We start from the raw sequence: 135,594 nt of genomic DNA, 5'->3' as shown, positions 1-135,594 counted from the left end.
TTGGGAAGCTTTGTCAGTCAGGAAAGGAACTGATTTGGCTGTCATCTGATGAACGACAGAACAGCCAAGTCACTCAGAAAGTGGGATATTGTCACTTTCTATCTCAGTTCCTATGAAGAAAACAGTTGGTTTTTTTGAGATTTCTCTTTGTTAGCTATTAAAAAACTATAGCTCATTTGCTACTGAATAAAAGTCATAAGAGATGTGGGGACCAAAAAACAAGTGATGCAAAACTCCATAAAATAATTAAACCTCAGGCCTACCCAAACGCTGACATCAAGTGTGAAAGAGTCATTGATAGTTCTCTGTCTCATGGGAAACAGAGATTGATGAAACACAGCTGTGTTCACAGCAATTGATGGCATACATCATCATTTCCACAGCATTCACATTAAATTGCTTAGCAGCTATAGTGCCAGTATAGATTATGGGATAACCCAGTTCTTTCTTTTAATCTCAGGCATCTGGAATTTCAGGGTCAGAAGAACCTTTCTTCCTTCCCTCCTTCTTTTTTTAAAGTCAAGATAGATAAAGTAGTAATACCAAAGGCATGAGAATACCAAGTCTCCTCTAAGCAATGTATATTCACATTGCATTCAAAAATAACTTTAAGAGTAATCCTAAATTTTAATATATATTAATATCCAACCGCAGGAGCACAGGAAAAGGGAGAGAAGCTTAGAGTAACAAGAAGTTCAAAAAACATCCTGTTAAAGTATTGGCAATGCAGCATCCTTCTATATGAACCACAGCTGTGCAACTTGCCTATTTTCATTACATTAGCAAAGCTAGGAGCCTCATAACCTCAGACAACCAGCTGAAATGACAGAAGGTCCAAAAGATCCCTTCTAACCAGAACTAGATGATACTTAAATGCAAGACCATTCTGGACCACATGGAGTTGATCCTGGAATCACAACTGAGGTGCTTAAACACAGGAACTCTAAGCTCAAAGATATTTGTCTGAAATCCAGCTGATGTGATTAAAACTGGGCAAGTGCTGTGCTTGCCAGTTCAAGGACTCAAAGGCAGCCTCTGTAGCTGAAGAACTTGTACTTTGAAATCAGATGGCACAACTAATAAGCACTATGATCCTACTATGTTAAAAAAAAAAAAAAAAAGAAAAAAAACAACTGAATGCACATTTAAACAGGAGGACAAACTAAAAAAAGTAAATGTTGTATTTGCAGGTTATTGTTATCTCAAAAACTGAACTCACCGTGGTATCTAATAGGATAATAATATAAGGGAAGCAGCAAGAAAGTAAAGAGAATGTCTTCCAAAGCTGGCAAGGGCTAAACCACAGTGTAAAGTGTAAAAACTAAAAATAAAACCTTAGGATATTTGCTGGACTAATCTCTATAAATTATAAGTAGCTCCAGGAAACCATAAGAGTAAAGCCACTTGACCACGTTATTGGTTTTATGAAAATATGTTCCAGAAAACAAACAACTCAGACCTATACACGTTTCCATGGCATGGAGATCCTTTTACTTTCTGTAAAATTTGAGTTTCCCACCATTTTATTTTACTAAACTTTGAGGTGATTGTTACATTACATGTTTTTTTTTTCCCTGATGCAGGTTGTTGAGGGTTTTTGCTTGTTATCAGCTCTATTTGCCATAAAATTTTTGTAAACAATTTAGGAAAGGTCCTAAACCCCCCTAATTTAACTGCTAGCTGGTTCAGTAATAAAGAAGGTAAATATTTCCACCTAAAGTGAATGAGAATTGAAGATCACTAAAGAAGCTTATCACTTAAGGCACATTCTGGTTTGCTGTTTGGTTATTCTATTTGTGTAAAGGGAGTTCACATTTTATGAGTTTCATCACAGTTTCAAGCTACAACTCACTGTCCTGAGCCTAATAATTTTAAAACATTCTTTATCAAATAAGTAAAAACTCTGAAGTCCCATTCAGCATCACACATTAAATGCCCTCAGTCACCTGAGCAAAAAGAAATAAAAAAAAAACCTGCCAGAATATATTGCATTTCTTGAAACTTTGTTTCAAAATATTGTTGATAACACCAAATGTCTGTGGCCTCTCTGGTTACAGGTTGTGTTATATTTATTTCCAGAAAAAAACAAGTAAAAACTGCATAGCAGAGCTACAATTGGAACCTGAGATGTGACAACATCCCACTCCAATTTTCATTCTGAACTGAGAGCCCTTTGGTGCTCCAGTACATCAGTTAGGAAGCTGCAATAATTAATCTCAACAAATAGCCCTTCCAGCCAAGGATGACCAGGCGGCACCTACTTTGCACAGTTCATCACCTACTCTAGTCAGTCTGCTTGCAACAAGACAGACCCAGGTAGCAAACAAGAAGAGAAGAAAGAGGAACAGCAGTGCAGCATTGTCTTCTGGGACATCTCAGGGAAAAACAATTGCAACTACTGAACACGTACCATTTATTCCCCTTAGTCGACATCATACAGGAAACTACTGCAAAAAGGCAGGACTACTGAGGGAGGAAACATAAGCAATTCTTTCAGGCCAGCTGAGATAGTCTCCAAATAGGAAGACAGTGCCTACCTGGAAAGTAGTCTGGATGTTGGGTTTTTTCCCAATCTTAATCACCTGGACAAAATCATATACTGCAACTCATCAATTCGAGGCAATGCCTCATCTGCCCTAGCCTGTCTCAATTGTCCCAGAGCATTCAAGAACCAAGATGGTCTAGAGGAGCCCAGAACACATTCCATCACTCCTTGAGAACAAAATCAACTCACTGAACTATTGCATCTGTTTGCACACATACGAAAATGCAGCTCTGCACAGCTTTTCTCAGAGAGAGTGGAAGCAGCCTGGACCATTTCCCAGGCTGGATGGTAAGTTTTCACACTCCCCAGTTTAGCCAGGTTTCCATGTGTCACAAGGACATTTTTGTTTTCTGTCAAGGCCAGATGTTTGGGTTTTTTCCCTTTATCTTCAATGTTTGGGGAAACACCTTTCTCTCTTAAGAACTTTGGAAAAAAATTCCTAGGAATTTGGGAAATTTCCTAAGAATTTCCCTACCTGAAATATTTGTCCTGTGTGAAAAGGCACTTCTCAAGTCCCTAAATCCCTGTTCTAATCAGGACTCCCAAAATTTTGTTTGTGCAAGTAGTAATTGAGCCTTATTGCACTGTGATAAAGCCATTCAGAGGTTGTACAACTCTGTAGCAGCCTTGTTTATGGCTGGTTTTAAGTGTGACTCTTTGTTCTATCAGTCAGATGAAATTGCAGAGCCTGGGGAAAAGTGATGTATAGTGTTAGGCTGTATTTTTACTTCTAATTAACTTTTGATCTTCTGGTGAGCTGCAGCAGAATGTGTATTTGCTGTTTTAGCTAGGCTGGACTGAACTTCAACATTAGAGATATCGATTTAAAAGAGCAAATTATTTTCTGTATCCATTTTTTTATGCATTTCCATGTGCTGTTGCAAACAACAGGATAAAAATTAAGCACAATTGACTGAGGTTTCATACCTAAGAGTAATTTCTCTATGCCTTCAGCCTCTCTATGCTAACAATTAATTTCAATTCCTCTGTGCCAGCAGTATCTTCAGTGCTGTTATTCCAAGGACTGAAGTCACCACAACCAATTCAATCTATGTTTGACCACCCTGGCAGAAAACTCCTTTAAAGATCTTTGCAAAAGGTGCTAGAAAAATTGCAAAGGCTATTTGCCTTTCATCTCTTTTTCCATCAATAAGAGTAATTTCCCATGATCCACGGGGTCAAGCACTTGCCTAAGAAGTTAGCATATTCCTTAAATAGCTGTAGCCCTAGTTTCATCTATGTGCCTTCTGTACCATGTGCCTACATGCCTCAGATGAGCACAGGAGTCATAATACCCCCCTCACCTCCTGCTGGAACAGCTCCACAACTTCTTCAACCATAGAAGATAAAAAAGGGATGCAGAAGGTGAGCACCACTGCTGTGAGTGACCACCAGCAGCACGTATTCTCTCTTCACCCTGTATCTTGCATACCTTGAGCGCATCTTTGGGAAATGAGTTATTCAGTGGTTCCACCTATTTTACTCCCCCTTCTTGAAAAGGAAGTATGGAAGCAGGTGACACTCTAGGAGAGTATTTTTGATATTAAAAATGTATTCAGGGACAGCTGACTTGGGTGGGCTGTTTCCAAGATGGGAAAATCCCCAAGACCAGCTCTGGAGAGGCCAGCAGTGCTTACACAGGGAGCAAGACAGCAGCAATGGATATTACAGTAACTGCATTGGAAAATTCCCCCTCCTCCCCTGAGCATCTGTTCTGCATGTGTTGAACAGATCTTCTTTGTCTCTTGTCCAGCAATATGTGAACGAACTTGAGTTCCCTCAGGGAATGAAGGGATACAAGAGAAGTCAGCATAAAGATTTGTGCTGGAAGGATAAAAGATAACAGCCTGTCAAACTGCAGACCTTTAAAGCTTAACACTTTCTTTCAAATTTGCTCTCACACTGCTATCTACTGCCAAAATATTACAAGTTTGTGACCCCAACTTACATTTACTGCTTCTTATCAAGACATTTCAGATGAAAAAAAGAGTAGAAAAAGTACAATGTATAAACAGAAAAAATTAATTGGTTCATTTGTATCATAAAATACCATGAGATGTGCTCAGTTTTTAGCAATCACAACTATGCAAGACAGCCTGTAGACTCAGGCAAACATTTTCATTGGTCACTTCTTTGCAGAAATTATTTTATTACTTCCCACACATGGAAACCTTCCTCATCCCCCCGCAAATGTTTAACTTCACAGTTTAACCTTGATTCAAAATGCCAAGGCATCAGATCTTGTGTAGTTGAATGTCCCAGACACCTAATCATGTAAACTTAATATAATTTCTTGTAGAATCAAATAGTAATCCAAGATCACTTAAAAAACCACGAACTAACTTGTTTGAGGTTTATTTAGCTCAGGGTGTCCCCACAAAAGCACTGTGCAAATTTTCCCAAGTTTCCTGTAACAGAGTTTGCTTCAGAAAAGTACATTTAAGTCAGAGGAAGACAACTATTGAAAAAAAGAATTTCTATTAACAATTAAAACATATCAGCACAGTATTTTGACAAGGCCATGTTGGTTCAAAATCCCAAGTCCTTAACAAGTCCTTAAAAAATAAGATATTTGGTTGGTAGCATTTGTCTATATTGTCCTCCTGGAGTCAGCTTCATGCTTCAAATTCCCAGCCCAGACAAATTTACCTATTTTCAGACTACAGCACATGTTAAAGCACTAGCATTTCAGATTTTGATTTGAATAATTCACACAGTTTCTGTAAACAGTTTTAATCAGGGGAAGAAAAAATGGCCTGAAAACTGTTTTTTTGTCACTCCCTGAAAAGGAAAGAGGCAAATGCACATCCTGAGGGCCATAAACCATGTACTGAGGTGAAAAATCTTCATCTACTTCACTAAAGAACTGGGAAGACTAATACACATGCCTGAGATGTAAAAATGGTGGCACAAATTTTTAAAATTACCAGGTATTTGAATCAATGAATATACTTGAATTTAACTCTACAGTACATTTGTATTTAAATGTCAGTCCAGTCATGTCTCAGCTGGCAACTTAGACAACTCTGAGACAGGTTATAGATTTCAGAGCCTGAGGGGCTTCTTGCTTCAGTGAAGTGGTATTTAATTAGATGTATTTCAAATTATCAGTGCAATAAACACTCATGAGAAAAAGAAAAAAAAAAAAAAAAGAAGGAGCATTCAAGACAGAAGCTAAATTTGGGAGAAAGACAATTTGCAAAGCTGAGATGGCAAATCAAGGAAGTGTTGCTCCCTCCATGCCCTGATTTCTAGCTGATGCCTGCCTTATTTGGTGTCACAGTCAGGATTTCCATGGGATGGGACTGCCAAATAAGACACACTGGTGTTGCTGGGAATCATCCCTGTACTTGTTTTGTCTGCACCTGGAACCCACACCAGCTGTATGAGACTAAAAGGTTGGCTGCTTCTCACACACTGTTTCTGGCAAGGGGAAGTGCAGTACAGCAGTACCAGTTCCTACAGGAACACCTGTGGCCCCCTGGTGCACCCACAGAGGAGTACCCAGCACGTGTCTGGGATCACCTGGATCTTCCATCCCTCAAGCTCCGCGTTCCCTCGGTGCAACTCTCTCCTCGCAAAGGCCACCCAGGAGCTGACTAACAGGAAAATCTATTAGCTGCTGCTCACCTGGTCTGGATTTTAGAAGGTGAACAAAAGGGTACATTTCCTATTGTGAATCCCCCATGCTCCCCAGCCCCACGGACTGTTCCATTATTGCATTTCTTGTTGAGTATAGATCCACGTTTCGATATTGTGCATGATGGAAACTCTCTTGGCTTTCTGGAATTCATCACAACCTTGATCCACTCCAAGCATACTGGTAAGCATGAAACAATAGAAAGAGAATTCCAACTGTCACCTTGGATTTGTCATCAAATGTGGAATATTATGGGAAAACTTTCAAGAGGTGAAATAAATACCTTCCCAACTGGCAAAATAAGCAAAACATCACTTCATCATGTTTAACTAACTCTCAAGTGTCTCCCTACACCATTTATACTGACTTGCAGCTAGCTACAGTGATCCTGTCAGAACCTTTGTCAAGGGTCAAAACTATTCAACAAAAAATTCCAGTAATTTTGATATTATTACAGTTGAAGATAATATATTTTATTACACAGTGATAAAACATGCATCTTAGCAGAGTGTATGCCATCCACTTAGCCTGAACTGCATCTTTTAGTACAGCGTGGATGGTCAAATTTAGCAAATTGTACCAGCTCACTGAAGCCTGCCCAATGGAAGTTCTCAGGTCTGTTATAGCACCTATGCAAATACCCATTTTATTTCATCTGCAATACAATCAACACTGCTCCCTGAATACTTGAAACATGGCCATTGGCTCATGGTCTGAAGTAAAATATAGGTATTGCTGTAATTTAAAATGTGCTAGTTAGAGTATTTTTCTAAGTTTAATATATGTGTTAGTTATAATATTATTCTGTGTTTTAATGAAGTGGAGTATGCCTTGGCAGAAACCCAGAAGACAATTTTTGACAATTTCTGCACAACTATAATCACCAAAACAATTTTAAGTGATCTGCATGGTCAGTTAGTTAAAATTTGTAATACAGTTGCCATATAAAAACAGTAAGTAATTGATTCAGCAACTATTCCTCATGTAATCATGTTTTTTATTAAAAAATAGAAGCATTGCTGCAAGCCTTCTTTTGTTGGCTATTTTTCTGCCGTATAGAAGCGCTAAAATCAACAATCTCTGCCCCTCAGTAATAAAAGTATGGCCCTATGTATGCACATATCAATACTGTAACATTTGAAGGTTCTGAGTCTTGGCTGAAATGAGTCCATCTGTTGTGCTTCAAGTAAGATATTCCCATAAAATACAGATGCAATAAGAGATGTACACTCGCAGTCTCATGGCTTGGGGTTTAAGTAAAAAAGTTAAAACTTCTGCCTTGAAAAAAATATCTGAGGCAAACCAACCAAATGGCTTCATCTTTTGATGTTGCTGGATCAAGCATGCTTTGCTGGCATGTTCAGAATCAAAAGAAACATCCTGATAATGAGACATAGTGTTTTTGTGATCTTTTTTGATTTCCTGTATTAACATTAATGAAATAAAGAAGGCAACATCTGAAGTCTAAGGTCTTCATTGTTGCACAGTACATAAAAAAATCCTTTGTGGTCAAAAGAAAACTTTTTTTTTTTTTTAAAGAGACCTTTCTTATACACCCCTCAGACAAAAACCTTATAAACTTGTTTTGTGATATGCAAACCTATTTCTCATTAAGTTTACTGTTCTCTACTTGCTTTCCTCATCTGTTTACTAATGTTCCATTTATGGGAAAATCCACATAAATGGTCAGGCCATCTGCATTGCTCACATCCTCAGAACCTGAAGCTGACATGACACATAGAGGTATATACTGACCAATACACAATAGGATTTTTACCTGTTTGTATATTTATGATCCTTCCTTGGAAGGTAGTCCTAACAACTCTCTCTAACTCCTTGACTTCCTGGAAAAATTGTTTTGGGAAAAATAAAAGGTAATTAATCATCTATATCAGATGTGGTTTTCTTTTCCTGAGTATCAACAGTGAAAACTGTCTTCCCCTTCAAGTAAAATAAAGTCAGAACATGACTTTGGCAAGTCCCACTGCTCTGTACATCACCCCTGAACTAATTTCAGAGGAGTCACTATTTCTGGTTTCTGTTCATTCCTGCCATGATGAAAATACCACTGTTCCAATTTTAAGAACAAAAACTAAACACAGCAATTTAAAAACTGTTCCAACTAAATGTTTTTAGAAATGTTGAAAGTTTTCAGTGCACTGGAGCACTTAGACATATGTGTAACTTTAAAGATAGGATTTGATCACACTGGTGTAAAACAGAATAATTCCCAAACTGGAACTTTAGGTATATATAACTTTCCTCTGATCTGAGTCAGAAAAACACCTTCTTTGTCTACAATTTAATAAGATACAGGAAATATGTGCTTAAGGGCTGTACCTTCTGAGTTGGCCAAAGCAGGCACAGAAGCACTGTTTACTGAGTTTATCTATGCTGGAGAAAGAAATCACTGCTTTGTATGCAGCTTTCAGAAATAGGGTTCTGAGTGCTACTATGGTCTGGAGGAAGTGTGTGAGCCTCCTGTTAGCCATCCAGGATGTCACAGAAAAAAATTGGGCCACAGTCTCGAGCTCTCTTTGAACGCACAAGTCAGCAATAGCAGGCCCAAAGAACCTATGATCTCTGTGATCTCGCCTATTCTGCCAGGAAATGAAACCCACCCGGGCAAAGTCACCCTCTCCAAGCACATTTTAACTAGTAGAACTATTCTGGGTCAGTTTGGTCCATTATAATGCCTGACAATGACATACTTGAGCCTTTACTGGGGACCCTAAAATTGGATTTGCCATCTTACTTAACCACTCCTCATTTTCACTCCTTCTTGATCCCCTACACCTATCAACTTTGAAGTCACATATGATTCTGAGCAGAGTACAGACTTTGCAATGCTCAAATTGGAAAAAAAAGTCCTCTTGCATTTGTTTTATGAATATGTAAATTATCTCCACATAGGTTTATATATTCTTATGAAGCATAAGATACATGAGCTATGAGAACAGATTCCATTTACAACTGCATGACTGAACATAGAAAACAAGTCAAAGGACTTCAAGAGAATTTGCAGATTTTTCATGCTATGTTCTCTAAGAAAAGTATTTTTCACTTAGATATTAAAATAGTTACAGTAGTAATACATGTTATATGACCACTGACTGGATCAGAACGTGCTGAAAAAGGAGCATCTCTCTTTATACTTTCAGTTTAGTTACTTCATCCTTCCTATTAAACTCTTATTTTTGAGTATCTAATTTCTCAAAGCTCATGCCTGCATAAACATTTCAGCTTCTTATTAATATAGCTGAGCTTATTTCTTTTTATCTTAATATATTCAGTACCTCAGAAGGCGCCACAGCTGGAATGCAGCTCTTGGATATGATCTTAAGTGCTTCAAAGGGAACAAGAGAGGTCAGCATGCCTGAAAGAAAAGATATCGCCACTGTCAAGGACCAAAGAGATTGTGACAAGATGGGAATACAAAAGTTAATATAAAAAAACAGGGACAGAACCATACAGGTTCTAGTGGTAGCACAGTTAAAGTTTGCTTTCCAAAAAGGAACCATGGAGCATATTCAAATCCAGAAAAAGCCTTCCCGAGAGGCAAATGAAGTCTAGTAACTCACTGCAATGCTATAGCAAATGGATTCCCTACAGAAATACAAAGCAGCTGAGGTAAAATAAAAGCACTTTGTAAATCAGTATTATTTCTGAGAAGCAGCTCACACTTTTTTTGTCAAGATAAAACATTGTCAAGTTCTGGCATATTTGAATAGTTAATTGGGCTGCTGGTACGTGTGCACTCAGCCACCTTGGAAGTAGCAGAGTACCATAGGAAAATGCTTCTTGCAAAAGAAGTGTAATGCACCAGCTTTTTCAAAGTAATATTAGTAAACCAGTGTAAATGAAATCAGTATTTTCTCCCAGTTGGCTCAGATGAAACAAAATTCTAAACTTATTAAGAAAGTTCAAAAGAAATATGGAAAGGAAAAGGTCTAATGAAAAGGAATGTTTCTATGGAGTTTCAAGTAGTTTGTGTCCATATACAAATATTTGTTCAGGGATTATTGTTAATGAAAATTCTTCTTATGGAGTTCAGCCTCCATAATATCTTTCAATTTTCCTGAAGTTAGTCATATCCAGAAAAGCAAGCATTCCTGATGTTTTTATGATGCAGGCAGACGTCTTACAGGTAAGGTCACCTAATCCATTTCAGTTGTGTTTGTTGTGAGACACATTGTTCTTGTCCCAGTCACTTCCCTACACGCAAGATGCTGAGCCCCTTTCAGGTAAATAGTAAAAAGCAATGAAGAAGACCCCAAATTTCACACATTAATACTTTATATAGTACAAATACCCACATACTCACACATTAACTCAACATCCCTGGCATGTGCAACAAAATTTCACATAACCTCTGTGAAAAGTTCACAGAGCAAACGCTGAATTTGAAAGGCAAGTGCAATGACAGGCTGACAAAGTTTGGTCAAGACAAGACAGAAGAATCATTTTGTCACTGAGTGAATCAAGGTAACATCAGTCATGAGGACGTAGCACATGCAGGAACCTACAACTGGTACCATCACTAACTCAGCAATTGCAGCAATAGATTCCTTGGGTTAGAGACCTCAGTAGCAACATAAAAACCAGTATATTCAAAAAAATCTCTTTTGGAGCATGTATTATTAGTTAAGAAATACTATTTCTGGGGGGGATGTCCTTCTCCAGTAGTTGTGCATTGAGGCTAAAGCACTACTACCCACAACCCAGATGTAGAACACATCCAAAGTTCCAGTCAAGGCTCTTTGCCTCATGACAAATCAATAGTTGCTTCTCACACAGTGACTCAAGAGATACTGAATGGACACACTTGTTTTACCCTCTATCCTCTCTCCTTCTAAGAGAGAGTAACTGAAGTCTGAGCAAATCACCAACACAGTCAAGTGGTGAATGAAGACTGCAAAGCCTCCCATCACAGATAACACAGATATTACCAGCAGTGGTTACTCAAGCCTCATTGCTGCTTGTAGGGCTTGGGAACTATTGGAACTGGCGCTGAACCATCAGAACAGATGAAACCTGAAAACAGCTCCGTAAGTAACCTTTTAAGAGGCCTTGCAGATCCCCCTTCTGCAAGCAATTTCTGTGAGCAGAACGTTCCAAGTGCTGCAAATTCATGGGCCAGGTCCTTCTGAATGGTGTGACTGCTAAAACGAAGCTGGTATTTTCACCATAGCCCATTTAACTTCTTTTCTTCCTCTTCTTCTTCTTCGTCTTCTTCTGATTTGAACCTCAAGATAACTAGAAAATGCAAACATCACTTTTCACTTATGCCGGAGACTGAACCTTTCCTTCAACATACCCTGACTTGTAGTTTTTTAAAAAACAGCTCTAAAGACTGAGGGTTAAAAACCAATATTACTAAATGTCACAGAATCTAGCAGCGAAATTGCAAGGGTTCCTAATCCTTGTTTTAAATTAATTTGGATGAAGATTTAAGTTTGACATTACAGTGTTTACAGGTTTGGTTCTACAAATCTACATATATTCACATGCTCTTGGAACAAAATTTTAGTTCATGATTTTATTTCACTTAATTACAGCCTTGAAGTCTATATTAATTTGAGAGGGCCACAGAGAGTAAAACCCCTCCAAGCCTCTGGTTCTCACACTGAGAATCAATGCATCTACGCTTTTTCCTGACTAACGTCAGAACTGTCTGGCTCTTACATTACAATTACTATCACAGTTTTGAAGGCAGTGTTAGTAAGTAAGACAGACTGCTGCAAACAAATTTGCATTCTCTAGTTGCAAGCATCACAGTAATTTCATGAAAAGAAGAGCAGAATGCTTTCTAGCACAGCAGTGGAGCAAAGGTTGAATAACAGATGGCTAAGTTCCTCTACCAGTTCATTTAAAATAATATTTTTGCAGCATTTCAGCTTTGCTTGTTGACTTTACACTTGAGTATTGATCACAGTTGATTGCACTTAGTTCATTGTAGGTTGATCATATCCTGCACTCAGGCTGTCCCTCTGCAGTGTAACATACAGAACAATAATCCATTTGAATTGATGAGTCCTTTGTAAATGAAGCCAAACCACAAGATCAGAACACTGTGATTGCCTAGAAGGGCAACGAGTGACATGGGTTATTTACTGATTGATACTTCCCTATAGTAATAACACAGCTTCTATTGGAAAACATCTGGAAACATTACAGTACAATAGTTCTTTTAAAATAATGAGGTCTATCAATCATTTGTATGACCAATGAATGTGAAAGATCTTCATGTTGTCCATAAAACAACCAGACCTGAAGCTACTCACTCATGACTGGTGATTTTGCTTTGGCCAGGACAAACAGGTATCTGCAGAGCAGCTGCTGTAATCATGACAGAGAGTATCTTCTCCAAATGGATGCATGTGCCAAGACTAGGAAGTGCACAATGTGGAAAATAGCTCACCAAAGAAGAGAACAAAGCCACAGCTACAAAGGTAAATAAGTCAAAGAGACTTAGCTCAGTAAGATTTACAGATCTTGAGCATGACTTCAATCCTAAATGCTAACAAAAATCAGTCACTGGTTGTTTAATTATTTTTTTTAGTAATGCCACTTCAAAGAATACAGGTAAGTCGTGGTATTATTAATTCTCTCTCAGCATAAACCAGATAAGACTAATGTGTAAGAAGGATATGTTGCCATATAAGTAAAGACAGACCTGGAACAATAGAAGGGAAATTCAGCTTTTTAAGAACTTACTGCTCAGCAGAGGCAGCAAGACTTCAGTAAAACAAGCCCAAATGCTTGCACTATTAATTACAGTAATGCTTCATTCTGCAAAGAGAAGGCAGCAGAGCTATCAAGTCTTCCCAGCTGTTTTTACTCTCCACTATTGCTGAACTGGTCAGTCTCACATCCCCTGCTCACACTGCAACGCATTCTGGTGAGCATGAGCAGTGCAAGAATGAAAAGCTAGAGAAAGGGAGGAGAGGAGGAAATAGTGCTGACAAGAAGGGGAGAAAATGACAGTGAGAAACTCCTACGGTTACAGAAAGGGACAGAGTCTGATGCAGCTCTGCCTTGCTTGGGGCAAGTCAAATACACCTTGGTTTTTAGTTGGAGAATTTTCCAACGTCTGCCAAAAATATGGGATTCAATCTCAGATTTCATAGATTAGATCCGTTACCCAAACTACTCAGACTTGTGGAACATTAGACACTTCTACTCATATGAAGGCATCAAATCAAAGGTCTGAATTTCCTTTGCATCTCCTCCCAAGTGCAATTATTTCAAATTGCTGGGATTAAACATATGTGGAAAAGCGGTCACTTGCATCCAAAATATGGTCAACTGCCTCTTTCCATACATTTTTCCAGGAAAATTTAAATATGGCAAGTATTTCTCATTTACTATCCAAAATATCATTTCAAGAGATCCTTTTGCCTAGAACCTTGAGTTTAGGCAACTTTTAGGTTTGGTTCAGAGTCCTTTACTACTTCATTATTATTTTCTCTACTGTTCAGCCTCAATTTTTCTCATTATATTTTCCCTTTTTTGTCTAGGTGTGAAAACAAGTGATTGGCCAGTTGCATTTCCAAAAATATAACAAAAGCAATGTTAGAGAAATCAAAGCTACATGAGAAATGCACTGACTTTTATCAAGCTCCAATCTACCATTTCAACCACATTGTTGTAACACTCTAATGCTCATTATTCCAATAATTTAGTCCCTTTTATTAAAAAGTTATTCCAAGACTCTTAGAAGAAAATAAGGGAGTTTGGTAGAACAGTGCAAATTACAAATGCTGAGTGAAAATATGGAAAGTACAGAATACTCTCAGACGTGCAGAAGATTAAGGGCACTAGGAGTAAACAACTTCTGATCATCAATTTCTCTATTTTTTCACACAATTTTGGGGGAAAGAATGATCTGCTATCAGCCATTATTATTATTATTAACAATAATAATAATAGTAATAATAATAATAAAAAAATATGTATCATTATCACAAACAACAGGAGTTTGTGAAAGAAGGGTTGGTAATGAAACTGTTTCTTAAGCAGACAACTGCCTATACAAGTACATGAATTACAAACTAGTACTTTAAAAGTAGCTATTTATAAGCAGAGAGATTTAATTAGGTTAATTTTTCACACACATTACAAGACAGTTTCTCAAGCCCAGACTGAGGAAAGGGGTGAATGCTGAGTCTGAGGCCAGATGGAATATTGCCCTTTCAGATCAATGCAGAAAAAGTGTATTTTACCATATAAATAAGCAGACAGGGAAAAAGAAAACAAGCCTAATTATACCAACCTTTCTAAGAAGCATTTCCAAAAATACTTACTGGCCTTATCCGGAGTGGAAAGTTTCAGAGAGAGCACCAGAGGTGTTTTATTTTAGCTTGGCATGAGTAGTGAAATTATTAGGAATGATTTCTAAGTGTGGCAAATGCAGCTGCTTCTCAAAGACACAGTTTAAGGGTTCTACATAAAGCCATAAACCCTCAGAGAGACTCATAAAGAGCTGGCATGGTTTCATTTGAATTTAAGACCTCTTGATTTTAAAGAGCCAGTCGGATACTGTTGTAACAGAGCTCAAGGCAATGCCATTAAGACAATAGTGGGAATACAGTGATCATTTGCTCCCAAATATCACCATGTTCAAGGGTAGGCCCTCTAAAACTTCTATTAAGATTGCAGCCATCCAAAGATTTCAACTAACAAGAGCAGAAAACTTCCCAAGGATTATAAACTCCCTAAGCCCTAGAAAATGGATTTTCTGTACATTCACTGTTCAGAAACAGGCAGAAATATTTGAGAAGAAGAAAAAAGTTAAATGCCTCATTAAATTTTAGCAGATTCATTTTGCAACTACAAGAAACATCTCTGATGTGTATGAACTTGGGTGGGGACTGAGAGATTAAAGAGGTGGTGGGTCAGCCACAAAGAGCTCTTTGGACTAGACAGAGTTAATTTTTCCCTTCAGGAGAGTCACACTGGCTACCACAGAGATGGAAAAAAAGGCCAATACACCAGCAGAAAGTTTCTCTGTTTTCAACAGGAAATTCTCCATCAAAAATAAACAAGGAGAAATGAAAAATTTATAACTCTGCTCCTGGAAATATTTTAGCCATTTGTGCTGCTGACACAACCAAAGGTGCTCCAGGAAGTACAGCTCAGGTCTGTTCTGCAGATCTACAGGGCACCTTGCATCTAGGGTAAGAGATTAGTATTTAATATTTGAGAGACCACTGATGAAGATGGGACTTCACCTACATTCATTCAATGTTCATCTCTCATACATCGAAAATCCCAATTCCTCTGCTTTAAAATTTCCAGCACATATTTTAAACTTCTTTTCCAGTGTACACACACACACACAATGTTTATGGATTACTTGGAAAATTCCTATGTGGCAGTCAGCAACAATACTGCTTTCTTTTGTATTTATAATTCCTTTAAAACCTTGCTTACTGTACCTGCATTTTTCCAAGCCTGCAGGAACTATTTAATACTCTGCTAATCTAAAGCCAAAAACATAGTTCATCAAGAAAACAAAAACAGAGGTTCCATACATTTCAGAGAGTTATCCCAATCCAGCACTCCTGCACAAGTATAACCATACATCCTCATATTTCACAGAAAGATGAAAGATTGTGGTTTCCACAAGGTGCAGATGTCAACAAATGTCATCTCTGGCAAGCAGGAAGGAAATCATAGCTGCTAGACATAAAATATTTCACTGAAAATACTCTCTCCTATATAAAGCAAGGAGATTTTAGTTCAAATATGTCAAAAAAGCACTAAAATTGTTGCCCAAGGGGTATGAAATGACCAATAATATTTAGCCACATTAATTCAGTAAATATTAAAATAAGAACTTCAGGGAAGGTCACATTCAAAACAAAGAGAGTCTTTACTAGTAGGAAGCATCAAGACAAGGAATAAATATTTTAGTTATATTTTCAGGTACATATTGAAGCATACCTCATTTTTGCATCAGGTCAATAGGCAAGGAGCTTGCCATTTCAAAACCAGTTAGCAATCTTTTTCATCAGATAATTTTGAATACAAAAAGTTTAAATCTTCATGTGTGATGTCATAAGGACAGAAATACTATTAGGATATTACTCTAGTTCTGTCATTTCCTACCATTTGCAGTTCTTCCTTTGGTTTCAGCAAGCAGTGGAGCTGGCTTGAAGATACGGGGAGTCACTGATTTTCCTCTTTTGAGAAAGTCTAGAATTTTCCTACTCTACAAGAATACCATATAATAGTTTAAAGAATAATCCTCAAACTACCTTATTTTTTCTTAAAAGAAGAGAGAACAAAAGAAATTAATTAACCATTAATAAATCTAAAAACATCTATTTCACTGAGTGTCCCTTTGATTTTAAGGATGAGGATTGACTAGGATTAGGCATATCAACTGCTGAACATGTATACTGTGACCCCATTGCCCATGCTGAGCTGCCTACTGCTAATTACAAGTCTGTGATTTTTCGTCTCAAAATTATGTTTGTCCAGAAGGCGAAAAAGCAGTCTGGCTATATTTTATGCTAGCACTCAATCCCCAAGTCACTGGTTTTATTTCAGACTATCAGTTAGAGAATTAAGCCTCTCCTGTTTTTCTTCAGGACAGATAATAAGTAACTATTCATACAATGGTGGTAATAATAACCAATTTCTCTGGCTCTGCCAAAATGAAATATGTCTGTAATTTCCTATTTTCTGAGTCCTCTTTTTCTCCTGTCTATCCAAAGCATCAGCATCAGCTTTCTTCACTGCTTTGTTTCACAGTTGAGACTCTGCCAAGATTCATCATTTCCTGCTTACACTGCAATCTAAACCAGACCTTTTAATCAGATTCTCTGTTATGAATATCTTTGCTTTTCACTTTTACCTAAGACTCATGAGCCCAGAGAATAAGAGAAGTGATGGTTTGTTTCCATCTTCTCCTCTCATTTCCTTTCTTTTATCATATATTCAAACATGATTTAAAGGTGAATATAAACAAAAATACAGAGAGTATATCTGAAACCATACCATTTTTATACTAGTTGAGGGCACTAACTTAAGTCAGTTTCTTTCCAGAAATTTCTAGCAAGGATCAGTTGAAGCCATCAGTTCAATATAGAACCTATCAGCTACAGATCCCAAACCAAAAGACCAATATTTCACATAAAAGTATCTTAAAATAAGTAAGCTGGTACTTTTTAGAAAACATTTTTCCCAAATTCCTTTGATAGTAGGAAAAGAGTGAGAAATATGATTTCACCATAATTTCATTGTTACAAGAATTATCAAGTAAGATAGGAAAATAAATGTAGTTATTATAAGCTCCAAGCAGCATATTTTCTTATAATCATTATTTTTCATGGAATAGAAGGAAAAAAAATTCTGCATTCCACATACATCGGTGTTAGCACGAACAAAAAAAAAAAATATTTTAAACTATTGGCATTAATCCCTCCTATATAGGCTTCTGTTATCCTCAGCAAAACATAGTAACAGCTCTGCTGTCAGTTTGTGTCTTGTATTACTGGTTAATAAATATATACTAAAATAATTTTGTTAGCAGTAGTGGATTCTTTAACAAGTGGTGGATGCTTTAACAAGCATAAACTGGTATAGTTTTCATTAGCCCAACAGGAATGGTAGATGTGATTTTCTACTGCTAGGATAGTAGCACACAAGTTTATAAGTTGTCATGTAATTAAGTGCAGACAACATGGAGTTAACAGAAGCCCTCTAACATTCTTCTTCTTACAAAGTCACATGTTAGCAGCTCTATCTCCTATTAACTCCCAAAAATAAGCAATAACTGCCAGGTTTCTTTCATTAATGATATTAGTGACTGAATGGCTTAGGAGGTTGGCTGGAGCTCAGTGTACACAGCCCTTTCCCTTCGGAACCAGCCTACCTTGTTGCTCAGAGTGATGGTTATCTGAAGGTTAACTTCCTTGTGCATGGCTGGGGGACTCAAAGACCTAGTGTGAAACAGGCTGAGAGAAAATTCGTCCTGCATTCGAGATCACACTACATTCCATGTATAAACCTTCTAACCAATTCACATTCTTACAGCTGCAGAGTCAGGAGCAGGGTGTCAGTCCCAGCCAAGGAGCCAGGCAAGAGCGTGAGATAATCTCAGACTGCTACGCTGGTAAATCCTGAGCTCGCACATTGTGCTTGCTGCATTTATCCCATCTCATAAAGCAAAACTCTACAATTCCTTACCAACAATTCCAGCAATTGTTGCTGTTTATGTTCACTGTGTAAGTGTTTCATGCCCCCATTTTTATTGCTTTAAGAATATGATGTCCCTATCTGCAAGGAACTTGCAAGTTTCACAGATTAGTTCTTTCAACTTTGCTACAAGAGGAACTCCACAGTCAGAGTATGAGTATTTGAAAGGAGCTGGAACCTATTTCCTTGCCTTTCACAGCTCAGGTTTCCAGAGGAAGCTGGAAGAGGTGATGCTTGTTAAATGCTGAGTGCTACAGAGAAAAACTCTAGGACTCTCTCCCTGGCACCACAGTCATTTCTAAACACAAAATCTTTGTGTATCATAGACTCAGTTCTGTGTTCTCATAGTTTGTTGTCTAGCTCCCTAGAGAAAGAAAACAAGACAATAACTGTATACTTAAAACAACAATTTTTCTGAATAAGCAAAAGATTTTGCATTGAAACATCTCAGGGTTACATTCTAACTGTACTGAATGCTCTTTGAACTGCCGGTCTCTTGCTTGTAATTATTTTGGAAAAGCATAAAATATGAACCTTGGGGTTTCTCCTCACCCCATTCATAAGAGATTATTAGCAATTTGTACTCTAAAAAATTCACAATTCAATTTTATGGCATGCTGTAGAAACATTCTGCATCTGACCCCATAATGCAAGGTACAGTGGGCAATATGCTACCAGGGGCCTGGAAGAGTCATGAGACCAAAAGGTGAGAGGTTGGTCTTTGGAAGGCTGGTACTACTAGTAAATATCAACAAAATAGACAAACTATATGGATTTACAGTTCTTAAGGATGCAAAGTCCCTTGATGCTTTAAAAACACACAGACTCCTCAAGACTTGCTTAAAATGGAGGAAAGAAATAATGCTTTCCTAAGAAATTTGACTTTCACAGCTGTTTCAATGGATTTTCTGTCTGTTTCAGTCTGTTTCTACTGTGCGTTCACCCCTAAGGTATCTTGTGTTCCCTCATTTTCCTTTTATGTTGGTCATAAAAAATGGAAATGCACTACTGTGTAGGAAATAATAAGGTGATAAGACAGGAGCTGTTAAGCTAGAAGTTCTTACCTACATTAAGAAATTACTTTTGTAGGAGAACGGAGATTTCAAATTATTATTGTCAAACTCAGTTATTTTTCAAAGTTTCTTTTAAGACAGAGAGTTTTTATAAGTGGTTAGAGTATTAACAGTTTTGATTATAATAATATATCCTGACACTAAAGAAATTTATCACATAGTAAATAGACAAAATTACATAAAAAGATTAATAGTTGTTTGAAAACTCTTTTCCTTTTCATATCAAAGCCAAAATAAATGTGATTTATTGCAAAGAAGTGTTTCCATCTTCTGCAAGGTGCATGAGAAAATCATTATTTACTTAAAACAATCCTTTCCATGTAAAAAGTACAGCATTCACAGAGTTCAATACATTAATTAATTAATTCCTACAATTCAATGTCTTAATATCAGCTGACAAAAACTCTTTTCATGTTACAGTCTGTATAAATACACATGAGTCCCACAGATACTACAGCTTAATCAGGGAATTATTTAGTCCAGATTTATTTACTTGCTAAATACACCAGAGATTATACCTGAGACATGGTAAAGCCATGTCATTGCATTGGTCTTTTTATCTTCATTAAGCATCCTCACAGCTGCTTTTCATTTGCAAATCTTTACTGGTTAATCTCAAGTTCCCAAAGCTATCTTATTTTGGTAATTTCTAGAAAAACAAATTACTCAGGCACAAGTTAATTATACAAGAAAATGTCTTTCACCTAATGAAAATGTCTGGCCAATAAACACGGATTACTTTGATAGTAACAGTTTAATATGTCAAAGCAAAATGTCTTGCAAGATCTATGGCACCTATAATAGATGTTGTCAGCTTGCAGTTCCAAAACTGCCTTGTCTTCCTAAAGAATCAGCTAAAACTTATACTCAATTCAATGATGAAACAGCTTAAGTTGTCTGGTTCAAGCAGACAATAGTTTAAAAACAGTCTTTTCCACAGTTCTAGACATGTTGTCAGCTTGGGCTAGAGGTGGAAGATCTTAGTCACACTGTGTTGGTCCCTTGATGTGTTTAAATGTTTCTGGATAAAAGGTGATGGAGAACTGACAATGCCACAACCTCTGTGATATTAGGTCAATCACCAGGCTGCACACAACTCACCAAACTCTGGTACTTTGGAAATTATAAACATTTCTGGGGCATAGATTCTCTCCTGAGATCTCATCTGAGGAAGGTCCTTGAGGCAACTTCATAATTTAAGCTAATACTTTTCTATAACTCTAATGCCTGAAGGAGAATCTGAATTATTCTCCTCTGTGCAACTTAATTTTTTGGAGGGCACTGCACACATAGACAGTCAGACATCCAAACTGGCTCCACACAGGATTAAAACACCATTTGCCTTAATTCACTATATTTCAATATGTTTGAGAAAGTCCATAGATGTGAAATCATCCCAAATATTTAGAATTATTTCTCAGAATGAGAGTTGCTTCAGCCCACTTTATCTCACTTTCTTTGACCTTGGTCAAGAAAACCACCTCCCATCCTACAAGCATGCCTACATCTTCTCTCATTCTGCTGAAAGTATTTTTTTGAATCTCCTCTAGTCCCTCTTACAACATCTGGCTTCTTTGTTCTGCCTTTATTAATTTTCCACTACTTCAAAACTCCTGCCTGCAGATAGGAAGCAAAAAAGCTTTGGCTTTCTGAGCCCACTGTCACAAACTATTTCCGTTTCAACAACTAACTTCCACAAGGTATCCCTCATCTGCAGGGAATGTGGTTAAGCCCTGGTCAGCAGCATCAGAAGCACATTCAAAAGAGATTTTAAAAAATTAAAGTCTTACTACTCCGTGAAGTCAACCAGAACGCGCTAGATACACACAGATTCTGCAAAGTTATCAAAATCATAAATACCCATATATGGGAAAGTTCAGCCCAGAAATGGTTGCACACCCATGAGAAAGTGCCATTGATTTCCTTCCCAACATTTTTGAAAACTTTATCCATGTGGGTATGAATTAACACCAATTCATAAATAATGAATAGTGAAAGACAATTTAAAGAAATTATTTGGAAACAACTTATAAGCCTAAAGCTTTTGCTTGAAATACTCTCTCAGCAATTTCAAACCATAGAAAAAAATGCATAAAAATCCATGCCTTGCACTTAAATAAACTGCAAACCGAAAAAAGGCAACATTTGCATATTATTTACTACAAATGGACCACCCGTCTCCTGATGAAACTCCTGAAAGACTTAGGATGAAGTGCAATATTATGCCTTTTCAGCTTCTTCCTTATGAATCAGGGAACATTTTTTATATGTTTTAAGGAAAAAAAAAAAAACAACTAGGGAAGGATGAAAAGTCAGGCTGTCTGCATGAAGACAAATACACAAAGAATGTTTTTAAGGTAGAGTGTACTACATCCATCCAAGTAGAAAGTGACATATGTCTGTAGGTACACACCTGTGTCAATGCCAGTGTGACATCCAGCTGGATATATGTGCACCTCACTCAGCTTCAGCATCATGTACCTTTAGGAAACAGCCAAATCAGGCACACAGGCCTGGCTGGGACGCTGGAATGTGGATAGTGATGAATCCTGATGTATAGAGCGTCTGTCCAGCTCCTCAAGGATGCATGGGAAAGAAATATGAATTTCTAATGTAATATATTATTGTTCTATATTAAAAACATATTTCCAACATTTACAATCTATTGTAAATACAATAAACCTGACATTTTTAAATAATATGAGTAATGCTTCGACAATGCTGAATGACGCATGTGGTTCCTATAGAAAAATAAAACATAGTTGACAAACATTCTTAACTGTCTCCCTAATCCCTCTACAGATGGCCAAGTAATGACTGAAATTAGTGGAACAGAACTGGACCAAAAATAGCAGTATGTAGGTAATGGTAAGGAGGTGCTAACACATGAAAAAAATGGAGCAGCACATACAGCTGCTTTAGCCAGCTAAGAATTACATGGGTACTCAATAATATCAGTGTAATTGTCAAAAAGTATGACTACATACATGTATTCTTAATATCTCTGGAGTGCTTCAGTAATGACAGGGGATAAATTATAGTAAAAAGACACTCTGAAAGAAAAAAAATTCTGTGCTTTTCAAAAACTCCCCTAAAAATACAAAATTTTGGAAATGTGATATTATTTTTCACTCTTAGGGGACAAAAAGACAGCCCATGTGAAAAGCAAAAAAAAAGGGTGTTTTTTTATTTTATTTTTTTATTTTTCTGGAACAGTAAATCTATTTGGGGCAGAGCCAACTTTTATAAAGATTAGTGAGGGAGTGGAGAAGGAGGTGTGAAACAGATTGAATGTGTTATAAGGGACATAAGGCAGACAGAGGAATACACTTTGAACAATAAAGACAATACAGCTCACCACCAGTTCTTTTGGTGTGGAGAGAATATCTGAAGAAGGGAAGACTGGGAATCATATCATTGCAGTGGTAAACTACACCTCCTAATCCACAGTGTGAAGTAGGATTAAAAATAAATGGCAAGAGTGAGAGATGAGCACCAATTAAGATGCAGAATTTACACCTAGAGTTTTGCAAGCTCTGAGTCTTGGTGGTTAGGTACCAGTTGCAACTGGTTGCTTAAAAAGTGTAAAAGCATTAAGAATAATTTGATAAATAACTCTTCTGAAAAGAGATTATTTTCTTATCATTATTTTTATGTGCCAAGTTTTATACCATATTCTGTATAATGATATAAAGTGCTAGATAAAAGGACACAAGAAAAATAAAATGTCAACCCTCCAAAAAACCAACAACCAAACAGAACAAACAAAGAAAACCTCCAAAACCAACCAGATGAAGAAACACCTACAGGAAATACAGGGGGAAAAAAGGGAAAAACATCCCTTTTATTTTAGAGGATATGAAGAAAAATGAGAGTTGTTAGTCAGATGATTAAAAAAAAAAAGACAAAAACCAACAACCTTGATCCACTTTTCTCATCTTTGAACATACCACTTTCTTCACTAACATTTAAATTCTAAACAGAAATCCAGAATTAACTGGACAATAAGCTCATCGTAAAGATAGCATTACTTTATGAATATTCTGTACCAAACAGTAAAATTTTGGCATGGGCTTTTTTTTCCCCTACATGGTTTTCTATTAGGCTGATGAACATTTAGAATCCCTGAAATCTGACTGCAAATCTTGGCCATATGCACACCCACCCTGCTCTTGATGAACCTGCAATGTGCTCATTCTCAGACAGAGGCTTACAACGTGCTGGTAATTTTGTGTGACTACAGATAGACACCCAAGACTATATGAAAAAAAGTGGTGTATCATATGCAGCAGGATTGTCCAAATAAAATATCTTAAGCTTTCCATTTTTTTATCTTAAGATTAAGTGATCATACACAACAGTGTAAGTGCTACATTACTGTACCTGTTACATTATGTCAGTGCTATTTTTCACATAAAGTGTTGACAGAAATGTATACTGCAGCCCTGAGGCTGTAGAAATGTGCAAACTCCCAAATGGAGCTTTTATTCACATGGCTGTTCAATTAATTTGATGTTTGGTTCCTTTTTTAACTCTCCAGTATTTTTATTTGTGTCCAGTATTTTCATTTGTGCTTGAAGTACAACCCCAGCCATTAAGGCATATTATTATATGAGAAAACAATTAGCTCAGGCGGAAAGGTGATTACATAAAAGACATCACTGTTGTAAACTGAAGTGTTTGATTGAAGGCATTTTATATCTAGGAGCTATAATCTTCATAGTTTAAAGGTAACTTTGAAAACAAAATATTCTTGGAAAAGACAATAAGATAAAGTGAACTGAGATTCTATTCTTTCTATTGCTACCTTGTTTGTGCTGCACAAAGCCTAACAAGCAAGCATCTATTGAGATCATTCAACTCTGTAATCACTTTTGCTACCATGAAATTAACAAATGTTGAACTATGGTTTTTATTTATTTATTTTTAATTTGAAAAATATTAGTGTAATTTTTCTCTTATTACTCTATCCTTAGTCTCTGAAATAAATGAAAGACTGTCAGGAAGCATGTTGAAAGTTGGATCACATCCCATACCAAGGACTTCACCTTATTTTGATTAAGAGGAAACAATCAAGTTAAGACTTTGGTTTCATAGTTTTAGTGTCATAGCACACAAAGAGCAAAATGCTACATCCAGTTTTATTGCAGTATGTACTTAGCAGGTGACTTTGAAATAGAAGTTTGGACCCAAAATCCAGTAGATCTGTATCCTAACAGGATACCAGTCACCAGCACCTCATAGAGCAGGTTGTTCCAAAATCCCAAGTAAAATGGATATGGGATAAGTGTGTGCCCATGAGAAGGGCAGATAACAGCTCTGGACACCCACAGGTGGCATCTGCAGCATCTGCTCCCCTGTCCCAGCCCTAAGACAGAATCTAAACTCAGGAACTTCTTGCACTCTGATTTCTTTTCTTCCTCTCTTGTACTCAGATTTTTGAACCAACTGTAAAGAGGCCTTTCATTCACAAAACCTGAAGTCTGCTCCTGCTGAAGATGGAGTTCCAGAGACTTTAACAGATTAAAAATATTTTCTATAGAAGTGGAATGCTTTCTGCCTACTATAAAGGAGTAAAAAAAGAGCAATTACCAAGTAAGTAGGGAAACCTTTCTTAAGTCCACTCATTAGACTTAGAGGATTCAAACTTACACTTCCCACCTCCCAGCAACGTGTCATAACACCTAAGTTAGGAGCTAATAGGTCAAAAAATGCCATCTAGACACCCTTTCAACCTGGACCTCTGTTTTGTAAAGAACACATCCAGAAGGCTGACGTGCAAAAAGAAGAAACAGTTACTGAGCATAGAGATAGCAGTGCTGTGTCCTGGTCAAGGTTCATGCTCCCAGGATCTTTTCATACATTCACTCTTTCATACAAAATTGAAAATAATCCCTGGAACGTGGAACAGAACAAACAGAACTTTTACAGTTACTAAAACCAGTTCAGAAAATTCATTTTTCATCTATATAAAACATTCCATTCCTTTTTTGACTCTCACTCAATTCCTGCTTTCTTTGACTTATTGTGGTGGAGTTCCCAGTCTAACCACACATTCTGTTGCTATTTCTTTTCATCAGTTTTGAATTTGCTTCCTTGAATTGTCATGAATGTGCCCTTGTTGTACTACTCTCTCTGAAACCTTTTTTTACAGTTTTATGGCAGCTTCTCCCTTCTTGTCTAAGGAAACAATTCTAGCCTTTCCATTTTAATTTCTTTTACTTGCACGAGTAATTTTTTCCACAAGATAACTAGCTCAAAAAAATTATTCTAAATGATACAGCATCGTATATTTCTATAAAGGTCTTTAATATTTTCCATATGATACTTCACCCCTATACATTCTAGCATATAACTTACGTTTTAAAACACAGCGGCGCACTAAACTGCCTACAGTGACATTTTGATGTCCCTAGACTAACTAACACAAGCTATTAATACATGAATTGAATGCAGCTACACCTTGCTATAATTCTCCAGAGAACAGGAAATATTCAGTATTTGATCAGATTCATTAAATAATCCATTCATGCCTATATTCCTTGCATGTTTTATTTTTCTTCATCTCCTCAGAAATTAAATTTTACCACTCTGTATGGTAAAACCACACTCTGCCTGTTGGTCTCTGTCATTGAATTCAATTGAAAAAACATGGTGTCAGCTTGTTATGCTGAATATACAAGCATTAGGAAGTGTAAATGGAAAGGGAAGGACACTCAATTAGTCCTCCTTTATGTGTAGGCTGCAAATGTTTAATTAAAAGCAGAAATCTGCTACAGACTGAAGTTGCACCAGAAAACAGAATAGCTGAATCCCAGAAGTAATAGAACTGTGTTCCTTGTACACTGGTAACACAGAGTAGGACTCAAGGGATGGAAGAATGATTTGTGCCACTCTGGAACTATTCAATTGTCAAAGAAATTCCTCAGGAACCATTACAATTGTGTTTGCTGACCCTCTTCCACAGGGCAACTAAACAAAGAATCAGGCTAATAAATTATGTAAAGCACATTCAGCTGAAATTGCATGTTCAAAGATAAAGGAAAAACAAAAACATTCAATGGAAAATGATGAATGACATGAAAGCCACTAAAAAGAGGGAAGACCCACTTGCTCCTCAGCTGCTGTTACCCAACAAAAATCTTTGGAGAAGTGGTTTCAATCCAATACCTAGGAAATATAAAATATTTCTCGAGTTCAGAAAAAATGAAACAGAAGGAACTAACGTCAAATCTGCCCTTTGGAGACCTGGAGCACCATGCAATAAATGTCCTCTACAAAGAGCAAAATGAGGCCTAACTTGCCCTCCCTTCTACATTCATTGGTGGAGAACAATGAGAGTTCTGGGCTGAACTGGGAAATAACTGTGTGTATTAGTGCAACAGCTGGTTTTGTAAAAGTCTGAAGAAAAGCTTAGAAGAAAGTGATGGATTTTTATGTCTGACTTCGGCTTCTAATGGCAGTTTTCACAAAACCCCCATTGCCAGGAGTCAGATCTTTAAACAGAGGATGTACCAGTTCTGGCTAGAGTAAAAATTCTATGCAGTCTTTAGGCATCACTTTCATAACCATGAATACCTTTTTAACATGCTCTCAAAAACAGAAATAAATGTTTGGTTTGCAACTAATTTTTGCAACTATACCACAGCCAAGACAAGACAGTGCCCCCAAAATCTTTATATTTAGAACAGCCATCATACATAAGAATTTTCTAAACTCTCTGTAAGGGATGAGGTGCCTGTCATATCCCTGACCTACCAGAAGAACTGTGAACGTCTATGTGAAAGACTTATAAAAGAAAATTATTCAGCCAGCTGGTGGAATTTACAGATCCATAAATGCCATTAAACTTAGTAAAACTAAAACCTCAAGCAGCTACCCTTCAGAACACCACACGTGCTGCTATGGATTCAAGTCAGTGACACACAATTAGATGAACAGTGAAAATTTTCGGAAGCACATTACTTGGGCAGATTGCTAAAGCCAGATTCTACTTGTGTTATTTTCCTTGTGAAGTGGTTAGTCATCTGACATAGAGATAAGCGGAACACAAATTAAGAAATCAAACTATTGAAAAATATAAATGTAAGACAAACAAGTGTAAGGTGCCCAAGAAGATAATCTGAAGAGAATGCATGCAGTTAATGTCCAAAGGGGATACAAGAACACATTCTGTTTTACCTGAGCTACTCAATTACAATTTGGACTACTCTAAAACCATAAGCAGGCAAGACAACAGTTTAAGTTACAAACTGTACTGCTGGTACTTTGGTTCTATGCTCCACTTTATTACTTTACCATAAATACAGAAGTATCAATAAAGTCTCCATCTTCTTCTCTTTCCTAGAGCTCACCCAATCAGGCTTGTGATGCCCTGTGACTTCAGCTTCTTGTGCCATGACTTGTTTCTTCTCCCCCATCCCAAGAACTTTCTTGCTTATTTCTCCCCTCAATGTTCCTCATTAATGGGAACTAAGCAGTTCAGTTTTCAAGGAAATGTTACTAGTACAGGCCTGGAACTTACCAAAATGAGGCCATTTATTTCAGAACATAAATCTGAACAAATCATAAAATTTAGCTTTACAAGAATTTTTTCCAATACGTTTGACCAGATGCCGTCCAAAGCAGCAGAAGCCAAATTTCAGCTCTAGCACTTCAGAATACATATGAGAGTTTGATTTTCATACCCACCTCTAATAAATTATTTGTTGTACTCATTTCAAACTAGCATCAAACCCAGAAAGGATCTCTGAAAGCAAAGTAAAACCCCAAAAGCCATGCATAAGGTAAGCAATCCCCAGTTCACCTGCTGAACATTTACTGTGGCAATAACCAAAGAGAGGAACACAAATCTAAGAGCAACAATATTCAGGTCTCAAGAGACAAAGAAAACATCAGTAAGTGTGTTAGACTCCTTCTCTTCACTCAGGGAAGCATACACATTTGTTCTTGGCTTTTCATTACTCATATCCTCTGATGTGTACACATCCAAGCAGATTTTTTCCTGAAGACAGTATTCCATTTATTAATGGAAAAGCAAAGATTTCTTAGTGAGGTTTCACTGCTTCCTGAATCTTCTTGGACTGTCATTTTTGCAGACACAATACTCTTTGAAAAAAGGGAAATTGAGTAAAAACAACAGCTTCAAAGACAATGAAAACCTTTGGACTTGAGCTGTTGCATTGTCTTGATTTCCTAAAAAAAATTTTGATGAATCATTAGTAGGTTTATTTTTTTTCCAGTGTGACTGGCAGTTAGGTAGATTGTACAGCAAAATGGACCTATAGCTGTTCATCAGGGGCCAGACATCGCAAAATAGAGCTAAGATTTAACCCTTGTGTAAGCTCTTTGTTATAGAACAATAAAAGTGTTTGAGGAATACAGGTGATGCTAAAAGAATGGTTATGAAGAAATTGGAATGTTGCCATTTCCACACATTTGGGGTGGTATTCAAACAAGATGGAACATCAGTTAATGCAAAGGAATCAAATAAATAATTAGAGGTGGTTGTGGATCTTCAATGATTTAGGTTATTTGATGCAGGCATTTTTAGAGAACAAAGATTATGCCCATATTACTTTTGTCACTGAAAATTATGTAAATCTAACGACCTTCTGTGCTGGAGATTAAAACAATTCCTCGAAAAATACAAATGGAATCTTCTTGTTTCCTGAAATGATGTAATTTATTATTATTATTATTTTTTTAACAAAGGATAAGTGATTTACTCAAACTGTACAAGACAATAATCTGGTAAGAATTTATTAGAATATGTTGTGTGTTGGTTGTTAGGGCATGGTAAATCCAGGAGTTCCAGGCTGGCTGCTATGCATTTTGTAAGTGGTCTAAATTTTGTAAAGGATTATTTCTCCCCCTAAGCAGGTTGTTTCAAATAACTAGGCCTTACAACAGGCACCACAATGGATGTCTCAGTCCCTAATCATGTTTGTGTGCTCTGCAGAAGGACAGTTGGAAAATTTTTTCTTGGTAATAATTTCCATTCAACCTGCCACTGTTAATCAGAGGACACGCTATTTCATTATGTCTCCCTTCCTGGCAGCCTGCACAGTAATTGCACACAGTAGCTAGAGAGGAGTAGAATAAAAATTCTGGAACTGTGAATAGGAAAGATGAACAATTTGTAAATTAATCTCTTCTTCTTCTCATGGTAGCAAACAACTTAAGTATTTATGAAGAAAAAAACCAAAAAAAAAAGCAGTTTTATACCGGTTCTGTTTCTCTGCATACTGAATAATGCCAACCTATTATGAAAGGTTTTTTTACTATTCAAATAGTAAATGAGCTCCAGGTCCTTCCTGGAGTTCATTATTATATAAAATTGACTTTTATGGGGGTCCAAAGGAAAATAAAAGGATTTCTGAGGAAGAGATGCCAAATTCATCTGGAGATTAGTATGCTTTATTCCCCTGCTCCTATTGTACATGACATTGAAGAAGAAACTCCTAGATGAATCCCAAAATGTGGTTTGTTAGTGAGGTTGGACTGCTTACAGCATGTAGCATGCGAGTCATAACTGAGAGAGGAAAAAGAAAAACACAGCCCACAGAATGTGGACACAGAAAATGTTTTTTCCTTACTATAAAAAGTCAATCCTATTATTGCCATGACAGCTGCTATTTTTTCTTTTGTTTTCCTGAACCAAATCTTCAGAAAGATCATACTACTGATGTTTAACTGCAGACAACATCTATTCTTTTATTTTTTTTTTAATGGAAAAAGGGTTCTTGTTAAAATGCAGGAACATTTTCTCACTTCAACATCTAGATAATTAATACATGTGAGGCACAGACTTCTTCAGAAAAGCCAGGTCTGATAGATAAAACAAAAGTCCTTTGTAGAGACTACATAAGTGTGTTATTAATAGTGTATACCAGGAGTTGTGCTCACCTTTCCCAATAACATTAAAGGAGTGTTTCTAGCTCAAGCACTGGGGCTAAGGTTCTGCAAATTAACACAGTTAATTAGCTGTACCATAAATAAGGCACTTTTAACCATTGAACATGTACAATTAGTGAAGTCTCACAAATCAGGTTTGCAGAGTTGTTACATGTATAAATAACTGCATATTCACTGTGAGAATGATGGCAAGGAACACGGAACAACTGGACCAATCAGCCCAATCTGGAACTCCTAAAAATCTACAAATTAGGTGATAATTCAACTGTTATTGTTATTATTTTAATTGATTATTTTCTAAACATAAAATTTCAGAACAAGTTTGGAACTCAAGTCAACATATCCCCAAGTCACACAAGATTTCTTCCAAACACATTTTTAGAGCTATTATTTAAATAAAGGCAAACTTCAATGACACGATTTAATCAGGAGAAATTATTCCACAGTATAATATATATATCTCATCACTAGGACTTCTTTTTCCCCTACCACTGGGATTCTTTTTGGTTTTTTCCCAAAAAATGTTTTGGCTAGAATTTTTCTGTTCCTTTTTCCCCAGTTATGGTTCCCTTTTATCCAAGTCTGACTTCTTCACACACACACACACACACACCCCACTCCCCCACCCCCCGAATTTCCATGCAACAAATCCAAATCTGGTCCCAGATGCTTCATATGGGAAAGTGGGTGCAAGAAACAGGTGGATTCATAGTCCTAATGTGCTGCACAATGGATAGAGGTTCTGAAACTAAGGTGAAAGCAAACAAAGATAAAACCACAGAATTAAAACTAAGGAATAGCCATTTTGATCTTTTTAACAAACGTGAAAACTGAAGAGCTATGCCCTGCAGGTGCCATGTGTGTTCTCCTAACATCTGTTCATTTAGACTCAGATCCAGCCCACTTGTGAAAAGCTGCTGTTTCAGTCAGTTCCCAATAAAACCACAACATGTCCTTTACGTGATGGGAGGCACAAGAAACATTCACATACCCCAGTTAATTTCCTCAAACAGGGATTTCTGCTTCCCACATCTAAATTGATCATGTCTTGGAAATGTTAAGATTACCACAGAGAAAATTGCACTTTATGTATTTTTTTTATGCAGTAATACATTTGCCAGCATGATATAGGATTGTTTTGCAAGAGGGCAGGATTTAACTCCAGGGTAATGGAGCACATTACACTGGTAGCCTAAGACAGAGCCAGTGCCTGCAGAACATGTCACTTCAGCAGGAAGTATAGTGCATGATGATTCTTATCCATTTTCCCAACCTGAAGCCTACATTAAAAGGAATAATCTTTTATAAGGTTATTTTATAAAATAAGAGGACTGTACTTAGAAATATACAATATAATATATATTTCAAAGCAAGTTATTTTAGGTACTTTCCACCTAAAATGGCTCTCTGTGACCACCAAACTCAGACATTCAGCACTGTGTCAAGGGTTATTTATGCTGAAGCAGAAGTCCATAAAGATAATACAACTTAAAGTACTTTATAAATAATTTTTTGAATGACAGGATCCTGAATTCAATCTATTAATACACTACAAATGCAGTCTCAAAGAGACTAATCTCAAAGAGACTAATCTCAAAGATGTCATTTACGTCTCACCTGGAATAAATTTTTTAAATTGTTAGAGTATGTTAATTCAGTACTTCAGCCACTAAAGCAGGAACAAATGTACAAAATGAGGAGGAGGAGTAATTTCATAGAGGATATGATCTGCAGTGCCATAAAGCAGTAAAAAAACTTTCTGCATTTCCAAACTTAGGACCACCAACAGGAGAAACACATGGGTTGCAAGTTAGGAACTTAAAGAGCAACTAACATATTAATACATTCTCATACAGGAACTAATCAGATAGACAAATAAAATGAGAGATTTGTGAAGATCAGACCACAGAATACAGGCTTATTTACCAAGAATGATACAAACACTTTAGAAGACAATACACTAATAAATAAATAAACATAACCATGGGGATTTTTTTACTTATGACATCTGGTTGTTGTTCTTAAGAGATAAGATGCAGTTCTGTAAATCCATCACAATACTTGAATGCAACTACTGACAGGAGCAGAGGGATTCAGAACATGACCCAGTGTTGAAAAATAGCCTTGTAAATCTACAGAATGCTTTTATCACCTTTTCCTATATCTGCATGATGTACAGGACTGTAGTATTATGCAGAGATTTAAAACCCTTTTTAGTGTCACTCAGAGGTCCTTCTCTCTGGCTCTGAGGTATTTTACCAATTCTTTCTTGAAGAGCTGTACAGAAAACAACATCAACTGGTACCTCCCTTTCTACTGTTGGAGTAATTCACAAAACAATATTACAGCATCAAAAAACCTAAAGACCACCCCAATTTTACAACACTGCGACTTCCCCCTTCTCCTGAAGACCCCCTCAATGTTTGATGGCATATACAATTACAAGATCAGACAAGACCCATGAAGGATTCATAAAATGAATGTAACATGTCTTACATAGCAGAATGAGGCCATTCAGTAAAAGCAGATGTATCAACAACATAAATGCAGCTGTTTGAAAAAAATAAGACAGATTTTTCTCATTTCTGACCTGTAAGCTTTACCTGCCAAAAGATAAGAGTTTGTAAAGCACCAAAGGAGCCAAAGGACACAGCTGATCAAGAAAGTGGCTAAAGGGGAGATAGAAGCTTCCAGTTCATGAGTGTAAACAGGATTGTAAGTGGGAAAACGAGAGAATCAGTAGGCTTTTCTCAAAACTAAGATAAAGCTGTGACTAGCACAGCATCACAGATACACATTAAAGACCCCTTAATACAACTTTTCTGCATTAATAAGATCCAGGCCAACCTCAGCAAAAGTTTTTTTTTTGTTAATGCAACTTTGATTCAAAGCAATTGGAAAAAACACTGTGGTTTCTAAAGCTATTTAGCCTAACCGAATGTGGGCAGATCCTGTTGATAATAGAATGATTTAACTGAAGTGAATTTCTATAATCAAAAATAAACTAGACTAGAGAGCTCCAGACCAGTCTGAATGAAAGAAAACTTAAAAAACATCAATTATTTGTTGCAGCATAGTTAAATATTAATGCATCCTCTTTATACTCCTTCCAGTCAATCATTTTAAAAATGTCAAAAGATGGGGTGAGAAAGGAAATAAAGTGTAATGTCTGCCTAACTTCCCCTCTGTGTCATATCCAAACACTGAAAAGGCCCAAATAATTTACACAGCTGTAAGAGGACAAAACCTGAACTTGAGAAATGCATAGCAAAATCCAGGTCTAGGCCAGACTTGAGCCCCTCTTTGTGCAGTCCTGCTGGAGCAAGGCTTAAGGACAGCTGCTTAGTTCAGCTGAGTGGCACAAAGAGAAACAGCCGCCTCTCCAGCACCCCACAGGAGCCACAGGGGAAGAGAAAACAAGAGCAGAACCCAGCAGAGCTCTCCCAGCACACAGGGGTGAAACCTCTCCCCACAGCTCAACCTCCCTGCATGGCTGCAGCTGAAAGCCCTGAAAGAAGAGGGGAAACACCCCTCCCCAGCTGGACCCTGCCCAGCCTGACCTGCAAAGACACCTGGTTGCTGTCTCAGAAACATTTTAGAGATCCTTTCTGTGTTCAGACCGGGGTATTTCCCCCTCTTCCCCCATCTTCCTAAGCCGAGGCTATGCATCCTGGGAGTTCCCAAAAGAGGGAGAAGATTGAGCAGGAGTGTTTAAGGAGGTCGGTGCATGATGGAATTCTCTCCAGTATTATCTGCTAGGAGGCATCACACAATTCCTACACTTCAGAAAGCCTGACAGTTTCTCAGAGATGTTTGTAAGCTGGTCAGCCCACTTCAGCTCGCTGGTTACATCACATTTGCAGGAGACAGCATCTTCAAAGCATTCCTTACCCTGTGAGCTATTTGGCAAAAGGAGAATGATGACAACCCTTCTTCCTCTGGCTAGTCTGAGAAACCTCTGTTTCCTTTGCTTTTTGGATATTCTGATACCAAAATAATAATGAAAAAAGTATATTTTAATTGTTCCAATGCTCTTTTCTTTCACCTGCAATATCTGGGTAAAAGCTAAAGTCAATGAAGACATTTACAAGGCATTTTCAAAACATATGTTTATCATATATAGTATCTTCTAAATATAAGTATTGAACAGATTGACCTATACATTCCTAGTTTTCATGTTTGTGACTCTGTGTTCCAGCAATGTTCCCAATAACAGCCAGTGCTCCTGAAATCCTTCCACATGTGGAACAGCAAGCTTGTCCTTCCACAGTCAAGTCATAGGAAAGAAGGCACCTGTGACAAGAACTTTTTATAGCCCAGCCATCTCTTGCTTTCAGCAGATTCTCTGTATATATTTCTGAGAGGCACGTGTAGATAGCAGACACCTCAAGCCAATTCGGAGGGTATCCTTTTTGCTTAGCCAAGAAAAATTCTTCAGTTGTAGTCCTCCATTTGTGTCTGGCCTCGGGGACAAGCTGCTCCACAAGGCATTCAGAAGTTGTCTGCAGCAAATAGTCAGGGATGCCCCTGTAATGGAGACTGAAGTACAACATAAGAGGATTTTTATTGCACTTTGCCTCCATCTGCTGCCTTCAGCAGTGTTGTCCTCACATAAACCACTGCCTACCTCATCATTTGCTGCCTCACAAAAAAAATCAGAGGGGGAAACATCTCCCTGATGTAGGTCTCTGACTGTAGAAGCATCTCCAGGACTCAGACGATGGTCTCAAAGAAAGGAAAAGATTGTTAAAAAGGTTTGCAGAAATACAAAGAAATGAAAAAAGAAAGGAAGAAATGAAAACTAAAGACATTTGAAAGAGGTCTATTTTTCCTCCTTGTGATGCTTGGATTAGACCATTGAAGCTTCACCTGCAGTGCAGTGAAGAAACTACTCTCTTTTCACAGACTGAAGTTTCTTGTAGCGGCTTACATAGTCAGTTTTGTATGGCCATTTACAACCAATAAACCTCCCTATACCCTGAAGGATCTTCTGACATAAAAATTACATTTGTTGAGTCTCCACTACCATGGAAAGTGACTGCCTTCTGGATCACACTGAAATTGAAAATTCCTTCAGTTAAAACACTGTAACAGTAAAACAGGGCACATTCTTCCTCAAGTGTCATTTCTGCAAAATGACAAGTTTTTTTTCCCCAAACAAACTAATGCTTGAGCAATATTCTCATACTGAGCAGTGAGGACAAGCTAGGTTTTTAGAGATGCAACTGCTCACTGAGAAAGGAGTCATTATCTTCTTTCTATGTTTCCAATGCCATCTATCATCCTTAATGGTTTCCTTAAAACCCCTTTAGTGCAGAAATTACCATTAATAAGTGTCCTCCTAGCCCAATTCACAAGAATGCAAAATTATTTAACTACAGATCATTATTTTTAATACAGGACATCACACAGGTGCATAAAATTTGAGCTGAGCTGAGCTTCCTTTGGGCTTTCCTTCTTCTCAGTGATATTATGGCTGAATCAGACAAAGAAGCAGTTTATATTAGCTCCTATTTCTAGGAGAAAAAATAAGTAGCATGTACATAATGTTGTGCTGTCTCATAATAGACATTTAACAGTACATATTGCAAGATATTTTATTATTTTAGAATTTGATGTTGCAGCCAGTTGTACAAACTATTTCTGAAATCTTGATTGTGTTGATTATAATGAAAAATGCTTCCTTTGGGGATTTTGACTTTTTTTCTGTTAATTTAATCTAAATTTTGCAAGCCATTTATTTTACACTCTTTGAAAATAACATAACAAATGTAAAGCTTTCTCAGCTAGAGATGGCAGTGTTTTTCCAATACATAGACTCCATCTTACAGTAGAATCCATATAACATATAGACAACTTAGAATTTTTGTCTCATTCCTTCAATGTCCAAAATTCACATCTCATAGAGTCACAACTGTATTATTGATTTGTCTCCATAATCTTCACACATCTCCATAAATACAAGCACTGATTCATATAAGACCCAACAAAGCAAATATACACACCCCAACTTGTACCCGTTTAACACATTCATTAGTCAGAATTGACACAGTCACCATAATCTTAAAATCTAGTAAATGCTTTGAACAAGATAAACTTTGTTCCTGGTGCACCTGTCTGTCATGGTTTAAGCCCAATTGGAAATTAAGCACCATGCAGCCACTCACTCAACCTCCCTCTCTCCCCACCACCTCAGTGGATTGGGAACAAGAACCAAAGTAAAACTTGTAGCTTGAGATAAGATTAGTGTCATAATTGACACTAAAGTGAAATGCAGTAATAATGGCAAATGATAAGAATATTGGAAAAAAAAAAATGGGAAAAACCAGTGATGCACGATCTCTCACCACCCACTGACCAATGCCAGACCCCCATCCCTGACCCAGGCCGGCCACCCTTCCAGGGAACTCCCCACAGCTGATGCTGGGCATGACATGGTGTGGAATATCCTCCCACTGGTCGCTTTGGGTCACCTGTCCCAGCTCTGCTTCCTCACAGTTTCTTTTGTGTTCCTCCTCACTGGCAGAGCATGAGCCAAAGAAAAATATCCTTGACTCAGGATAAACATGACTTAGCAAAATCCCAAAACATCAGTGTGTTATCAACACCATTCTCATTCCGAATCCAAAACATGTACTGTAACAGCTACCGAAAGGAAACTAACTCTACCCTAGTTGAAACCAGGACACTACTGCAAGTTTTCATAACAATTTTTCATTCTTATAATCACACTGTCATTTTCAAAAGTGTTTTTTCTCTTCTGCTCAAAAGAAGATCCTAACAAGCAACAGTGAAAACTGAGTATGGATTAAATAGCTCTCTTTTATGATATAATTATCCATAAAACTATCCTGTAATTTGTGAACTGCTCCATCATACAATTTTTTAACAGTAGCTAACCCTGAACAATGTTGAAGTAGAAAAAAGTAGAAATTTCCTGGTTTCTGGAGCAGCAGGAAAAGGAAGGTATAGCCTTAACACTGCTCCCTGGAAAGCACAGGTATAAATCACTCCTTGACATTGAAACGGGAGGAAACTCCTTGGCATTCTAGACATAAGACTGATTATGAAATAGATCCAATCACTAGAGATTAACTGCAAAACCATGGGGTAAAAAACCAACACCAGGATTTTCAAATGGACAGCACGAGATAGATGAGGTATTAAAACAGAATCCATTGATAAACAATTCTTAAGAGGTTTTGTTGCTTGGAAGGCAGGTGGGTTGTTATAGAATACAAGACACCAATTATGGAACATGGATATTTTTGACAGTAAAACTGGAACAGACCCAATCAGAAATAGTTAGCTGGGGGATTTTGAACAGAAAAATCCAGAAGTATTGACATGCACGTCAAAAGGAGTGCAATTTGGAAGGAAATTTTCTTTTTGTAGTTGAATCTCAAGCCTAAAATCTTTAACCTGGAAATTCTTAAGGAAATCGGCTGGTATTTTTGACCTTAGAATTAGAAATCCTGTTCCCATCTGAAACATGCAGGTTCAAGGTGTTGAAGTTCCAAAGAATACTGTCATGAAGATAATTCTTGAAAGGCTTCTAGTAATGAATGAGATTACCAGTTATTTCACCTAACTGCCTTAAAAATTCTATTAAAGGATGAAAAGTACTGTCTCACAGGTAACAAAGATTGCAGTAGGTGAGACAGGACATTCACTGAGAGGCATTAGACCAAGTTCTGTGTCTTCCTTTTAAGTCTGATGCTTCTCCAAACCCAGGCTTCTCCAGAAACTTCTGTCTCACTTCCTGACTCTCTAAACTCCCATCCCTAGGGAACACCATTCAGCCTTCTTCCTACAACCTTCAATGAGTTTGTAACTTCACTGTCCTAAGTTTATATCACACAGTGATATAAATGTATGTATTTGGCCAGATACTCCATAGAATAGGGTTTTTTTTTCCATCTTTATCAAAATCACTAGATGTGAAATAATACCACATTGGTATGACAAGACATTGGATCAGGTAAACCTGATTGCCTGAAGTGAACAGGGAAATTTCTTCTACATCTTTAGTCTCTCTTTCTGTCTCAGAAAAACATACTGGGTGCTGCTCTTCCCAAAGCCCCCAGTATTTAACTGTCTGATTATAATATTGCACCTATAGATGAAAACACTTTGGAAAAGCAAAAGGAAATTCATAGCCAGAGAATGTTACGCAGGCCAGTCATGCACAGAAGATGTAGAGCCTGTCAAAGTGCTCACACCTCCGAAAACTGGGACTGTGTTTAATGGGAGGAAGTTCAAAACTGCTTCCTGAATAAGTCTGAGACAATTTCCTTGATGAGAAAGAATTGAGAGGAGACTGAATGACCTGATGCATCTAAATCACTTCCAGAACAAAAATGTGGCTATGAATTCCATCAGGAAGGGCTCTTTTCTGAGATGAGAGAATTGCTGACTACCTACATCAATTTCTTCAAATGAAAAAGATGCTTTACAGGTTTATGTTGGTGCAAAATACCTGAGATTTTCTTACATTCCTCAACCTACATTTTAAGAAAGTCTTTACCTGTTTTGTCTTTTTCAAATATTCTGTTTGCATATTGCTTTATCACAGTTTGAGTTAAAGATGTTAAAGATAATAAAGATAATAACAAACCCAACTACTTATTCTTCAGCCAGTGGTACAGCAGGTGTGAAACTGCATGAATTTGGACCTACTAACAAGAGTCCATATCCCCTCCACATCATCCTAAGCTGTTCAAAAGCTAGCAGGCTCTAACAAAATAGCATCTGTACTGCCTGATTTTAGAGTTGATATCCCACAAATCATGGGCAGAAAAAGAATTTTCTAGTGGCCAGCATTAGCCAAGAAATTTTATGAGCACATGGAAAAGATGTAAAGCACACTTGATCTTACAGACTCAAATGGAAATTTATATCAATTGATTTCTTGAGATCAGGGCATTCACTGAGTTTGATGTCATAACATTATTTTCCTCCCAAGCTGGACTGTGAAAGACTGTGGGAAAAGTTCTTCTGCCTCATAGATCACTGAGGAATATAGTGCTCATTTAGGTTTCTGTCACTACAGGAGACTCAAATATTGGGTTTTTTTCTGCCTTGGATTAATCTCCTGCTTGGTCTGAAGTTCTTTATAAAAAGTTGTTGGACTTGAAAAGGGATATTTGAGTGAAGTGAATCTCCTGTGATAAACCAGAGATATGGCAAAATATTTTAAAATTTCCTTCTAAGCTGGGACTTCATGAAATCCAATCTACCCACTATGAACCCATGAGGCCATACTGAGCAATGTCTCCTCATCTTCATATTTCCAGGCCCCTGCCAACCTGTGATCCTACCTGTGATCCTCCATTCACTCACAGCATGTACCCATCATCCTTGCTGGATACTGTGAGATGGCAGAAAGTCAGATAAATAGCTTGAGGTGTTACTGCTGCAGGTAGTGAGAATTTGGTCACCAATTGTTTGGAAATAAGAATTCTCTCATTTGGGAATGCAGCCCATGTGACAGTACTTGCCATGAATGCATCCTGTTTTTCAGCTTATATTGAAATATTGTACATAGTACTGCACAGTTAAAAAAAAGAAGCTGTCTTGATGAAACCCTGCTAACTCAAAAAAACCGCAACAAAATAATAGACTTGCTTTCCCAGAGTGTTTGACAATGGAACAATTTCTGTGGAATTGATTTCTTAGATAGGGTGGATGCTTTCCATTTCCTCAAAAACCCTAATGGCTTAATGGTTTAAACATTATTCATTCCTTTCTGGATGGGGCTGGTAGCAGCCTAGTAATGTGAGATCTATTAAGATTCTTAAAAAAAAAAAAAATCCTGGATTTTGCATTGTTTGAACTCTTAATTATGAATTCAATTGGGCTGAATAATATCTATGATATGCTTGGAGATTCTGATGTGGAAAATCCCATTAATAAAGAACAACATCTGAGACCTTGAAATATGCAGAGAGCTTTTTTTGCAATCCCAAGAGTACAGAAAGCCTTGAATGCGTACCAAAGAGGGTGATGCACGTCTACTCTGTCTCCTAAAAACACTTCCTCTTTCAGATTTACAGTCACTGAGAACACAGAGCAATTTTGATCAAAAGAAGCAGCAGCAGCTGTAAGGGAAAAGTGTTCATTTCTGATTGCCTCATCTGGACTAGAAGGGAGTAGTAGGATAATTTTATTATACCAGATGCAGTGGAGGCCTTTATTTCATTTAATCTGGAGAACAGAGGAATTTGTCACATAGAGAAAATGAAAATAATCTTGTTCTTCTTGCCACCACCCAGGCATGATGGTTATTGGCTGAGCTCACAGAAGAAGCTGGAGTTTATGATGACTATTTACTAACTTTCTCCTGCATGACTGTCCTAAGAGAGCTGGTATTTTTCTACACTCCAGAGACATCTTCTGTTGAAAAGTTATTTTTGTTTGGTATTTTCTGGAGAGCATTACTTTTGGGAATGTGAACTTCTGGGATTTGTGGTAGGCTCAAAGTTTCAACTCTACACAACATACAACACTATTTTTTCCTTAGAACAGATTTAATGTTTATGTTGGAATTTATTAACACTTGGAACATTCTGCATGCTGAAGCCTTTCTTGACTGGCAGTGTGCACTGATTACAAAAAACAGGCACAATTTTTGGGGTCTGGGTGGTTTTTTTAAAATTCTATATCCTTTTAGTAATGGAACATGTACAATGCCATTTATTTGTTTGAGTTTAGTTTTGAGGGTTGTGTATTCTGTAATTATATTTACACCATTAATTCAATACTATGGCTCTGGGTGAAGCGCTTTTTGAGCGGGAGCTTTGAGCAAAGTTGCTAGAGCCACCACTATTTATTTATTTTTTTTTTGACAAAAGGATATTAAATGTCACTCTTGTGACATGTTAATATATTGCAGCTTCTCAGGACAAAGGGTAATATCTATACAGAATGGAAAGCAGGGGAGAATCAAGCATGATACTTAAAAATTAAGGAAGGCCAGGAAAAGGTATTAAGCCCATTCTCTGAAATATAGAAATGGAAAAGCAAAAGTTATTAATTCCTTTTCCTCTAAAAGGAGAATGATAAGCTACAATTTGTTTTCAATGGACTGGCAAGGTCATTAACATATATTTGCCAACAATGCAGCCAGGAAATCATGTCCCTTCAGGTAGAGTGTCCAGTGTCTTGACTGACCAGGCTGCCTCCATTCCAAGTCATGAGAGAAGACACAGGGGATGAGTATGGCAAAGTTAGATACAAAAAGGCGTTGTGTGTCTCCAGTCTAAAAGTACACAGACCAGAAGTACCAGACAAATCAAATCTTGTAAAACATGCTTGGCCACATACCAGATATCTGATATCTTTCTGGAAAAAAATCAGACTTTATGATGATGAGTGTGTAACGATCTTAAATGGTTCTTGGGAGGTAATTACACAACACTAAGTGAAATGAAGAAACATTTTTGCAGACAGGTTTTCCAGAAGGTTTTCAGACTCTTGACTGAATTCAGCTCTGTCACCCATCAGTAGAAACTCTCTTACTACTCTGTATGTTTCTGCTACACATTTCTCCTGTTTTCTGGTGACTTGCCTATAGGAGTAGAAACCGGCACTTGTGACAGAAATTAAATGTAAACTACAGGTAAAGTGACATCTTTTTGACATACAAAAAAAAAATACACTCTCACACAAAATATGGTTAAACATAATTCTTCCTAACTATTTTTTATACCTTGATTTGCAAGAATAATCCTGCAATGTGCTATTATTTTATAGCTGGAATCCTCTTTGTCAATATGGCTGATGTCATAGGAGTCACTTCATTTTTTGTTTCTTTATAGCACTTACAGTCTGCTCAATCTCCTTATTTTCCAAGACCATATATGTGTAGCATGACTACAGGGGCTTTGTAAATACCTGGGATGAGTATTTGATAGACATTCCTGTCAGTGCTTTTGTCATTGACCCTGCTTGCAAATTAGTTTTTAGACCTAGAAAGACAGATCATCTTCTCTCTTCACCCATTTTTACAGAGATGTCTAATTTCATTGTCTTAGGGCTTCTCTGTTAGCATTTACTTCTTCCTACTGGTTATTACCAGTTATCTTTATTAGTAAGATGGAAGGGGGTTATCAAGCTCTGGGAGGCAGTGAGAGCTAATTCAAAGAACAGAAAACTGCCACAAGCATCTTGCCACAAGCAAAAAATGCTTGTGAAATATGCATTCATAGTGCACAGTGTTCTGTGCCTGAGGAACTGCACCTACTTTCTCCATTAACTGCACAGAGAGCCAAAGCCTATCAGGTCTGCATTATTAATGCTGCAAATCATGCATTAGGGCCCTAAATATCTGAGCTGCCTAACCCTGTTTTAGTCACTAGAGGAGGCAGGCAGTGTAAAAGCAGTGCCAAATTCCTTGTGTTCTGATAAACAGGGTAAAATGAAGTCCTGCTGCTGCTAGATTGAGCTGAAAAGTTAGTAGCGTGTTCCTGAAAGCCTCTTCTGCTTGGCACAGGAGAACTGATCACCTTTCCTGAAGAAAAAAGAGAAAAAAGAAACAAAAAGAGAAAAAAGAAGGAAAAAACCAAAAGAGAGATAAAGAGCATTAAAAAAGCATAGTGTAATTAAATAATACCATTGGCTTTTGTATAAAAAAGCTACAACTGTTACTGCTCCTCCATAGCTTAGTTATTTTCTTGTGTGGATTTCCGTCACTCCATGTAATTTTTTTCTTTATAATTGAATGTATTTGTTAGGCATGCAGTTCCCTACACTGGAAAGGGCTTCCTGCTAAGGAGGACATTAGGTATAGCAATCACATCCTTCCCTGGATCATAGACATCCGAAGCAAATAACAATCTAGACCCAATCTAGCTCCACTGATGCCAAAACTTCCTTCCTGCTTGCAGTGTATTCCCCATCTCCCCGGTGCCGTGCAGGGCTGCAGACACTGATGGTACCCGGGCACTGATGGTGCAGACCTGCCTTGGCGCTGGGAAAAGGGCGAATTCCAGGGGCTCGGGCGCCATCTGCAGCCGGGAGAAGGGCATGGAGTGGGAAAAAATAACCTTCTGTGGCCTGCACTGCTTTAATTGGGTTTTTTCCCTTCCAGGGACAAAGCGTCATTCAAAGGTGTTCAAACAATGAGCACCTGGTTCATGAATGAACAGGGCGCCTTCAAAAAAAAAAAAACAAAAAACCAAAAAAAACAAAAAAAAACAAAAAAACCTTGCAATTTCTTCAGCTGAAACAATTGAAGCTATTCCATGCTGGGGATGCATTTGGTTCTCTCATTCATTTCTGCTGAGAACCTGAATGAAGCCATTGAAGAAGACACATTTACAGCATCAGAAAAACGAACGCTTTTGTGTCTCAATGAAAAAGAGAGGAGCTACAGAGAACTTCTTTAGACAGGGAAACATCAGGCAGAAGGTAAGTTCAAACTGGTGACAAGAAGATGTGCAGTCCTTGCCTTGGGGGAACTCCGCTTAGAAGAAGGTCTCCCAGGGTTGTCATGTGTAGTTCCCATTTCTCCAATTAGACATATCATAAATGGAGAGATAAATGAAACTGATTGACATTAGAACACGAGTTAGTTTGGACTGGGATTTCCAGTGCTCCTACAGGCAGAAGATAAATTGTTTTAAGCACCCAGATAAAGATAGAAGAGGCAACCATTTTGAATTAGCTGTCTGACACACTCATAATGCTTTAACCTCTGGTAAACAGGCTTGAGAACAAGCACTGACTCATCACTGCATCCCGCTCAGAAAGCCAGCATTCTGTCCCCTCACTTCCCGTTTACACCTCAAGTACTCTCCTGAGTGGAGGAATCCCATGTGCCCTGTTCCAGAATAAATTTCATTCTGCCAAGCAAATGGGCTTTGTATCCCTCTGCATGGAGAAGCAGCTTCCACAGCTGCCTCAGAAAGAGTTGTTTGTCCTGCTCTTTAGGCTCTGAGGAGAATACTTGTTTGTCTAACTAGCTTCTCCCAAGCCCCAAAAGATCCATTGGCAGCCCTCAGGGGGTGAGCAGCAGCGGCTCTGGTTGATGGTATCAGAGCTGAGGCTGTCCTACCTGCGGGAGAGCTCATCCAGCAAACCACTCGTGGCTACCGCAGATGTTAAAGCTTTACAGCCACATTTGTTCTGCCCTCCCAGCAGCAGGCTCACACAGCATGGCAGTCTAGAGAACCACAGGGGACTGATGCCTTAGTGCTGCAGAGGATAAAGGATGTAAAGGATGTCCAAAGGATTGCTGCCGGGCCATTCCCACGGCAGGCTCAGCCCAGCGCTCGTGGCTGCGCCGCAAGGAAAGAAACACACCAAAGAAACGCAGCTGGTGCTCCAGCTGCACGCGTCTGTGTGATGCATTTAGTCAAGGGGCTGAATTGCTGGTGTTCAGCACTGGTGGTGTTTTATGTTTCTGAAAATGCATTTTAAACAATTGCAAAGTGAGCTCTCAGTACTTTTGTGTCTGGTTTATGCTATTTCACACAGCTTCACATTTAAAAGACTTACAAAATACATAGGTGGGAGAAGATCTAAAAACATATACCCTGGTTTGCATTTGCAGGAAAATAAAGTTCACAATTTCTGATGGTGTTTGAATTATTTGTTTCAGGTGGATTTATATCTTCTTTGCAATGCACTTTCCATGGATAGCTTAGTAAAAAACCTTTCATGACAGACAAAGACACAAAACTAAGATTGATAAAAAAGGAGCTCAGAAAGTGTGCCTAATGCATTTTAAAGCGCCTGTCCCAAATGTCAGTGCTGAAAAAAATACAGACCACTGAAGTCTATGGAGATCATCATGAAGGGTCTAAAACAAAGCTAAAGGGATACCATAATTTATGCCATTATTAATTTGTACCACAGTAATACTTAGGAGCTTCATTTGTCATCAACAAACTTCTTTTGAGTAAGGGATCATACACAAAGAAAAAACCTGACACCCATATTAGCGACAAATAATCTCTGCTTGAAGTATATGTTGAATACTTGCTACAAATTCCTTCTGAACAAGCTACAAGGCAAACTACTCTTCAGACGCTGTTTGGTGAATAATGCTGAACAATGAATAAATTCTAGAAAATTGCAAGCAGAAATGCACAGCACAAACCAGATAATTTTTCCCTCATGCTTTGTTCATCCATCTCTCCTCAGCAGGTACTTCTGGGGCAGGTTGCCATGGGTAGTTTTGATTTATTTGATTAATAAATGTCCATTCACTTACTAAACAACCACTGCAATAAAGTCTCCCTGCAATAAAATTATTTTATATATTACGGTAAATTAAATTGAGTCTTTTAATGCCTCAGGCAGCAATGTATTCTTAGAAATCATGTTACTATCACATAATTTTAATGTAATTAGATCCATCTTCAAATAATTTCCAAAATAAAATGAGATAGAATTATAATGAGCTACACCTGGTAAGAGAAAAACTCTTCCTTCCATACTGGGACATTATCTTCAGGGTTTCAAGCATGACACAGGACATACACCATATCAGCTAAGCATGGTACAGAAGTCAAGCCATAAATCCAGTGCAATAGGATGTTTTAGCATCAAAACGTGCAGCACCTATTGTCCACCCTGCCAAACTTTAGCAAAGTCACCTCAAAATCTTTTACTTTACAGTGTTCTTTCTATAAAAATACAGTGGTATATCCCAGACTAGAGATAAAAAACACATCAACATTTTATAATCAAAATATTTTGGAGGAAGAAAGTTGTATCGAAGCTAATTTGCTACACATTTTACACACATAATGCAAAACGGAGTTTTTACAACAACATATGGAAAGTATCTAAATCAGTAAGACAATGACTTTCATAAATCACTCCAGGTTCCAACTTTAAATTATGTCATATTCCCTCTCTCATGGGATATTCACTGCATCTCATACAAACTCGAGGTTATGTGTGCACTGTATTCCTAGCTTTATAGGCAATGATGTCATATCAACACATACAACATATGTAAAATGAAGAGTAAACACTGCTTTAGTCTTCACCGTTCTGACCAGATGAACCCACACACTTCCTATCACTTCCCTTTGGCTTAAGGGATTCTTTTTTTTTGCTTTTCACATGATTTATTAAATGGATTCACCAAAGCTTTGGGGGATTCCTGTTTAGACTTTATTTTTGCAGCAGCACACAGTGGGTTGCAGTGTCCAGGAATAATGTGGGACAGAAATCCCATTTCCCTAATCTCAGGTACATAAAGGCCTCAGGCTCATACAAGTACAATTGCCGATGAATACAATGAAGATTTATGGGATTTTGATCAAAAGGCTGTTAAAATTCAGTTAAGACAGCTGCTTGTGACTAAGACCTACCTTTCCTTCAGGTCACAGACAGGTCTACTGGACAAACTCAATTTTTAGTATCAGCCTTTTGTCTTCAAAATCAACAGCCATGCATATTTCTCTTCTAAAAAATTGTGAGAGTATGTGACACATAAATCCCCCCATTTTATCTCTTGTTTTCAATAAATGTCTACTTGTTCATGCTGTTTGTATGGCCTCAAATGACCATCTCAAACTAACATAACTTTTATTTTAGATAATAAAAATTTAGTTTTAATATATTTCTATTAAATCATCCTTCAATGAAGTTTTAGTGAAGGCAAGATCAGCAAAAGCAGAAATTTTATAGTGCTGGCATTGAACATACATGTATTTGAATATTATATGATTTCAGAATTTTTACTGTTGAGCACACAGCAAGAATATAATCCATTGACAGGATGCTCAACCTACTACTCCTCCTATTACTGCTACTACTACTTTGGTTACCTGTGAACTAAATGAACTGGTTCTGGAATACTGTCACATGATAAACACACAATCCTAAAACTCAGCTCACATGGGGATCCTACATCAGTAGGAATCACATATCCAGCTGTATAGTTCAGTCGAATGTGGAAAAATAAAAATTCTTTCTCCATCCCTCTAACAAGATATTTATTAATTAATTGTGTCACTGATCTGCTTCAACATTTAAATCTGTATGGTTCAGACCTCCTTTGACTCTAGCAACCACAGATTGTTTAATGTGATCAGAACACAGTGCAGTAAATTTCTACATGAACATTTTTACTAAAATGCTAGCTGTTTATTTACAGTGACCTGTATTTGAATCCACTTTTAATTTGAAATTATTATGTAGTTGACAGAATTTAAAGAGAAAGAAATGCACTGTCAGTCTGCATTCTAGAGATGATTCTGGCTTTTGACCTGAGACCACACATTTTCATAAAATAACATTTGTCCTCCTTTTCAAATCCTGGGCAAAGTGAAAAACATCAAAACTCAGACAAAAAAAGCCAAAAAAAATACTATATCCAGCTTTAATTTAAGATGAGATTTGAATATGCAGTATATAGACAAAGCACAGCCACATTGTAATAAAGGCAAATCAATGAACCACAGCCATATAGCACAGGTAGCTGCAAAGAAAAAAATACCAGTGCTACTTCCTAAGCAAGATATGGCATCTTTTACTTTACTGGCAGTAAAAAATGCAGGTTGCTCCTGTGTGACATTCTCTGTCTCATATTTTCAGCTCAGCTTTCTGGAAGTAAGCAACAGCTTCATTGGAAATTTCGTGCCATCTCCCAACTGGAGTACACAGGTGAGTGGATAAACACTGTGTACTATGGACATAAAGCCAGCTCCTTGGAAATAAAACTCCTTGTTCATGCAGGGGCATATAAATGATGTTCTGAAGCACAGCTTTGAAATTCATGCTACAGATCTGTCTCTCTGGTTTCTGTAAGTAGAGCTAAATTTAATTCCTTGGATAACTTCCTTTACCCTCATTAAAGTGTGTCAGCTTACACCATAAAAAATGAGTTAAGGAACAATTTTACCCCTTTAAACCTAACACAGATAAATTTTTCTATGTATAATATCACTCAAATATATAAACTGAGTAGTTAAAATGTAGATGTTGGCTTTACATAGCTAATGAGTACATATATAAGAAACATCATATTAATATTTTTAATACATTTAAATTAATGGAACTAGAAGATTCTTATTTAAGTCATGACTAAATAAAATTGCTCTGCTTTACTGATGTCTGCTTCCCTTCACTGAGACTTGAGCCACATGAGTGCTGCCAAATTTATCTCCTCTTCTTGGAATGTCTCTTTTTCATCCTTTACTGCTGATGGATGTGTCAGAACAACTGGATGAAGACTTTCTCCACCAGCTCCTCCACTGCAGTCACCAAGTTCCCTGAGCAACCTCACTTCCTCCCCTAAAGTGGAGGGACCAGAAAAATTCCTGGATGTAAGAACTGTAAAACCCCCTTCCAACCCTTTATAAGGAGGTCATGCCAGTAATTCCATAGTCAAAAGGTAAGGGTTTCCTTTAAACCACAACCCCAGCACTGGATTGTTACATTCCTGTAACAGAGGGAAGGAAAGGCATCTTTCCATTTAAAATATCTCTTGTCTAGACTGTACCCAGAGGTTGCTATTTATCACAAAACAATCAGACAAACAATTTTTTAACTCTAGGACACTGAAAAATCTGAAAGTTTTGGGCTGTGGGGATGCTGTTGGAAGTTAAACTCTTTCTTCTTTCTCTCCCCTCTTTCCTATTCAACAGCTAAAGAATTTAGAGATCAAAAAATTCCTATGCAAACGAGCCCTCAATGGGCACAAAGGGCTATTTCCAACAAAGTTAATGATTTGGATATATGTGAAATGATTGGCACAGAGCTCAAGAGCTTTCCTGATACAACTGGTGAAAATAACATTTTTTGCCATTCCTTATGTAAATTTTTCATATTTTTGTTAACTTTTCATTATAGAAGTAAATTATATCATATAACCAGAATCTCAGCTTGTAAACCTGTCACTGATCTATTTCCCCCTAGAACTACAGATGATTCAAGTGACCAAAACCAAACACACTGAATGAAGTCTAAGAAATTAGCCCAAGTTCTATATTTTTTTGACAAACTTGCAGGACAGTTAACACATGTTTAGTATTTGCTGAACAGTGGGTGTGATCAGAAAGATCTGTACCCATAGACACAAAGGACAAGCTTCAGACAATCATTGCTCATAGTCTCAATCAAAATAAAACAAACAAACAAAACAAACAAAAAAAAAAGAACCAATTTTCCTTAAAGACAATAACCCAAAACTATCAGGCGAAAAAGCTGGGGACTTGAAATGCCCTCACACAGTCCATTATCTCTCTTAAAATAAATGTGAAACACAAAATACTACACTGCACATTCAAAAAATAACCTCTTTGACCTTGTACTTCTATGCTTCCTCAGCCATTGACAAGCATCCTCATAAACCAACCCTCATCAGCAGCATCTGGCAAGTTTTACAGAGTTCTGTAATAAAAACAAGAAGGGGTTGGTCAATTTACTTGACACTTAAATCTAATTCACCCAGGGATTAATGGCAGAATTTTTAGGCCAAAGAATTTTGCCAGCAGAGATATACAAGATAAATACTGGCAAATCAGATTTCTAATGAACTTTTAGTTCTAATTTTCATTAAGACTCATTCATGAGAAACTACCATATTTTAAAACACAGATCTCCTTGAGTATCACAAAATAAAAAAGGGTTTCTTCAATGACTGGGTGTTTTAGGTATCCCAGATGAAATACATTTTGGTGTTTTTTTTAAGCCTGGGTTTTGCCAGAAATTAAAACTCTTGTTAGTTAGGCATGAAACATGCTCACTGAACTTGCAGGCTCTTGATAACCTTCTTAGAGAGGTGTCAACCTCATGTGAATTTCTAATGCAATTAAGGTCTCACTACATCTAGAATTGTAAACTACTCAGTCATTTTTGTCATTTTGGTGCCAAAGTGGAATTTTAGTAAAAATAAAGACATTTCTTAACAAAAATGCTTAGGTAAAACAGAATTAAGGCTGAGAATACATTGTTCTTTAAAATATATATCTCTTATGTGTAAAGAAATCTGCAGTTAAGCTCCTTATCTCTCATCCTGTAACTTTGCTGTGTTTCAAACTGTTTGTGTCAACTCTTCCTATCTACTGACAAGACAACTCTCTACCCCAGCTTCTGACTTGCACACTGGACAGCAGATTACTCTCCTTTGGTGCCTTCAAACATTGAAGGGAACATGATGTCTGGAGCCAGCCTGGTCTAGTGGAAGTAGTATGGATGGGACAGACTAAAATGTGACACTGGACTTAGTTTGAAGATGCAGGTTTCTACCAAACTTCCTTAACTGCAGGCATAAAGCATTTTCAAAGAGATGAAGAGTAAATCTCTGCTCAGACTGCTTGGATATCTTCATCTACATGCCGAGAGATTTCAGAGCCAAGAAGAAAAAACATGCCTGAGTTAAATAGAAATGAAACTGGCTACATAACTTGTGTAGCTTTTGCATTTTTTTCCCTCACTGTCTTTGCCGCTGATTGCTACCATTTGGTTTCAGCTGCCTTGGGCACTGCTCCATTCAGTTCAAAATTAATTCTCACAGTGGCCAAAATTCTTCTGTACTGGGGTCCCCAGTCTGTTTTGAGAGATCCAATACATTCAGATTATCATCTGCACTTTTTACTGCTATCCAAACTCGAACAAACCTCTGGATATTTTGAGATTCACTCATCACCATGTTATTAATTCTTACACACTCAGGGTTACCAGTATAAATTAAACAAACTTTGTTACCTATTGTTATGTGCACCCATGAAATACAACATAAAGTAGAATGCAGAGAACACAGCTGCACTCACTTTAGTTCTAGGGGTCTATACGGTTTTTGCCAAATTTGATGAACTCTAATTCCATTGAGATATGTTTCCTCTTGTTCATGGTCAGAAATCTTGACCACACGTGCATTTTTTTTTTAACACACTCCATTAGGGGATAGAAGGTGGCTGACAGGTTTATCTTTAAACTGCCTGTCTGTCCCAAGAGCTGAACAATGGTTCTTATCACATTGCAAACAGAGGTTTGATGGAAACAGGGTGACTTCCTAGCCTAGTGGTAACGTAACATTTACCTCAGATTTCTCAGCTATAAGCATTAAATAAAAAAAAATCCAACAACAATCTTTTCCATTTTCCACTATTTTGCCATGCTGAGACATGAAACTACATAGCTTCAGCAAGGAATGTTACACACATAAACACAAAGCTAAACATGACTGGTAAGTAGGACATGGATCACAGGGAAGCCTGGTCTGGCATGGGGAAAGCCCAGCTGAATAGTCAAATTAATTTTGTCTCAAAACCAGAACAAGACCCAGATGGGTGTATAGCTATTCATTAACTCACTAAGCGAATTGCTTAAACCCAAAACCTTTAAAACTGTCCTCTCCTCTCCTCTCTCTTGCCTGTGGGAGCAGCTGGGAGCAGCAGATGGGGCAGAGTGCTGTTCCCTGCTGAGGATGGGGCGGTTTGTGGAGGGATGAGGGCAGCGAGGATGGGAGCCACGCCTGGGTCAGAACCACCCATCAGCTTGTTCATGTGTGGAGAGCAGCAAGTGCCTGGCACTGACCTGAAGAGCACTTTGGAAGTAAACCAGCAATTTGGAGAGAGTCAAGGAAGGCTGGTTTGGGATAGAGGTTTTCTGTGTGTTTGGTGGGCTGATGTTCGTTTACTTGTTTAAAAGTGACACTTCGTATATAGAAAACAGTAATTTAATACTCCTGTATTAAGTCAAAAGATCTAAATCTGTTGATTTCTTAGTAGCAGCATCAATTTACTCTGAACAATAATTATATAAATCTATTTTTATTAAAACTGTAGTAGCTTGAGCTACAGAATCCCTCTTTTTTCCTGCAGTCTTATTCTAACTGCTCACTGCTGAGTCATTTAAAGGGTTACCAGTCTGGAGTTTTTTACTCTCCTATTTCTAACCAAGATAATAAAATTAACCATAGCCAAAGAGAACATTTTTGCAGTAAGTAAATGCAAAAGGCTCTGAAGGTCTAAAATAAAGGTTATAAAAATTAAGGTAGACATACCTATATCATCTAAATTTGACATATATTTCTATGCTAGCTTATTGGCTCAGGGATGGAGGATATTGTTAAAGAAAGTGGGAGCAGTTTGGAAGAAGGGATGTCGTAGCTGCAGACAGAGAAACTCATTTCAGTCTCACTGAATTTTGTGGCAGTGATTGGTTTGATCTTGAGGTGTTGCATGTACAGTAAAAGTGGACTGAAAGCAACTGAGACTGGTTTAGACCTAAAAAAGTTAGGAGGTCTTCACTGGACCCTAAAAAGCAAACAACTGAAGGACTGAACTTTTTTGTGAAAGGAAGATAATGCAATTCTCATAACATCACTTTAACTTTATGCAGATTTCACAAACAGTTCCTTTGATTTTTCAGCAATATTAAATATGCAAAAATTAAAACAGATATTTGGAGGTGCTTGCATTATTTCATGAGGGCATCCATTAACAGCATCTTAAAAAAAATACTATTTCTGGTTGCATTTAATTCTCTTGAGAGAAAATATCAACATTTTTTAAGCTTAACAGCTTTTTCTCAACCTCTAATAAGATCAATGAAAATTATAATAATAAAGGTAATAATAAAGCTTACCCTCCTTTTCTCTTGCTCCTCCAAACTAAAAGAAAATATTACATTAGCCTCCAACTGAACTCTGTGGCTGGTGAAAATAGCCAGGACATGTCTCTAAAATTTTATTCCTTACAACTGGTGCATCAATAGTACTTTTATGGTTGTAATAAATTGTTTTGCCTGAGACAGCTTTAATAAGAATAGACCTCCTTCCAATTTTATTGTGGATAGCATAAAGAAAATGTCCTTCATTCTATACAAATTAGGGTTTTTTTTACAATTAAGAAACTTAAGACTTCATAACAAGATGAAGATATGTTCCTTCACATATTCACAAGACAAATATTTTGGAAGAATATCCAGATAAAACTGGAAACACATCTATTTTTCAAGGTTATTTATAGATACAAATTAATATGCTCCATTTGAATTACTTATACATTGTGTATGATCTGTGTCTAATTTAAAACATAAAATCACTAGCATTCCAACTCAGCTCTTTTCCATTCCCTTGAATGCAGTACCCTGCCCAACAAGTCAGAAGCTGAGCACGAGCAACTGTGACTTACTAGTGATTTCTAAAAGATACCTGGCAGAAAGATTTAAAAAGAAATTCACAACCATACTCATTGTCAGAGATAGATGCAGGAATTCATTCTTCATTGTTTCAGACTGTTGTGGGCCATACTAAGCCTTCTTCATCCAGAGATTTTCCTTCTCCACCTTTTCTAGGAAAAACACTCATTAGCACCAAGAGTTTTTGTCACACTATGTAGTTACATTAAGAAGGAAGAAAATGAAAACCCTACAAAATATATTCTCCTTTCACAAAAAAAAAGGTGAAAAACTCTTTCCAATTTTGATTTCTTCAGTGTGTTTGCAGTCTGTAACAGAAATGACATGGACTTGATTGTCTGAAAATTAAAACACACTGGAAACTTGCAGGCTCTTAGCAAGGCATTCAGAATCACTCTGGGAAACCAAAAGCCTTTACATTCAGCACCTCCAAAGTAAAACCAGTAAGTTTACTACACTACAGTGCAACTGCAACTAATCTGAGACATCATGATTAGTCTTTTTAAGGTGCAACCCTTCCATTCAAATTCTGAAGAGGGAATTATTCATGAGGATGGATGCAAAGAATTTTTCCATGATTGGACTGCAACAACCTGACAAAGACTGCGTGGTGGCTGCATAATCAACATTTATCTGAAATATAATCATACAGAAACAGTAAGTCTATCTCTCAGTGTTGTAAAAGACATAACAGACTCACCCACTAGAAGAAAACAGAAATAATTTTTGGCGTTTGAATTTGGTTTTTATGTTCAGTTAACAAGGATACTACTTTTGATTTATATATAGATATCTCCAGAACAGACATTTAAAAAACAGATGGCCACAAAGAATGCTATCCTCTGTTTAACCAGTATATTCCAACAATAACATAATGTTTAGAGCAACTGCAACAAAGTCAATGCTTCTTCAATAACTTCATGTGGGATCTGAACTAAGCAAAGTCACAGCACTGCCAATATTAACGTACCTACTACAGACAGACTGAATACCAGCAGCAAAAATTTGCCAGAACAGAAGCTTTTCTTTTTTCCTATCATTCATTGTTGGAATGTTGTTTCGCTCTCAGAAAACAGCTCATGGCACCTTTTTGTCTTTCTATTAAACTAAGGCCCTACATTATAGAGTTCATCTCATCTTCTAAAACCATGCTTTTCTTGTGCAAACAAAAACAATTGTATAACATGAACACTGTAGCCAAGAGCAGCAAAGCAACCTCTGGAAGGTCCAAACTGAGTAAGGAATGGGACAAGCAAAGCACATCATTGCTCCACTGCAGAAGGAGGCCAGTTTATCTCACCTCTAGCATGTCAGTCTTTATAGTTGTTATTTTATCCATCTTTTTCCCAATGCTGTGTGAGCACAGATCCAAAAGCTCAAAGTTTTATGCCAGACACAATTCTAGCCAGACCTAATGAAGGCACCCCTGGAGAAGGCATTCAGCTGCCTTGTCACCTTTCTTTTCCCTCTGTCTCTCTCTTAAAGTTCTATTCTTGCCACATTAATCTCTTCTTCCCAGCCTGCACGTTACATCTGCTGTGCTGTCCTTAGCCAAAGAACATTCTATTTTCAGCACCTTCCATCAGGCCAAACCTCAGCTGAGTACAGGCACAAAAGAAACTGGAAAGTGCAATTGGTTGTGCAATTCACAGCCAAGAGTGTGAATCCAAAAGAATAGTTTTCTGGTAGTGTAAGGCCAGAAAACAAAGAAGGAACAAGCTTTTAGATGAGATATAAGGATGAAAGACCTGTCAGGGAAAAAAATGAGAAAACACCCCAAATCTACTAATACATGACCTTATTTCTCTGTCATAATGGACAAATTTGGCAAGGGTGGTGCTTTTAGTGACTATTTAGACATTGCTGAGCAGTTGAAAACTTAGTATCTGGTTAGATTAAATGGGGATGAGGGGAAGAGGGGGTGTGAGTTCTCAGTTAAATTTTGGCATTTTAACCTAACAAAAAATTAAGACATATTAATTTAGAAAATAATAAAACAAGAATATAACCATGCAGAAAATCAAAATACTATGTTTTGGGAGTATCTACTAATGTTTCCCAACATTTTGCACTATTTACAAAGTCATAAGAAATTAAAACAGGAGATTAGAAGCAAGAAAGGAAACCAAACATCTTCAACTGAGACTTGAAAGCAAAGAGTATACAACCAGAAGAAAAATACAGTTGGTAATATTCTGTCAAAAGAGTATTATATGTGAAGCTATTGAACATATGTGAAGCTATTGAACCAACATATCATAACTGGGGCTTTTGGAAGCAAAGTTATAAGTGTAAACTGTAAAGGATATTCTTCTGTGAAGAACAAAATAAAAGAGTGAAGTGTTTAAAAGATGGATATAATGAAACTGTCATCAGATAAGACTGCTGACTTTCTATCATCCACTGCTACAGAAATCAAGGATAATGTGAAGCAACATTTAAGAATGAAAAAGAAAAAAATATTTCTAATGAGACCTTCAAGAGACCGTGAAATTATATTTATTTATTTTTTATTAATCTGGGGATCTTGATAAGTGCCAAAAAAAATCCTGAAGACTTTATCCACTATGTAGTATATAGAAGACAAGATTCCAGTAGGCCAGGCATCTTAAGAGTATTCCAGGTCATTAAACTTAAGTGCATTAACTTAATACAGAGCTAACAGTAGTCCTCTGCCTTTTCTAATTTTCACATCCAAATATATTTTACAATGACTTTCAGAATCCTTGATAGTGAATCTAAGACCCTAAAAAAGTTCTTTTTTTCATCTTAGTCCCTCTTTGCCAGCTGCCTTAAAATATTTGTGTCCAGATGACAGTTACTGAACTTACAAAGGTAACAAATACCAGCTCATAGTGTTTGAGAAATGAATACCCTTAACAAAGACAAAAAAAATTCTTTCATATTCCAGAAAATGTAGCTGCATGGATGAAACAGATACAGAATTTTATGACATCTCTGATTTCATTCTACATCACATCCAGTTTAAATCTTGAGCAAGAGCAAGGCGCCTTAGAATGCTTAAAACCAAAGTGTTAGTGTCAGCATTAGAAAAAACATCAAACTGCATTACTCATGTGGGGTTCTGCAGTATTAAATGCCACTCAAATAAGCCTTGTCTACACACTCCAGAAGTGCTTAGTGATAATGACAATAGGTATAGTAAAATACAGGAGTTACAAGGATGACAGGCTTTCAAGACAAACAGTCCTCAATTTCCAAGTAACCTGCCTCCTTTCAGATTATATTAATTAATTTTATGGGAAATATGTAGTGATGAGTTTTGGACTACGACCATACCTACAATAAAGGGAACAACAGTCAGGAGAAAACAGAATTAATGACAACTTCTCAGAGCTGTGCTGTGACTTAAGAAACTGTCATGCCTTTCAGATGTATTAAGAAGGGAATGCAAGGGGAGGGACAAGGCAGGATCTCAGCTCTGCATGGAACAAAGCACTAGGGAGCACTTCATCCATTTTTGGTATTCACGTTTTCTCTACATTTTTCAGAATTGTTCATAAAGGCATAAGTAAAACTGAAAGCAGCTTTTTTTCTTTCCTGGTCCAAAGTAGAACACAGTTAAGAGACAAATCAACGTTTTTGGCCAATTTTAGCACATCATACAGTATTTCTAGCCATTGTTCTCCGAGATCTCACACCATCCTACCCTAAGCTTTTTTCAGCGTGAGTTTGAAAGCCGCTGACCACATGAATGACTTACTGACCTTTAATCATGCCCATCTCTGCCACTGATGAAGGATTTTTATGTTCAAGTTTTGCAAAACACTGGGGACAGTATCTATATACTGATGTATAGGCACACATTTACATATATTTGTGTAATAATAGAAAGTGCCAGAAGGCAATGCTGAACAATGTCCACCTAACTTTGTTCAGGAATGGAAAGTTCCTTGCTCTAATCCATGTTAATATACCTAATTAAAAGGTTCCGTTTCAAATTCCTGTAGTAAAACCAAATTAAATTAAAATTAAGGATTTTGATCAGATGCCTGTATCTGCAATAGAATGATTTTGTTTGGAAAAGGCCTTTAAAGTCATCAAGTCCAACTGTAAACCTAAGACTAAACCATCTCCCTAAGTGCCACATTGACATGTCTTTTAAATATCTCCAGAGATGGTGATTCCACCACATCCCTGGGCAACCTCTTCCAATGCCTGACCACCCTTACAGTGAAGAATTTTTTTCCTAATATTCAATCTAAATCTTTCCTGGCACAACTTGGAGCCATTTCCACTTGTTACCTGGGAAAACAAATCAAACCTCATCTGGCTACAGCCTCCTTTCAGGCAGTTGTAGAGAGTGATATGGTCACCCCTGAGCCTTCTTTTCTCCAGGCTAAATACCCTCAGCTCCCTCAGCTGCTCCTCACAGGACTTGTGCTCCAGACCCTGCCCCATCTCCCCTGCCCTTCTCTGGACACGCTCCAGCACCTCACTGTCTTTGTTGAAGTGGGAGGCCCAGAGCTGGGCACAGCCCTTGAGGTGTGGCCTCACCAGCGCTCGTGTGCTGGGTGACACCACAGACACAACTACACTTAGAACACCCCTTCTGCTATCCACCATTTGCTTCCATTTCCACGGGTAGTCTAGAATATGAAACAGGATAATAATTTACAATGATAATTTCTCATTCATCTTGCTGAAAATAGCTGGATGGAAGGGGACCAATCACATTACCTCTGCCCTTCACGCAAAAGACTAATAAAGGAAGAAAACTGCTTACATCACTGTGCCAAATATTATTTTATAATTTTCTACAAAGGAAAATATAAGAGAATAAATGCGCATGCTAGCTATACAATGCATGATCTCATCTGCAGTGCATTAGGAAAAATATGTCCAGCAGCATACTGTTTGGACATAGGGGTCACATTGACTTTTTGACTGCTTATCAACAAATGACAAACATGGGCCTGCAGAATAACATTTGTTTCTTTCATTCTCCAACTAATGAAAAGCATTCCCTCTAGGTACTTAAAACATAAGAATCTTAAGGAACACAAAAGTCTTCTCCTACTGCAGAACCTATTCTTAAATTTTGTTTTGTGATCTAAATATCTGACATGCAGAAAGCAAATAAAGTATGAATAGAGGTCTCATTTCTCATTAAACATATACCAGTTAAAGAATACCATAATTAATGAATTTGTCTGGGGTTTAAAGACATTCCTATTTTCTAGATTAAAAAATAATCTAGATTAATTTTTAATCTAGATTTTTTTAAAAATCTTTTTAAAGAGTGGACAGATTTACCTGCATAAAACAGAAAAGGTTAGTAGTTTGCAGCTCTTATGCACTGTTTGGCATAATTTTTTTTAACCTGTAGGCTGAGTTGTGTTAGGATGTCAGTGCACGTTTGCAATTTTGTTAGGATGTCAGAATCCTTGCAATTTTTTAGCTTCTCTAATCCTCCTTTTGAGCCTGTTACCTTTTAAAGCCAAACTCTGTGAACAGAAATATATTTGTATAATTCTGGTAGTCTTCCAAAGAATAAAATACATTCATCTCTTTCTGGTGGTCTTCCAAAGAATATACCCAAGGCTTTTGGCACGTAGCAGATTACGAAGTTAATCAAATGAAAGGGAGATATGGTGACTGTTTTTAAAAATTCCTTCCTGGCTAAAGTGAAAGAAGAAGTGACTTCTTCATTTTATATATGTTTCTTCTTCTCATCAGCTCCATTTCTGACATTTAAGGAGAATTATTATTCCTATTACCATGCTATCATTTATAGAACAGTTCATTTATGACAGTTTTCTACATATTATACTGAACTCATGTTGGTAAACATATTTATTGTAATACATTCATTACAACTGAGAACTTCATGGTGATAGAGTAATAAGGCTTTCATCATTAAGTACAAGCCTTTACTAGTCCAGATAATGGAGAATCCCTGGCAGTATGTGACAGCTACACAGTTGTATCCAAGCCCAGCCATAATTTCCTGCTGTTCAACAGAATTTCAGTCTCAAATATCAGTAATGCTGTGCCTTTATGAACATAATAAATTAGATTTAATTTCTCGTATAAAGGAGGAAAGCTTTGTTTCCTTAACGTAAAAAGTAATATTCCAAGGCTGTCTCAGGACATTTAGTACGGACCTAAGTAATTATGCTTGGACCTTTCCTGCAGGAAGATACTGTATTTTGTTTAGATTCATTTGAATTTTCCTTCCAACAGACCTTAGTCAAATTACAGTACCAAACTTTTTATTCCTCAGATCCTGTCTGAGTTTTCTAAGAATGTGTGGAAGGCTAGAGTCTTACATTAATAGGACATACCTGGCTGAACATGAAAGCAGGAGAGAGGAAAAAAGTTAGCAAAAACAGCATTGCAGATTTGCATTAAGAAATTTATATCTGCCCTCTTCATGTGGTTTCCATTCAGCACTAAAAACATATCTTTACATGGAAAAAAAGAGGTTTGTCAAAAAGTTTTGCTGTTGCTAAATAAGGTCTAACTTGCATCTGCTGACAAAAGGTTTTATTAGCGTTACACTAGAAAGTCAGTGAAACCAACATCAGCAAAATAGCAAACTGTCCTGACAACTTTATTTTTGTTAATGACAAACAGAAGGAACTGCATGATTATTGTCAAACAAGCTCTGAGGCTGATTCAGCTTTGTCTGATATCTACTAAATTTCAGTATTTGACTTCAGGAAGATTGTTATTAGGATCCAAGTGTGCTGCATTGGCAAATATTATAATTTAAAAAAACACTATCAGATTGGTTGGGTGTGACCTACATTTGGTAAACCCATCTTGTACTTAATTCCATCTTTCACTTACCTTCAGGTTATCCTTTCCTTTGAAATGCTGTCCTGGGTTTGCATGGCAGGGTTTTGGTAATGCAGGGGTAGAGGGAGGTACAGGAGTACAGGGCTGGCTTCTGCGAGAAGCTGCCAGAAGCATCCCCTGTGTCTGACAGAGCCAGCACCAGCAGGCTCCAGGACAGACCCACTGCTGGCAAGGCTGAGCCGGGCCAGTGATGGAGGCAGCACCTCTGCAATAAGGTACTGAAGAAGGAAACAAACATTATTGCACAGAGGTTATTGCAGCCAGAGACGGGAGGAGTGAGACCATGTGAGAGGAACACGGAGGTCAGTGCAGAAGGAGAGGCAGGATGCGCTCCAGGCACTGGAGCTGGGATTCCCCTGCAGCCCGTGGTGCAGCCCATGGGCAGCTGTGCCCCTGCAGCCCTGGAGGTCTATGGGGAGCAGAGACCCACAGACAGCATGTGGGGGACAAATGTGCTCTGGTAGACTCTGGCAGAATGTAAGAACAGGCACATGGGGTCACACCAACACCAACAGTACATGGAGCCCCTGTCTCCAGAAGTGGCCAGACACATGACAAGGAAATAATGCAAGAGCCCAGCGAGCAGCCTGGGACACACCTCCACAGAATGCTTTCAGCTTCAGAGACTTCACAGGTGCATTTTCATCAGTTACATTATGGTTTACAGCAAATAATGAAGACTCACTGACCCTGCTGACTAATACAAGTAATCTGCTCTGTGATTATGCTGAGAAAAATTTTGTCCTGTATTTTATTCTGCTCCTTCTTTCATTATAAGAGAGCAAGGCTTGTTCTCAGGCACATAACCTCCAATCTAAATGACATTCTAAGCAAGTTTCTATCACTGCAAGAAGTTTTCGAGGGAGCAAAGAGACACAAAAAACACAACCACCCAAAGTATCAGACTAGATAAGAATGTTTTATATCTCAATTTTATACTTAATAATCTATTTACCTTTGAATTTGCTAACAAAACTAACAACAAATACGAAATATTATATTGATCAGGGAAATATTCTGAATATTAAAACAGAAATAATTTACAAAAAATAATTTGTAAATTGATTTGTAAATCACAAAATAAATATGGAAGGGGAATGGTAGGTAACTCAGTATAGTTGTATAAAAAATAATTGATAACACCAGCGGTCAACTGGAAGAAGGATTTAACAAATAGAGTTAATGCTATTACCTAAGTATATTGCAACAGTGCCTGGAAGACCTGCTGAGAACATGGCCCTAATCTATTAGTTGTAGAAAAATAAAATATAACAAAACAAAGCGAAACAAACAGCTTGAGCTTGGTCCCCAAAGATTTCTTTCTCTGAGAGCAAAGCAGGAAAGCATGGCATAAAGTTACATCATGTCAAGGGCCAAAGAGGTGGTCCTCTGCTGTTAGTAATGTAAAAAGCCACAGCTGTTACCAATGTGCTCTTATACTGTGACCTTTACAGTTAGACTACTAGAAAAATAAAATTAAATGGGAGAGAAATTAAAGTATTATAATTGCAAAATATCAATAATAATTAAAATATTAAAAGTAGGGTAGGATTAAAAGGCCTTTTCAAATACTGACAGTGAAAACATGGAAACTGGAACTGAAAGAAATATCAGCAGTATTTTTCAAAGGCAGAGAGAATACAATTATATATTATTAACGCAAATGTGATGTCACCCACCCTCAAGGGTAAATATCTACCATATCAGCACATCATAAAGCGAATGCATTTCTTTTCCGTGTGCCACAAGATCAACTTCTTGATGTCCAAGAGCAGAAAATTATAACCACTTTACCAGATAGGTAACATTTCCTCATATGACTTCATCAGTGGAACAAAGAAGAAAACATCAAAACATTACAGAATCTGCCTCAATCCCACAGGACATCAAGCAGAATTTACATTAATAGAAATCTGCATTTTTCAAACCCTACTGTAGATTCCTTTCACTGTGCTTATGTGTATTAAAGCAGGTACCAAGGAGATCTGCTTAGTTGTCTATTATACGAACAACATAAAATTGTTTAATGCCTAAGCAGTTTTAACTCACTTTGAAAAGAGGTACTTTGCTTTCGGAATTTTGTTCATCATAGAACTGGACACTGGTTTAAAGAGATATGTTTCTTTTGAGTTTTACTGTCATTGTAGATTTCACCCCTTTTAAACCAGGTCCTATTTTTTCTGCCAAAATGTGCAATTATTTAAAAGGTAGAAGAGCCTGACTTAAACTTGTATCCTCAGTATTGACTTCCCAAGGGGGGATCACAATTAGATGCTGGAGGGTAATTAAACCAAAAACATTGCAGCAAGTGCTTGCTTATCTTGTACTTGTCAGCATGTGTATAACACAACTTTCCTCTCTGTCAGGAGCCCTTGAAGCTATGAAAAATTGGAACCTCCTGCTTCAGCTGATTGTTTGGCAAATTGTTCTTGTGATACATCTGAGTGCAGTCCTTTTGACTGCAGATAGAGATTATTTTTACGATATTTTTAAAACACAAACCACTGACAGATTTTTTTTTTTAAGTAAAGTTTACTGTTGGTTAGTTGGGTGTCTTTATGCAAAGTCCATTCCAACAAAAAGAGCACAGTTTATTCCAACAGTTCGATCGGGACTGAATGGAAATAAAAATTATTATTTGCTGAATTGCCAGTGATGCAAAACACTTCACTGAGGTCCATGCTCTGATTTAATCTTTCATTAATACAATGGACTATCCAACCACAGTTGCCATTCTGATGCAAGTATGTTATTAAAAGGAAAACCTGTTAGAAACAACTCTGAAGTCCACATCAGAGATTAGAGGAGGAGATTTTTTAGTGTTGAGTTTAAACACAAAAGGTGTCCTATCCTCTAGTCTTCACTAAAAGGAACTTCAGTGGAAATTTTGTCTGAGAAAGCAGGATTGTAATTATTACTGCTCTTAGGATCCATAACAAGTTCAAAATAGCAAGGATTATCTGCCTTGTCTCAAACACTGACAACAAGATCTAGGGCTTTCTGGGGTCATAGATAGTGTCATCAAATTTCTGAAGAGCACCTCAGTATCTGATAATCTTTCTGATCCTTTCATCTACTCTTCATGTCCTTTATTAATACCATGAAGTAATATTTATTAGGCCAACAGATTAGAAAGCAAAGTATCTGGGACTAATTCTGGCCTTCAACCACTTGCTATCCACCATCAGTAATTGACTTTTTTTCATCTATTTCTCTCTCATTCAGTTCAACCATTAAGGAAAGTTAAGAACCATTTACCACACTTAAATGTGTTTGTGTGGCAGGGTTCTACGTTTGCTCTGATCACCCCCATTGCATTGTTACAGAGTGACACTTTTGGAGATGGCTCTGAATTTCCATCATGTTGTTTATGATTTTCTCTGCTTAAACATGAGGCCCAGATTCCAACATGAGCCAGGGAAGACCTATGCCTAGGTACTGATATGATATTTAGAACTGATTCACACTAGATAGCCTTGTAAATTTGAGTCTAGAAAAGTAAAAACTTATCCATTGAGGAGTCAGAAATAGTACAGTCATTTATTCTCTGCATCAGTTTAGGCAGAGATGTCTTTTAATTCAACTCCATTAGGACATGATTATTTGTATTATACCATTCACTACAGATACTGGAAGGTGGTATTGGGCTTATAATAACACTTAACATTCAAATAGAGAGGAAAAGATTCCTTCTAGAGAAAGGATCAACAGATAGATAATGCAAGGCTAGGAAAAATGAAACCAGAAGGAATTAGAAGCCTGTGAAGGGATGGATTCACCAAAAAGGCAGAAGCAATAGCTGTGCTAGAACAGAGAAGCACGAGGTCTCCAGGCCATGGAGAAGCTGAATCCCACTCAGCTGGACACCTCTGAAGAGTCAGAGTGCCTTGCTCCGGATCACACGGGAAGGAGGCAGCAAAGCCAGCGGTAGAGGTGCACCAATGACACCACACTGACACAAGGCACCACACCAAGACACAGCCTAGCTCTGAACCATAAGAGAGAGCTTCTTTTGCAGGGTGAATTTACTATGCTTAGAATAAGAGCAGTGTACCAAAAAAACTGAGACAAGGAGCACGAGTGCTAGGACACAGATGCAGTTCCCCCCACCTCTGGCCTTGCAGCAGTTGTAATTGCAGTCAAAAAGTTTAGGGCTCTTTTGTTTTGGGACTTTAGTTTAGTTTAATGGGGGGTGGAGGTTGAAGGGGTGAGGGTGAGCTGTTAATTTGTTTTTTAACTAATGCATCTGATCCCGAAGACTTCAAGCATTAAAAAGTAGAAGAATTCAGTTCCAGACTTCATATTTCCTATGCCAAAAATAAAAAATAAAAAAAAAATATATACTCATTATCAATGAGTAACCACATCAAACAAATAAACCACTGTAGAAGGTTATTCTAAGTTTTAAGACTGTCTCAAGTTTGTTAAATACCAAATTAGTACTATCCATGGTATTTTCCCAATTGTTTTATGTGAATACTTTCCAGGTTCCACCCAACATCAGGGTCTGGCAAAGATATTGAAATAAAGCCAGAAGGACACTTTAATGCTCTTTCCAGCTTCCATTCAGCTTCTGGCATGCAACTTCTTCAGCTGTCTGTGGGAAGAGAAGGATAAAGTGGCAGCAAAAAGAGCACAGGAATGACAGCAATTGGTCAAAGACAGCTCAACAAGGAGACCATTTATGACATTCAAAGCATCAGACAGAAGTGGAAAAGAAAAGCACATCCTAATGTGGCACAGTCACGCTAGATGTGATCATTCTGATTTTACCGATTGTTCCGTAGCATGAACATGCACAAGACCTAGGCATTTGGCTGTTTTGTGAAATGAATCTGTCCATAATTGACATTTTGAAGACACATTAGCAAAGGCCCATCTTAGATACATTCATGAAGCTGAATCTGCCTGGTATTTAGTGCTTTTGCAACCCTTGAGTTCATTGTCAGTCAAAAATCTCCAGTGCTGCTTTGGAGCAGATGCAAGAAGAGCAAGAAGGGCAGAGAATTTGGTTGAATACTGGTAGTAATCTGACACAGCTGCTTTGTAACAGCTCATTAGTGGTTTCTGACTGCTCTAAGGAAAGTTGGTAGATATTTATTTGGAATGAACACATATGGGAACAATAGAATCATAAAAAACGGCTAAGAGAAAAATAAAATAATAAAACAATGTGCATACAGTTGTCCAACACAGTTGGGCTCTGGTACAAAATACACTTGATGTTCCCTTTCCTGTAAAAATAAGGATACAGGTGAAAGGAGTAATGTCTCGAGTACAGTGAGCTTATAGTGGAAAAGAGGTAGTGAAATATTCATTCCCTCTTGACTTACAAGTTCAAGAATCTCAGTTGTCCAACAGCATAGGTAAATCTTCCTCAAATCCAAGCTCCTTTTTCTGCCCACAAATCAAGATGGTAGTTTAATATCCCTTCTCCTTCTCCGTGGAACTATGCCATGCCCTCTTGCAAACTTTTCTTCACAGAAGAAGTTCACAACAAGAGAAACTGGATTTATGTCTAAACCTTGTGTGACAGACAAGATTATTATTTTCTTTTCTTTTTTCTACATTTCATTGTTCCTCTAAGAATTAGGTGGACAACTTGAAGAGGGGTGTAAAAGACTGTGCTTGGCAGACACAAGGCAAGATTAGTGAAAGAAGGCCAGAGGGATTACAAGATGCAGCAGGACCAAGGGTTGCAGCACAAAACTTCATATAAGGGACAGAGGCACTGAATTGACAATGGAAGGGACAAGCCTGTTAAAACAGAGCAGACAGAAGAACTAAGAGGGAGTGGGAGCAGGGGAAAAGTTTAAACCTGTCATGCCTCTTCTTACCAACCATATTTCATTCACTCGAAAAGTTATTTTCTTAATTTTTATTTTTATTACTTGGTTGATTTTTTTTTATTTTATTGTAATAACACCCTGCCTTGATCTTAAAAGCATGTGAAACCATTTTATGGAAATCATAGGAGGTCTAAAGCAATCTTTGGTCAAAAAATGTGTTCTTACAGTTCTCAAGGATAACTTCCTTAAGTGTGAGAAAGGCTACAATGAGAAAACAATGAAGAGAATGCTGTTTTCCTAGGTTTTTCCTGAAGTTCACTTTTTCTTATCTTTTTTCCCATCTGCAGATATAAATTAATGAAGAGATGGTAACTCTCACGGAACAGATGTTCCCTACAGCTGAGGAAGGTGAAGAAGTACAAAGATAAATATCTTTGTCAAATTACAGGATAGGGGGGAACCTTCATCTGTATTTTTTTCCAAGACATGTCTCTCAAAATGTCCAGATTTTCTTCCATGGGTCAGTTTTAACATTGCAACACACAATTCACATCAGAGCCATAAGATTTTTTTTTTTTTTCTAAATAAACCCTTCTGTTCTTCCCTTTTCTCCCCCAGGGTTCATAGAATAATTCAGAAAGGACCTCTGAAGCTCATCTGATTCCCTGTTCAAAGCAGGTTACTCAGAACCTTGTCCAGGTGAATTTTTAATATCCCCGAGGATCGATATTTCATCTCTCTCTGAAAAACTATTTTAAATATTCAACTACCCCTTGATGTGAATATGATTTTTTCTAATACCTAACAATTTCATTTGTTGCCACTTGTGTCTGTTGCCTCTTAGTTCTTGCTATGTACTTCCAACCAAGTGTTTGTCACAAGGTCTCCCTTTAGCCTTCCCAAAGGCTGAATAAAGCCTGCTCTCTATTCTTGTGCTTCATGTGCTACAGGTCTCTAATGATACTGGTGACCCTCCCATGGGCTCATTCCAGTGCATGGCCACACTTCTTTCATATCCTCCTGCACGTTTCCTAGGAATCTCAGGTCCTTTTTTGGAATACTTGTCACTTAACCTTAAAGCAGGGGGGGAAAATAAAATAATCTTAGGTGGGCACTCTTGTGAAAGATCCTACTGCTTTTCTTTGGCAGGGTCTTAGAGTCCTATCAGTCCTCTTCCTGAAAAACTTCTGTCTGGTCTGAAATTGTGGAAAGATGATTGGGCAAAGATACAAAGAGTCTCAAAAATGCCCTTAGAATACAGAAACTACAATTGCAGGACTCCTGCATGTGTTATTTGGGTTATTCTACCATAAACTTGCATGACAAGTAATGAATCTAAAGTAATTTCATTTGTTTCATTTACAAATAACTTTGGGCTGAAACGAAACTATTTAAAATGTTGATTTAAAAGGTCAGCTAACCAATATTTATTATAGCCAAGGGACTTTTAGCTTACATAATACCAAGACACAGGAGGAATTTACAAAGAAACTCTTTTGACAGAAAGGCCTTCTGGGGAAAAGATTATGCTGTCCTCATCATACACTTAAAAAAAAATTACCTATTATTTATTAAAATATTCAAGCAACCTTTACAATGTATTTGTTAAACATTTTCATGTTTCATGTTGAACATTTACGTTCCTGTGTTCACTCACTCAATTTTGCATGTCATAGATAAGTCCTCCCAGAGTTAACTAGCATAAAAAACTATGATACTTGTAGTAAAACTAATGGAGCCAGGTGGTGTTCATATGAACCTTTGACCTCCTCCCACAGCTGTACCTAGCACTGCTTATCAAGATTAATCAAATCACCACCTCAGGCCTTGTTATGAGGGTAAACAACAGTACACTTTTCTTCCAGGTATGGAAAGAAAATAGAGGAATTCAAAAAGTTGATATATCAGAAATGTACTTTGCATTTGTTTTTCATCACAGGATGCCTTATTAGCATTACATTTTCTTATCTTGCCATGTTTTCTTCTTATGTGATACTTAAAGGCTGTAAGGTCTGGAAGCAGACTGCTTCCCATTTAAGTGTAATGCAGAGTGTTCATTTCAGCAGGCATGTGCAATGTACTCCAGCAATAAAACAGCCACTGAGACCTCTGAGATTCTTATCACACTCAATAATGGAGTTCAATAACAGCACACTTTGTACAATAAGACTTTAAGAAGTTATTTTCATTTCAGTCAATTTAAAAGCATTAATAGGTATGACAGCCCACACATCTGAATGGACTCCCCAGTATACTGAAAACAGAGAAGAGGTACTTTAAGTTCTTGTACATCATAAGCACACCATAGTTTATCTGGACTTTTAGAGAAATTTTACATAGATTTTTCTTCTCTTACATATTTTAGACATTTTATATGTATCCTAAGACTCCACATTTTTAAGATGACAGAGAGTAGTCTGTGGCAAAATAAGTTTCTTTTTCAGAATTAACAGCACTTTCAAACATCCACAGTATTCTGTACAGTACAGTTGGTACCAACCTGTGTGAGACAACTGTCTCATGGTGACACCAAAATCCATTCTTCAGAACCCTCAGGATTTCGATAAAGGGCTGTAACTGGGGATTTATTCAAATTACAGTGTTAGGCTAGCCATGGAAATGCTTCAGTGTCTTGTAAATAATGCTTTCAATGAAAAAAAAAATCTGGAAAGGTATTCTGACCATGGCAAAGACAGGAGTTATTTTATTACACATCTGTTTCGCACCTACCTTATACTGCTACTGCTCTCTGTAATAATAATAATATCACACTGGCACAACAGAGCACATAAATCCCAATATTTTTATATAAATGTTTACTTTCCACACATTTTCCTACCACCAGATAACAGTGCCCTGGGTAGGGGCTGGACCATGTGGCTACAGCAACTCTACTATTCCAAAAGATCCACAGATGGGTTATTCCTTCTGAAAGAGAAGTACCTTACCATGAGGCAGAAGAGGTAAGAACTTGCACACACACTCAGTTTCCAGGGGCCAGCTTGCTCTCTCTGCAGGAAGATCACTCCACCACCAGTTTGTGAGTTTGCACCACTGACCTCTGTGAGTGAATCAATGCTCTGGTTTTGAAAACACTCTATAACAGACGTTGTCAAACTGCAGTTCCACAGAAAACCATTAGTAAGAACAGTATGTTAAGAGGAGGTTGACACTATTTGATATAAAACACTCAAGGATTTTTATAGTTTTTTCAGCCACAATGAAGAATCACTTAGAGTTTATGAGCAAGAATTTTCCAAAAATGAAGAGTTCCAACCCTCTCCAAGTAACAAAACAACACAGCACTCAGAACTGGAAGCTGACATGATAAATTTCAGCTGGGTAAAATTAGAAATGCCTCACATGTGGGAGCTTTGGAATTGAATTTGCCTGCAAAAAATGCTAAAATTCTAGGTACAAACACTTGTTTTAAGAGGTTTTAAAGTACCTCACTATCACAGACATTTATTTTCAATACTTTACAAACTACAGTGAGCCTGAATTTTCTGTTCAAGGCTTGTATTCATACTTTGTTACAAGAAACACCAATTTTCCTAAACTATTTTTGTGGGGTGTTTTTTGGTTGGTTGGCTTGTTTCTTTTTAAATTTGCAATTACATTTTCTGTTAGGATTAGGTAAACATCCAACCTTTACTTTCCATCTTCATACATTTCTTGCTGAAAAATCAAAGCGTGCCTCTCCCTGGTTCTCTTCTTTCTCTGATATTCACAGGCAATGGTTGCTGACAACAGTCACTGGAAATCCACAACACATACAGGTGACAGCTTTCAAACACAAAGGCAAAGCAGTGTATTAGAACCATCCATACATGTGCATTTCACACCTGCCAAACAGAAATGTAGAACGGATATTACTGTTTAATAATATGCACATTTTCAAACATCTAATGAGCCGTTACCAACAATGATGGGTATCAAAAATTTAAACTTACCAGTGGTAAGCAGCATTATCTTTTGAATGAAAAAGAGCTAAAACACAGAGCTAGCAGTTTTAACTGTGAAATGAGTTCTCACTAGAACTGTCTGCTGTTTATGATTTCCATATTCCAAGAGTTTTTCTGCAATGAAGCCACAAAACCACCAGGCGTTTACCCCTATTGGCTTTTCTGGAGTTCATAGATGCATAATCAGGAAATAAGTTGTTCCACTTTTTACATCAGTATCCTGCTTGTGCACCCCTCAGCCTTATAGGGAAGAAAAATTTGGTCATATCTCAATGTTGCTGCAAGTCTTGTTCCTTTGTCACTGCAGTCAGAGTGACAAATGCAATCTGGGAACTTCTCATTCAGGACGAATTTTAGTAGAGATGGATATTTTCTGTAGAGTCCTTCCTGTGGATCAGCTCTATGCCATTGTATTGCTCCTCCTCATACCTACAGTATTTCACCTGGATTCTCCTACATCAAGCCTTGTTTTGTCTAAAGCACCTTTCAAAGGCTTGTGGCCTTTTTATGAAACAAGAGAAAAAGAAACCATATTATCTCTAGGTAGTCTGTTTCAACTCATAATCATGCTAACTACAAAAATACATTCCTATTTCTCATTTTAATTTCTTTGACAAACACAGCGTGCTGGTGCTGAATTTCTCTCTAAATCAGGATCTCTGTTCCTTCCCAACTTTAACATAATTTGGGCACTACTCAGTTTATTTTTTAATTAATTGAATTAATTATGGAGCATTTAAAATGTACTTCCATAAAATGTTTGCCAGTTTTAAATTTCTTTCAATCATACTTTTATTATTTTTTTTGTATTTTTCTTTACTTTGCTAACCTATGACAGAATCTAATACCAGTCTTCATGGTTCTGCATAACACCAGAATGCCACGCCCCATCCTAAACAGGCTGCTGGTGCCTGTTCATAGCAGTTAAGAGCTGAAGCAACCAATAGTCACACTGCAAATAAAGTTGCAATGTTTTTCTCACTACAACACAATAATAGTTTTTACTGATCACACTCTACATCATTTGCATGTTATATTGATCATCCCACTATTTGAACCACAGTGCTTATGAGGCAAAAAAACCAAACAAACAGATAAAAAAAAATTCCAACAACATAAACCCATAGAATGAGCCTCACTGTGCTTGGAAACTATCAATTATGAAATGCCAAGGACTACCAAAGAGTCATTTTCTGAAACATAAGAATCTTGCATTTTGTCATTGTTCTGTGGAGAAGGAAGGTCAGCTTTATTTTTTAGAAGGCAAAAATCTAATCCAGGGCTAAGAAATAAATTACTAGAACTCATAGTTTTGCCTTACAGAAAAAACACCTTCCAAGGCTCACCTTGTAAGTTACATTTCATTTATTCTGAGAAGTGTATCTCTCCCAGCCTCTTTATGAAGCTACAAATGTCTTGATAATAATATCAGTTAAATGACAAACTAGAGCAATGGTGTTTAAAAAAGAAACCCAAAACACCACACTTCTCAATTACCCTCCCCGTATTTTTTAGCAATAGAAATCGAATTAATATCTTTTAATCAGTTCCATATTCTTTGCCTTGAGCAATACAGGTGCCCAAAATGCAGATGAAATTTAGAGTTCATACATACTTTCAGAGGTCATGTGTTTTGGGGTTGTTCCTTTCTTCTCCTTTCTAGTAATCTGAAAGACCCTTGGCTATAAATTGTTCCTTCTAGCAACCACATGCCAGGATTTTGCTGGCTATTTTTATTCATTAATACCAGCTGCCTCACAGTGCCTGGATGTAACAGCAAAAATATGTATATATGTTTTAACCATATGGTAAAAACTGATGAAGACCTTTTATGTAGGATAATCCATATACCCAGAGTATATGAATCTCTTATGCAAAGGCCAGACTAAAAGGCCTGTTCTCCACTTGAACCTTCAAGGACTCACATCACTACAAGTTTCTGAGCCAAATCCAAAAGTGCCTGTTTGTAATGCTCCCCTGAAGTCAGAAGAGCAACTCCTGCTTCCATCAGTATGTATTTTCTGCTCAAGTGGTGAGCAGAAACTTCTGTTTGGGGTAGATTTTACTATTGCACTTAAAGATAAAAAGGCATGGGCTTCCTTCTAACAACCATTTGTCATGCTACACTTTGGTTCCAAAAGTGTTCTGTTGCCATCATTGCTAAATAAATAAGGTTTACTTTGAGATTATCTAGTATCAAAGTTTAACACATAGATAAAAATTAAAATAGATGAGATAGTTGCAAAAATAATGTATTCAAAGCACAAGTTCTAACAATCTAAAGTATTAAATAGACTCAAGGACATTAAATGCTAGCACATAATCAAGTACAGAATGCTTTACTTCAGCTCATAATAAGTTTGCACAAAATAACAAACTTTGTACCTCTTAACCACAATAGTCCTGAACACAGAATCATAGGAGCACATCAGAACAAAATGCAAAAAATCAAATTAGAGAGGCAAATGTGACTGACAGAAGAGTAACAAAACAAGATGATGAAAAAGTAACGGATGGGTTTAGTCAGAAATACAAACTGGTTCTTAAGATAAACTAATTCCTGAAAACTATATTGATTTCTTTTTCAAAACGTTACAGACTATTCTACGTGTCTTTTTTTTCATTACAATCTTCCATTATTTTCAATTCATGACATTTTTATTACATAAAAATAGAACAGGATTTTTATTGGGTTTTTTTTTTGTATGCACAAGTGCATATATTCATGAGTTTTCTTTCATATCAGTCTCCCATTTCCTCCTTTACTACTGCTTCCAGGAATAAAACATTTCTAGTTATATAGCCAACATAATCTCTAGCATAGGAGAAAAGGACAATCCAGCCCTATGAAATCTTGAGCATTCATTTGAGCTGCAGCTTAATTTAAAAACCAGACATGGAGAAAACCCTTGTATCATCTGGGACATAATTTCTTCAAAATTTTCCATTTCTAAGCATGGGACAAAGTTATACCTACTCAAAAGGTCAATTATGGAATCATCAGATCCTTAAGGTTAGAAAATATGTCCAAGATCATCAAGTCCAACTTTTGACTGAACACCACCATGACAACCAAACCATAGGTCTAAGTGCCATGCCCAGTTGTTTGTCAAACACTTCCAGGAATAGTGACTCCACCACTTCCCTGGGCAGCCATTCCAATACTTGACAAACCTTTCAGTGGATAAATTCCTGCAGAACTCCTCTGTGTTATAGACTAGAATTACTCTCTTTAAATGACATCAAACTGAATTATAACAAATGATTAAATGAATGTTAACTGTAAGCGTTTTCCTCACTATAGTCTCAGTGAATATCACGCTAATTCAAACCAGGATTCTTCTACTCTGTGTAAAAGAGGAAAAAGTGCTAAGAGCTTTGCTTGAGGCCTTTATGAAATTCTGAACAATACTAAAACCTAATAGTGGTGAAAGTTTTTTTACTTTTGGCTTAGCAGGAAAGCTTTTCTGGGTGATATTATCTATTCTCTCTGTGTCATTGAACGTGCATCATGAAGTTACAATGAACTATTGCAAACCCACATTGAGTGTGCTTCTCTGAGCTGGGATAATGCTATCTTGAATCCTAAAAATTTTCCCTTACGTGTCAAATGGTGGCTTTGCTCTTTAGTAGCCATATGAAGAGGCCTAGGAGATTTGTCAAGGTAACTTTGACAACTGAAGTGAGTAACCTGAAAGTGCTTAAAATAATATTCTGCATAACCCCTTAATGTCCAAGAAACATTCCAACCCTGGAAAAGGTACTGTTTACCCTTCCTCGCTGATTTTCATACAGCTGGTTTGCAATACTCCAATCTTAGTTGTCTACCAAATATCTTTTTCCCCAACTGTTAGCAAAGAATGACGGGATCTGAAAATTAATGTTATACTGTTTCTGCCAGAGGCTATGGCATCCATCCTCTGCACAAAATAACTAGACTAACCAACCACTTGGCTGATTAAGCAATATGGCATCCAGCTCATTTTTCCATAGCTGTATTAGCCTGCAATCCCAACAGGGATAATCAAGTGGCTTTGTCACTGAAGAAAACAGATGAATCTCCAGAGAAACATATATTGTGGTTAAGACACTTTCTCTCTTTTCCCATCTATCTCTCTCCCTCTATCTCTCTACATGAATACACAAACACTTAAAAATACCTTGGTATTCCTTGAATGGGAACAACATTGAAGAAAAAAAAAATATCCCACTCAATTTTCACTTCATAAAAAAGAAAAATATTACACTCAGAGCTTTTATTGTAAGAGAAGGCCTCTTGTATTTCTCAGGACGTGATTCTTACTAAATAACACTTAGCACTAGAACTCTATAGAACTAATTCTGCAAGCCAAAAAGCATCAGGAACAATTAGGATAAAACTTGTCTAGTAACAGTATTTCACCATACCAAGTACGTCTTGCTCACCCATCAGGCGTCTCATCCTGTGGAAACCGACCAGCATACCTAGTGCATTTTTCTAGTAAATGAGAAAAACATCACAACATGAAAAAATTAATGCAAATGTAGTTTGAAAAATAAATTGTTTCTAAATTTGAAATGGTTAAACCACAAGTAAAATAGTTTGATTCATGGGTGATAACTGTAATTTAGTAGGAATCCAGAGAAACCAATAAACCAAAATCGACAGAAGTTAGATTTGACAAGTTCTTCTGAGAAGCAATGAAAAGCCCTATCAAACTTCAGAAAGATGAATCTAGTCTAATATTATCCTCCTCATGCTCTGACAAAATAGAACCCTATAAAACTACATAGCCTAAAAATGAAAATGCAAATTCTTTTGTTTAGGACTTACAATGAGAAAAAATTATTAATTTAATTCACTATTTTCTTTATGACAGAAGTACCCTAATGTCATTACACTAAATGTATGCTTCTGTCAGAAGGAGATTAAACAAAGCACAAAAAAAGCACACATCTGATATCTCCTTCTTCAGAAGATAAAATGGAGAGTAAAAAGGACCATGTTTCAAAAGTTCTGCTCAGATAAATATGACACTTCATGGCTGTCTCCACAAAACAGAGCTTAAATAAGCCTGTAATTAAAACCTATTCAGTTCCTGCTTTTTTATTTGGGCAAAAGATCAGAGCAAATGTAAATAAGCATGTCACATATGAGCATGTCACATATGAACAGCAGGTCTGGCTGGTATTTAATTTTGAGGATGACTGATACAGTTGTGCTTATTCAGCAGAACTTTGCAAAGAGAAGATTTTTGTTCTTCTACATGTATTTACAGAGAATGTTCAATTTTACAAACTAAGACAGAAAGGGAAGTAGAAATCCCTCAGCAACCGCTAAGTTTTCAACAATATTTTAATCCTCCAATTAAATCACTCTAATATACAAGACAGCAAGGCTTGTTCAGCAGTGTCAGGAAAAGATCAAGTACTGACTCCTGCAGTGAAACCACAATGCACTTTCTTTGCACTTACAGAATTACTTTTCCAGAGACAAGATTCACCTCTGAACATAAGAGGGCATCTGCCAGCAATGACTGCCACAGAAAGAAAGTTCAAATAGCTTGAAAGTCTACCAAGGCAAGAACATGCTTAAACAGCTGTTCCCATAGTAGCCTGTTTTCACAGAAACCTACGTAGCATTTTGCACTTTACCCATTAAATTAATCCCAGAGCATGAATGTTAAGGGCAGATTGTTGTTAGCCCATTGGGAATGACATCTTCTAATTAGTGCAAGGTCAACAGCCCTCAGAGAAGCTCTGACAGAGCCCAGAGACAGGCCCATGTGTAATAACCATCAACGTGCAGATTAAGTTTTATTTTCTGGCTGTGTTGAAAACAGTCACGGTACCAGAGACAAAGGAAAAATCTGAAACATTAAGAAACTTAACACTTTACAAGTGCACTTTTCCGTCCTCCTACAATTTAAAAGTGTTATTAATTAAAACAAATTTAGTAGCTCTTGGATAACTGAAAATCAGTTTAAAAACAAAAAATGGTGATAGTCAGCTCTTTGAACAAGCTTAATCTTTCAGCTTTTATGCAATCAGCTCTTTAAAAAAGAAATCTGATTAAGACCAGTATCAGTGAAAACACTAAATTTCTTTAGTATTTTGTCTGTATTGATTTGAAACTATTTTGTTCTCCTATTTCCTGCACTCACTTCAGGACTGGCACATTTCTACTTGGGGAAGAACTGGCTTCTCTTTTGCTCTTTGTCTCCAATGAAGCCTGTAAAAAAAATAAAGTCTTTGACTATTCCCCAGGTTTTGCATCAGTACCATGGATGGTGTTAGAACAGTTCTGTGAACACTTTGCAAATGAAGAACTACTAGATACAGCTTGATTATTCATATTGGAAACAAAAAGATTTTCCTCATTACCATGATTATTTCTCATTTTACCTTGAAACACTAAGGAATCATGGCCTCAATGTCAGAGCAGTAGCAAACAAGGTTTAATCTCTTTGATCTATGTTGCTCATCAGAGAAGTATTAGAGAGAACAAAATATAGAACAATTAAGAGATGAGGTCAAAAGATGAAATATGTATTATTTAGAGACATTAAAAGGTAATTCAGAGCTCCTCACTTTCTTCAGTTCAACTGCTTCCATGTCATTTGGGTTTGTACTGTGTTTCCTCATTTTTAAAGAGAAACTATTCTGATTGTTGTACCAACAAAAGGAATACAACATGGCAAGAATAAGGAAACAACAAATAAATGCAGTGTTCTGCTCCCAGATCTGGCACAAGTTCTGTCAGCAAGCTTCACCCGTGCATTGCCACTTGGTGTTCCACAGACAGAATCTTTTATAACTAAAGCTAGAAGCAATGGAATTAGAGCAGTCACAAGTATTGCAACTGTCTTTACTACGTGGCCACATCAAAAGAGCAGTTTCTGCCAAATACAGAAATATTCCAGGATATCTGGAGCTAAAGCTGTTCCAACCTTCAGAGCCTGTGTGAAGAAGCAAAGGTTTATTTGGCTTGTTTGGGAGGGAAATACCTTTCTTTACAGTAGCTCCTATGACACTATTTTGTATTTGTAACTTAAACAGCATTGGTAGCACACCAGTACTTGAGCTATTGCTGGATATTGTGTGCATTTGCTGTTTCTCAGCAACAAGGTTGTTGACAGGAAGCTGTGACATAAAAAGCAGCAGAAGAAGCAAAAAGAGACGGTGAATTAGGACATTTTGGTTTATACTACAGTAACTTGTTTTCAGATACACATATATGACAAGGGAGACGGGGAAACCACATGCCCAAAACCACAGACCACAAAAACATGCTCCAGAAATAATAAAAGTAGCAAAGCTCACTGAAAAGCATGCTCAGAAAACCCAAAAATTCTAGCTGTGAGAGAGATTCAGCATCTGCCACAGTTAGGAAACAGCTGAGCCCAAAGAGAAGCAGCTCCTGGAGCCCCATAGCGATAGCTAGAGTCCAGGTAAAACCAAAGTTTGAAAGGCCAAGGCCATCAGGTCCAAGATCAATAATCTCAAAGCAGTCAAAATTAAGGCACAACCACATGGCAGACAATGCTTGCTTTTTTAAAGAGAAAGGCAAAGAGAAGAACATTAATACTCTACATGATTTCTTCTTACACAGACACAACATATTGTGTAGGCAAGACTATTCTAGATGAACATTCTACCAGAGAAATAGTGCTATTTGCTTTGGCTAGAACTCAATAGGTAGTGCACAAGACATCCAATCCCAGAATTCAGGGTCTCGGTTCCTCTTCACAAACATGCTAACCTCTCAAATACTGCCTACTTAACTCATAATATATATTTTTTAATTCTTGTTTCTTTGAATGCATCTGTACTTTGCAATTTTACATAGACAGAATTAATGAAAACTCATTTACTGTTCTTGTAGAGCAATGGTTTTAAACTTGTGAGCTGCACTTCCCAGAAAAGCTCACAGACTACCATTAAAAGATGACAGGCTGAATAATGTTTACTAAAACAAACAAACCCCCCCCAAAATAAAACCCAAAACCACATCTGTAACAGTCAGAAAACAAAACAATCAAAAAAATACTGCATGTTCCTTTTATATTGACCATGACCAAAACCAGAAACTCCATTGTCAGAGAACACTCTCCAGTTCTTTCTCTTAGTTTGCACAGCTGACTGATGAAACTGCAAACTGCATGAGTTCCCTTCTAAATTGCAATGCTTCCCTTGGAACAACTGAGCTGAGAAAATTTTCAGCCTGAAACAATGATAGTAACCTGTGAGAAAAGGAAGAAAAAGATTCAAGAGGAGAATGTACACTGCTAGAATATTGTGTGGATGTACGGTGTTTCGTTAAAACTGCACACGGAGATGGAGCAGACATTGAAAATTCCACAGGAATCATGAAATGCATAATAAATTCATACTGCGAAAAATCCTCTTCGATGTTGGAATTCTTGACTTTAGTGGTAGTCTCCCTGGGGAGCATACACAGTCACAAAACTCTGGATTTTAGTGGGCAGACCTTCCTTAATTTGTACTGATCATTCTGTAAGCTGCATTTTTGTCTTTATTTGTCTTGTTAAGATAAGTCTGTTTCTTTGGAAAACCCAATTGTGTCACATTTTTCAAAAATAGTGGCTTATTCCTTTTCTGTCAAAATAAAAGCTCCAACATTCTGTTGCAGACTGAGAGGGAAGCTCAGGAGGCTCTCAATAGTCAGATTCATTTTTTCACAGGCAGAATGATCTTTCTTCAAATTCACACTGATGAACATCAAACATGTCTTCCGTATTTAAAGTGAGAAAGTCAACATGGAAAAGAATCTACTTCCTTAGCACTAGCTTCAAGGTCCACAGACATGTAGGATAACAATCAAACCAAGAGTGCAGAGAGAGGCTGAATATTCTTTCATTGTTATGTAGGAAAACCTCAAATGAGGAATTATTGCATATAGGCGAAAAAAGTCAATTATTTATGTTTAAATGAAAACATGAATTTGTTTGTTTGAAACTGTTTAGTGCAGGGTTGGTCTAGATTGACCAGGATTTGTAGTTCTTTTCCAATTCTCATTCAGCAAGTTTACAAACTGAAGACGATGCAAATGGTTGAAGAAGAGAGAAAACACATTGGTTTCCCCTGTCAAGGGGGGACACTTGCATAAGTCAGGACTTTCACGTTTGATTTTTCAAGCACATTGAAAAATTGCACATGTTTTAGGCAGAACATGCTGAACCTTAATTGTGATTATAGAAAAGGCACAATGTTCTTTTGAAGTTGTGCTGGTTGCTCTCACTCCACCAGCAGGGAGATTGGGGGCAGACTCAGCCAGGACAGCTGACCCCAACCAATCCAAGGAACATCCCACACCGTATGCCAGCATGCTTAGCATAAAAAGCTGGGGAAAGAAAAAAGAATGAGGTTTACATTCACAGTGATCATGGTTTTTTTCCCAAGAACCTATTACACAGGATGGATTCCTGCTTTCCTGGGGATAGCTGAACACCTGCCTGCCCATAAGCAGCAGTGAATGAAATCCTCATTTTCTTTAATTGTGTGTGTGGCTTTTGCTTTACCTATTAAACTGTCTTTATCTCAACACATGAATTTTCTCACTTTTACCCTTCTGATTCTCTCCCCCATCTGGACATGGGGGGAGTGAGTGAGCAGCTGTGTGGGGTTTAGTTGCCAGCTGGGGTTAAACCACATATTACAAGATGTGGGTTTTTATTGTCAGTGCTTGAATAAGGTTATCCTGGAATTCTCCACCACCAAATCAACATCTTTAAATACATTTTTCTCTTACCCATAAAGTATTTGACAAGAAATCCTCACAAAACAAATGAATCCCTGAACCAAAGGCTAATATGAAAAAGGAAAGGATTAGAGTTGCTTTAATAGTTGATGAAAATTCATCAATCTCTACATGAGACTGATGTTTAGAAGACAACTTCTTTGTACAGAAGGGAAGATGATCAAACTATAATAAGCAAAATAGCCAAGAATATTTATAAAGAAAAACTTTAAAACTTAAATGTTCTTTGCAAATCTATTTCATGATAGAGGTCAGAAGTGCTCATGTATTTAAAAATACTCACAGCAAATCAGAAAAAACTACAAAGAATCACTGCTATTCTGAACGTCTCTAACTACCAAGTAAGGAGTACACATTTTCTGTTTTCAGAAAGGAGTATTTTTCCTTGAAGAAATTAGGAACAAAGGAGTTATAAATAACTGTCTCTAATGAAGAAGTGTCAATAATAGTTAGCATTTTGCACTGTACTTATGATGTTGGCTCTGATTGTATGTTTATTGCTCTGCTGTCACATAGTATGATAGGAAATTTTTGCTCATCTAACTACAACACTGTATCTTTCAGACAGTTTATATTTAAACTAGGATGCAGTAATAACACTAAACTTTTTCCTAGTGGAAAGTTGAACTTGTCTCATGATTGTCTTCATTGTCAGGAAACAATTGAATCAAATCATTAAAATATTGTTTTTCATAGGTCATAGATGAACTATAAACAAGGCAGAACTCAATAACACATGAGCAATCCTGCAAATAACCTTCCATTGACTAATCAACTACAATTTTCCATTATACAGCAGGCAGCCCATTTGAACCCAATCTTTAAGGGTAAAGGAGTTTCTTCTGCTTCAACTTAAGCCTTTGAGAAAGCTGTCAATGAAATCAAATTAAGAAAACAAAAGCCTAAATAATTTCTCATTCTCTAAGGAGTACTGTTGAAGTCAGAGAAATGTTTCCATGTTAAAAGTAGGTTTGTCCTGAAAAAGCTGTCATGTTTTATAATAAATAAAATGTATTGACCATGTTCAGGGAACATTAACACATGGATACTGGTGTCTCTCACCTGTCTCGTTGCAATTGTTGCAATAAACTTTACTATCAATCACTAGAAAAATACTTGATTTAGACCACAACAATTCAGGCACAAGTCATCTGCATAGAAAGCCTGGAGATCTGCAGGTGCTCAGCAAAATATAAAAACTGACAGCTTGGACTGAAAGGTTTGGCATTTTTTTACATGCACCATAATTGCTGTTACAAGATGAAAATAAATGGATATTGCCAAAATATTTGTATTCTTCTCATATGTTGAAATTTAGAGGGATGAACATAGGACTCCATGGAAAAAACAGCTTTGCTTGCAGAGGATAAAAGCAAGATTTGGGCACTATTTCCAGCCCACTAAAGTTTATACTGTAACTGGTATTTTTTCCACATTTTATACATAGACAGTTATCAATCTTCAAAGCATTGTGTAGATGGATTTTAACATGAAGGTCGGGTGACTACTCTTATACTGGATCCAAGGCTACTTGAGTTTTATGGCATATAAAATCTCTGTACTCTCTGTTTAAAGTTGGAACCACTAACAGTCCAGATGTGGCTTTAAAGCTGTGTTTTCTAGTTTTCAATGTAGTTTCCCCCTCAACTTCAAAATTATATCAAGATGAGGTTTCTAGGGCAAACAGTTCTGGAAATACTGAATGTATGATTCTGGCTCATGAGCATGTATAACCTCCATAGAGAAGAAAAAAGTGATTTTAATAAAGACTAAATAATGAAAAGGGATACAGGTAAAAAAAAAAATAATTCCACAAGAATAGACACAAGGCTTGCAGAAGAAACAAAGAAACCCCTTCAATGGACATTTCAAAACCCTAGTAAAAATCTAGCTATATTCATAATCAAAGTTTTTTGTGAATGAAAAAGCTAATTTAAAAGAGGTACTGGTATTCCAGCCCTCAGGCTTTCTTCAAGGTCAAAACAACACAAATGAGCAGAAACCTCTGCACAGTCACCCTTAAAATCACAGGTTTGCCTGGCACTTGTTTGGCTGCTGTCAAGGAACTCTTATGTCCATCAAATTGGCCATTGAAGGCTTTAAATTTCCCCTTAGCAGCCTATCTTCTCAGCTCCATTTGTAAAAAGCCAGGCATAGGGGAAAAAAAAAAAATGGAAGCAGAGTCACTCTTCTCTTTAGCAGCATTTAAGTCAAGAATTTCTGATTTAAATCAAGAAGCTTCAAAGACCAATTCAAAAAGATAAACCAAATACTTATTCTGAGCTATCAGTTGCTTGCATTGCAGCCTTTAATTTGGCCAACTCATTCCAGGCTAAAGTCCCTGGCTTTTTACAGGTGATGGTGAAGGGATTGTATGTCAGAATTGAGTAGAATACCATCTCTACATGTTTTTTACAAACATTCTAACACCACAGTAAATCTCATTCCTACAGACATACATGCAAAGTTAGATGAAGATCCAGTTTCCATCTTCTTTTTTTCCCTATCAATTCTCCCATATTAAGTGAAGGATTAGTTTTACCTTTCCCTGTCTTTGGAGAGATGGTGCCATAGATGAAGTAACAGATCTTCTGACTCACAGGGAAGCAGAGATGAGAGGGTTTTTTCCTGTGTTCCTACAGTCCCTAGCATGATAACTTTGGTTCGTGACTAGAGATAGAAGGAATGTTGAAATGTTAATGCTCTGAATGACCCACTTATGAAACTTCTTTAAATTAAGGAAATATGAAATGCAAGAGAGATTCAAATTCAGGCAAATTACAGTATTGGCTACATAGGTCATGTTAGCCTTGTCTATTTCCACAACCACTATGCCAGGACAGACTCTCATTTCCTTCCCTTTCTGATTTCTATTGCATTGCTCCAGATGTAGAAGACTGATTAGCTCCAAACTGCATCTGAAAAACAACCTGGGACCTAGTCTGCATTTTTCATTTTGCATCTCTGATGCATTACTGAGTTGCTAATATTCAGATTCCCTATGGAAAGAAAAAAAATCAGAGAGAAGTCAGCATCCTCAGTATTTATCTACTATTTTTACATCACAACCTGTAGAACTTTATGTGAAAAGTTACCCTGAATATTCATGTTCGTAAAAAAAATGGCATAAAAGAACTTGCAAGGAAGAAAATGAATTCTCAGTCATGAGGTCCTTTAGAAAAAGTTTCCATTTTCTTAAGTTGCTCATGGGAACTGTAGGAATTATTTCACCTAGGAGATGTAGTGATTTTGTACCATTTATTTAACCCTAAGGATTAGGATAATCTCAACCTACCTTGTTCATCTTGTAATTTGAAAAGCTGACTGTGTTTGTATCACCCATGCAGAACAAGTGTGTTACTACTTTTGTAGATCACATGCCCAATACATCAGAATGATCCTCTGGAAGAGAATAATCGTCTTGAGACTGTACAAAAAGTACAGGAAAATTGCCATAAAATATCCTGTACAACAGTAGTAGATGAAGAACCATTTATAAGGTAAATCTACGTAGCAGCAGAAAACATGAGGCAGGGGAAACACTTTTTGACATTTCTGATCTTAATGAGCAGAGTAAAACTTCTCTTGACTGTTAAATAACCTTGAGAATGATGACATGCTTGGGAGTTTGATTTTGCTCTCTTTGTAACAACATACCTATACAACTGCTTAGATTCTTGATTCCTGTACAGACCAGCATGTCACCCTGAAAACTCAGCTTCTGAGCTTGTTGACATAGTTTCTAAAGAACTTTCCCAGGACAGTGACTGTAAACATAGATATGTATACATTCCTTCTGTTACACGTCTTGTGATGAACATCTCTCACGGCCAGTGCGGTTGGGAAAGTGTTATCCTGACTATCCAGTCTCTGGGTGTGGTCAGAAACCTATAAATCCTGGGAGAAGAAATAAAGTGCTCTTTTTCCTTCATCATATCTTGAGCTGCAGCCGTGTGACTTATTTAATGTCCAACAGTGACACCAGTATTTTTCCAGTTAAAAAGTAAAAGATTGTTTTAGGAAATGAAGAAGCGAGACAAAGTAGCTTTTTATTTTTCCAGCTGCAAAGTTAGGTCCTGCTTACATTGATCAAATGTAACCCTATCAAATGTAATCCTGAGCATAGGTCCCTATCTCCGTATGAGATCACATAGTGATCCATGGATCACATTACTTCTGCTGCATGACATGTCCTGAGGTCATTGTTCTTTGGTGCCAGAGCAGCTGTGGGAAGGCACATGTTTGGTGCAACCCTCACCTCATTAGTCCTGCTGCTGCCTTCTGGAGGACACATAACTGCTGTCTCTGAAGCACCTCAAATACCATGACACCCTTAATGAAATTGATCCTACTGTTGAAAACAGAATCCCAGGACTTGTCAACTGATAATGCTATCCACTGAGAGAAGGCAGGGAAAAGCTAGAGAGACACTGGCAAAAAGAATATTTTTTGGTATGGTAGCTCTTTCTTGTATGTATGGCTTCCTTCTTAAAGAAGGCAGCTACAGTCAGGAGGAAATACTTGAACTCTACAGTGAAAACTCATACAGTTCAGGAAAATATTGTTGTGTAGAGCAAGTCCTGCCTACAAATTGATCAGATGCTTTTGTTCCCCATTAGCATTATGCTGGGAATGCTGTGGCTTTAAGTTCACAGAAGAGCCCTACAAGAAATGCTGTGCAGAAGCACTCTAACAACAACATGGGTTACATCAAGAAAACTAGACCTGCTTGTTATGACTGTATTAATTTGCTTGAAGACATTCCTGCTTCTAAATTAATGTCACAGGATGATTCAAATTCACGTTCATCACTCACATTTATTTTCCAGGCTTCATATAGCATTTTAAAAACATTAAATTCTGTAGGCATTCACCTGTGTTCGCTATTCTATCAAAATATTATCTTTCATCACAGCTGGCAAAAGAATCAAACCTGACGACAAAGAGTTCAAACTACAACTTCCACCAACAAACCCCATTTAGCAGCTGCCAACTCTAGTTCACCTTCATGGTTAAACTTGAAGTTTTGCAGGAACAGCTGCACATAGATGAATGGACTCCTTCTTCTGGATTTTATACATCCTAAATATTGATACAATCTAAAAAGAAAGTCAAGTTTGAAGAAAATCTGTTTAGTGATTCTGAAGAAATAAGCTTGACACTACTAAAACACAGCCTCAAGTAATTGTTGTGGTTTTCTAATAAACAACCCTCTTATTTTTTCCCCAATTCCACCTTAGTGTCTATCAGGGGAAAGAATTCCAGTAAAAGATACATTCTACATCTCTTCAGAGCCAGGAAGAAAAGAGGAGGTCAGTCTCAAAGAATTTGTCTTAAATGCTACTGTGAATGAGTAAACAAAGACTGCAAGTAGCATTCATCCCATTCATTACACTGATCCCCTCATCACAACCTTCCTGGCATCCAAAAAATCCAGATGAAGACATGCTTCATGCAGTATCAACATTCTAACAAAAATTCTGAGCTGGTTCTTCCTACATACACTGTTTAACAAGGAAAAAAGCAAGTTTCTGTGGCAAGGATATGAGGTAGTTTCTAGCTACAAGAGGTTATGACTGTTCCACTGATTACCTGCAAATCCACTGATTACCTTGAAAAGACACTGAGAGGTCAGTGTTACTTTACAGTTGAATAAATGTTTTACTTTTCATTTCTTATATTTATTCAGGATTTTTGAAGAATCCTAAAAGAATATGTGCTTTGTCTTTAAAGGAAGCAAAGCTGACTCATAAGACTACTCTTTGGAGACCTTGAAAAATAGACAGAAAATTAATATCTGAACTAAGCATTTTTACCACAGGAAATGCCAAAATCTAAGGATTTTCTTTATTTTTCTTGCAATAATTAAACATGAAATTAAATTTGCGCTATCATGCTTTTAAAAAAGTTGTAGTAGGCTGATTAAGTACATCTGGAATCAAAAACCAGCAAGTTACATCAAATGAAATTAAACATACCCTACCATGGCAGCAAGTATATACAACAGCAATATGAATTTGTTAACAATTCAAAGTGAAAAGTAGGTATTTTCTTTTATTCATTACTTAGCCATCTTTACAGGTCCACAGCAGAAGAGAATCACCGTACAACTCGATAAACTCCAAAATTAAACCAAGAAAGCAAAATTTTAATTATGCTACATAAAAAAAACTTCCGCTTTTTGATTACATGTAGAGAGAAATAAATTTTAAGTGCTTCTGGAGATGATAATGATGAGATAAAGATGAAGATACTTTTACAGACGATTTTAAACATTCTTTACTTTTTTGATTTATAATCCATCCATAGTTAAGGGATTAACTGTTACATTTTCTCCTACAAACTACTAAAACCAGACACTACCCAGCAGCTTAAATAACATATGAAAAAGCTGCATCTATTTAACAGCTGCAGAACTCAGGACAGAGGCAATAAAATATAAAAAATTACAAGAGTTAAAAATCCTACTGCAAGAATATTAACTGTAATAAAAGAGAAGACATTAAAACCAGCAGCTAGTTAGGTGCCAGGACATAATAGAACCCATAAGGGCAGGCAAAGAATGATGCTAAGTTAGGAAGAAAGAGTCTGTTTTCAGAGAACTTCCTGACAGACACCACAACAAAGCAACATGAATGGTGACTGTGTGGTCCCTTTCTTGTAAATAAATCAGGCGTCAAAGGTTGATCTGCAGTTAATAAGAGGCCTAAGCCTTCTCCAAGGATTTGTAGTATTCTGTCAGCACAGTCCAAGCCTTCGGAGCCATGAAGCCTTCCGGCGGGTTTTGTCCTTCTCGAGCCAGTTTACGCATGCGGGTCCCCGATATAAAATCAAAGTCTTCATGGCTGACAGAGTAGGGGTGGAGGAAAAGAGGGAGAAAGAAGAACACATTTTAAAAGCAGGCAAAGTTGCTCATATTCCTTCTACTTTCTTGATAGATACTTCATACATTATTTTTTTTCTTGGGAGTATAATGCTGTATAGCAGCTGTCATTTCAAGGCCACCAATGCCAATTAATCTCAAGAATATACATCCTCTACAATATTCAGCTTTGGTAACTCCTGAGGTTTTAGCAGCATGGTGCAACTGAACCCCTGTGGACTGAATTCAGTTTGTGCTTCCATTGAGCCTGGCTTGTTGTCTGTGAGGAAACAAACTCCTGTTGAAGGAGAACCATCAACTCTACCTACTGTCTGAACCCTCTGCCAAGGCAACAGCAGCAATCCTGATTTACACCGTGCCTTGTCAGGGCAGGAGACCAGCTTGATGAGCTGGCTGAATGTTCCCATGCTGGTTCAAGGTCATTTCAGTGCAACTAGACAATGTGCAAAAAAAATTTTACAACACCTTAGTGAGGGACTGTTTGGAGAACAGAGAAGGTAAAAGCCTCAGAACCTAGAGGCAAGCTTCACAGCTGTGCCATTGCAAGACACTGAGCACACATATACATATGTATGCATAACAATATTGTGGCACATGCAGTTCAAATTAAAGAGATAAGCAATGGAATAATAAAAACACCTTCCCCTAAAGATGTTTTTTACCTTAAAAAGCAAAATTCAGCTGGACAAATGCAAAACTGAACACAGATCAGGATTGTATACCATAGTTAACATAAGAATCTAAATGATTATTAACTTCTCAGATATTTGGTCATAAGCAACAAAAGCTCCACAAATGTAATTATTCCTCACAGGACTGAAACAGTAAAAGCAAGACAAGAATGCCAGAGTTCTATCAAAAGCTTCAAGGGATAAAATTGTGTATTTCTAAATCAAATATGCTATTTTAATTATGCCATTCGCTCAATTTGCAACATGTATGTAGTACTCATTCTTTACTTGTCTGTTTGAAATAAAAACCAAGTATTGATCTCAGATGCACGTGCCTTAGAAACAGGAGCCAAGGGTGCACATCAGAGGGCAGAACTTGGCTCTAAGTGCTAGTCTATGCTCAGCAGGGTATGGAAGTGAGCAAGATGCAGAAAGCATTCCACAGTTCCTTTTCACAACAACTCTAAACCCATAACTTTTTGATTTGGACTGTATACATTTACACACCAGCACTGTTATACATCCTCTTTTCTTGTTCCTCTAAATTTGGGACTGTGGGTTCCTGAAGTGTCACAAGGCAAAAAAAAAAAAAAAAAAATCCTACTGTGCTTTAGTCATGCAAAATATAAATTACATAAAAATTAAAATTTAAACTTGATGTAGCTCCATCCATGGGAGAAAAACACTGGCACTGCTATTTATAACATCTGAAATTTTATTCCTTAGCAGAGAGATATCTGCTGTTCACTAACACTCCCTGAAGGTAATTTGAGTTCTTTGCAAAGAACTATTTATATAAAATATATGTGGGGAAGTGATAAATCTGATTAATTTTGTCAAAAAAATACCAAGTCTTCAGATAACCAGGAAGAGAAGAATAAAGCAAGTACTATGAAACTTCTCCACACAAAATGTGGAGAAAACACAAAAATTTGTTTTCTCCACACAAAAGCTGGAGCATTACAAAAAAAAGGTGCTTTATTCCCCCTTGTTTCTTAAGTTTTCAGAAAAGCACTCAACTTTAACCCATACTCGAAAAGTGAAATAATGCTACTAAACCACTACACTGAGATATGTCATAGAAGTTTGCTTCAATAACACATACAACTCCTTTAGTTGCTTCTTATCCCTAGTTGCAAAAAAGCAGGTAAGAAGCAGAGATACCAGGAAAGAGAGAAATACAAAGTTAAGGAGATCTACAGAAATTATAAAAAAATGAAAGAAATAAAAGTGAGCGAGCATAATTTCAGAAACATAGTACATTCAGCATCTCATAATATTTCTAGAAATAGTTCCAAAATACTATTAAAAACTACAAAAGTACTAATGATTTCCTCTTGTTATCCCAAAAGTCTATTTTGAAAGGGATTTTCTTTGTTAAAAAATTTGAATTAGTAATCTCTAAAGTGACTCAAATGAAGCCTTGGCAAGATATATACAAGACAGTATTTTTTTCCTTTTTAAAAATTACTGCATTTACAAATTTCATTCAAATCTCAGAAACTGAGATTACTACTAAGGAGAAAAACCTTATCAATGCTGTGACCACTGTAGTGTGATGTGACCCAAATGCATTTTGAAATAAAACATATTAGTGTAAGTAATTTGCTTTAGTAGAAGGAGATAGTAAAATGAGTCACACCAAGTAATTTAGTTTGGAGTGAATTTTGAGGACATTAAGAGTTACTGTATGTAAGGTGGATTTGAGTGCAACATGAGAGGGGGAAACGTTTGACCATTAAAGATGCTATAAAATTTAAATGCCAAAGCCATTCAAATTCCATTCTTGCCAGATTTGAAATGACCCTCAATGAAATTTAATACAAACCTTTCCTGAGTATGGCATTTAAGTGCCTTTGAAAATTTTACTCAGTAGCTGCTGGAATCAGCTTTCTTTTAGCCAGATGCTACTAAATACTTTGTAACATTGACTTGACCTTTTACTGCCAATTGAGTTTGACTGGTACTGACACAATACTTTGTGCCACTGCAATTAAAAGCATTCTCCAAAAAGAAAGAGGAAAAGAAGGCAGAAATAAAACCACAACAAAAATCTGTCAACAGAAAAACAGTTCTGAAACATTTCACATTGAGGACTGGTATTTGATCTGTGGCATAGCATCCTAGAACTCACAGTGTGGAAAAAAAACCATATCAACACACACTGTGAAATCTTACTTATGGAGGACAGGGATTTCAGAGACCTTACAGTTCCTGTGACAAAACAAGGACATCATTAGTTTGCAAGTAGGAAGTGACTGCCACAGGCCTACAGGAAACCTCCTGTGCTGTACCCCTGAGGAGTCAATACAGTGCCTTAATACAGTAACTGAAGAGCATATTTTTTCTGCTTCTCCATTATTCCCTACAAATTTAATCTAAGTACAGACCACCTTACATAGTAGAGTCTTCATCTGGGAGCACTAAAGATCAGTCAATCTTGGGAACCCTGACCTCCTCTTAGGTATTTAGCACTGTGCAAATGATCTAGAAATTCCCATTCTATGTGGAGGGCAATGTCTGGGTCTCTCAGGATCTTAAAGAATTACTCTCAAATACAAGACTCATTATAAAAGTACAGACCATTCATTCATAGTTTTTCCCCTTTTTTATTATTATTTTGGGGTTTTTTAGGCAAACGGAACAATAGGGAAATAAAACAATAACATGAGTTATTCACCCTGGTCTGTCTTCAAAACAACTGTGATGTTCTACTCAGCTAGTAGACTTCAGACCAATTTCTGGGACAATTTACAGCCTCGTAATCTGGGGTCCAATTCTAACCTTAAACCCCTTTTAGAAGGACTTCCTCTGAATTTAAACTTGCCTTTGCAACATCAAGTCATGACTTACACCACAACTCTTACAGGAAGTTTACATTATGCCTTGGGAGTTAATGTCCCGTGATGCTGAATGAACCAGCTAGTACCAGCAAGTTTCAAATCCCAACAAGCCAGGAACAAATTGTTTGTGAAATCAGAACACAATATTGTGATTAATATCTACACATGCAAAGCAAATCCTTTCCTAATTCCTTTCTGACTGGCAGGAGGGTTTAAGTCTCCTGGCTGGATGTAGTGTTTCAGTGTATCCTACATTATGTACGAATGGTAACTGAAAAACCGTACTTCACATAACTAAATTAAGGGGAACAGTCAACTGTGCTTATCTCAGCCTCTTACCACCACATTAAAAAACAGATTTGAGAACAGTATGTACTTAGTTGGAGCAGGTCTCCAACTGATGTATGATTTGATAGTATTAAAGCAGTAATGGCAACCATATTAAAGGTCATGGGAAAAAAAAACATATAAAGCTAAAATCTCTCTTCTTCACAGATATCCATGCTTCATTCAAATTTTATAGACAGTGTGAACAATCTGCTCCAGTCACCTTACTTATGGGTTTCTTTTAGCCAAAATGTTCTCATTGGTTTTCTTTCAGGAAAAAAAAAAAAAAAAAGAAATTTAATTCCAGACACTGTTGTGGCTTTTTTAATTGCCAGACTAATTTCCTTTTTTAATTGAGTTTTTTCTCAGCAGCAGTCTGTGGCTACATTTTATAGGACTGATCTTCCATAAAGAACTGGGAATCTCTGCTCACAAAACCAGCTTCTATTATTAAGCCACCAACCCCAAATTACACTTGTCTGTGGTAACAGTTTGTGAGGCCTTTTTGGCTGAAGAAAGACACTAATTGATTTTCTGAAGGAATTTCAGCATTGGGTAAGCTTTTTTGGGGGGAGGGGGGTGAGTAGTGGTGTTATTTGTTGGTTTTGTGGTCCTTTGGTTGTTTTCTTTATACTTCATTCTACCAGTCGTTTACAGGTCAGACATCCATTTTGAATTACTCCATTATAACTAGAGTTCTTCCTATAAACTTTTCCAGAAAACACATTTGGATATATTCAATTATAGATCAAAAATTCTGTGAAATCTTAAAGTGTAAACACTTTGATAAGGACTGTAACAATATTCATGCTAGCTTTTATATGCACTAATTCAGAATTCTATGCAAGTGGAAACGCTCAAGTTTCCCACACAGAAACTTAGATTGGGCTTTCTACCTGGCTTGAGTAACAGCAAAAATGGCAATTTTAATTTTATTATCCTCATTTAGATCAAAGGAAAAAGAAAACTAAATTAGCTCTACCTGTGCTGGTATACATCACTTCAAATGCACTCCTCAAATCACTCATCTAAATCTAAGTTTCAAATTGTTTTTCAAAAATATGTTTCAAGAGTTCAGTTTCATGAGGTGCTAAATCTAGTTCTAAGATGTTTCCCAGAAACAAATTTAAAATTGTGCTGGCCGCATGAGTTAAAACACAAATATAATTCCAAATCATTGGTTGTTCATACGTCTTAGTATTCTAAAGGGTAACTTTATTTGAACAATTCATACAAGTTAAGCTTTGTGCATCACTCTGCAACTACAGTTGCTGTGCAGCTGTTACAAAGGCTTTCACATCAGTCTTTCCTTACCCCCTTTCCTCACAGACAATGCTCTGTTAACCTGAATGCAACCAGGGTACTTCTGTCTTTCCTTACCAACAGGGTCCAAGTGCATGTAGTTCCCACACAGCACCACAGCAGCTCAGCACTGTTAACCAGCAGCATGAGGTCCTGACACACCAAGTCAACAGTCTCAGACTGGTCCCTAGCAGGTACTGGGTCAGCTGATACTCCAAGGGCAGCACATATTCTGGAGGGTACTAATAGAAGTGAGAAACAAACTGAACTCTTTACATACTCTACAAAACTGCTTTGGGAGCAGAAGACCTAAAGCACAATAACCTCTTGGAATCACAGGAAGTGATAGAGAAGTGAGGGTCTTTGGTACTAACTTGGAGGCAGGGCTGGTGTTGGATTTTGGTGCTTGCCAGCAAGGTCATGAGCAGCTCAGCCACAGCCAGGTCTCACACAGTTGCCCAGCAGCTCACTGTAGGCAGCTGATCAGCAGTGACCCAGTCTCTGAACACCCACCCCCACAGGAGTACAAGGACTACTACGCACAAGTGTTTCACCTTTCTCATAAAAGCTGAGCAAAGCAACTCTCTGCCACTGCTAATTCTGCAGCCACAACTTTTCAGACATCCCTCTGACAGCTGGATCAAACTCTTGGTAACCTTTCACCATGAACCAAAGATTCATCTACCACCATCCTCATGTTAGGATTTCCCTCAGAAGCCCTCAGAAAAAAGGTATTACACTAGTAGCAGCAGAGCCCAACTGCAGTGACTTCTGTGTCTTTGCTGCTGAGCCCAGTGTGGGTACAACTCTATCAAATTACAGAGACACTCAAGGTAGCAGATGGGGTATATTACGGTTTCTCACAAGCACCTTCCCAAACAGAGGAGTCCAAGAGGCCTGAAAGAACAGAAGAGATGATCACACAAGGAAAGAATACACCCAACAGCAAAGACGCAGGGCCAGCTATAGTTCAGTCCAAGGGAAACCCCCTTGCCATAAGCTTCCACACATTCATTAGTGATGTAAATTCTAGAATTGCCTAGTTGGCTGTCAAGTGTCCAAGCCTCAAAAAACTGAGTAAGGTGCAAATTACCCATATTACCCTTTTCTAAAACAAGTCACAGTATTGCTACTATGCATGCAACCCTCTTTCCCACATTTTCATGCTGTGTTTTTCACCAAGTGAGCTCAAGAGATATTTCCACAAACATCACCATTTCAGATCCAAGGGTCGTCCACCAGTACTGATCCTCTCATCTTTCCAGGCAATCCGCTCCTCCCTGCCATCCTCCTTACAGAGTCAAACACCACATGGTCCATGAGTCTGCCACATTTTCAGCATTACACAGACTATCTTGAAAGGCAGCCAGCTGCACCCACCCAAGCTCTAACTCTGTCTGGAGCCTACCACAGTGTTCCGTCTGGCAAGCAGGAGCAGTAATGGCAGGGAGCCTGCATGTGTCTGCATTGCCATCTAGAGGATTACTGCCAAACTCCAGACCTTCTATAAAAGGTACCTAGGGAAGGACAGGACAAATGGGCTTATGTCCTGATAGCACCAGGGCAGAACTGCACATTAGTAGAAGCACAGCCTTTTTCTCATGACAGTTATAGAACGAGGGAAAAAAGTGCCCCAAACCAAGGCCTTGCAGACACATTGAGACAACAAAAGGGTGCACATGATGCAGATTGTGGCAGAAGGCAAAATCTGTTCCCATTGCTTTTCATAAAAAAATTTCAGAGTTGCTTGGGTTTTTTTTATACTCATTTGCTATGGCTAATGACAGAGGTATAATCTTATTTGCTTTGATTCAAATCACATCTATCCAGCTACGAGTACAGTACTGATGACCAGAGAATCAATATTCTGAATTTTGGCCTGTCACATTGCTACTCCTTTACTATTTTAATTTATTAAGAATTGACACACCAATGAAACTACTTCACTTTGATCTTTCTGTATTAAACCATGACAAGCAGGTCCAGGAAGGTGATTCTTCCCCTCTACTCCACTCTTGTGACAGCCCACCTGGAATACTGCATCCAGACATAGGGACCTCAACATAGGAAGTCCATGGATCTGATGCAGTGAGTCCAGAGGAGGGCAAAAAATTTGATCAGAGAGCTGGAGCACCTCTCCTCTGCAGACAGGCTGAGTGTTGGAGTTGTTTAGTCCGTAGAAGAGAAGGCTCCAGGGAGACTTTATAGCACCTTCATGTTCCTAAGGGAAGCTACAAGAGAGCTGGAGAGGAACTTTTTGCAGGGGTGTGTAGTGATAGGAGAAGGAGGAATGACTTTAAACTGAAAGAATGTAGGTTTAGATTAGATATTAGGAAAAATCCATTCCTGTGAAAGTGGTGAGGCACTGGAACAGGTTGCCCATAGAAGTTTGCATTTCAGTACCAACTTCAACTGCAGTTTGACGTAAAACAAAAGTACATTTCAATAGTCTGAATAAAGAGGATTAAATTAAAATGACAAGTCATCTTCCCAGTATCATTCACTGTCACCAGAGCAACACATACACTAAGTTTTGGACACTGCTATGCCAAACAAGGGAAAAATAGCATTGAAATATGCTATTATGCTACAGAAGGTGAAATGAACTGTTCTGTAATTTGATTTAAAAAAAAAAAAGTTGAAAACCCTGGGATACAGAATATTCTTAGGGCATCATTTTGCTTTATTACTAAGAGAGAAAATAAATAGCTATTTGTCACCACATCTTGTCCACTTTCTTCTCCATGCTGCACCCTCTCACAGTGTGTCTTCCCTCCTATCTGATGCCCATCTGACACCTGAGAAGCATATTTAGAAAGACAAAGCAGCAGAAGGCTAACCTTACCAATATAATAAAGAGTAGTATCTTTCTCTGGATTTACCAATCTGTGTCATTATGTTCCAGAATCAGAGAAACCCCAGCCCCTGGGGAGCCTTCATGTGAAACCTAAAGTTAGATAAGGTAGTTGCACTGTGCACCAAATCATACCGAAATCAAGCTACATTTATCTCAAAGCTACATTGATCTAAAACCACATCTAAACACTGCCCTATTTGAGCACTATTGATTTAATTATAAACAATTTTTTTTTTTTAATATGGGCAGGCATAAGAGCTCAAAATTTTCTTAATATGAAAATACAACTTACTGATCAGAGTCATAATAATCCATGCACTTCTTTTTTTTATTATAAGCTGCAACCCTGAAGGGTACAATTTCCAGTGCTCGGAGGCCTGGAGCCATTGTGAGCACTTTGGCACCATGGGTTGGTTCATACAGATCTTTCCCAGTGTCGGGGTGTGGCATCCCTGCTGGATCTCGCCCTACAATGTAGAAGTTAGCTCCTGCAACCATCCGTGATCTGCAGTGCCACTGAACCTACAACAGAGACAGGAAAAACAATTAACAGATGAAAATGCTCCAAAACTGCAGCTCTCAAAATGGGCATGCACTCTGTAACAATCATGTTCTCCTTAATCAGATGTGATTTTTACTATGGAGCCACAACATAATAAAGAACCAATTAAGTTGATCACCATCAAACTTACAGCTAAAACATCCTATCCTCATTTTATTTACACAGTAGCTACTCAGAAAGTCACTTCAGCATCACCTACACATTCAGAATGAAAAAACACCCATGTTCAGCATTTTCAACTTGTAGATGTGGCATGGATGTTGTTCAAGGCAGGACTAACACTTTGTCTGCATGAACATTAAAACCCAAAGGACACAAACTAGGTACACAGTGCACATGAATGCTTGTAATAGACTTACTTTCCTAAGCAGGCGAATTTATTGCATTTTGATACAGCTTATCCTTACAGAACTGTGTCTTTTCTTCCAAGGCATTTATCAGGAATGTTAAAAATACAAAAAATGCTAAACTGATATTTATTAAACTTGTCCATTAGGATTTTTACAGACTGGAAAGTCACATCCACCCTGTAGATAAACATATTACCATCTGCTTGTTCTTCTGTAAAGAACTTGTGCTATAGAAACAGATCTAGTACCAATGACTTTTAAATAACCTATGGAGAATTATTAAAGAAAGAATCTCTTTTATTACTTGAACAAACATTACTGTCAGGCTGTACCCTGAGGTCACTAGAAATGTCATATAGGTAAAGAGAAAAATTTTATCCTGTTCAGGATAAGGAATGTGGGTTTGTTCCTCCTCACATATACAAGAATGAGGTAGAAGATTTCTGTTAATTCTCACAAAAGGCCTATGGAAAACAGCAGAAGATTCTCCACATTAACTTACTCACATGCCTCAGCTACATCTGGACTGCATTTTTTTCTCTAGACTGAAAGGCAGTGAAAGCTCTGTTTGACCAGTCAACTAGCCAACAGAAAATAAGTGGCATCTGCCTAACTTAACTGAACTAGGAAGATCCCCTATCTGTCAAAACAGCTACCCCAGAGGCAACCTCAGAGCCTGGTCAGAACTTGAACTTCCTGTGATTCAAGGTGGAGGCGAGCAAGTAGGGAAAAATAAAATTTAAAAAAAGGAATGAGATGGAGAATCAATATCTCCCTGAGGAATTGTCCTCAGTTGAGAACACTTATTCTTTCTGCTGCCTCCCACAAACCTCTAGGGACTCCAACCCAAGACCTGGCTTCTAAATAAAATGTTGCCAGAGAATTATTTCATAAAAAAGCCTTGAAATAATACTCTCTGAATTAAGTTTGCCATAAAATAAACAGATTGCCTTTTTCTTAATATGTGAATAACCCTCCAATATACAAACTTTTTCCTTAACAATCATAAAACTTAAGTACTTGAACATTCAGGACAATCACTCAGTATGTTAACAGATCTTAGAATTCCTGCTGAAAAAGACCATAATAAAAGGAGGAAGGATTAAATGATTATCACATCCTTGTAATTGTAAAGAAAGGAACCTATAAACCCAATATTTCCTCCCAACCATTCCAGCAAAACCCTCCAACATAGTAGTTTCTTCAGAAGAGAATGTTTTGGTTGGTGACAGAGACTAGATAATCTGCCTTCCCAAGCAAAATTAGTCTCCTCTCTCCCACCATTAAAACAAAACAACACACAAACATCAGATGTAGCACAAAATATTTCAGTGGACTATCAAAAGGGTTTTGTTTTACTTTAAACTCTTGATGTACTTACCTCAGTTGGTCCTGCATACATCATGGGGGAAGGGAATATAGCTACCACTGTTGTTTCTGGATTCAGGATTCCCTCTTCCAGTACTGCAGCATGCTGCTTCATGCGCCACATAAGAGGAACATCATCCTCCTTTGTCCAGCCTCCAAGGGGGTGCAAGAGTAAGACTGGGCGTCGGTAGCCACGTTCCAGAAGCTGCTTATGAGTATCCTGCATTAAAAGAGCATGCCCATTGTGCACTGGGTTGCGTAACTGGAATGCAAAGACAGCATCTGTGGAGGGAAAAAAACAAGACAAAAGATATAAAGAAAGCAAGTTATTTTATCAGGAGTTGTACAGCCACAGAAAAATCTTCAGTACATGCTTTCCTCTGAGGTCTATTAAAGAAGTGCAATAGCAGTGCTCACAGGTCATTGAAGAATTATCAATTACTAAAAAATCACTGCACTTAATAAGCAAAACTAATAAAAATCAACCATGCAAAAAAAAAAAAAAATCCTCTTCCTTAACTTCTGAATTTTCTGCAGAATTACTCTGTTTTCTCCAAGAGCTACAATATTCTTTTTGGATTTTTCACTTGCATAAGGGTATTATATTCTAAAAGGAAATCAAACTATGCTACCTATCTTAAAGGCTAAATATATTATCAAGAGAACAAATGGATCCATTTGGAACAAAAGTAATAAAAGGGGATTTAATGTTCCTTACTAAGTTTCCATCACCTTAGTTTAGTAGATTTTAAGTGTGGTAAGAACAAGGCAAGACTAACTCCTATTCCAGAGTATTACAAACCCTTCAATGTAAAACCCTGCCTCAATCAGGATTTCTCTCTCCTGTAAATTCAGATGAACTGAAGTATCCTGCAAGACACCAATCACTGTAACTGAGAGATTTTCCAATATGGAACCAATGAAACCTGGAGAACAGGTTTTTTTCAGATCTCAAATATGTGTTTTTTTAGGGGTTAGCCAAAAGACTGATATTCCACACCTACAGATCCTGGACATACTGACCACACAGAGCAATGACAGAAGCTCAGTATTGGTTGTGGTTTGCATTCTCAATGTTAATCTCTCTCCTCACATTTACAAGTGTAGCTGCCTGCCAGTCACTGCCACAAGTGAAAGCATCTTGATTGTCCACTGCTTTATGAATTTTCTCAGCCTCTTACTTATCAGCCTAACACAACTACTTTTGTGAAAAAAACAGTTTTATTTCTTGTGCAGAAAATAAACTTGGCACCAGCCTACCTGCACTACTTTCATAAGCATTGCTCCCCAGAAGCATCATGGAACAGACTTAAAAATAGCAGAGCATGAAAGCTCAGCATTCAACCAACTTCTGTGGTTCTGGCCAAACATGATCTTTAAATCACATCTTACCACATTTTAACACTATCTTTTCTTGCATAACTGACATGCCTACAGTGTATGGAAAGATAAAGTTCAGAACTTCAGGCATTACCAGCTTCTGTTATGTATTTAGGCAATGCAATGCCTGAGATCATAGAAATTATTACTATTAAAAGCAAAGAATGCCACCTACCAGAGCATTCAAAATTTTCATCCTTGAAACAGTGCCAGCCTCAGTGGTGGAAGCAGACATTTGGATAAGCCACTACAGGAAGAAAGAAAGCAAAAAAATTTACTCACCAGCATTCATTTCTTTGAATTTCTGCCTTAGTTCAGCTGGAGTGAGGCGGTATTGATCAAGTCCATCATTCCAATAAATACGATCAAGGACCTGTAGATCTCCACCTACAAGCCAGTTCCCTTGCTCCATAACCATCTAAGAAAAGAAAGGAAAGTCCATGTCAGGATTAGTTATCAGCTTCTCCTGATTATCTAGAGCATTGCAATGGGGACACATCTTCATTAAGGATGGTGTTCCACGTTATTTTTATTTGACAGTCATAATTCAAGCACCAGTGTTAAGAAAACGAAAAAGATTCACTGGAGCATAGTCCAGACATGTTATACCATGATGCAGGAGAGATGCACAAATCTTCAGCAGGCATATGCCTTTTTTTCAAAATAGAGATAATATATAGAAATGCAAATAGCCAATAATCTTAACCAACACTGCATGGCAAACAAAGTGTCTGGAAAGCCTTGTCTGTTACAATTCATTTAGTCTACATTAACATATATTTTATAAGTACATATTTTAAGATTTAATTACAATATTGCAATACAATGAAGTTATACACTTTATCATTATCGGTCAAAGCAAATGCTGTTGCAGTTTACAAGATTCTTGTCAGGAATAAAATAACAAACTAAACAATTCTGATTAACTACTCACACACTTTAATCTACAAATAAAATCAGAATCTTTGAAGTAGAACAGTTTTTAGACTTGTTTCATGGTAGCAGTTTACCCAAGCTACAGATGTTGGACAGTCACCACACTTCTTTTTATATCTTTAAATATCACTTCACGCTTTATCAAAAAAATAATTATGGCAAGCTGCTTAACATACTCTTAAAATAAGCATAGCCATTACTCTGAAGTTTTTATTTTCTAATAATGCATTTTCTTTTGAAGATGAAATCACCAAAAACTTTCAAGTTTCACACACATTTCCAATAACTTTTCTAGCCTTATGTAATTTAGAAATGACAATGAATTTTGATATAACAGAAGATATTACATATTAAACCCAAAAGCCAAGATGTGAAAATTACATGTGAATTTTTGAATTTATTTTTCCTTTGACCTGCTGGAATTAAATGATGCCACAGTAACCATTCCCCTACTGAAGAAAATGCCAGATTTTGACATCTTACCAAAGTGGAGGGAAGGTGTGATAATGACATGAAGATGAGAAAACTGCACTACAGAATCTCTCAGATATCCAAATATTTCTGATTAAGAACAGCCACCAAATTCACATGCTGTCATATTACAACCATACACCCCAGTACAGGCATAAAAACAGAGATTCCTTATCTTCCACATAAGAAATCATTCAAACTTTGTCTGCATGAGATTTTCTTAGAATTTATTAGATCTGTGCTAAGTTTTCAATACAGGGAAAATCTTATCTTCAACATCACAGAACACATCAAGGGCTTTGAAAATCTTCTATTAGTCATACAGGTACTTCTACAACATTTCAGAAGCTCTCCCTTTTCAAGAGGAAGCTCATAATTAGAGGTTTGTTTTCTCTTTACCTGATCCTGTGTCATATCTGTAAACAAAAATACCTCAGAGACAAATGGGGAAATAAACATATTTTGGCTCTGCAGAGCTAAGATGCAACATTCACATCAGCTTGCATAAGCCAACACAGCACTATGGTAAGTATGTTACAATTAGAACATTTCAGTACGACACACACATAAGGCCAAGATAATAAAACATAGCGAACACAATGGATGGGAAATTACTCCCCAGAGAGTTAAATTATGAACTCTCCAGGGACAGGGCCTGTTTGAAAAACATCTAAAGCAAGCAGGTCTCACGTGCACCACATGCAGGCACTTCATAAAAAGTTTTCTATCCTTCACAATGCATATATCCACTGATTAAGGAGCTTTGATGATCCATCTGGTGACACAGAGGGATGTGTTTCCTAGGCACACTGGAGGGAAAAGTTCCCTCTTCTGTAGCACAGATTCTACAGTACATTCTAAATTCATTTCATGTGTACATATTGACATTAGATTTTCACACTAAGTACAGACTATTCAACAGCTGCATAGGAAAAAAATATCTTTGTTTCTGCTCAGATATTTTAATTAATTTTCCAAGTAGTTTTTTGTCAAAGTACATCACTCCTAGACGTGCACTTGACTTAATCTGCAGCTCCACAACAGTACAGCAAACAGAACTAGATTTTCAGCTTTTAAACACACACCTTGATATAGGGATGCTCCTTGCATGTTGTTCCCCACTGCCTAGCACACCGTTCCTCTTTCCTGTGCTCGTAAAATTCGGGATTACGGAGAATGGCAACACGGCAACCTTCATACACCAGTGCAATTGCTGTGCACCCATCAAGCCTTTCTTTGTCTTCTTGAGTAGCTGTTAGCACTATAGGCACTGACAGATTAATAACTCCCCCTGCAGAGGAAAAAAAAAAATAAGTCCTTTATCCTTAGTAACAGTCATCAATGTTGTTATGAAAATCTACCTAATTAACGGCTTACTTTTAAGGCTGTAAGTGTACTATATGACAGGTAGTTGAAACACTTATTTTAACAGAGATTAAACAACTTTTAGAAATAACTCATGCTTCCATAAGATACATGTGCTATAAAACTGAGCAAACACTGAAGTTTGAGAAAGAGTGAACACACTACTGAAAACAGCAAGTACCTAGAGTTACAGAAAAATATTTAAACTGCGAAGATACTACATTTTGGGAATGTCAAATTAATACCTTTCTTAAGAAACTATATAGAAAATAGAAATACACAAATAACATTTTAAAATAGATCATCTAAAATATTAGGCAAGATTGCTACTGGAGTGGATAATTAATAAGAAGTAAATGATATTCTATGTAGACATACTTTTGATCCCTAAGAAAAAAACAATGCAATAGGACCAGACAAACGTACCCAAGTAGTTGACACACATAATTGAACTATTTCAAAAGGTGACTTTTGTTGTTTACTTAAACTGTATTCAGATTCAACCCTCCAGAAAAAACTGCAGAGAAACTGCTGAGTCAGGCAAACATTTTGCATAGTTTGTTCAGCTGAAAGTTTACCAGCTACTTTGCTTCTAAAACTAAGCCAACGTGGGTGAATTTTGAAGTTGTGTGTGGTCCTCATTTGTAAGCACCTGCTCTGCTGCCAGATGATAAAAGTTTTGTTTTTCTTTTCTACAAGAGTGAGATTTGAGAAACCCAAAGCAGAGTAAATATCCTAAGTCTTCTACAAAGGCTTGGGTTCTAATAAGCATATGCCTGAGTGCAAAACTTTTGGGTGGCATCCAGGAGAAAAGTCATGGACCCTTTAAAGTTAATGGAGGTTTTGGCATTTGCCAAGACTCTAAAATAAGGCTAATTTTGCTATTTATAAATATAATTATAATTTATTAATTAAGCAATAAATTTTTATTAGGAAATTAAATTTCTTAGGAAATTAAAAATTATAAAGTTGGATGAAAATTTTAAGAGAAAAATAGATCTCCCTCCTTTCATAATGCAAAATGTATAATGCATGCTGTGCATCTCCTCCTAAGTTCAGTCTTGGTGCCCAGAATTATTTTCAAAGCAACTAGGTCATAAAATTGAATTTGGCAGCAGTCACAGAGAGTGGTTTAACACCCCAAAACAGATAATTAAAAAAAACCTTTTGCTTTGCACACAAGTAAATATATATTTCAAAGGATGAAGACATATCAAACCTGTTGATTATTTTTTCCATGACAATAAACATAAAATATCATCTACATTTTTCTTCAGCCACTGTACAAATAAGAAACTGAGGCAAGGAAGTGAAACAAGTCTGTTAAATCAATCACAGATGAGCAAAGTGTCAGGATGAGACTTTTCCAGACAACTTAATCTTTAAAGTGAGACTATCAACACATCTACACTGATCTCCATAGCTTAGAAGTCAGCCAGTATAAACACTGCTTTTAAAGCCCAAAGGACAAGATGCATTGCAGTAGTAAACCATTTCCCTCTCTTCAGAATCAAAGCCCTGCAAAATGACTGCTGCTGTAAGACCCAAAACTAACACACCAAGCAAGGAGAAAACTTTGAGGATGTTGTTTTGACTTAACTGTTGCTGCAAGTAGCAAAGCAGCTTTAAGGCAATCATTTTTTTCTAAAAAGATTTACACACATAAATGCTGTAGTAGATCTCTAAAAAGAGGAAATCATAACAGGACATCTAAAGGAACATAATGATTTTATCCAAGCTTAGGACTGAAAACTGCTTCCATCAATAAGTTGCTATTTTTCATTACTTGTATTTTTTCTAGCACAGATGAGATACTCAAAACAACAGCAAAAGAAGTTTAAACATTTGTTATATCTGAAACACTCATCTACACAAGGTCTTAAATGCCTTATAAAAATCCTGATTTACAGAAAATAATGGACAGAACTAGAACCTACAATGTATTTTAGCAGCTGAATGCATTGCATGTCATCTGCAGAGGACTTTTCATATGGATGGATGTACAGAAGGCAAATGAAATGAGAACAAAACTAGCAGCCCAAAATTATACTGCAAAGTAACAGGATGGCATTATGCTGTCTGGGATAGCACCTAGACAAAAGGGAATTAAGAAATATAAGAAGGATGACACGTCTGTATCACAAAATTGAGAGAAAAGTCACATCTTTTTGTTCTGCTACTTGGTCTCTAGCAAGACAAAAGTGATGCAAAAGGAAGCATGAGTTTAGGAAAAAGGCTGGAGTAAAACAGCCTTCAAAGAAGAATAAATATAAAGTGACAGAGGATCATAATCAAACTCCAAAATCTGGAGGATGTTATGACTTACTATCTTAACAAAGTTCTTAGCCAACTGGTAATGCAAAATAAAATTTATTCATTTAAATCATGCCAGGATAATTACTAACTCATAGTAATTCAATTACATGTGACAATTGTTCATACCCAAATTCTGATTTCACACTTGCAACAGCTCCAGCACTTAAGTCAGTTTTTGTCCTTTCCTTCATTACTAATACAGAACAAATCTTCTGGTCATAGAGCCAAACAGCAATTAAATTGCAATTCCAAATTCTAAGATCAATTTCTTCAAAACAAATTAGAAGTGTGCATTTTAGAATTAAACATTTTTCAAAAATTAAGACATTTGAAAAAAAATTTTGTAAAGGCAAAAAGACAAAATATTCAAATTCTAATATGATGGTAGGTATAAAAAGAATAAAACCATCACATTTAAAACTGGTTATTATAATATTCTATTCTCTTATGCCAGACCTCAGGTTGTGCACAAACCTGATAATGTGTTACCACACCACCACTAAGAAGCAAAGCATCAAAAATATTTTAGAAGTAAAATTAGTTTGCTGAATTTTATAAATGGTGTGCTTTACCCTACCATCAAGGAGACAGTCAAAGTGAAGGCACTGGAGGTATTCTCTCTCTCTCATAAAGCCATTCAGGGGTGTTGCCCAACCTTCTGCTAGCACTTGTACCCACTGCATATCCACCTTGTAAAGAAATGAAGAAATAGAGCAGAAAAAGGTTGATGCTTAATTACTGGCATCAGGTATTAATCATAATAGATCATGTTTTAATTCTAAAATGCAGGACAGTACAAATGGAAAATTTCTCAGTATTACAGTTTTCAATCACAAATGATTCAAAGTTTCTACAAGTAACGAAGAAATAACAACTTGTTCCTCACTGTTCATATTTTTGGCTGTTTTCCAGTCCCTACACTGGACCAAATTTCCAGGTGTTAAAAAAAACAAACCAACAAACACACACCAACAAATTTTATTTGTAAATCTTGATAAAGTTTATCTTAACAAAATTAGAGAATCCCACTTGCCTTTGTCTAACAAAACAAGATAACAAAGATGTTAAAAAAAAAGAAAAAAATAGTAACAATACATACATTTACCACAAAAAATATCAGAATTACGGGTGTAAATGTTAAGAGGTCTATTCTTTAAACAAATGAGAAACTAATTTATTTTTTTTTCCATAAACTAGTGAGACAATCCAGAAGTAAAATTCTCTCTGGACTAGTACTTCTTTTAGCATGTGATATCAGTTTACACAGAATTTCCTTCCTCAGCACTCAGTCACACTATGACTTAGTGTGTGGTCTCCATTATTTCTGCATGTGCATTACTAAGACTTGGTCAAGTTTTTGACAAGGACAGGCTTTGCTTGCGTCTCTTTTGCAAAGGGCATGACTAATTTTATTACACTGTTTTAATTTATACTGAGGCAAGTACAAAACAGTTTCTTCCCAAGCTTACATTAGATACTTGTTTGATATTAAAAAAGCCAGTGGTTGGGGGTGGAGGGCAAAATTATTTGTTTTTCTAGATAAGTGGCAATTTCAAATGGGACACTACTGAAGTTTAATAATGGTGACCTTAAGCATTTATTCCTCAACAAAGTAATTAATAGTTTTACACAGATATATGTGAAATTAGTAAAATGTGGTGAAAGGAAGTATCAGTATTCATTACTAGTAGAGGACCAGGCAAATTTTAAAATTACTTTGTTCAGTGCTTAGTATGTCACCCTAATCCTTCAAAGTCTACTCACAATAGATGTTGAACTCTGAGCTTAGTCAGTTCCTAGATCAAATGCTTAGCTTTAAGTTCTAGTAATGCCATCAAAAACACCAGTGAAAAAACTCATGCATTGTATCTGTGTTTAGGCGTAGTTCCTCAGAAAAAGGAATGAGGTAGAAACAAAGACAGCCAGAAGCAGCTTCATCTAAATTGATCTGAGTTGAAAAAGAATGCATTTAGCCCAAATAAGAATAGAGTTGATCAAGTTGATCCATGCTTTTCCATATTCTCTCTGCTGGAAACTAGAAACACAGCACAAGTATGCTGTAATCAGAAAAAAAAAAAACCAATAAAGGAGATCTGATCATCTCTTTGCAACTGTTCAAGTTTGGTATATATTCTTTGTATATACAAAAGTTACTGTTGTTTAGCTGAAGACTACAAACAGGAAGAATCAAGGATTGATTTCCCCTATATTTCTAGGCAATTACAATTCACAATAAAATGGTTTCTGTAAGTAAATTATAAAAAAAGTAAGCAATCCTTCTAGAAGCAATTTCTCATACAAGACATTCCAGGCATGGTTTTGTCCATGGAGCTGCAGGGAGCGTGGGAGGAAATCACTGTAAATTTTTTCTCCAGGGTAGGGATAAGTAACACTGCACCAGACACAATTCATGAAAGTATGAAGATCAATTATGTTTTGTAAGTAAACAAAGAAACCACAGATGCTGTGCTTTCGCCCAAGGAAAGAGGAAAAAGTATATCAAGGTGCATTCTGTAACCAGTACAGGTATTTCAACTACATCTACTTACACTAAACAACAGATCAGACTGTCCTTGAACTGCAGCAATGAGACACCTGAACACACAATACCTTATTTATTTCCAGGGTTAACAGAGACTCAGCATCAGTTTTGGCCAACTGTAGCTTGTTTTCCGGCACATAAAGCTCTTTCACCTCGTAAGAGGCATCCACTGGTACAATGTCCTACATAAAAGGAATAAACAGAACTTTATGTTTGCTCAGAATGCCTCTTGGGCACCGAACACACATCAAGAAGTAAAATTCTAATGTTGTACTACACAGTAGCAAGAGTTTATTAATTATGCAATTTTTATTCATCTAAAAGCCAGCACCATTCCAAGATTATGATATATTGCTAGTTACTCAAGCCAGCAGACTGGCTAAACATTCTGACACGAGATGAAACATTCTGACAAGAGATTTTTTTCTAAGCCTTAAGTAACCCATATAACATTTACCTAGTAATTATTTAACTATTGAATTGAACGAAGTTTTTATAACTCATTAATACCTACATTATCTACAGTAGAAAGGCAGGCTCTATGCTTTTACACATGCCAAACAAGTAAAAAGACATTTAGAGACCGGCATTTATGAATTTAAGTAATTCACTATACAAGATACATTGGAAATGGTAACACAAATGTAAAATAAATAAAGCTCCTTCTCTACTGAAAACTCATACGGAAGTACAAATTCAATACATTTCCTATAGCTAATGATAATACACCAGTATTTTCATCTATATAAACTCTTAGAATATTTAAGTGTGATGCCATATGGGCATATATATGCAATGAACCAAAATCTAGCTCTATAACCAACATATAAATTTTTTATTTGAAAAAAAACACAGTGTTCTTCCATGTGTATTAAAGAAGAAATTCTCACTCCGCAGTGCTCAAGACCTTAAACTTGTTAGAAGAGATCAACACAAATATAAAACCATAATAAAAGAAGAGAGAAGGTCATCATGGTAAAACTGTAAAAAGTCTCCTCCAACAAAGGATGGTGTAATATGTCAAAACCCAGTCAAATGTTCCAGTAGCAAAAAAATCAGTATAAAGAGCCTGACTGTTCTTCTTAAAATATATTTTTCAGTGTTTGAGAAACCTTTGTAAAGTAATGCTTTATTTTTGGAGAAAGAAAGCTCACCCTTGGAGCAGAGTATATACAGACCCATAACAACAATAATTAAATTATCTTTATATTTGCAGCATATGCAGGCCAGAGTATATAGGTATGCTTGTAGAACACATAAAGCTAGCTCAGGAATTTTAATGCATTTTTCAGATCTTAGGCACTACCTCCATGGAAAGTAAAATAAAGGCAGTAGAATGCTGACAAGTGAGAGATAAAATGAGTACAGGAGTAACAAGATGTGATGAGTCTCACTGGCAGTTGCATAATTCATATCCTCAAAGACACATCAAAAGAAGACAAATTAAACTAGCACTTAGAAATGGTGTTTTATAAGGAAAAGCTTGGCCCATTACATATCAGGCATCATTTTGGAAGCAGATTTTATTACATTGTAAGTTAGGCAAAATCAGGCTTTTGTTTTCTCTGCCTGAGCAGCAGCATTACAGTCCAGGAGAGCTGCAGCAGACTGTCACAGCCCCAGAAGAAGATACTGCCTCCTGTAAGCAACACTATAATGATGCAGTGCACTTTATGCTGCTTCACAATTTTCCCTCTAGACCTTTGCTCATTACCCAGGCTAGGATGTCCTAATTTTACAAACCATCAATAGCTTAAAATAAATGTGCCTATTAAAAAGACCTCTTCAAGTATTATCCTGGTTTTAGTATACCACTAAAGGGCAAAACAAAGGTTTCACAATGCAGTTTCTGTCAACAACCTACTTCGTTAGACAAATGTAAACAGCTTGAAGACAGTTCTAGCGACTGAGTCTGACGTTTAGAGAACTTGTAGGATTGTAAACCTAGACTCCCTTGCACACATCAAAGTGGTACTTAAAACATCTACTCAGACTAAAACAAGCAAAAACATAACAAGAAAACCAGCAACAAAAGGAATCCATGCATCTTTAAGCTGCATGAATTTTAGGAATTAAGAAAATGCTAGGCTAGCAAGCCATCTAGTGACCACTTTAAGGCATCAATTTTACTGAAAGCTTAATTCTACCAAAGAGCAAGTTACAGAATATTCCTGAGTATTTATTATTTCTCAATACATTCATATAAAGAATGGCAAAATAATAAAAAAATAAACTAGATGCGTTATGAAAATGTGCCTCCTCACACTGGGATGATGAGTCCTTTGCTGATGCTGGTTGTCTCTGGAGATTATGCAGTCCAGCCTCCTGCTCAAAACTGGTCCCAATACAGCAGGCTGCTGAAGACCTTGGCCAATCAAGCATTCAATATCTCTAAGGACAGAGCATCCACAAACACTCAAAGCAACTTGTTCTAGTAATTGACCATCTTTATAGCAAAAGGCTTTTTCCCCCTATGTCTAATTTTAATCTCCCGTATTTCATCTCATGTGCGCTGCCCCTCATCCTACCCTTGTACACCTCTAAGACAAATCTCCATCAGTCTTCCCTATACATTCCCACTTGGATGATAGAAACTGCAACAAGAACTCCTGTAGTCTTCTCTTGTCCAGGCTGAACAAATCCACCTCCCCTCAGCCTCTCCTTGTACAGTGACATACTCCAGCCTCTGAGAATCTTGGTGACCTTCTGCTCAGCTCGCAGAAGCACATTAATGTGTTTTCTTCTGGGTGAAGGAGACAGGCACAAACCTGAACACGATATCCAGACAAGGTCTTAAAAGTGACATATAAAATTGCAGAATTGCTTCCCTCATGCTCTTGGCTATGCTATTGTTATTTACAGTTATTTACAGCAGGTAGTCTTCTCTGTGGCACAGGCACATATTTTCATAATGCTGACAAATATTTTCATAATGCTGAACAATTTATTTCACAGAATCATCGAAGCACAGAATGGTTGGGGCTGACAGGGACCTTAAGGATCATCTAGTTCCAACCTATCTGCCATGGACAGGGGCACCTTCCACTAGACCAGGTTGCTCCAAGCCCCAAGCAACCTGGCCTTCAACATCTCCAGGGATGGGCATCCACAGCTTCCCTGGGAAACCTGTTCCAGCGTCTCACCAAGCTCACAGTAATAGATTTATTCCTGATATCTAATCTAAACTACATTCAGTTTAAAGCCTTGTCCTCTCCCTAAATGCCCTTATAAAAATTCCTTCAGCCCTCTTATAGGCTTGTTCAAACTACAGGAAATCTACAGAAATTATATTTTCAAGATAGCACTGCATTAATATGGTCTAAAAACAAGACGTGCCTATTTAGCCTTGGCTTGATTTCATTGTCTTTCATTGAGCTAAGGAACCACTAAGATATCTTGCCATTCATTAAACTGTTATCTTCAAAGAAAAGGAAAAACGTGCTAGATGTACCTCAAACAAAGCTGACTGGGCTAGGAGCCAGCAGTCAGCACTGCTACCAATACTACCTTACTTCCAATGCAAGCCTTCAGGGATCATTATCTTGGCACATGTGACATAAGTTTCTACAACTAGGAATTTCTCTGAGCCCGAGGCACAGGGCCCCCACAGTCAGGAACTGCCACCTCTTACAGGTAGGCCTCCTAGACAGCTCTCCTATTTTCTTCCAAAAAAATATTCAGAAAGGGATTTGGGAAAAAATCTAGAATTTTCTTAAGGTTTTCTGCCCTGTATTGTCTCCCAAGCAACCCTGAGCAAACAGTCATCCATGAGGAATTTTCTTGAAAATTTCAGTACAAGAGACTAAATCTCTCCAGAGCTTACACAGTAAGTACTTACACAGAGGGTTAAAACTAAATCGTGCTGGCTACACAATGAGGTCATTTGCTTGTATCAACTTCAACACTTGGTGGAGCTTTACTCAAACTACTGTCTAGACCCTAAATTTCCAGAACATCCAACTCACATAAAAAAAGTATGTTATTGTCTGCAAGAGTATCTCAATTAAAAAAAAACAAAACAGTTGTCTGGAATGTCATCCGCTACCCACTGACTATAGATTAGAATGTAAGGAAACACAGCTCTTCTACATGAGGATTAGCAAATTCTGGGAGTATGATTTCGAGAGGATAAAGCCATCTTTTCACTGCCTTCACTTTTAGCATTGGGTTTGGGGTTTTTTTGTCCGTTTTGTTTACCATGTGGAGTTCGTTGGGGGTGAGGTATTTTAGGTATTTTAGGTTAGGGTAATGAGCCAAATCCACTTATCAGGCAACAGGAGAAGGCCCAGAGACTTCAAAAGGGATGATGTAGATTGGAGGCATGAACAAGGAAAGAGATCTACCTTTTCAGAAGCTATGAACCATAAACTCAACTCAGCCATGTCAAGAAGATCAGCTTTCTGAGCTGGTCATTAAACAATTGCAGGACCACTTTTACTAGTACAAGAAAAACAGTGGAAACATGGGAAAAAAGATACAAGCACAGCAGCCCCTATTTAAGGGAGAGCAAATCACTGGGTAAGTGCACCCCTGTCTCTTCACATCTGCAGTATATATTAATTTGTACACTATAAAGACAATGTAAAAATTCAGACTCTTTAAAATTGGTTGCTAGAATTTTTAAATCAGCATTCACTGTTGGTTCTGTAACAACTGAGACAGCCTCCTCTCCCTTCCAGTTATTATTTTCCACTTGTCCAAATCTGATTTCACTTGGAGATCAATGCTGTGCAATGTTTAGGTTTAAAAAGGAAACACACAATAGGACAAGTTTGAAAGTCTGAATTGAAAGATGCATAAGCCTTTGTATCTCAAAATCTGCCTCTGTTTTTCCCAGCACTTACGTTCAGATTGCAGGTAAAAGTACTTGGAAAAAAGGTTTCTAAGATATGGCTCCATTTCTGCTCACCCTCTCTTGAAGAAGTTCCACAACTTGTTGTATACAATCATTCACATCACAGGAATCAGTTTTTAGCACAAGCTCTGGTGCTTCTGGTTTTTCATACTCAGAGTCAATCCCAGTAAAACCTATAGAACATAAAATAAAAATATTAGGTGACTTCTTCCAAAAGATGACTTCCTTTTAATGCTATTCACAGACAGTTTTCCATATCTAAATGAACACAACAGGCAAGAACATGGAGTTTTAGCTTCCTTAATAAAGGAACTCTTTGGGAAATCAACGGTTTTTTTCTTCATCAGACTCTTTGCTAATCATAATATCTGACAGCACCAAACTTCAGCATTCTGCAGCTCATACAAAGCACTTTTTTGTTGGTGAAGCTGTTTGATTTTTACTGTGAATAAGGAGCACTGGCAGAAGAACTGTGCATATCAACCCAGGGTTAGTCATGCACCCACTGTCCTTCATTATCAGCTGATTATGCTCTTAAAAAAAATCAATAAAATATGAAAAAATATTATGGACATCCAGTACATATGTAAATTTACACTCATACCACCAAACAATACTCTGAAGTAAGGAATTTCAACACCTTTTACATTAGTTTAGCTAATATACTCACCTCAAGAAAGCTGCTAACATAAAATTGATGACTGTGTTTATTATAATAGCTGTGACAGACTGTACAAGCTACCCCTGACACTTGTTCTGGACTACTTAGCTTGCAATCTGCTTTGAAATCATGGAGATTATAACCACCCCTGCATAAACAAGGAGGAAAAATCAAGCCCAAAGGCAAAGAGTATAAGCACTGCAAGTCAGAGCTGCATCAGGAATATCAGCTGGGCTTCGGCAACTCTACATCTGCATCCTCCACAAGTTCAAATGCAAATTAGAACTCCAGTTTTTCACTTTGGATTTAAATACCCTCAAAATTAGTAGTTTAGTTCCTCATCTAAGAAAAAAATACCAATTACTGCAGTACCCCATGTGATAAAGAAAGGCTGGTATCTTTTCCAAAACCTGTACGCTTTAGAAAGATCTGATTACTGGAGTGGGAACAGGAGGCAAAGAAAGTGTCTCATTACCATTTCCACAGAAAAAAAAAAAGATAACAGTTGCTGACATTCCTTGTCAGCTGAAAGGAGGTGTTACCTGCTGCTCTTGATATAACTACCCTTCTCTCCTGAGCACCAGTTTTCCCTATATTCCTTAATCTGACAAGACTTGTGTAACCAAAACATTGTATTATTTGCATATTTTATTTTATCATATTTTTTTTTATGGCTTGCCAATCATTGGAACAGTATTGTTGTTCCTTGTGAACTGTCAAGTTTGTTTAATTTCCATCCTTCATAAATCAGATAGGTCATAAGATACAGCCACAGACACTGCTACACCTACTTGTATCTTGCACTGTTTACTTCAATACCGCTTCTTCAGGAACACAATTCCATTTTGGGGCTTGTAAAATTAACAAAATATTAGGGATGCTCATAAAATAGGCACAAATAAGGATTCTGTAGAGAACTGTATCTTTGTATCATGTCAGCTCAAGCCATCTTGCTTTGATTTTGAACAAATCTTAATTCAGCTTTATATATTCCTGGTGTTTACATGAAATATTCTGTAGTACTGGAAGTATCAAGCAACCACTCATATAGAATGTCTTAGATTTCTTGAATTTTATATCTCTTCTGATTAAAGTGAATTCATACAGCATCTGCAAACTCCACCCCCAAAACTGATTACTTAAGAAAACTGCTTTGCTACTAAATACAGAGCTATCTATCATCAGCTTCTGCAAACTATAATGTAACACAGAACAAAGCAGCACTTGAAACAATACCTGAATGAATGATTGCATAGCTAAGCTTTTTTTATTGCAGGTTATACTTAAATCTTGACCTGAGGCTGAGAATAGGAAATAATATACATGGGCACTGGAACAGAACACAGATTTAAAAGTAGAAGTATCTTCAGAACTGTTCTTAGTGGTCTTTACACGTAGACAGTGGCCATGTTTTACTTTTTGGAAGAACCTGGCAAGATTTATTAATGCAGACCTTTAAAGACTTTAGAAGGAATCAAGCTCTTTTTAACTGGTCAACAGACAAATGAAGGAGACAGACTAATCCTCAATCATTGCATGGTTTCTATTGCTTTAACGTGCTCAAAGCTTTTTCTGTGTATGGTTAGCCACTTCTACCCTTTCACTGTCCTACACACTTAACTAGTCTGTTCCATGACTTAGAAGTCAATTCCAATTTTCTTCTCAGCCCTGTCCTGAATCCATGCTTTTTTTAAGGGTGATACACGCAGACTTGAGCACATCCACTTACGTGGAGTCAAATTACACCAATGTTTCACCTATGCAGAAAGGATGTGATTACATTTAGGTTCACCTTTAATTTCTCCAGCCCTGGCTTTCTTATAGAGTCCTTTAACATCCCTCTGCTCACAGACATGCAACGGAGCATCCACAAATACTTCAAAAAAGGGCAAACTTGCTCCTTCATGAATTCGTCTGGCGTTATTACGATCCTGAAAGAAAACAGAAGAAAAATCCTATAACGTTGCCCCAACATATTTTTACTGGTTTTTGCCTTTGAAGTTTATTTTAAAGAAGCAGACAGCACAATGTAAGCAAGCTTTCTAAGTTTGAAAAAAGAAATCTGATTTGATTAACTGATGCCCTGCAAGCTACATCACTTTGACTACAGTACATCAAGTGGTAAAATCTGACAGGAAGATGTGAGATATTTTACATTAAACTTGATTTAAAAGAAAAACCCACAGCCAAATCCAGCCAACAGAATGCAGGGTTTTCTATACCTGTATATATAGATCTGAGGAATTACATCTGCCCAGCTGAATACATCTGGAAGGAGGTGTTACCTGCTGCTCTTGATAAAACCACCCTTCTCTCCTGAGCACCAGCTTCCCCTACATTCCTTAATCTGACAAGACTTGTGTAGTCAAAATATTGTATTATTTGCATATTTTATTTTATTTTATTATTTTTATGGCTTGCCAAGCACTGGAACAATATTGGTGACTTCCACTGAGAGAACAAAAAAACTCTCCAAAATCTACTAAAATCTTCTCTTACCAAATATTGTTTATTTTACTAGTTATTTTTCTCATATCTAGAGACTTCTGTTATACTGTAGGGTTTGAGTTCCCCAAATTATAGTCACAAGAAGTGTTTGCACCACACTAACCAAAGAAATAACACATTCTCATCTGTGGAACACCTAAGCTTAAGTCTCAGGGTCATTCTTCAAAATACTTGGGTGTTCACATATCCTTTTTGTCTCTCCCCTCCAGATTCTTATGCATGGATGAAAACAATCTTCACACAACAATGTGAACATGGATATACATTAATTTTCAGTATTACATAATGTCATGTTATATACACGACATGAAATAAATTAAAAAGAACCTACAGGCAATTAAAACACTTTTCCCCTAAGTCACTTGGTAAAAATAAAGTTCTCACCATTCATCCGCTAAAGGAAAAATTGCTTTTAAAAGCAATTTACCTGAGTCTTCAGGTTAAGTGTACACCTAGTCTTCATATTTATAAAGTACTGGAATCTACATGGATCAAACAAGATATTGCAATTTTAAGAGTCTTTCTTGGAACATCATTTGTGCTTGTTTGTAATAGAAGAGTAATAATTCTTCTAATTCAGTCTAATTGACTGAAGGATAGTTTCAGTTATAGAATGAACGTAAACATTTTGTATTTAAAATTAATATTTCTGTTTTGAGTAATCACCTCCATAAAGTGAAAAATGTCACCAAGAAAAACCAAGTACATATTTGATTCTGGATAAGTTTAGGAATGGATTTCTGTAACTAGGATTCTGAGTGATATTTTGCATTTTCCTTACATTTCATCTAGATGTTTTTCAGACTTACCTGAGCATAAGGAGAGATGAAACTAGTAATGCACACCAAACCAGCATCTGCAAACAATTTAGCAACTTCAGCAATCCGGCGCACATTTTCCTCTCTATCTTCTGGTGTGAAACCCAGATTCTTATTAAGGCCTTGGCGAATATTGTCACCATCCAAAGTGTAACATGGAATACCATGGCATACTAAATACTCCTCCAGTGCCATGCTCACTGTAGTCTTCCCAGCACCAGACAGACCTAAAATATTCAACAATAATATAAATATATCAGCATAAGAACAAGTTAAGGCAAGTTGCAGTACATGCGTGTTATGAAAATCCCAAAGTGATAGGCATCAGCAACAATGCCTTCTGGATAGGCTTACTTGGAATATAATCCAAGTGGCTTTTACACAGACAATAGGTAAAGAAAGAGTAAGGTAAAAGTTAAGTGTGCAATTTGAAGCAGGTAAGAGTTCGGCCTTGAGCTCTGCTGCTGCTTATAGAGATGAGGTACTTTCCCCAGTGCTGATAGCAATTATTACTAGCTGAGCAAACTTAATTCAGAAATCAGTTAAGTAATACAGTTGTTACATTTATTTAAGAAGGGGAAGACATCACATTGAAGTGAATTTCAGTCAGCAAAAGAAATGGGATCAAGCCAAAGTCACACTCTGTTCTTACTCCTTGCAGAATAACAGCACTGAATTAGACACCACTGATTCACTCAGGACTCACATACAGCAGTGATGCTCCACTAACTGGCATGTGTTAGTAACAGGAAAAGAAAACTGTACTATCAAACTCTGGTCTAATTTAGAATCTTTGGCAACAAACATATGTAGGCCCTAAAAATCTGCTGTTCACTTTTATTTGGAAATTTATTTAAATAATTTCTCTAGACTAGATTTCAATTTATCTGGAGCACATGCTCCTGCTCATACCAAGAAGTCAATTCGCAAATGGAACACAAACTCGGATCTCCATAAGATGAAAATTACCATTTGAGTGATGGGAAAAATAAAGGGTAATGGTAGTATAAAAAAACGTAGCACTATTGGGTGAAGAGGAATGTTTTTATTAGTGGTGATTAAAATTTATTCCAACTTTCAGAGAATGGAGAAAAACAAAAACATCACACAAACCAGCAGCTTGGTGTTACTTCCAAGACATGTAAGGCAAAGGATAAGCAACCGTGCTAAGAAGTGTGCCCTAAGAAAACACAAAGTGCAAAGGAAACCTTGACAGCTTGGGGGGTCACTTAAAGAAAAGGAGCCATTGCATTGCTTCCTCTGGTGCCTGTTAGCCAACTCAGTCTGTTAATCTCACCCCCCACATTCATGGGGTTTTTTTCCCTTTTTCTCCCTTTTGTGTGTGGAGGCTGTGGTGAGTTCACTGATGATTTCCCAAGTTGAATCAGCTCAGTGTTGAGTTAGGCAAGAGGTACAGTGCGTGCAAGGCAAGAGAAAGAACACAAGGCAGGAAATAGAACAGTCTTCTTTTGGCAGCAGTGAAGTACACCCCTATCACACAAAATAGGCATGACAGTCCAAAAGAATATTTCAGCAATTTTATCATTTACTTTTCACTGATTCAGTCTTTGACTTGCCATTTTTGACCCCACATCTAGCTTGCTATTCACTCAAATGCTCTCTTTTCACACATCATTTGGTCTCCAACATGCAATGAATTGCAAAAGTTATAGTTATACATTAACGAATTTAAAAACATTCTTCAAGCTGACAAGTCTTTAAACTAACACTCTAAAAACTGCATAATATTTTACACATGAAAGCAATGCTTTTCCATATTTTTTCTAAATTCTTCAGTTTTCTTTACTAGGACCCTCAACACTCATTAAAACAGAGCTCTCACATAAAGGTTACCTCAAAAAATGAAAAGCAATTCCTGAAAGATCTTTCTGTACATTCCCAATCTGTGAGTGCTGACAAAGTGAGAGAATCTTGGAATGTACCAATATTTCAGTTTTTATTCTAATACCTATCAGAATTTTGAAACTCATGTTTACACAGTTCTAGAAGGGTTAATATTGCTTACTTCGACACCTACAGTCCTTTTCACCCTCTCACATTACTGCTCAAACATCTTCAATAACCTAGCTTCCCACACACATTCGTGATATCTTACCACCACCCTCCTCCCTGGAAAAAAAAATTAAATTGGGGATTAAGATTACATTTGTTTAAAAAGAACATTAACTGGAAAATGTTGCCATGTAGATAACTGAGAAAACATTTTTATCATGACCTTTTTCAAAATTAGATTAATGAATTACAAGAAGAAACAGAAAGGCAGCCCACCAGATCATTCAAGCATTGAGAGAGAGGCTGGAGCTGTGTGATGGAAACAGGGAGAGAAAGGGTTCCATTCTTTCCTAAAGAAATACATGACAGCAAGCCACTGTATCAAATCTGCTTGGAATGGCTCTCAGCAGTTTGTTATCAACAATTGCTTTACATTTCACACACGTTTAACCGACACTAGTGGAAATCAATCTTACTTCATGTAAATGTAAGTTTCTCTGATACTCTGTGAGGATCTTTTATGTTGCAATACAACAAGCCAATTAAATTACAAGCCAATTAAATGACATATTTTGCTATTTTTTTAATTACCAGTTTTAACTAAAAAAAAATCCAGCTTTACAGGAAATATTTTAAAGCTTCCAAAAGCTTAGTAAGACAGAACAAAAAAATTCCCTCACTGTTACAAAACAAAAAACATCCTCCAGAATGTATTTACCTCCTCTTTTTACAAAAAAAACCCCACAGAGCTGACTTCAAAAATAACTGCCAGTATGCATTGCCTAAACATGCAACTGCTGTCCAATGGCACAAGTTTATGCTGAAACGTTTTTTCAAACTAAGGAGACAAGAACAATCCAAAGAGATGCTTTTACAGAAAAGATCCAGAAGTACACTCTTACCAAAAAAAAAGTTGTATTTAATTTCTAAATAGATAAAATTGACAGTACAAAGAGACAGAATTGGTTTTGAAAAAAGAAGGAAAAAAAAAAACAGCACACACAGAGAAAAACAGAATTAAGTAGCAGACGGAACCAAAAAAACAACCCTCTCAGAGCACTGAACAAAATAATTCTCAAGTTACTATTTGTCCCAAAGCAATTTCCTGCTAGTATACCTAAAAATAGTAATAAAATTTGCATCAAGGTCTTAGATTTCAAAAACATTCAACTTTGCATGCAAAAAAGAGCTACAGTAAGTAGCTTTTCAAACAAGCAACTAAAACAAAAGGATCCTCAGAAATCTATGGGTGTGTACCTGTTAACCAGACTGTGCATCCACGAAAACCACTTCTTGTTCCTACCACTTGGCCTCTCTTATTCCTACTGACATGATGAGCTTGGTAGGTAACATTGGTTGCCCTTTGCATTCCCTGTAAAAGAAGAAGTCGATTAAGTCTTTGATAAAGGGTGAGTTGGCAAAGCAAACAAATTCATCCACAGGCACAAAGAAAGACTTGGAGACAGAAAAACGGATGTAAAACCAACACCCATTCCATCAGCTCCAGCCTGGATCAAAAGAGGCACAGGAAATTAGAACAGTCAGCCATAGGCAACCACACCCCTTGTGCTACTTCAGTGAAGCTTGGGACTGACAGGTTAATCAACTACTACTTTCAAATAAAACTTGCTTAACAAAAATCAACTATAAAAAAGACAGATGAATTGCCAGAGCTACTTGACTTGACTTCTATTCAAGTAATTTTAGGGATCTGCTTGGTAGAGTACCATGGGATAAAGACCTGAATGGAACAGGGGCCCAAGAAAACGGTTTAATATTCAAGGACACCTCCTCCAAGCTCAGGAGTGATGCATCCCAACAAAGAGGAAGTCAGGCAAAAACAGCCAGGAAAAGCATGGATTAACAAGGAACTCCCAGACAAACTCAAACACGAAAAGGAATCCTATAGAAGATGAAAGACTAGGGAAAATGTGGGCTCTCTCTGCATGGGAAAGGGAGAGACATGGTTACCCACGATGTGGAGAAGTCTGAGGCAGCCAATGACTTCTTTTGCCTCAGTCTTCACTGACCAGTGTTCCAGTTACACCACCCAAGTCATGTAAGGCAAATGGAAGGACTGGGAGAATGAAAAACCATTGCCCAAGGTAGGAGGAGGCCAGGTGTGAGGCCATCTACGGAGCCTGAAGGTGCACAGGTCCAGGAGACCTGATGAGATGCATCCGCGGCTCCTGAGCAAACCGGCGGAGGATATGGCTAAGCCATGATCCATCATATTTGAGAAGTCACAGCAGTCTGGTGACGTTGGAAAAGGAGGAACATAAGCCTGTTTTTAAAAAGGAAAGTAAGGAAGACCTGGACAACTACAAACCCAACAGTCTCACTTCTCTACCCACCAAGAGCATGGAGCAGAAGCTCTTGGAAACTATGCTAAGACACAGAAAATAAGGAGGTGATTTGTGACAGCCAACTTGGCTTGAAAAAGGGCAAATCATACCCGTCAAATTTGGTGGCACCAGCTCTTTGGCTCATTTTTAACTCCTAAGAGGCCTTTCTATTGCAAACTATGCACATCTCTTCCAAATTTCAATTAAACAAGTGCCTTTATGTATGGTATCATCAGTCTCCAGACAAGAGATGGTTATCATAGATTCTAAATGTTTAAAGAATTATTTCAAGGAACTTTTTAAAGAATTTGTTTTAAAAGATGAGGTTTTTTTAATAATATTTTAATTAATACCAAGTTTCTTAAAACTTTTCATCATAATAACCTGTTCTATAAATACAGCAAAGCAAGGCGATCTGGCTGTCAAACACATTTCACGATCTAAAGTAAGAGAGCCCACAGGAAGATCAGCCTTGGCATCATCTCAGACTTTAATGGTATCTGGCTATATGAACTTTGTTTGTGAAAGATCAAGACCTTAGATTGTCAGACCACGCATGAACAATCAAACAATAACAGAAGACTTCAAAAAAAAGAGGGGAGGGGTGTGGGGGATGAGAGGGATTAGTGGTATCTGTAATGCTGCTTTGGCTTCCCTTGCTTGCAAATGTATTGCAAACTATCTTCTCTTTCATCACTGTATCAGTGCCAGTTGAAAAAGAAAACATGCAGTATATTTGATATAAAAGCAAGTAGGGACTATATTCCTCTATGGAGTACTAGCAGAGAGCTGTTCATAGTTTCAAAGAGAGACACCACAAAGTAGAATTTTAAAAAATACAGTATCTACTTGTGGCTTCAAGGACTGCTGCTGCATCATTCTTCTATTCAAAGGTTTATCTATAACTTATTTGGAAATCATGCAGTTGTGCGATTGCATGTCCCCACTTCTATACACAGCTGGGCTCATAGTTAATACAAACAGAAGCTTGAGTTAAGAACATAAGGTAAGAACTTATGTTCAGGTTTTAACTACAATAACTCTGTCATTCAGTGGTGATAGCCCAGCAACTAAAATTAGATGAACACTGAATATCAACCTGGAAGAAACTATGACCTGCAAACAAGGTTAAAAGCATAGAAAATTAAGTTATCCCTGCTGATCATGTTACCTTCAAATAATTTATCTGCTAAAACAAAGCTGTTTTGTACACAAAGTCATTACAATACAACTGACTAAAACCGAAACTCAAAAAATCAAAATCTTCCTTCTTGTAGTAGGAACAATTATGCACTACATAAAATTGGAGATATTAGTGAGCAAATGCATAAATTGTGGAATTAAAACCAACAAAAATAATTGAAGCACTTCAATTAAAAGATATATAGTGCATAATGAATGTACACAGCCATTCAAACTAACACAGTAATAGCTACATTCTTTCTCATTAATTGCAGATGTACTGTATTGTACCAGGCACTGGATAAACAGCAGTCTCAAAGCACAAATCCCACGGCACTGTCTCAGTAAGCTCTCTTACATTAAGACATAAACCAACACATGCTTTGCTTTCGATCCCTGGCAACGAGTCTATTATCAGACTCGTACATTGGAGGTCAAATGTCTCATTCAAGGAGACCTCTTCCAGTCCATATTCTATAAGTTACATCAGTTTCCTCTCTTTTCCAGAACTAGGAAAGCAGCAATGAAACTAATCAGGGTATTACTAGGTTTACAAAGGAAGCAGGCTGGAGGGATTCTTAAAATTATGAAAAAGACACAACTTTTATGACAAAATAGGATTAATACCTACTTAGTGGAGACAAGAAATCACAGCAAGGAGAAGGCCTCGCTAGAGGAGAAGGCACATGTGCAGTGGAGCAGCCAGAGAGCTGAACAGAGGGACAATAATCCACCTGTACTTCAGAAGCAGGCACCTAAGACTAAAGGTTAAAGTGCCCAAAGAGTCTGCATGCACTCAAAAACACACCTGCCGGTCACCTGCTGCCCCACCTTTTGTATCTGTGTACAGGCACACAAACAAGGTAGCTCAGCACTAATCCTGGGCAATGCAGTACCCAAATCCCCCTTATCTTCCAAAAGAAAACCAATTTTAAAGAGGTGCTCTAAAAAGTTAATAATTTAGGAAGTCATTCTCTGTTGTTAAAAAAAAAAAAAGTTCCCCAATTATGTCTACTTTCCCATTAAATAACTTGCTTCCATATGATTTGCCCACACCACTGAGCATAAATATCTGAACATTGTATCTTCAACAACCCAGGTTTTTAATTATTATCCCTAACATGCTCACTTACTACAAATATTGATTTGGCACAGAATAAAATACTCACTGGCACATATTCTTTGTGCTTTTGAATTATTTAGCCAGTCTTCAAATTCTTGTACATAAAATTTGATGACTATCAACTGATGAAATTAAATTATGAAAATTTGATGACAATCAACTGATGAAATTTAACCACAATGATACCAGATATAAAGAACAGTCATTTCCTCTTACACTATATCAAAGCATCACTCACCTTGGAGATTTATATTAAGAATGTTAAAAGAAATGAAACATAAGAAAACATGGAATAGAAAAACTCAATATGATGAGCAAGTACTCTTTGAAAAAGCTATTTTAAAATTCTAAGCCCAACTACATTCACTATAGTAGTCACAGTCAAAAGGACACACTACATTTTTGTAAAGGGGTTAATGAAAAAAAGGGCATTAATCACCAAGGTTTATCTGCTTTTTTAACAGCCATTTGATATCTCCACTCTGACATCCCCACAAAAATATGTCCTCCACCCTGCAACACACTGCTTCAGCATTATGTAGACAAACACTTCATCTTAATATTTTCCCTCCTACTTCACTACATTAAACAAAAATAGTGTTTCAGTCCACTGTATTCCATTATAGCAGTAAAGTCAGCTGGGAATCCTGACATATCCCTCCTTTCTTCTCCCCCACTATGCTGGTTAATTTCTCACATGGAATCAAAATTGCACTAACAGGCAAACATCTTGGTATTGAATTAAAAAAAGAGATACTAAAGAAATCCTTTCATAGATGTGCACTGGAAAGCTGCAATGATAAAGACGGAAGGATAACTCTGCTGTTTACTTTTTCTGGCACAAAGGTAAATTTTAGCTTTGCAGGTAGTTGACCAAGGAAATTAATGACTACAGACACCTTGGAACCACAGCAACAAAAGAAATATGACGGGGGTCATAAGGAAATACTAACTGTCAACTTCTCTATGTACAGACCTCCTGAGAGTACTTTTTTTTTTTCCTTCTTTTTCTTGATGTTTTGCCCAGTTACATCTATAATATTTTTATTGCCAAAGCCAAATCAGACTATCAGTGCCAAACACCTTTGGGTGAAAGTACATAGTCAGGCAACCAGACTATGGAAAGCAAACCCAAGTTGCAATGCCAAGATCAAAAGACAGCCAAAGGAAGAGATTATTGCTTAATTGTTCTATGGTTAATACACAGATTACATATACGCTGGCATAAACTGAACCTATTCTTCATCACTTCCAAGCAATAATGAAATATTGTACTTCTATGATCAATATCAAATTTTAAGTTTTCACAAAGCAAGACCTCTGGAGAAGGAAGTAAATCTTTCCATGGCAAGTTGAGACTCCCCAAGCTGCAGCACCAACTTGGGACAGCCTGAAGCTGGAAATATCAGAAAACAGACCAGGTTTCCATATAAACCACATACACTGAAGAAACTGTGACTAATTACATATCCTTCTCCTCTAAGATGACAGTGTTGGTTCCCCAAGCTAAGAACTCCCATGAGCTAGAAAAACAACATAAGCAGCCTCCCCTCTGAAGCACAGTCTTATTTTTAATGCCTTTCTCATTTCCCAGTCACAACAGAAGTTCTTTAGGGCATTTGTTAACTTGCTCACCGTATGTCTCTTATAAACCAGATTTATCAGATTCCCTGATAACAACACATTTTTATTTGATTCATATTTTTATGGCATTTATACATTTTTATGGCATTTATTATTCAGCACTGATAACCAAATGGTAGCTTCTTTTCCCCTGCAAAGTGTTCTGCTCAATAGCCAAGCAGCATCTCAAGCACATTGAACAGTGCCCATTTTTTTCTCTACATACACAAGCAAGGGAGACATGGTTCCAACACAAAAAATCAGCTACTACAGAGGATGGCAGCAACAAGAGGTTATACTTACATATTTATATGAGATTTCAGGACTAAAAGATCTGCCAGGAATACCTTCCATTAGTTCCTTTCTCAAATTCTGGTTTGAAAATCTGTACTTTGATTCAGATAACTGTGATTGGGAAGGAAGGGCAAGCCCAGAAATTATATCTGAGCAATAATAACTTTTAGTCTTTTAAAAACTTAACAATTCCCCAATCCATATTCTGCCATAGCCTATAGCATTACATTTTCTCCCATCTACAAAAAGAATTCTAACTTGGATCCTTACAATAGCCCACCAGAAAGCAGTTTGCCACACTGATACCAATACAATAAGGTGCTTAAACACCTCTACATAAAGCACCACATGCCAAATGCATGGTCTCCTGCCACTGACACAGACTAGCTGCCCCCTTTGCCAGGTGCTCTAAAGCTGGGACAGCTTGAAAGATCACAGCAGCAGAAATCACCTGTACTGCAGATACAAGAAATTCAGTGCTAAAGGTATTATTTAAGGAGTGTGTCTTTGCTTGCCACCTACTGCAGTACCAGCATGACCAAAGGCAGAGACCAGCTCATTGACCAGTGATGGAGGGGACTCACTGGCTGGCATCAGAGGGGATGGATAAAAAATGAAGCCAGAATTACCCTACTGAACATTCTCTCAGAAACAAGAATTGGAGCAAGTTCTCATTCAGAGTCACCTGCAAACTGACTCAACAGCTCAGTTGTGTTAGGAATCCAAGCCACTCTAAAGGAAGTGTTTCACATGTCTCCCTATCCAGCCATGTTTTCCACACTTAATGGCAGTGTCTGTGGCTATGCCGTGCTCTGTAAATGGGGAGTAACTGTTTGCTGTGCTCAGAGGTGGGCTTGGCAAGGGTATTTCCACAGGCAGAGGTGTATTTTGAATGGCACTGGAAGCTCAGAGAAATTCTGAAAGCCAGGGCTCTGCCTACTCTCATAGGGGCTGCCAATTGCATCAGGGTACATCGCTTTGACTTTGCCCTCAGCTGAACAGATGCTGAGCCAGAAGTGTCAGAACATTTGCCTGTGGAGCATGTGAATCAGCAGCAATTTTGTTCCTGGTGAAGCTTATTGGTTTATAAACAGCATTTAAGTTAAGGTCTTCTGAAGAAAAAGGGAGAAGCTGAAGACTTCCTCTTCTTGCCACGTAGCATAGAGGGGGTTGCCAACCTCAACTGAACTCAGCAGACACTTAATGTCTGTCAAGGAATTTCCCTGGTTTGGACAAATCTGTCTTGGCTTTGCTCATGACTAATGATACAGAGTAACTTTTGTATACACTTTGTTAACCCCACACAGACATCAACTATTTCACGATCCTCTAAATACCCGATTTTGCTTTTTCCGTAGAGGAAATTGAAAGCATGTAAATTGAATCTTTAATTACTCTTTAATGTAAACAAGTTTGAGCTTGTATACAGTGGAAGAGGGTTGGACAGGCACAACATCTACCGAACAGTAGGGTAGTTAAGTTCCCTGTTTCAGGCAACAGCTGCTTTTATCAGGAAAGCTGTGGCCTGCATTACTCACAGCAAGACTTTAAAGACTGATTTACACTCTTACATTCATATCAAATGTTTTCTGGGTCTTATGTCTTGCCTGTTTCAACTCAGCATTGATTGAAAGAAATCATACTTTCTTTTTCATTTCTTTTTGCTTGCCTTGCATCATCAGAGGTATCAAATGTTCTCAAAGGCCTGCAATGTCTCTTCTAAATAGCTGCATTTTGGTCTTTGCTGTAAACCGATCTTCCCCCATCTTTATGAACAAGAATGAAGGCTTTGGTTAGATTTTTTTTAAGCTCTGTCCCGACAGTTTTCCACATAACACCCACCATACAAAGAACCCCAGTCTTTAGCCAACCCAGGTTTATGAATGGCCACATTGTACATCGCATTCTTAAGTCTTCCTTCTTCCAAAACGCTGCGAGCCGAGGGCTCACGGCGGAAGAGGCAGGGATGAAACCTACCGACGCCGGCTCCTCTCCGGAGGGGCTCCCTGCCCTTCCCCACAGCCGTCCCGGGCCGCCCCGCGGGCTCCCCGGCCGCGCTGCTCTCGGGGCCCCGGCACTGCCGCTCCGTGACCGGGCTCGCACGGCCGCGCCCCCCTCCCCGCATCCCTCCCGGCCCGGGCGGGGAGCGGCGCACGGAGCCCCCCGTCCCGGCTCCCGCTGCCGCCCACTGCCACATCACCACGGCGCTCGGCCGTTTCTTCCTCCCCGCTCCTCTGCCCCCGCACGCCCACCTGCCCACCGGCGCACCGCCCGCCCGCTCACCCAGTTCGGCACCCTGTTGCTCAGCTTGACTTTCTTGCACTGGCTCTCGGGCAGCTCCATGGCCGCGGCGACAGCGAGAGGAGGAGGCAGGGGAGGAGGACGCGCCTTCCCGACTGATGCTCGGCGCGGATGAAGCCGCTGCCGCCGAGGAGCTGTGCCGTCTGCGCACTCCCGCGACTCGGCCAAAGGTGGTGCAGGGAGGAGCCGCGGCCCAGCGGCCGGAGGGAGGGACGGAGGGACGGAGGGAGGGAAGGAGGGAGGTGGCTGAGGGGAGAGGGAGCCACGGCAGCCCCGCCGCGCGCCTGCGCCGCGCAGTGACGTGCGTGGGGGGCGGTGGCCGCCACTTCCGCCAGCGCCTGTCTCTGCTCCGTCGGTGTCACTGTCCCTGTCCGTGGCCGTGTCCGTGCCCCTCTCCCTGCCCATGTCCATGTCTATGCCACCCCCCGCGGCCCGGCCCTGTGCCCACGAACGCAGCTCGCTTCATTCAAGAGGATATAGTCCGAAGCTGTGACGAAAGGAGATAGCCTGAAGCTGCGCCAGGGGAGGTGTAGGTTGGACATTAGGAGGAATTTCTTCCTATAAATTCCTAGAAAGGGTGGTGAGACACTGGAATGGGCTGCCCAGGGAGAGGATGGAGTCACCGTCCCTGGAGGTATTTAAGGAAACGCTGGATGTGGCACTTGGTACCATGGTCTGGTTGACAAGGTAGTGTTCAGCTTGGACTCCATGATTCCAGAGGTCTTTTCCAGCCTCACTGATGGTCTGCTTCCCACCCGCTCTGCACTACAGCGTGCTGCTCGGCCAGCATAGCGGAGATGTTCTTTCTTCTGTGTGTCCTCCTCACCTTTTCCTCTTAATGCACCGAGGGGAGGCTGCTACGCCCCTTGGGAAAAGCTCGGGACAGAATGTGCGAAGTGGCTGTCGCATTATTCCGTGACAAAAATTTCTCCAACAAAAAAAGCTCATCCTGTGCTGCGCTCTGGAGAATGTCTCTTGCTGCGAATTTAGAACCAGAAGTTCTTAGGTTCTTATTTCCAGAACGGAATTGCTTTAGCAGCTGGGTATTAGTCTTAAGGTGGAGACGATGCCATGCTAACAGGTGTGGCATTTATTGTATAAATATAAGTCCATTTACAATAGTTTAAGAAAGGAAGTACTTTAGCCCTTAAGTGTTAGGAGTGGAAATAGTGCTGTAATCACAGGAGTTGCATTTACTGTAAAAACAGTAGGCTATTCAAACTTTGGAGCGTGTTTGTTCACTGACAGTTTAAACAGGAAATAAAAAGGCTCTCTTTGTGGATCAGTGTTTACTCCTGCTATATCAGAAAGACATCCTTCCAAAAAAAATAAGGTGTTGGCTTAAAAGCAGGTATTCATATTCTGATTAAAATCCTTCTGCAAAGTAGTTAATGTCTCTGAAATCAAGAAAAATAGAAATGCTCAGCCAATTTGAAGGTCTGATGGAATTAATACAAAGTAACTAAGAAATTCAAAAATTGCAGTTATTTATTTAGGCTTGATTTGAATGTTATACCACATGTTGCCATGCAAGTAACTGTTCAACAGATGGTCCCTGGCTGTATTCTGATCATGACAAAGAATGACAGAGCCCAGGAAAAATCTCCCATACACTGCTATCCCAAGCATAGAAAGAGAACCAGCATGCTGCTGTGGAACAGTGAGTGGAGAGCTTCCCCCCCTTGACTATTCAGTTATGTTTAGGGTGTGCTCAGTTAGTGTGCTTTGCACAACGTTGTTTTACATGGCTAAACAGTAATTCTCAGTGTTATTTGTGGTCACATTCTTTTTAAAATTCTACTGTTATTTTATTCTGATTGTATTGGTATAGATTGGTGCTGTTCATTCTGCACTCTGAGAGACAATAGTGGGAAAACAGTAGTTTGCAAGAGCTGTAAGTTAAATTCAAAAACAAAGGCAGCCCACTTAACTGTGCAGCGTGATTTCTTTAAAGTCCATTTGGCTCCCCTGTAATACTCACACATTGGCTGGGAGCAAAAACACTTCAGATTTTTTTTAATGGTCTTTGTAGTTTAGCCTTGGTCAGCTGTTTGACAGCAACAAGTCCCATCCCATCACAGGATCTTTTCTGCTACATACTTTCTAAACAAATGTTGCATTCTGATTTGGAAGTTGAGAAAATGAGGCACTGAGCATAGGTGAAGTTTTAGGCAATGGTATTTACAGTTTGAAAAAACAGAAGAGAAGAAAATGCAGTTGTATTGACCAGCATGCATGCACAATATTGCCCAAACAGACTGCAGGTGGGGAGCTGTATGATTCCTCCCAGAAACTGTTGAAAAAACCCTGATGAAGAGCTATATACAAGTGAAATGTGAAGTATGTCTGCAAATATAGATACTAGTGGTCAGATAGATTACATAATCTTAGAGGTAATAGAAATTGCTGTTCAGAAATGCTTTCTTAAAATAAATCACCTTTTATGATCACACTAACATTCTAAAATAACGATATAACTATATATAATAATAATTATATATATATAATACATATAATAGTATATTTACTATTATATGATATAGTAAAATACTATAGTAAAGTCACACACGTGGATGAGGTGTATCACAAAATTGGTAAGTCTGGAAGGAAACACTGGTGGGCTCATCTGATCCAACCTCGCTGGTCATGCAGGGAGCACATGGCACAGGATTGCATTTAGATGGTTCTTGAGTATCTCTGGTGAAGGAGATCCCACAACTTCCCTGGGCAACCTGGGAGTTCATTGTTCATTCATCTGCAAAGAAAAGAAGTTCTTCCTCATAGAATCAGAATCATAGAATGGCTTGGGTTGGAAAGGATCTTAAAAATCATGTACTTCCAAGCCCCCTGCCATGGGCAGGGACACCTTTCAGGGACCAAGTTGCTCATATTCAAGTGGAACTTCCTGTGCATCAGTTGCTGCCTGTTGCCTTGTGGCCTATTGCTTGACACTACTGAGAAAAGCCTGGATCCATCCTCTTGGTACCCTCCTTCCAGACTCCAATGAGGTCTCCTCTGACTCTTTCTGAGGCTGGGCAGGCCAGATCCATCAGCCTTTTCTCATAAGAGTGATGCTCCAGACCTTTGATCAACTTAGTAGCACTCCTCTGGTCCCACTCCAGCAGCTCCATGTCTCTCTTGTGCTGAGGAACCCAGACCTGGACACAGCACTCCAGATGTGCCTCACCAGGGCTGAATAGAGGGAGAGGATCACATCCCTCAACCTGTTGGCAATGTCCTTCCTAAAGCAATATATCTGATAGTAACCAACTTTTACATATTTTACAGAGGCTAATGTCACAAGCATAGGTCACATTTCATTAGTTCTTGTCAAAGCTGTTTCAGTGGAAATGTGAATGTAATTTTATTGTACAGAAGTTTGACATGTAAGTCTATCCAGTGCTGCCCACACATTTTGCATCTTTAACTTCTTAACCTCCTCAAACTATTAAAGAGGAAGATGAAAAGAGCTTTCTTTAAACATAGGAAGCAAATACATGTTCATTATACAAAGATTTGGGGAATTAATTCTTTACCTATGAATTCTCTGTAAGGTACTGTGTAACTTCTGCAGGGCTATTAAGGAGTAAGTTCCAATTCCACTTTCCTGAAATCTTTAGTGATGGATTGATTTTGATATGCAAGTCAGGTGTTTTCTGAACTTCAAAAGCACAGTTCTGTGGGAGCCCTTGGTGAAATGCAGGTCAATATGATTTGCTGCTATTTCTTAATCTTCATCCAAGCTGAATTAAAAAACTCTTCTCATGACAGTGCACTTGTGACCCTTCTCTATGGAGCTAATAGAGCAGGCTATGGAGCTAAGGCTGTGCCCTTGCTAAATTTTAAATTCTGCTCAGAGAATGGAGACAGAATTGAGCTAAAAGATCATGAGCTGTATTTCTGGCTATTCTGAACCACCAAAAAGAAGATCTACCCAACTTCTGCAACCAACAGGATTTAGTATCCTTGAGCTGATTTCGATGCTGAATACTTCTGTTAAAGAGCTACTCTGTAAAATGACAATAATAAATTTGGATTTAATGTCTTGCAGGAGCAACAAGCCCAAAATATTCATGGATTTTTGGCTTAGCTTCAAAGTGGGAAATTACATTAAAATGGAGTTATTTGTTAAAAACGAAGTACTAGAATCTTCATAGCCAGTGCAGGGACTAGTTAGAAACTATGTTGGATTTTGATATGAAGGCTTTGAGCACAGATGAAGTTTTAGGCAAAGCACTCTACATGCACATAATGCCCCTGAAGAAGGACTCTCAGCCCAGAGCAAATTGTACACACAGACACACTGACCAGACCAACTCAGGGAAACCCTTCAAATTCTACACAGGGCTAGTTACATAGAAAATAATTTTCTGCTGAGTTAGCTTTTGCATAGCAAATTATACTGTCTAATACCAATCAATTCCAAATATAGAGTAAGAGTCCCAGTATGTATAATTTAAAATTACTGAGGAGAGGGACACATGGTACCATACAGTTTCAATCTCCAGAAAAATCTGAGCAACTGATCATATTAGGAACAAGACAAGATTTCTTCTTAGGTTATATTCCAAAGAAATTTTCAGTGGGAAAGTCAGCATTTCAAAGAAAAAAATATTTAATAATAAAAAATTATTTTGTCTGATACTTTTTACTACATTGTTTCACCAAACAACAGAGATAAATCAAGTTGTTTCAACAGAGATAAATGAATGAGATGTTCAAAAATATTGGATATTAGAAAAAAAAATATTTTTAGTAGCTTCTAGACATCAATTCTAACATAAAAAGAATGTCTGAATTAGACTTCACTACAGACTAGAAACAAAGTATTCTCTAATACTTTGGTTTAATGATTAAGGACTGACCATCTACTTGTACATGACTTGGTATACAAGCCCCTAAATACCTTAGCTATAAATATTACCTTTAAGATGCATATCCTCTTATTTCTAGGAAGAAAAAAATATTGATGAAGCACTCTCTAGAATCCACCTACTGTTGTCACTTACAGTAAAATGAATGAGAAATTAGGGGGGAAATTCCTTTAATACTGGAATTTCTCCCCTGGTAAGCATTCTGATCAAACTGTGATGACATCTCATGCTCATCTACAGATCTATTCCTATTTTTTTTTTTTCTTGCAAAATACCTAGAGTACTACAACACAGGTAGTCATACAGACTGTCCACTGTTTTGCTCTTTTTTTAAGGAAAAACCCATCTTCAATGTAGATTATGCTGCCTACATAGAAAAGGTTAATCACTGTTCTGTCAGCATAGTTTCCAAACTTTATTTCTCACATAAATCATTCTTCTTTTGACACTATCCTGGTAAGCAAGAATTTCAGAATGCCTTTTAAGCAGATAAAATGTTTTGTTCAAGTTCCTCTCAAGGATCTCTCAGTATTGGAAGTACGGCTATGAAGCAATCTCAAAAAACTTTTAGCCATAAATTCCTTAGTCACTGGTCTCCTCTTGAAGGTGCTGTTCTTCCTCTGTTACCAGGTTTGTGTAGTGGAAAAGATGACTACCAAAAGCTACCTGAGATTAACAAAATTATCATGTGGATACTTCACCTGTGATGCAGCTTGGGTTGCAGATATGATATGTTAATTTACATACAAAATAAAATATAAGAATTCCTGTATAACACCCATAGTTGAGAAAGGTAGGAATAGAGGAGCTATTTCTCAGAACCTATTTTCTGTCTTTAGCAAAAGGTTTTAATAAATTCTTGAATATCTGAACTGATATGCATGTCCAGCAGAACAATCTGGCCCAACTGTTTAAAGAAGGCACAGAAAGATCAGCAGAAATGCTGATAAAACCCCTGTGAGATGAGAATGCCATTTGTTTTCTGACATATTGCTGAATGTTTAACTCAGACTTCTTTTCATGTCCCACAATACTGAGGATTAGAGCTCTCTTCCCAATTATATTGCAAGTATTACATCTGCTGAGTTTGCTTTTTAGACAGATAAGCTCACTCCATGTTCAGAATGAAGTAGTCTACTTTGGCCAGCAGTGAGAGATGATGTCTGGTGGCCCTTTTCAGGCAATTCAATGATGTTATGAGAAGCTGAACAGAGGTTATCAAGGTAACAGAATACACTCAAGGCTGTGTTGGATGACAGAAGGGTGTCTCTGACAAATTTCAAAGAGGCTGAGGGAGGTTTCAAAGATTGAGGGAGGCACTGGCTAGCAAAGAGAAAACAGCAAGGGGCAATGCAGGTGCTAGAGCTCTGGCTTAAAACTCCTGCAGAGTACCCAGGACTCACTGTATAAAGTGAAAAAAAGTATGATTTTAACAGTGCCAGAGGTAGAGAAAAATTTCACAACACACAGTTTTGAAAAAAAAAAGGAAAAATTGATTCTCATGTTCTATATTTCACAAAAAATGCACATCATGTTCCGAGCTGGCATGTCAACTGCTGTGAAAGCTGTGATGAATGACCACTAGAGGTCATTCACTGAATAAGAAATAATTCAGGCTTTCTGTTGGCTGATATTCTTGGGGTTTATTTTATTTTGTTCTTTGTCATTAACAATGTAAAGAATTAACTTTACAATAGAGCTAAGTACTACATTTCTGAAGGTGAATGACTACCCCTGTGCTCTGAAGGTACACAGGGATTTCAGGTAGCCCTGTGTCACTGCTGACACTTTTGCAAGTGCTATTGAATTGGACTGGGAACTAGACACACACTTAGAAACCTGAATACTTTGCTGTGTGCTCTTCTGTGTATTTAGGAAATTAACACCCAAAAAATCCTACTTCCAGTGTTCAAACTTCAAAAATATTTGTCTGTATGACAGATGTCTTTTTTCCATATGAATTGGTCTATTTTGAATTTAGCTACTGTATAGTCACCCTGTCATTGGCAGATACAAGAAAGGACAGGTGTATTGTTTATTTAAACAGGAGTAAAACTGATAGACTCTGGACAGAGGGACCTCTAGTGAAGCAGAACTAAAGACAGTATAAATTTGAAGGTGTTTTCTCTCTCTATTCCTATTAAAGCCTTTGTTCAACATTTGAAGAAAACTTTTTTTTCCTTTCTTTTTCCACATCTCTGCACATGAAATTAGGTTGGGGGAAAAGTCTTGTGGCAAGTATGTAAACAAGCTGTAAACCACCTGTGGTGGGATCTCTGAAGTAGGAGTGGAACAGAAGGTCATCAGGCAGGAAGATCAGAAGTTGCTTAAGGAAGACAACAAGGAAAAGAATGAGCAGTTACAGTTCCTGTCAGATGAGCAAAAGATGAAGAAGTTATATGCAACAGTTTTTATCCTAAAGCCAAAGAAGGACCAGCACATTTTAGCTATGATCCTAGTAGGAGACACAAGCTGAGAATTAAAGTGAATGTGAGCTATCAGTTTGTTTTCTTAGGAATGGAAATATACAGAGGACTTTTCATGCCTGTCAACAATGTCAGGACATAATGCCCCCAGGGCTGGTTTTGCCAAATCACTGCTGTTGAAAAGGAAGTTCCTTCCAAGAGTAGATGGTTTTCAATTTAAGTAAATGTATTGTATATAAATATTTGCAAAGTAATTTCTAATGTCTCTCTATTATTGAATTGCTTTCTCATCAGCTACAAGTATTCTACCACTTTGTTTGCTATTCACTTCATACATCATTTAACTTAATTCTAGTTTTTGTCATTAGAATTCAAACAAATTTTCTTTAATTAGGAAGACCCTTTCTCTGAAGTATTTGTAGTACAATTTTTTCTTCAGTCATTTGATTTGTTACAAATGGAAAGTGAACTATTAGAGTGCTTTTCAAAAATTTACTGCTCTCAACATTCAAATCCACCTTCTAAGAATAACATGTTTAGGACAAAAAGTATATATCTCATCTTGAAAAGACCTTTGGACTGCTGACTAGAGGCCTGTGTTATATGAACACACACCTGTTGGAAAGAGCTATAGGAGCTCTAATCACTATCTGATTGTCCATGCAACCATGACATATTTTGAGAATCTAACTGATATTTATCCCAAGAGTTATTTATTCTAAAGAAATTTTCAGAAAGGTTGCTTTAGTTGGCTTTAGCAGTTTTGAAAAGAATACATGTAATTTAAAGTTGGGTATTTTTCCTGAAAAAGTGAAACACTGAAGGTTTCCAGAAAAGAATGGTCTGCTTGCTAGAAAACAGGACTAGGGTCATAAAATGTGTACTGGGAGGGAAAAAAGCAATTTATACATTATACTTCCACTCTTTGTTGTTCAGTATCAGACCTGTTGATGTAAGTTTTGGAGGACTATGCAGAACTACTGAAACCATGTAGATGCCAAACATTCTTGAAAAACGAATGCTTTAAATAGGTCTGCAAGATTACTACATGGCTAATGTTTTTTGGCTTGTCATTCTGTGTTTCAGTTTCTCCTTCTGTAACATATGAATGATTTTCTGTAGGTGCTTAATTTGAGGAAAATGCTTTGAAACCAAAGACTTCTTATATAGCCAAAAATATCACTATGTCATATACATTTGATAAAGTTATTCTACCATAGTGGTATTTACTAGTACAGAATTATAAAATGTGTTTTGGTGGAGAACACCCAAGGACCAAAGTTACCAGAGACTCAAAACACATTTCTAATTCAGTTTAAAAGTAGCTTAAATATAGCAACTCAAGAGCAGGGAAAACCCCTCTCTAATCTAAAATATTTAATTAAACTACAGACATTTTCCTAAAAGCTAAAAATATTGATTTGTCAGTTGTGCAACTCTGAAGCAACTTTAACTGAAATACTTTGAGTCATCTCTAAGGAACTTAGAATTCATGTTTTCCTAGAATAATTGGTTCAATCCCCAGTGGGATAAAAAAACAACCAGAGTTTAGAGCAGAGCTGCTGCACTTTGTCTTGCTGATACCTCGACCCTAGAGCTGGTCCACTTCCTGTGTCCCCTCTTCTGGTTAAAGGTGGCAGCAGCAGCAGCAGTTGGTTGGCTGGTTTGTTAACTAGAGCTGACTCAGTTCCCAAGGAGAAGTTTCTCACCTTGGGCAGGTGCTGGTGTCAGCCTGACTTTACTGTAGCTTTGGTCAGAGCGACATGGAACAGCTTGTGAAGTGCTTGTACTTGGATCTCACACTGACTCAAGTTGAACAGATGATTAGTGCACTTAATCATATCAAAAGGAGATGAAGGTTTTAGCCCTTTCAAAGAGGCTTTCAGCCCAGTAGCTAACAGGATCAGTCTCTAAATGCTACAGTAATAATTTATTTCCTTTTATTCCTTTTGATGCCCAAGAACAATACTATTTGCTATGCTGACCTGCAAAACTGAAATAGAAGAAAAACAACAAAAAAGAGATGACAGTTTAGCTGTTCTTTTCTGTGGGCACAGTCAGTTTTTGTTAGACCCATTTGTCTGGTGACCTTGACTCCTCTCTGACTCCTTAAAAATTCTCTCTTGTGACTATAGACAATGTAAAAAAATGGAGAAATGGTTTTATAAAGTTTTTAGAAACAGAGACCTTTCAAACTTTTTGAATTTCAAAAACTCATTGGAGTAATCTTTTGAGTCACTAGTATTCTGTAACTGTAGAGCTAAATGAGATGTCAAGGGACACTGTGGAAAAATATCTGGGATTATTGTTACTGTCTGAAAAAGACTGAAATATCTTGGACAAACTCTTCAACGAGTAGACCAGATGGGATTTCATCCAGAATCCAGACATTCATCAACACCAGCTAATGGTTCCAGGCTAGTTCGGAAAAGCTTAAATTTGGAGTTGAGGGAAGAAATCCTGAAAAAAATATAATACCAAGAATGATACCTTGGAGGCATTCAGGATATACTGGGGCAGGAGAAGAATAAAAAGAGGTCCTTTCATTATCATGTGAAGAGTGGAAAG

General features: G+C 37.5%; 1 protein-coding gene across 1 annotated transcript; it reads right to left on the bottom strand.

The window, feature by feature from the left end:
• Nucleotides 1-85,655: 85,655 nt before the first annotated feature.
• Nucleotides 85,656-125,983, bottom strand: PAPSS1 (3'-phosphoadenosine 5'-phosphosulfate synthase 1). The gene is made up of 12 exons (XM_005517502.3): nt 125,709-125,983; nt 118,116-118,230; nt 114,837-115,072; nt 113,312-113,450; nt 110,913-111,031; nt 106,072-106,185; nt 104,039-104,150; nt 100,866-101,071; nt 98,656-98,791; nt 97,007-97,275; nt 95,006-95,235; nt 85,656-86,675 (listed from the first exon to the last, which is right to left on the bottom strand). Exons 1-12 carry the CDS (start codon nt 125,766-125,768, stop codon nt 86,537-86,539), a joined length of 1,875 nt encoding a protein of 624 aa, XP_005517559.1. The 5' UTR covers nt 125,769-125,983; the 3' UTR covers nt 85,656-86,536.
• Between the last annotated feature and the right edge of the window lie 9,611 nt (nt 125,984-135,594).

The sequence above is a fragment of the Pseudopodoces humilis genome, chromosome 6, assembly GCF_049639895.1.
Source record: "Pseudopodoces humilis isolate 2021_Gansu_Grassland_sample_001 chromosome 6, ASM4963989v1, whole genome shotgun sequence".
Taxonomy (NCBI): domain Eukaryota; kingdom Metazoa; phylum Chordata; class Aves; order Passeriformes; family Paridae; genus Pseudopodoces; species Pseudopodoces humilis.
The sequence above is the reverse complement of the archived record's forward strand: the minus strand, read 5'-3'. Positions and strand labels throughout refer to the sequence as shown.

What these genes read in the sequence shown, in the direction of transcription:
- PAPSS1 (XM_005517502.3), bottom strand. Translation starts at nt 125,768, where the DNA reads ATGGAGCTGCCCGAGAGCCAGTGCAAGAAAGTCAAGCTGAGCAACAGG. An exon ending in CTTTGACTGTCTCCTTGATG is followed by an intron (nt 101,072 to 104,038) that starts GTAGGGTAAAGC and finishes TTTCCTCTGCAG; the next exon opens with GGGGAGTTATTAATCTGTCA. An exon ending in AGGAGCATCCCTATATCAAG is followed by an intron (nt 98,792 to 100,865) that starts GTGTGTGTTTAA and finishes TTCTTTTCTTAG; the next exon opens with ATGGTTATGGAGCAAGGGAA.